Here is a 144,179-nt window from a genome sequence, read left to right as displayed (position 1 = left end):
GAGAGGCCAGAAGATGCAAAGAGTAGCAGAGCAGCAATAAGTTTGAGAGGACAGAGAGGGAACAAGGTAGGAGTCTAGAAAGGGGAGTAATAGAAATGGACAAACTCCTCTGGGCTTCTTCACACCTTTGTCTGGCACCAGGTTCTTGGCTTCCTGAGCCCCTCAGATTTCCTTTCTCTTAAATACACTACATAGAAAGAGAAGAGGACACATGCCCCTTCTATTTACATTACTGATCCACGGCTGTGCTTACTCGGAAAACTCAGCTCCTCTCCTTCTGAAGAAATGCTTTATGGACTGTATTAGCCAGACCTCTTGGTTGTAAGGAGTCCCTGGGTGGTGCAATTGGTTAACCTGCTTTGCTGCTAAACGAAAAGTTGGAGGTTCAAGTCTACCCAGAGGTGCCACGGAAGAAAGGCCTGGTGATTTACATCCAAAAAATCAGCCATTGAAAACCCCGTGAAGCACAGTTCTACTCTGACATACATGGGGTCTCCATGAATCCGAGTCAGCTCCACAGCAGCCGGTTTTCCTGGTTGCAAGGGACAGAAACCCAGTTTGAGCTACCCTAAACTAATACCCGGTCCACACCCTGAGTCTGCCTCTCCTCGCTTGTCAGGCATTTCTTGCAGGCCTGCTGTCTCTGAGTTGCATTCCTGATGGGGCTGCTCCTGGGCTGGGCAACTCTGGGTCCACAATTTGACAGGGACCCTTAGGCTACTGTGACGGGAAGGGTGAGACCAGCTTTTATTTGAATCATATATTTGCCCCTTATCAAGGGGTGTGGGGGCAGGCATGGCAAGGCTGCTGGAGGAGCCATTGGGAGCCCCCATCTGAGTCGGCTGCCTGCTCTATAGACCTCACGTTCACATATAACCAGCACAACAGAGACCACACAGCACATCTTCCAGGTAGACTTGCTGCTCCCCATCAGCCCAGTAGGAGGCAGCATTGCCCCTCCTTGCTGCTCTGTCTCTCTGGGGCCTGTGAATAGGGCCAGAAAAATGATTTTATCTTCACAAAGCTCTATCATGCTTCAAATGTCAAACTGCTCCAAGATTAATATAGATGTTCCTCCTTCTTTCAAGACCTCAAATTTTAAAATAGAATCATAAAATCCTAGCACTAGAAGGTGTCTTTGGATCTTATCACATCTACCCCTCTGAAGAAATAGACTTATAGAGGTGAAATATTGAAATACATATTTTAATATTCAGTAGCAAATTGCTAAGTCATCTGAACAAAAAAAAAACAAAGAGAGATAAATACCTAAATTAGGTATTGGTTATCAATTTCTGAAAGCTGGGACTAAACTTTTAAACAACTTACAAAAAATACTGAAGTAACCTTTAAGAAGAAACACTTGTATCAAATTATTTGGACGAGCACTGTGCTATAGAAATATAATGTGAGCTTCAAACACAAGAAACATAATGTGAGCTACAAACAATAACAACAACAAACACAAGTATAGACGTGATTTTAAAGTGGCTACTGGAAAATTTATAAAAGGTAAAAAGAAACAAATGAAAATAATTTTAATGATCGTTGTTAGGTGCCATCGAGTCAGTTCCAGTTCTTGGAGACCCTATGTAAAACAGAATAAAACATTGCCAGGCCCTGCGCCATCCTCACAATTGTTGCTATGTTTGAGCCCATAGTTGGAGGAACTGTGTCAGTCCATCCCATTGAGGGTCTTCTTTTTCGCTGACCCTCTACCAGAGCATGATGTCTTTCTCCAAGGACCAGTACCTCCTGATAACGTGTCCAAAATTAAGTAAGGCGAAGAAGCCTTGCCATCCTAGCTTTTATAAAGCATTCTGGCTATACTTCTTTCAAGGCAGATTTGTTTGTTCTTCTGGCAGCCCATGGTATAGTCAATATTCTTCACCAACACCATAATTCAAAGGCGTCAATTCTTCTTCCGTCTTCCTTTATCATTGACCAACTCTTGCATGCAAATGAGGCAATTGAAAGTACCATGGCTTCGGTCAGGCACACCTTAGTCCTTAAAATGACATCTTTGCTTTTTAACACTTTAAAGAGGTCTTTTGCAGCAGATTTGGTCCAATGCAATATGTCGTTTGATTTCTTGACTGGTGCTTCCATGAACATTGATTATGGATTCAGATAAAATGAAATCCTTGACAACTTCAATCTTTTCTCCGTTTATCATGATGTTGCTTATTGGTCCAGTTGTGAGGATTTTTGTTTTATGTTGACGTATAATCCATACTAAAGGCTGTAGTCTTTGATATTCATCAGTACGTGCTTCAAGTTCTCTTCATTCTCAGCAATCAATTTTAATAATACTATAATAACATTTAACCCATATAGCAAAAAGAAATTATCTTTTCAATATGTTATCAATATAAAAATCATTTTGTACTTTGGAGGGTTCTAAGTCTTTGAAATCTGCTGTGTATTTTACACTTATAAACTAGTTGCTGTCCAGTCAATTCCAACTCATAGCAATCCCACGTGTGTCAGAGTAGAACTGTGCTCCGCAGGGTTTTCAATGACTGATTTTTCAGACGTACAGTATTTTTATGCAAATAACGCATACATTCTATGTTTATTTATTTGGGTAAAAATATGGTAGATCTGCAGACCACTCTCCAAGGTGCCTCTGAGTGGACTTGAACCTCCAACCTTCCAGTTAGCAATCTAGCCTTAACCATTCGCACCACCCAGGAAGCACAATTCGATTCAGAATACCCACATTTCCAGTGCTCAGGAGCCACGTGCAGCTACTGGCTACCTTATTGCACAGCGTAGAATTGAGCAATGGCTTTATTCAGGACCTTGTAAATTCTTCGGGACCCCCTGCACAGACATCTATGCTCACTCAGAGCTCTCTGAAGAAATGCATTATACAAATAAAATACAACGGGCTGATAAATTTTTATCAAAAGGAGCTTTCCGTTTCAACATAACCTAGTTTTAACGCCACCTCCACTGCTCAGATAAACTCCAGAAGGACACATAATAATTACCTCATTATTAGTCTTAAGCCATGAAGTAAAGTGGAATTGGTCAGGCCAATGCCAGTGGGAGTCTGATGGAAGAAACTGCCCTGCCCTCTCCCTGAGGGACCCTGCACTCTGTGACCCAGGAGGACTTCAGAAGAGATCAGCCAGCTGCTGAGAACAAAGGATTATTTTTCTCTTCAGTTTGAAAAACACTAGAAGCAATTTTCATATACCCACCCTCCTTTTTGCAGAGAATGGTGGAAGAGGCGGGTGGTTATCACAGCGTGTTAACTGAGGACAAAATTGAGCTCATCAAGCAGCTTGCTCTTTCTTTACAACAACAACAGCCAAAAGAGAAAAACAGCTTTCAGGATTTTGAGTCGCTTTTAAGTGCTCATGAAAGAATGCAAGAGAAAAAGCAAACCATCTGCTGTGGAGTTGATTCCAACTCATGGAGACCCCACGTATGTCAGAGTAGAACTCTGCTCCACAGGACTTTCAGTGGCGACCATCTTTCAGAAGTAGCTCACCAGGCCTTTGTTTCGAGGAGCCCCTGGGTAGGCTCAAACCAACAACTTTTTGGTTAGTAGCAGAACGCTTCACCATTAGTGCCACCCAGGGACTCCTTTGGAGCCTTGGTGGCACAGTGGTTAAAACGTTTGGTTGCTAACCAAAAGGTCAGCAGTTCAAATGCACCAGCTGCTCCTTGGAAACCTTATGGGGCAGTTCTACTATGTCCTATAGGGTTGCCAAGAGTTGGAATCGACTCCACGAAAACGGGTTTGGTTTTTTGGGTTGGAATGTCTTTGAAACAATAACAGTTTCAAACTCAACATCAAAGTGGAGGCAAAGTCAAGGCCAGCCTGGGCACCAGCAAGGAGTGAGTAAGGAGTTGTTCTCATCCTTTCCTCCAGGTCCTCCCTAGTAAAGACAGAGGCTCTCACCAGTGTCCGTTTTGAGTAGTGGGTATTTCACACTCTGCTCTCCTCAGTGGCCCTTGAAGTTTATTCTGTAATTGTTGCCCGGCACATAGTTACAGAGCCAAGGTTTGTTCCATGCCCCTAACCTCCCTATCCCAGGGGCTGCTACTTTTCTTACTTTCTTGCAGCCCCACGGGAGTCCCTGGGTAGTGTAAATGGTTAATATGCTCAGCTGCTCACTGAAAGGATGGAGTCTCAAGCCCATCCAGAGGCTCCTCAGAAGAAAGGCCTGGCAATCTACATCTGGAAAATCAGCCATTGAAAACCCTGTGGAGCACAGTCCTACTCTGACACACACTGGGTGGCCGTGGGTTGGAGCTGATTCAACGGCAACTGGTTTCACTGCAGCCCCCCGATATCGGCAGTGGTCTCTGAGGTTGAGGGTTTCTCACTAAACAGTGAGTGGCGCTTCAGGCAGACCTTGAATGGCCTCATCATAACTGCATTGAAGTAAAGTAAGCATCTGCCCTAAAAGGAGGCTATTTTCCCTTGATTTGTGGATTCCCCCTCAATGAAAGAATCCGTGACGAGAATGTTTGTTATTCTGAGCCTCTGAGTCTCTTGCTCTAAAAATCACTATTAACATTCACTGACCATTTACTCTGTTCCCCACCACTCTCTATAATTACTCGTATAACACTTATTACAATATTAATAATTTCAAATTCTGGAATTCCTCCGGCTACCACCACTGACTGCTCTGGCAGGGATCATAACAGAGGGTCCAGGACAGAGGTGGAGAAAAATGTAGAAAAAAATTCTAACTCAAAAAGAAAGACCAGCCTTGCTGGCCTGACAGAGACTGGAGAAACCCTGGGAGTATGGCCCTGGGACACCCTTTCAGCTCAGTAATGAGGTCGCTCCTGAGGTTCGCCCTTCAGCCAAAGCCTGATCAGGCCCATAGAACAAAATAAGACTATAGGGGCGCACCAGCCCTGGGGCAGGGACTGGAAGACAGGAGGGAAGAGGAAAGCTGGTAATAGGGAACCCAGGGCCGAGAAGGGAGAGTGTTGACATGTCACAGGGTTGTTACCCAAAGTCATAGAACAATGTGTGTACTAACTGTTTGATGAGAAACTAGTTTGTCCTGTAAACCTTCACCTAAAGTACAATTAAAAAAAAAAAAAATTCTGGAATTCCCGGAGGGTACAAATGGTTAACACACTCAGTTGCTAATCTAAAGTTTGGAGGTTCAAGTCCACCCAGAGGAGCCTTGGAAGAAAGACCTGGTGATCTACTTCTAAAAACTCAGCCATTGAAAGCCACGTGGAGCACAGTTCTATGCTGACACACACGGGGTTGCCACGAGTCAGAGTCAACTCAACAGCCAGCGGTTTGGTTTTAATTCTAAACTCTAAGTGCTTTACATACATTATCCCATTTAATTTTCCCAACAGCCCTCTGAAACGTGTGCTTTAGTTATTTATCTTCGATTTGCAGAGAAAGCCACCTGAGGCACAGAGACAATAAATGACGTGACAAGGTCACACGGCTGGCAAGTGGTGGAACTAGAATGCCAACCTAGCCCATCTAGCACCAGCTTTTAAATAAGTCAGCTATGCAACCCTGTAAGCATTGTATTGCAGGACCAGGCAGTGTTTTGTTCTGTTGTACATAGAACACAAGGTCACTATGAGTTGGAACAAACTCGACGGCATCTGACAATAACAACAACATTTCTAACTTACACTTGAGGAAACGAAGGTATAGAGGGCTCAAGACACTTGCCTGGGATTAACAGCTAGTCACTGGCAGAGCTGGAATTTGAACCTACGCTATTTGGCTCCAGTGCTTGAGCTGTGACTCAACAGCAATGGATTTGGATTTGGTCTTGGCGATGATTTTCTCTCTGCAAATATTGAATGTTGGCATGGGGAAACTGGGAGTTGAGAGCTGAATCTCATTAATGCCATAACTGGGGTCTACACTTTCCTCGGGGTTGGCTGTTCAACTCCTCCTTGAATTCTGTGAGAAAACCATTGAATCCCCCCTCACCTTGTCATTTGTCATTGTTGTTGGTTAAGAGAGCTTGAATCGGTCTCACAGTACACTTAAGAGTCCCATCTACTCATGAAACCAATGTAACTACCTTTTAAGATATATCATTAATTCTAAAAGATCTTCTCCCCATTTGCCCAATTTAATGAAGGTTTTCTCTATTTAGTTCCTACAGACTATGCACCATGTTCTGAATAGCTCTGTATTGAAATAAATTAACTGATAAGCAGTCAACATTAGCAGGGCAGGGGGCAGAACTCTTCAGTTTGTGTAAAGAGCTTCAAGCAGCAAAAAAAAAAAAAAAACAGCTCTCCATTCATGCATGCATGGGCTAATCCCAGGAAGCCACCATCACACAGCATGAATTAAATCCGCTGAGCAGGGCGTGTCTGGTATGCAAGCAAATTCCTCTCTTTCTTCTATTTTTAATATTGCTGACCCACTCCACAGCCAGTTTCTCTCAACACACAGCATTCAGAATCCAGCTAAATTTTGAAGGTCTATTTTGTCCCATGGTATTATTTTATCTTGCTATCAAGCTAAATCCACCACCTCTCTGTCAGTTTGTCATACAGTGGTGGCTTATGTGTTGCTGTGATGCTGAAGCTGCGCTGCCAGTATTTCCCAATACCAGCAGGGCCATCCATGGTGGGCAGGTTTCAGTGGAGCTTCCAGACTATGACAGACTAGGAAGAAATGCCTGTCAAACTACTTCCAGAAATAAGCCAATGAAATCTATGAATCATCTGGGGTCTTAAAAGCTTGTGAGTAGCCGTCTAAGATACTTCACTGGTCCCACCCCATCTGGAGCAAAGGAGAATGAAGAAAACCAAAGACACAAGGGGAAGATTAGTCCAAAGGACTAATGGACCACAACTACCACAGCCTCCGCCAGACTGAGTCCAGCACAACTACATGGTGCCTGGCTACCGCCACTGACTGCTCTGATAGGGATCACAGTAGAGGGTCCCAGACAGCTGGAGAAAAATGTAGAGCAAAATTCTAACTCACAAAAAAAGACCAGACTTACTGGTTTGACAGAGACTGGAGAGACCTGGGAGTATGGCCCCTGGACACCCTTTTAACTCAGTACAGAAGCCACTCCTGAGGTTCACACTTCAGCCAAAGATTAGATAGGCCCATACAACAAAAGAAGACTAAATGGGCACACCAGCTCAGAAGCAGGGATGAGAAGGCAGGAGAGGACAGGAAAGCTAGTAACGGGGAACCCAAGTCAAGAGGGGGAGAACGTTGACATGTTGTGGGATTGGCAGCCAATGTCACAAAACGTGTATTACTTGTTTAATGAGAAACTAATATATTCTGTAAACCTTCAACTAAAGTACAATAAAAAAAGAAAAAAATTAAGAAATAAAAGAAAACCCTATGGAGCATAACAGAATTTTGTCTGATACAGTGCTGGAAGATGAGCCCCCTAGGTCGGAAAGCACTCAAAATACACAGTAGACACAAGCGTACCAAAGATCGTGAAGAAGGTGAAGGACTGGGTAGCATTTTGTTCTGTTGTACGTGGGGTCCCCAGGAGTTGGAGCCAATGCAACAGCAACTAACAAGGACAAATAACATCAATCTAAATATAAGGCGCTGTACACATGACAGGCACTGAAACATGTGGGAAGTGACTTAAAATGTAAGGTGTAAAGACAGGGGAAATCAGTACCTCTTAATTTCTTTAAATAAGGTGGCCTCTGAAATAACCATTGGGCTTAATACAACAGACTACTTGCAGAATTGTTCAGATGACTCAGCCTCGATTCCTGTCCATCCACTTCATGTCCTGGACCTAATTTTCTATCTGCATTTGGGTGTATATCACTCCTACAAGAACCAGCTAATACAGAAATTCCCCAGGTGGAGCAGTGGTTAAAACCTCAGCTGCTAGCCTAAAGGCGAGCAGAGCGAATCTACCAGCCACTCCTTGGAAACGCTATGGGGCAGTTCTACTCTGCCCTATAGGATCTTTATGAGTCAGAATTAACTCAATGGTAATGGGTTTGATTTTTTGGCATCCCCAGTTTGGGATGTCAGTGTTTTCATTTGTGGCCTGTTGGCAAAACATTGTAAGATGAAAAGTAGGATGTAAGCAGAATTCTTAGAATCTAGAAGGCATATTGCATTGGGCAAATCTGCTGCAAAAGACCCCTTTAGAGTATTAAAAAAACAAAGACGTCACTTTGAGGACTAAGGTGCATCTGCCCCAAGCCATGGTATTTTCAGTAGCCTCATACGCGTGTGAAAGCTGGACAATGAATAAGGAAAACCAAAGAAGATTTGATGCCTTTGAACTAGGTGTTGGCGAAGGATATTAAATATATCATGGACTGCCAGAAGAAGGAGCAAAACTGTCTTGAAAGAAGTACAGCCAGAATGCTCCTCAGAACCGAGGGCGGCAAGAATTTGTCTCACGTACTTTGGATATGTTATCAGGAGGGACCAATCCCTGGAGAGGACATCATGCTTGGTAAAGTAGAGGGTTAGAGAAAAAGAGGAAGACCCTCCGTGAGATGGACTGACACAGTAGCTGCAGTGATGAACTCAAGTGTAACAATTGTAACGATGGCACAGGACCAGGTAGTGTTTTACTCTGTTATACTATGAGTTGGAACCGACTTGACGGCACCTAACAACAACAGTAGTTGTAACAATGTGAGGTGAATGGGTCATCAGGAATCAAAAGGTGACTATTTTTCAGGGTTAGTCTATTCTTCAGTTTCTTCAAAGGATTTATACTGCCCTCTGAGATGATCTTGTCCATTAGTTTATTTACTCTTATCTCCTCCTACTGGAATGCATGCTCCATGAGTGCGGAAACTTTATCCATCTTGTTCACTACTCTATCTCCAGTATGTAAAATAGTTTTTGAAACAGGATAGATACTCAATATGTATTTGTTGCATAAATGCATAAACAAATGAAAAGGCTGAAGATGACTTTTGGCTTTATACCTTTCCCAGTGCTTAGGCGTCACCCATTTTGAGAACCCTTCTGGAAATTACCTTAAAATGCTTTTTCCATACAAACAAGGGGATCATTGAGAGAGGAGCTGCCACCGCAGGTCCAGCTGAAAATTTTCTCTTAAATTGTAAAGTTACAACCCATTGTCAGTGGAGTTTGACTTCAGGTGTCTCCAATACTCTTTAGGCTTTCACTAACACTCTGCTCAAAGTTCTCTGCCCACCACACAGAACCACACTCACATTTTCAGGTTTTTGTTGTGCCAGCATTCCTTTTCCTGGTATCAATTACCTGGATTGATACTAATTATTGATTACTAAGTAAAATATTACTTCAAAGTAGTGGCTTAGTACAATACGTATTTATTATTGCATAGTTTCTGAGTCAGGAATTTGGGAGCAGTATACATGAATGCTCCAGATTGGAGTCTTTTGTGAGGTTGTGGTCAAGATATCTGTTTAGGGGTGCAGTCACGTGAAGACTTGACTGGGCCTGGAAGAATCACTTACAAAATGGCACACACATGTGGCTGCCAAGTTGGTGCTGGCTATTGGCAGGAGCCCTCCGTTCCTCACCACTTGGATCAATCCATGGGGCTGCTAAGGACAAGAGAGGTGGCTTCTCCCACAGCAAGCAATCCAAGAAAGCAAGATGGAAGCTGTAATATGTTTTATGACCTAGGCTTGTACGTCACATTCTATCATTTCTGCAATGCCCTCTTGGTTACCCAGTTCAGCCTGAGTCATTAGAAGGGAATTACATAAGAGCTGGGTAGCAGGAGTCAAGGAGCTTCCAAACATATTTTTCAAATAAATAAACGAATTATTTAGTCAACTCCAAGTTCTCTAAACTCGAACCATTTGGATCTAGTGTCTAGCATGAGAGCTTAGTTTTCTGGCAACACAAAACTTTTTATTGGTTTTAGTGTTTTCACTCTGTAGGGCCTTGGACAAATGATCTACTTTCACTGTGCTTCAAGTCTTAAAGTGGGAGTCATATAATCACCATGAAATTAAATAATTTTAGAGCCATGGAGAATGTTCTTTATTAAAACTGTCCCAGAGGAAAAGCCACAGGCAAAATTGTGAAGTTAGGAAAACTAATCTTTTCTAACCCATTTCTATAAACCTCCACCATCCCCACCCTCACCACCTTTGCTGCCTCAGACATGAAATATTCAGTTCACTAGACAGACACATATTTGCAGGATTCATTTTTACATCCCTTGAGAAAGTAGCAGTTGGTGAGAACCATTTTGGATAGATGCATTTTTTTTTTTTTTTGGCTTTGAAACCCATCATTAAATCTTCTGTTGAACACCTGAAGGAAATGTTGGATTAAAATTCGGAGTTAGGTGTTAGAAAATCCTTAACAGAGGAACCATTGACTGTGGAGAGATATTCATGTATCTAGATCAGACTGAGAAGTCCCTGGGTGGTGAAAATTGTTAACACAAAGGTTAGAGGTTGGAGTTCACCCAGACACACCTCAGAAGAAATCCCTCTCAATCTACTTCTGAAAAACCAGCCATCGAAAACTCTATGGAGCACAGTCCTACCCTGACACACACAGGATCACTATGAGTCAGAAGCGACTCAACAGCAGCTGGCTAACTGGTAGACCTGACTGAGGGTCAACGGATTCTCACCTCCCATCTCAAGCTCTTACACACTAATGAATGGAAGGATAAGCAAAATTTACTTGTTTGTTCATTTAACAAATATTTTTTGAGCACCACCTTTGTGCCAGGCATGGTTCTAGGTGCTAACCTTCTCACTTCAAGCCTTTGCCCAAATATCCTCTTTTCAGTGAGGCCTAGTGGCTGCCATATTTAAAATTACAACCTATCCCAGCCTTCCCTCTCCCTTAACCTACTCTGTTTTCTTATTTCATAACACGTATTACCTATTCATATACTATCATTTACTTTTTTATTGCCTTTTATTTGTTGTCTTTCTCCCCTTACTCCACTCCAGGCCAGAATGTCAGCTCCGCAATGCCAGGGATCTGAACCTGTTTTACTCACTGATGGATGCCAAGAACAGTGCCTGGCTCACACTAGTTAGTGACTAGTTGGTGAATGAATTCAATTAATGCTGGGGATACAAGGGTGAATAAAACAAGCAAAATTAGCTGTCTTCTAATGTCCACCAACAGATGAATGGATAAACAAAATGTGGTACGTACCTACAATGGAATATTACTCAGCCATAAAGAGAAATGAAGTCCTGATTCATGCTACAACGTGGATGAACCTTGAAGACATCATGCTGAGCAAAATAAGTCAGTCACAAAAAGACAAATACTGTATGATTTCACTTATATGAAATAAACAAATATATAGAAACCAAAAATTAGTGGTTACCAGGGGTGGAAGGGGAGGAAAGGGGGCATTGAGTTTATGTTAAAAGTGCTGGGATAATTTGGAAAAGGATAACAAGAATGGTTTCACAACTTAAAGAATGTAATCAGTATCACCGAATTATACACGTAGAAATTGTTGAATTGGTGTGTGTTTTGTTGTGTGTATTTTCACCACAATAAAAAATTTTTTTTTAATTCTCTGTCTTCTGCAAGCCCGCTTTCTTCCCTCTCTCTCTCTTTCTCTCTCTCTTTTTCCATTCATGCATACAGATGGGTTAAATCCAGGTACGATGCTATCACACTGTCCTTTTGGGCCCCTGGTGGCGCAGTGGTCAAGAGCTCAGGCTGCTAACCAAAAGGTCAGCAGTTCGAATCCACCAGCTACTCCTTGGAAACCCTATGGGGCAGTTCTACTCTGTCCTATAACGTCACTATGAGTCAGAATCAACTCAATGGTTTTGGTTTTTTTTTTTTTTGGCCTTCCAGTCATCACCCTGGTGGCGTAGTGGTTAAGTGCTATGGCTGCTAACCAAAGGGTCGGCAGTTCGAATCCGCCAGGTGCTCCATTCCCCACACAATCTGCAACTTCTATCTTCTAGAGCACCCTAAGCACTTTGCTGCAAAACCTAGATGCCCGGGTCACCCCAGATTCCTATTTCACGCTTGTTTTTATGAAGACAAAGTTTGCTCTTCAAATGTAAATTCTCCCCGCGCCAGCCATGCAGCCCAAACTGTCAGCACTGCGGTACCTCCAGCCTTAGGGAAGAAAACCAACTTGTTTTACTTTCAAGTTAGTCAAAACAGGGTCACAAAGCTACTCACTTTGTGATCTCATAAAGTTAAGATCCCCCTATTTCCAAACTAATACGGCACTGGGCTGGGATTTCCAAGCTAAGAAAAAGACAAAGCGTCTTACTCTCCACAGGCCACATTAAAAGCGAGGGCATTCTGCTGACAGTTTAATAAAAACCAGGACGTGCCAAACAGAAGGCACGCAGAGAACCATAACTGGATTTAAACAAGGGGGCTCGAGAGGGCAGATGAAAAGTTCTTAATGAGCACAACCAACAACAAGAATGTTTAAAAGGGGGTTTAATTAAAGTGCGTGAAAGTGGTAAATGGCTTAAAAACATCCACGAGCTTTCGGCACAGATAATTACACTGGTGGATGTGACAAGGATTAGACGTAAGGAAGTATTTTTCTGGGTGGTGAACAAAAAGCATTGTAAGCCAAGACCAACTGGGCAAAAGACCAGAAAACTGAAGAACAGAGGTGTGTAGAGGGGGAAAGTTGCTGAAACCAGCAATGAAGAGCTGTTTCAGGAAGTTAAAGGAGTGTTTGGTGGGAAAGCAGAAGAAGAGAAGGACACAAAAGAAACCTTAGTGGCTTTGTTTCTTTCCCGGAAAAAGAAAGGCCGGTAGTATTTGGTCCTGCAAAGCAGGGATAGAGTTGCCAGCCTTGATCCTCTAGACTGTTCTGTCCAATAAGGTAGGCACTAGCTATATGTGCTACTTAAAATTAAAACGATAATAAATAAAATTCAAAATGCAGCTCCTCAGGCACCCTAGCTGCATTTCAAGTGCTCAGTAGCCACATGGGACACAGTGGATAGCACAGATATAGAACATTCCATATAGGGCAACCCTACTGTAGAGCTTGACAAGTGGAAAAGCAAATACAGATCGGCATCTGTACCAGCTTCACCTGTTAGGCTCTTATTCTCTTCTCCCCCTAAAGAGGCAGACTGAGAATTTTAGAGTTGGTAAGGGCCTTGGCAACCAAAGTCAAAATTCTCAATGCTCCTGGTCTTTTTGTTGTTGTTTCTTTGTTTTTACAAATGAAAACCAGAGAGGTAGTTTAAGCCATATATTGAACATATATTTATAAAGATGCCAGAGACACTGAGGTGAATAAAACACAGTCCCAAACTTTCAGGTGCTCACATTTTACAAAGAGGGATATGAAAGGTGATAAATATTATAATAAAGGGTGCATAAGACACTGTAACAGGTTGGATTTTCAAAAAATGGCTACAGCAATATTTTCAGTTCCACATGTTATTCTAGAACCTTCTGCTACCCATCAAGGCGGGGGGCCTATTTCCCTTCCCCTCGAACCTGGGTGGGTTCATGAATGCTCTGATAAATACAATATGGCAGAAGTGATGCTACATGACTTCCAAGGCTAGGTCATATGAAGGATTTAGCTTCCACTTGGCTCTCTCACTTCCTCTGCCTTTGGAACCCTGCACCTTGGAGCCCTGAGCCAGCTTGTAAAAAGTCTAACTGCTCTGAAGTCACAATGCTTGAGAGACCATGTGAGAAAAAACAAAGATACATAGAGAGATACCCAAGGACCCCAAGCTATCCCAGCCCCCAGTGGTTGATCTTTTCCAGCATCAGCCACCAGCTAAATGATTGAACCTGCCATTAGATGATCCCAGCCCAGGCTTTGAGTCTTCCAGATGAGGCCCTGGACATTGCGAAGCAGAGATAAGCTGTCCTTGCTATACCATGTTGGAATTTCAGACCCACGGAATACAGAAACAAAATAAATAGCGGTTTTCACTACTAAATTTTGAGGTAGATTGTTCTACAGCCACAGTAGTTGTAACAGTCACTCTAGAAGCATTAAGGGGAAGCTCTTCATTCTACTTGTTGTTGTTGTTAGTTGCCATCAAGTCGGTTCCCACTCATAGCTACCCCATGTACAAAAGAACAAAACACTGCCTAGTCCTGCACAATCCTCACAATCATTGTTGTGCTTGAGCCCATTGTTGCAGCCACTGTGTCAGTCCATCTCATTGAGTTTTCCTCTTTTTCACTGACCCTCCACTTTACCAAACACGATGTCCTTCTCCAGGGACTAATCCCTCCTGATAACATCTCTAAAGTATGTGAGACATAGCCTTACCATCCCTGGTCCTAAGGAACATTCTGGTTGTACTTCTTCCAAGACAGATTTGTTTATTCTTTTGGCAGTCCAGTGGTATATCCAGTATTCTTCACCAACACCACAATTCAAAGGCATCAATTCTTCTTCATTATAATACTTTGCTTTGTCTTCTTGAGCCACCTTTTGAAATCTCTGTTTAGCTCTTTTACTTCATCATTTCTTCTTTTTGCTTTAGCTACTCAACGTTCAAGAGCAAGTTTCTGAGTCTCTTCTGACATACATTTTGGTCTTTTCTTTCTTTCCTGTCTTTTTAATGACCTCTTGCTTTCTTCATCTGTAATGTCCTTAATGTCATTTCACAACTTGTCTGGTCTTCAATCATTAGTGTTCAACGCGTCAAATCTGTTCTTAAGATGGTCTCTAAGTTCAGGTGGGATATACTGAAAGTAGTACTTTGGCTCTCCTGGACTTGTTCTAATTTTCTTCAGTTTCACCTTGAACTTGCATGTGAGTAATTGATGGTCTGTTATGCAGTCGGACCCTGGCCTTGTTCTAACTAATGATATTGAGATTTTCCTTCGTCTCTTCCCACAAATGTAGTTGATTTGATTCCTGTGTATTCCATCTGGCGAGGTCCATGTGTACACTCGCCATTTATGTTGGTGAAAAAAGGTATTTGCAATGAAGAAGTTGTTGGTCTTGCAAAATTCTGTCATTTGATCTCCAGCATTGTTTCTATCACCAAGGCCATATTTTCCAACTACCATTCCTTCTTCTTTGTTTCCAACTTTCACATTCCAATCACCAGTAATTTTCAGTGCATCCTGATTGCATGTTCAGTCAATTTCAGACTGCAGAACCTGATAAAAATCTTCAATTTCTTCATCTTTGGCCTTAGTGGTTGGTGTGTAAATTTGAGTAATAGTTGTATTAACTGGTCTTCCTTGTAAGCATACGGATATTATTCTATCACTGACAGCATTATACTTAAGGATAGATCTTGAAATGTTCTGTTTGGTAATGAATGTGCAATGCCATTTCTCTTCAAGTTGTCCTTCCCAGCATAATAGACCGTATGATTATCCAGTTCAAAATGGCCAGTAGTGGTCCATTTCAGCTCACTAATGCCTAGGACATGGATCTTTATTTGTTCCATTTCATTTTTGAAGATTTCCAATTTTCCTAGATTCATACATCTTACATTCCATGTTCTTTTTATTAATGGATGTTTGCAGTTGTTTCTTCTCATTTTGAGCTGTGCCACATCAGCAAATGAAGGTACCAAAATCTTGATTCCATCTACATCATTAAGATCGGCTCTACTTTGAGGAGGCAGCTCTTCTCCAGGTGTCTTTTGACTGCCTTCCAATCTGAGGGGCTCATCTTCCGGCATTAAATCACACAATGTTCCACTGCTATTCATAAGGTTTTCACTGGCTAATTCTTTTCAGAAGTAGACTGCTGGGTCCTTCTTCATATTCTTCTTAGTCTGGAAGTTCAGCTGAAACCTGTCCGCCATGGGTGACCCTGCTGATATTTGAATACTGGTGGCATAGCTTCCAGCATCACAGCAACATACAAGCCCCTGCAGTAAGACAAACTGACAGGAGCGTGGAAGGAGGGCAAATACCCGTTGCCCCCATAAGTCAGACTTCCATAACCCAGGGAGTTACTGTACTGACCCTTCCTCTTTGTTTCCAAGTTTCACATTCCAATGACCAGTAATTATCAGTGCAACTTGATTACATGTTTGATCAATTTCAGACTGCAGAAATTGGTAAAGATCTTCCATTTTTTAATCTTTGACTTTAGTGCTTGGCACATAAATTTGAATAATAGTGGTATTAACTGGTCTTCCTTGTATTCAAATGGATATTATCCTATCACTGACAGCATTGCAATTAAGGATAGATTTTGAAATATTCTTTTTGATAGTGAATGCAACGCTGCTCCTCTTTAATTTTTCCTTCCCAACATAGTAGACCATATGATTATCTGATTCAAAATGGCCAATACCACTCCATTTCAGCTCACTAATGCCAATTATATCAATCTTCAAGTGTTCCATTTCAGTTTTGACAACTTCCAATTTTCCTAGATTCATACTTCCTACATTCCATGTTCCGATTAATAATGGGTGTTTGCAGCTGTTCCTTCTCATTTTGATTCATGCCACATCAGCAAATGAAGGTCCAAAATCTCTATGCCACCATCTGTCTGTCAGTTTTTCATATTGTGGTAGCTTATGTGTTTCTGTTATGCTGGAAGCTACACCACTAGTATTTCAAATACTAGTAGGGCCACCCATGGTATTTGCTAAGGCCACCCTAGTATTTGCTAAGACAGATTAGCAAGAAGGACTGGCGATCTACTTCTGAAAACTTGGAAAGCCTTATGAATAGCAACAGAACATCGTTTGATATAGTGCAGGAAGATAAGCCCCTCAGGTTGGAAGGCACTCAAAAGATGACTGAGGATGATCTGCTTCCTCACTATGCTTACCAAAATAAACCGACTTCACTGCTGTTGAGTCGATTCTGACTCAGTGACTCTATAGGACAGAGTAGAACTGCTGCATAGGGTTTCCAAGGCTGTAAATCTTTACAGAAGTAGACGGCCACATCTTTCTGCTGCTGTTGGTTCAAACTACCAACATTTCAGTTAGCAGCCAAGCACTTTAACCACTGCACCATGAAGGCGCCTCACTTAGGGAAGTCAAATAGGACTTACAAGAGATGCTGGTATTTGAGCTAAATCCTGAAGGATGATGCCTAGGAGTTCACTGAAGAGGCACTCTTCCAGACAGAGGATAACCAGTTGCCATCAAGTTGACTCCAACTCATAGAGACCCTATGTGTGTCAGAGTAGAACTGTGCTCTGTAGGATTCTCGATGGCTGATTTTTCAGAACTGGATTACCAAGCCTTTCTTCCAATGTGTCTCCGGTTGACTCAAACCTCTAATCTTTCGGTTAGAACATTAACTGTTTGCAATACCCAGGGACTACAGGCAGAGGACAGAATGCAAACTGCAGAGTCAGAGAGCAGCACCGCATGTGGAAACTGTTAGTAGCCAGGTATGGCTGGAGTGTAGGTGGGTGTTGTGTAGGTAGAAGTTTCATCCATTCAGTCTTTTATTCATTCATTAAATAAGTACATATGAGCCCCATTGTGTCAGGTACCCAGCTATGTACCAGTTAATATCGCTTTTCACTGCAAATCACCCCCCCCCCCAAAAAAAAGCAGCTTAACTACTAAGGACATATTACTTACTTAATGAGAAAATCAGAGCTGGACAGTTCCAGAAAAATGGCTTGTTGTCTCAAACCAGTCTCTTGCCATCCTTCTACTTCACCAGCCTCAGAATGTTGGCTTTTCATATTGATACCTCACAGTCAGAAGTTCACTGTAACAGCTCCAGGCATCACGTCTTCTCATACCACATCCAAAGACAAGGGGCAAAAGGGTGCCAGAAGTTTGTTGTTGTGCACTTCTGTCCTTTTATCAGAGAGGAAAGTATTTTTTAGAGGTCCCCACCATGCAACTTCCCCTTACATCTAATTGGCCAGGAGTGAGTCACATGGACATCCTAGCTAGGCAGAAGGAACACAGTGGGGGCTCTGGGAAAGTGAGTTTCTGGCCTTTCCAGCTTCTATTGTGGGAGACAGGCAAGAGAAGGCGGAATTGGGAAAAGTTTTGAGAAGACAGCCAGAAGTGCCTGCCACAGCTGTAGTGGGACTCAGCAAAGCAGCTGAGACATAATCCTGCTTTCAGGATGCTCAACGAGGTTATGCAATGCAGAGCCACGGAAAGCCATGGGAAGATTGCAGGCAGCACACAAGTTTGTTCAGTAGCATGGTGGGAAGCAAAGGAGAGAGAAAGACGGGAAAGGAAAGTGATAGCCGTTCCCACACCGTGCCTTCACAGCTTTTCAACGCCCCCCTCAAAAAAAAAAACATTTTTTTATACTCATGTACACACTCTGTCTCAAACACACTCACACACTCAAACTTTCATACATACTCACACACATATACTCTCCCTCAAACACATTCATACACTCACACACATTCACACATTGTCTTAAACACACTCACACACTCACTCAAACTCACATACATTCATGCACTCACACACTCACACATTCACACACACTCACACACTCTCAAACATACACACATATACCTCGCCCTCACCTATTTATGATTTAATTCAATAAGAACAATAGCACATGTTAGAAAACTCTGGTATGTTATAAGAGATGGATTAGACAGGACCAAGTCAGAGTCAGGAAGATTAGATTTTTCCAAAAACCCACCCTAGTTTCAAAAAAGAAAATTGAAAGCTAAGTTTGAAAAGCCTACTTCATTATTATATGGTCTATAGAAACATAAAAATTACCTTCCTAAGAATTCCTTTAAATTTAAGCTTTTTATTTAATGAGCGAAATGGAGTTAAGACAGGAAGGTATAAGTAAACTTTCTGAGATTCGAAGAACTTTCCAGGACATTAAAAAAGGAACACAGAAACACTATAACACAAAGAAGAGTTAGTGCACCAGAGAGAACCCCCCTCCCAACAAACAGTACTTCTTTCCTCAACATAGCTGGGGAAATGTGACTATTTATCACTGAGCTGTCAAACCACTTTTTCTCTTCTCCAGTGTGGTCCTGGGCTTGATAGATAGTGTTCAAACAAGGAACAGCTCTGAAACATTCTAAAATAATAATTAAGCAGCCTACACAATTACGCCACCTGTAAAGGTCTCTAAGCATTTTTCTGTGGATAAGAAATATACATGATTACCCAAAGGCTTCTGAGTGTTCACATACAAAAGGCATATTGAGACTGTGATTACCCTGGAAGGATAGAGTAAGCATAAAAGAAAATTGGATTATTCAACTAGGAGAAGTTATCTTTTTGTGGAAAAATTAATCTAGCTACTAGGTCTTGTTTTTTCTCCAAAAAAGCATTCAACCAGGAGATTTGAAGAATCCACAGAGATGAAGAAGGAAAATATGTAAATGCTATGTGTATGGGTTCCAAAATCAGATATTTCTGAGAGAGGGCCTTTTTGATTCAAAGATACCAAACGTTGTAACGTGAAGCCAGAAAAAGATTATTGTGGACATTGCAGTCCTTTAGCCTAGACCTCGGGTTTCTCAGAACAGGGAGGTCTGACTATTGTCTCTAAGTTTGTGCATGTCTGATGCCTGGAGGGTTGTATTCATTTGATGTATTCTAAGCATGAGGGCTTTCTTTTTACTTTCTGTTGGTAATTGCATGCCTGCCATTATCAGATGGGCAGAAAACAACCCCAGTGTACTTGATTTGTTTCCTTCTTGATCTCTCCTCATTACTTCATCATTATTATCATCAGTAATGGCTAACTTGATTATTTACTCTGTGCCCCGCACTAGGCTAAAATGTTTTCATTGATTATATCGTTTATTCTTCATTACAACATTGTGAGTTAGTTATTTTTTTATCTCCATATTTTTTGTTTAAAAACTGTTATTTGGGATGGTTAAATAACTTACCCAAAATTATACAGTTGCAAATGGTAGACTGAAACTTGAAGCCAGGTCTGATAGACTCCCAAGCTCTTAACCACCATGACTCTCACCATGCTGAAGAGTTGACCTGTGTTGTCTTCTCATCCAGAATGGCCTCCCCGTCTGGGCATACCCAGATTGTCCTCATCCTTTGACATTTAAATCCTCCTTTCTCCCTGAAGTCTTTGCTAATAGAGGATACTTTAACCTCTCTCTTCTCTGAATTCCTTGTAGCACTTTTCATCTAAGCCTCTCAGCTTAGCACTTGGCCTAAGTGCCTTTGATGTACACACTGAGGTCCTACTCCCAAATGGTGCTCAATAAAGTCAACATTTTGTTGGTTGCTGGATTGATGGATTGTTGTGTCCATAATAGTCAAGGCTGATTACTCTCTATTGTTTGATTCCTACAGTGACCCAGTCTATTGAGCATTATTAGATTCTTAATAAAAGTAGAACAAAGGTAGAGTAGTCACTATCAACCCTAAAATGTTCATTCAGTGCTACTGGAACACTGCAGAGAGATGCAAGTCAGCCCTGGGCATCTGACACAGCCCACCTCCTGTTACCCATGCCTCTCCCAGCCAATGGTTTAGGGACCAAGAGGGAAGGTTTGTGGGAGTAGGTGGGATTGTCAGTTAAGCAGTAGAGTAACTAGGTGGCAGAGGAGTGCGAAAGGGCAGGGTTGAGGCACTTTCTAACCTTCTGTGAATTTCTATTTCCAATTGCATTATAGCTACTAGGATACATGATTGGACTAACCACAATTTTTAAAAGATGCCTAATAAACAAGATCTTGATTATCTCATGCTCTGGGTAAAAAGTGATGTGTAGATTTTTTTTTTCTTGTATTGTTTGGTATATTTGTGTGGACGATTAGAGTTAGAAAAATCTTCTGGCACTCCCCGTTCCCCCTGCCAAAGCCTTGGCCTGCCTATATTCTTGTTGTCCTTTGAATCTCGGTTTAGAAGTAACCACCTCTGAGAAGTCTCCCATAACCCCCTCCAGCACATTAATTCTACTGCCACATCTCATACTGTATATAACTGCCTGGATATCTGTCTGTTCCCTTGAGGGCAGAATCTATAACTTAATCATTATTAAATGCCTTGAGTCCAGCAGAATGCCAGGCACTAGTTAGATAATTGTTGAGTGAATGAAACTAGTCCAACCCTTTATAATGCCTGAATATCTTTTGTATCATCTTTGCTTTACCTGGTGGGTACAAAGCACTCACCACTCACACAAGACAGACTTCTCCACTTTTGCTGTTAGCTGCCATTGAGTCAGCCCCTGATTCATGGAGACCCATGCACAGTGGAACCAAATGCTGCCTGATCCTGCATCATCCTTTTGATTGGTTGCAGATTGGACCATTGTGATCATGGGGTTTTCCTTGGCTGACTTTTGGAATTAGATTGCCAAGCCTTTCTTCCTAGTCTGTCTTAGTCTGGAAGCTCCACCAAAATTTGTTTGGCATCATAGCAACACACAAGCCTCCACTAACAGGTAGGGGTGGCTGTGCTTGATGTGCATCAGGCAGGAATCGAATCCATGTCTCCCATATGGAAGGCAAGAATTCTACCACTGAACCACCATTGCCCCCTTTTTTCCAGTTTTAGAGGGTTCTAATATCAATATTGATATTTTTTAAATATCAGAAAAATAATTCTTCCTTAAATTGGGCTCGTATCTGTCTTCTTGAAATTTCACCCATTGGTCCTACTTCTGCCATCATGAACTACACAAAATAAGCCCAATCCCTATTTCATCAATTATACCTTGAGTGTTTGGAGTCACATCTGTCCTTCCCGGGCTGGGCAAATTATCTTCTCTTTAGTCTTTTTTTTTTTTTTTTAGTCTTTAGACCAAACATCTGGATACTTATCAACACATATGAAATATATTTTGCCACAGTGAAGACTGTTTATAGGAAATCAAATAGATTTCAGACCCAAAAGAAGTAAGACAGTTCTTAAGGCCAAGAACTGCTTGTTATTTCTCTTCATATCCACTGTCTGGCACTCAATAGATATTCAAATTAAACTACTTTGTCTCTTCTTTTATTTTATAAACGGGAAAAGATGAGGATGGCTCCATAAAGTCTCCCCTAACACTGCCCTTCTTCAATCCCAGCACCAGCTCCGTGGGAAAGAAATCATCACTCTTTCAAATGCTTTCACAGCACTTTGTACAGCCTATTTAAAAATACCGATCACAGTGTATTTTAATGAACTTTTTTTTTATGTGTTTATTACCCCACTAGACAGTGAACCCCTCAGGAGGGCAGGCCCTTATTTGTTATTGTGTCACCAACACCTGAAAATGAACTTTTTAAAATTTTAAAAAGCAAAGGTATCACTTTGATGACTAAGATGCACCTGACCCAAGCCATGATCTTTTCAATCACCTGATATGCACGCAAAAGCTGGACAATGAAAAAGAAAGACAGGAGAAGAATTGATGCATTTGAATTGTGGTGTTAACAAAGAATATTGAATGTATGGTAGGCTTCCTGAAGAGCAAACATATCAGTCTTAGAAGAAATACAACCAGAATGTTCCTTAGAAGCTAAGATGGAAAGACGTCAGCCAGCTTACTTTGAACACGTCATCAGAAAAGACCAAATACTAGAAAAAGACATCATGGTTGGTAAAATAGAGGGCCAGCAAAATTGAGGGAAACCCTCAATGAGATGGATTGACACAGTAGCCACAATGGGCTCCAACGTATCAAAGATCATGAAGATGACGAAAGACCAGACAACATTTCATTCTGCTAATAATAAGGTTGCCATGAGAAGGAATTGACTCGACAGCACTTAGCAACAACAATCACCAACACCTAGCCCAATGCCTGTCACATAATAGATATGCAACGTATGTGGTAAGTGTAAAGGGATATCTAAACTAAAAATATCTTACTTGTACACGTGATTCCCTAACCTGTCCATTTGTAATAAAAGGATAAAGTTCTGCTTTGATGAGCCATTTGGGCATGAAAAGATAACTTTACACATAATGTACTGCTCAAATATTTTTGAGACATCAAAAGGGAGTCTTTCCAGTCTTTCAGAAGAAAAGGTATTTGCTTTATGTATATGCAGTTAATCTGTAGAGCACAGTGTGCCCAGAGTTGTGCTTAATTGCAGGACTGACTGCTTCAATGGAGGCACCCTGAAGTTCCAAAGCATGATGCCTGGAGAGTGCAAATAGCTCTTGTTCCTTCACGGCAATCTCTTTGGAGAAACAGACATCTGAGCCAATGGTCCTCCCATGGTGTGAAAGCTTTAGAAGTCAATCCTTACAATGAATTTTTTTTTTAATTAATCTCCATCGTCACTTTAATCTTCTTTAGGGATCTAATGGATTGGTGAGTTAGAAGTCAAAAAGCCATGACAGAATTTACCCGAGAGGTATCTTCATCAGCTGTTATGAAAATGGAAATGTGTACACTAAGAAATGGTAGTGACAGACACACCAGGGCAACTTCAGTTCAAATAGAAACAGAGATTACTGAAATTTTGTGAAGTTGCCTCCAAGGACAGACACTGAATCTACAGAAGTAGAATCCAGACAAACAAAGACTCCATGGCAACCATTACTGGGGACAAGGGTCACTATGAGTCTGAATCAACTCTATGGCAATGGGTTTGGTTTTTTTAATTAAAGGAGAAGACTGCTGGGAGCAATTGATTGACTTTTATCTTGTGGACAGTGCAAAACATATAACTGCCCTGTTTCCCTTTTGGAGTTCGCTGCTGAAAGAGTGACCTAAATTTGTGGCCCATCCTTAGGAAGGCTAAGTCTACATTTTGTGCACAGCCTCTTTGCTAACACCAGTTTATGTCTCATATTTCTAAAGTCCTCATAAATTAGTTTGGGAACAGAGGAAGGAAAAATAGAAGTCCTGTTAGTATGCACAGGGCTTTTTGACTGGTGGGCTTCTCTGGTGGTCAATCGGAGTAGTATCACTGATTCTTTGCGTGATCAAGCTTTGCTGCTGTTGGTTGCTGTTAAGCTGGCTCCCACTCACGGCGACCTATGTATACCAGAATAAAACGTTGCCTGGTCCTGTGCTAGCTTCACGGTCATTGGTGCCTTTGCGTCCATTGTTGCGGCTACTGTGTCAGTCCATCTCATTGAGGGTTTCCTTCTTTTTCACTGGCCCTCTACTTTACCAAACATGATGTCCTCCTCTAGCAATTGGTCTCCCTGAATAACATGTCCAAAATAAGTAAGCCAAAGTCCCACCATCCTTGCTTCTAAGGAGCATTCTCGCTGCACGTGTTTCTTCTAAGATTGATTTGCTTGCTCTTCTGGCAGTCCACGGTATACTCAACAGACTTCGCCAGCAACACAATTTGAATGCATCGATTCTTCTTCTGTCTTCTTTTTGAATTGTCTAGCTTCCGATTGCATATGAAGCAATTAAAAAGTCAATGGCTTGGGTCAGGCTCATTTTAGTTACCAAGGCTACCCTGCTGGTATTTGAAATACTATTTGGCATAGCTTCTCACATCAGAGCAACATACAGGCCGCCACAGTAATACAAAGTGACAGACAGGTGGTGGATGATTGGGCTAGATACCACTAACTCTTTTCTCTTGGGCTGATCAGTTTTGCCCGAGAGGAATCCTCTCAGGCTAGAGAAGACTATAAAACTTCTTTCCCTTTCTGCAGGTTTTCAGCACCCAGTAGGGGGAAAGGGAGCTAGGAAAGAGAATATTCACTATTCAGTTGCTTTTAGTTGTCCATCGGGGGACTGAGGTAAGTATGTGTTTCAACCCGCCACGATGAACTGCAAGTCCTCCCAGTCGTGTCAGGGTGACGTGGGCGCTATAAGTGATTGCAGGAGCAGCAATGTCAAGTGACCATATGGCCTGGAGAACACTCAACTGAACTTTATTAGTAACAAAGCTGTGACTTTTCAGTTTAGGTAAACTGTTCTTTGGATTAATTAATATAAATTTATTGTGGTAAAATATGTATCACAAAAAAATTGCTGCTTTAACCATTTTTAAGCACACAGTTCAGTAACGTTAATTACATTCACCATGTTGTGCCACCATCACCGCTATCCATTTCCAAAAGTTTTTCATCCCCCCAAACAGCAAAAACTCCCCCTGCCCCTCCTCCCCACAGGTCCGGTGACCTGTAATGTGCGTGGGCCTCTATGCATTTGGCTATTCTAGACATTTCATATTTCTAGAGATCATACAATTTGTCCTTTTGCATCTGACCTATTTCACTTAGCATAATGTTTTCAAGGTTAATCCACGGAACATGTATCAAAACTTCATTTCTCTTTACGGCTGAATAATATTCCATTGTATGTATAACTGCATTTTGTTTACCCATTCCTCTGATGATGGACGCTTGGGTTGGTTCTGCCTTTTGACTATCGTAAATAATGCTTCTATGAACACTGGTGTACAGATATCTGTTAGAGTCCCTTGCTTTCAATTCTTTTAGGTATATACCTAAGAGTGGGACTGCTGGGTCATAAGGTAATTCTGTTCAGCTTTTTAAGGAACTGCCAAACTGTTCTCACAGCAGCTAAACCATTTTCCATTCCCACCAGCAATTCACGAGGGCTCCAATTTCTTTATAATACTCAGCAACACTTGTTATTTTTCATTTTTTCTGATAATAGCCATCCTCGTGGGTTTGAAGTGGTATCCCATTGTGGTTTTGATTTACATTTCCCTGATGACTAGTGGAGCCCTGGTGGTGCAGTTGTTAAGCACTCCATTGCTAACCGAAAGTTCATTGGTTTGAACCCACCAGCCTCTCCATGGGAGAAAGATGTGGCAGCCTGCTTCTGTAAAGATTAAAAAAAAAAAAATTTTTTTTTTTTTTTTTTAAAGATTACAGCCTTGGAAATCCTATATGGCAGTTCTACTCTGTCCTTAGGGTTGCTATGAGTAGAAATCAGCTCGATGGCAACAGGTTTGGTTTTTGATGACTACTGACTTTGGGCATTTTTTATGTGCTTATTGGCCATTTGTATATTTTCTTTGAAAAAATTTCTATTTAAGTCCTTTGCCCATTTTTTATTTGGATTGTTTGTTTTTTTGTTCTTTGAACTATTTTAACCTAGCAGTTTCCTAGGGGGCTTAAAGAATCCATCACTGAGCGTTCCAGGAAAGAGCTGTGCCCTGTGTCTGTCATCTAGGCTCTAGGGCACGTCCAGTCACTGAGGACCTCACAGTCTTTAGAACCACTGTTGAATGAGGTATGGGTACACACCAGGACAAATCTACTTCCTCAACAGGGCTGTTCGAGATTAGATTACAGGCTAGGGTACTGTAAGTGGATGCCAAGTCTCCTTCTCTGTGTTTATCATTTCTCGAGAGTCCTCACAGTGTCCTCAGGTAGGGACAGGCCTCCAAGTGACCCTCAAAACCGAAAAACCAAACCTGTTTCAGTTGAGTCAATTCCAATTATAGCAACTCTATAGGACAGAGTAGAACTGCCCCATAGGGTTTCTAAGGAATGTCTGGTGGATTTGAACTGCTGACCTTTTGGTTAGCAGCCATAGCTCTAAACCACTACCCTACCAGGTTTTCCATAAGTAACCACGGAGCAGATTCAAACCCAGGAAGGTTTGGGAGGCTGGAAGAGTTTGGAAGGCTGCTTATTTTGTGCTAGGCACTTCTACTTGCCAAGAATGCAACAGAGAAGAAAATAGGAAAAGTCCCACCCTAGTGGAGTTTACATCCTAATGGGAATGGAATGAAGCATAGATTAAACATTAAAGGCAGCAAGACCAATTTTCAGAAAAACCTTCCTACTCATTCTAACTTGGTAAGAAATGGAAACACAAGTGATGCATTTTGGCTTCTCATTCTTAGGAAACACAAGATCTTTATAAACGCAAAAGGAGTGAATGCACTGATCACACAGGAGCAGAATGGCAAGCTGGAGTCAGCAACCTTCCCCGACCACCCAGTGAGGTCTGTACTAGATGTCCCTGCCACATTAGTTGAGGAGCTGATGATAGAACATACCAATTTTTAAATGTCTGCATTTTCTCTGTTGAACGTAGAAACACATGTAGAGTGCTGAGCACAGCGTTTATGAGATAAATGCAATATAGCTGCTAAAATTAATAGCCCAATTTTATACCTTTATTGTTCAAGGCTGAGAGTTTACCCATCCATTAGCAGAAACACACCTCTTAACTGAAACTTTGTTCCCTGAGGCACCTGGATTTACAGTATAGGTAAAATTTCTCATGTAACTCTGAAGAAAATCATTGAGGAAATTGAGGTCTTCTCTTAATATTTAGAGGATTAAAGACTTCTTTTATTATCTTAACGTGGAGCGAAGAGTTAGGCAGGGTAGCGGACACTTGTCTCTTTGAGGTCACCCAGCATTCGTTCATGCTCCTTCCAATTAACAGCCCCCAATTCTCTTTTGACAATTCTAGTGGTACAGTGGTTAAGTGCTATGACTGCTAACCAAAGGGCAGCAGTTTGAATCTACCAGGTGCTCCTTGGAAACTCTATGGGGCAGCTCTACTCTGTTCTATAGGGTTGCTATGAATCAGAATCAACTTGATGACAATGGGTTTGGTTTCGGTTTTGGAATTTTCTTTTGGGAATTCACCTCTCACTAAGATGCCCACCACTCCTCACCCCCCATCCCAACCCACAAAGCACAAAGAATGAACATGTGACCTCAGCCAATCAGCTCACTCACACTCCCCAGCCACAGTGATTAGACCCAAGTATGAACACGTGTTCTGATCAGAGTTGATGAAATACAATGAGATTCTTTGTGGAAATGCTAGGATAGAAGAAGTTGCTCTTTCCTAATAAGCTTGAACCTGAGACCCTGGAAGATCTGGGACTGTAGCCATCTTTAAACCAGGTGGGAAATGGAACCAGAGCTAAAATTAAAGGAATGGAGTTGAAAGAGAGAAAGAAAGGAAAGACAGAAGATTAGAAAAGGGAAGAGGAAAGAAAAATTGGATCCTGGTGACATTATATAAGACCAGGATCAAAGCATACTTGAAGCGTTGTAGGGGAAAAAACATCTCCAAGTTTAGTAAAGCAAAAAGACAGTTTTATTTGGCCTATATTCAAAACGACAAAAGTTAAGAAGTGGACAAAGCATGTTGCCAGAGCTATGTCTGCCTGAGTCCAAGGAAATATTATAGAATAAGCAAGAACGGGAAAACGGACAAGCATGCTGCCACAGCCATGTCTGCCCAAGTCCAAGGAAAGTTACAGAGTCATCAGTATACATTAACATTACAAATGGGCAAAACCATTGAAAGCTTCACCTCTTCACAGACTGGCTAGAAAATGTGATCCTACATTTTGGATAGTCTTTTTTAACAATCATTGGTACAGGTTTCAGTAATGACAGTCAGGAGGGTCTTCATTGGTCCAACAAATTTCTGTTCAGTAAATGTTAATAGAAAAAGATAAGAGTGGAAAGTCTTTTGTGTTCTGGCTTATGTGAAAGTTTCCTAAAAGATATTTTCTAAGATTATTCTATCTATTGTCTTTATACCTCAGGGCCCAGTTGATGTGTCCTTGCGAGCTCTTGTGCGTCCAGCTCCAGCTGGGTCACATTCTGTATGCTCAAGGACAGGCAATAATGACCTAATGTTATTTCCTAAAACAGAAGCTAGAGACAGAGTCCTAAATTTTTCAATTATGTGAATTAATAATCTCCCATTTTTACCGAAGGCAGTTTGCATTACATTTACTGTCACTTGCAAAGGAAGAAGCCCAGTTGATAGCTAATGTGGCTATCAACACTGAGTGGTAAAGGACACCACTGATACAACCTGAAGGAAAACAGGCCAGGATCAGCAGATTTGATAGAAGATATAAGCAAGCAACAGATCTTCTGGGTCTTCCCCCAGGAGCTATGACTGCAGAGAATTTGGGAAAGGATGCCACCGTTCATGTCAGGTAATATTGTGCCTATAACCCGTAACGAAACCCATTGCCGCCAAGTCGATTCTGACTAATAGCAACCCTATATGACAGTAGAACTGCCCCATATGGTTTCCAAGGAGCACCTGGTGGATTCAAACTGCCAACCTTTTGGTTAGCAGCTGTAGCTCTTAACCAGTATGCCACCAGGGTTTCCACTGTGCCTATATGTTCATAGATTTGGGGAGGACATATGATTTGATTGATTGCAATTAAGAGAATAACAAGCTACCCAGTAGGACAGGTTTCCTAGATCTCTCAGATTCCAGAAAGAAATGTGATTTTCATAGGATTCTAACATACAGATTCATGGAAAAAATGCTGAGTCCAGGGAAAGGGACTCACTTCCTGCATTCTAATCCCAGAAACTCTTTTTAAAACAAAGTACAAAATAAACTACCCCGTGGTGCAGATATTCAGGGGATTCCAGACATAATGGAGCTATTTAAATTTCACGCAATTATTACAAACACCTGGTTTTTTAGAGACTGCTGGTCCAGTGAGTAAGAGCTTGGCTGCTAACCAAAAGGTCAGCAGTTCGAATTCACCAGCTGCTCCTTGGAAGCCCTATGGGGCAGTTTTACTCTGCATTGCCAAGAGAGTAATCCTCCTTCATATGAAAGTTTAACTTAAACCATGCTCCTGCCCCAGGAGAAAACCTCCATCCTAATTAGATGATCACACTTTGTGTTTTTTACATAGAGCTCAAGCTTCTATAAGTTTTTTCAAGGGTTCTCCATGGGAAAATGAGATTTGGGGATAGGATTAATACCAGAGCATGTACCCCAAAGTTTCAAAGAATTATCATTATTCTTAAAATCATATTTTTCATTTTCTTAGAAAATGAAGCTGAAGGGACAAAAAAATATTTGTTGGCTTGTTTCCAATGTAAAACAATATGGGTAAATGTGATGGGAAAATTTAGAAATGAATAATGGTAATGGTTGAACAACATGATAAACATAATGTTATGGCTTGAATTGTGTTCCCCCAAAAATATGGGTTTTAAATTCTAACCTCTACGCCTGTGGTTATAATCTCGTCTGAGAATGGATTGCCCTTGTTATGTGAATGAGAAAGGATTAGTGTAGGATGTGTCTTGAGCCAATCTCTTTGGAGATATAAAAGAGATTAAACAAGCGATCGAGAGACGCAGAGATGGGGGAAGACAGACGCCAAACCACATGAAGAAGCAGAAGCTCAGAAGAGACAAGGACCTTCCTCCAGAGCCGACAGAGAGAGAGAAAGCCTTCCCCTAGACCCGGCACTCTGAATTTGGACTTCTAGCCTCTTAAAGTGTGAAAAAATAAATTTCTGTTTGGTTAAGACACCTGACCCAAGCCATGGTATTTTCAGCTGCCTCATATGCATGCAAAAACTGGACAATGAATAAGGAGGACCAAAGAAAAATTGATGCCTTTAAATTATGATGTTGGCGAAGAATATTGACTATACCACGGACTGCTAGAAAATGAACAAATCTGTCTTGGAGTGAGTACAGTCAGAATGCTCCTTATAAGCAAGGATGGCAAGACTTTGTCCCACATATTTTGGACATATTATCAGGAGGGACCAGACCCTGGAGAAGGACATCATGCTTGGTAAAGTATAGGATCAGTGAAAAAGAGGAAGAACTTCAATGAGATGAACTCACACAGTGGCTGCAACAATGGGATCAAGCATAACAATGATTGTGAGAATGGTAAAGGATTGGGCAGTGTTTCATTCTGTGATACATAGGGTCACTGTGAGTCAGAACCGACTCAACACCACCTAACAACAGCAACAAACAACAACCTTCTTATACATGTTAGTACATGTGACTGCACATAATAATAATAATAAAGTTGGCATCACATCAATTCTGACTCATGGAAACCCCATGTGCCTCAGACTACAACTGTGCTCCATAGGATTTTCAATGGCTGTAATCTTACATAAATAGATTGCTAGGTCTTTCTTCCACAGTGCTACTAGGTAGATTCGAACTTCCAACCTTTTAGTTAGTTAGTAGCCAAGCATAAACAGTTTGTGCCCCCCAGGGACCTTTGCACATAATAAGCACTCCATAAATATTTGCTATCATCATCCTTGACATCAGTGTTGCTAAATAAACTTAAAAACTCAGATAGGTTCCATAATTTGGGAATTACATGGCTAATAACTGACAGAGCCCCCAGGCTTCTGTCATTTTGTCATTCTGTGGGATCTTGCATGTTGCTGTGATGCTGGAAGCTATGCCACTGGTATCCAAATACCAGCAGGGTCACCCATGTTGGACAGATTTCAGCTGAGCTTCCAGACTAAGACAGACTAAGAAGAAGGACCTGGCAGTCTACTTCTGAAAAAAATTAACCAGTGAAAACTTATGAATAGTGGCAGAATGTTGTCTGACATAGTGCCAGAAGATGAACCCCTCAGGTTGGAAGGCACTCAAAATAAAACTGGGGAAGAGCTGCCTCCTACAAGTAGATTTGACCTTAATGATGTGGATAGAGTCAAGCTTTTAAGACCTTCATTTGCTAATATGGCACGATTCAAAATGAGAAGAGACAACTGCAAGCATCCACTAATAATAAGAATGTGAAATGTACAAATTATGAATCTAGAGAAATTGGAAATCTTCAAAAATGAAATGGAGTGTGTAAACATCAATATCCAGGCATTAGTGAGCCAAAATAGACTGGCATTTCCCATTTTGAATAGGACAGTTATACAGCCTACTATGCCGGGAATGACAACTTGAAGAGGAATGGGGTTGCATTCATCATCAAAAAGAGTGTTTCAAGATCTATCCTGAAGTACAACACTGTCAGTGATAGGATAATATCCGTACGCCCACAAGGAAGACTAGTTCATATGACTATTATTCAAATAACCACTAAGGCCAAAGATGAAGAAATTGAAGATTCTTACCAACTTCTGCAGTATGAAATTGATCAAACATGCAATTGTGCTGCATTAATAATTATGGCTATTGGAATGTGAAAGTTGGAAACAAAGAATAAGGATCAGTTGTTGCAAAATATGGCCTTGGTGATAGAAATGATGCCGGAGATTGAATGATAGAATTTTGCAAGACTGACAACTTCTTCATTGCAAGTACATTTTTTCAACAACATAAATGGCAACTGTACACATGGAACTCACCAGATAGAATACACAGGAATCAAGTAGACTACATCTGTGGGAAGATATGATGGAAAAGCTCAATATCATCAGTCAGAATAAGTCCAGGGGCTGACTGTGGAAAAGACCATCAACTGCTCATATACAAGTTGAAGTTGAGGGAAGTTGGAACAAGTTCCTGAGAACCAAAGTACGACCTTGAGTATATTCCACCTGAATTTAGAGACCATCTCAAAAATAGATTTGATGCCTTAAACACTAATGATGAAGACCAGGTGAGTTGTGGAATGACATCAAAGACATCATACATGAAGAAAACAAGAGGTCATTAAAAAGACAGGAAAGAAAGAAAAGACCAAAATGGACGTCAGAAGAGACTTGGAAACTTGCTCTTAAACACAGAGTAGCTAAAGTGAAAGGAAGAAATGATGAAGTCAAAGAACTGAACAGAAGATTTCAAAGGGCAGCTCGAGATCACAAAGTAAAGTATTATAATGAAATGTGCAAAGACCTGGAGATAGAAAACCAAAAGGGAAGAACACGCTCGGCATTTCTCAAGCTAAAAGAACTGAAGAAAAAATTCAAGTCTTGAGTAGCAATATTGAAGAATTCTGTGGGGAAAGTACTAAACAATGCAGGAAGCATCAGAAGACGATGGAAGCAATACAGAGTCACTGTACCAGAAAGAACTGGTTGACATTGAACCATTTCAAGACGTATCATACCATCAAGAGCTGATGGTACTGAAGGAAGAGGTCCAAGCTGCGCTGAAGGCATTGGTGAAAAGGCTCCAGAAATTGACAGAATATCAATTGAGAGGTTTCAACAAATGGATGCAGTGCTGGAGGTGCTCACTCATCTGTGCCAAGAAATTTGGAAGACAGCTGCCTGGCCAATGACTGGAAGATATCCATATTTGTACCCATTCCAAAGAAAGGTGGCTCAACAGAATGTGGAAATTATCGAACAATATCATTAACATCACGCACAAGTAAAATTTTGCTGAAGGTCATTCAAAGGCGATTGTAGCAGTACATCAACAGGGACTGTCAGAAATTCAAGCCTGATTCAGAAGAGGGTGCAGAGCAAGGGATATCATTGCTGATGTCAGATGGACCCTGGCTAAAAGCAAAGAATACCAGAAAGATGTTTACCTGTGTTTTATTGACAATGCAAAGGCATTTGACTGTCATTCGACTGTTATCCAAACTGTGGATAACATTGCAAAGAATGGGAACGCCAGAACACTTAATTGTGCTCATAAGGAACCTGTACTTAGACCAAGAGGCAGTCGTTCGAACAGAACAAGTCAATACTGTGTGGATTAAAATCAGGAAAGGTATGTATCAGGGTTGTACCCTTTCACCATACTTACTCAATCTCTATGCTGAGCAAACAATCCAAGAAGCTGGACTATGAAGAATAATGGGGCATCAGGATTGGAGGAAGACTCATTAAGAACCTGTGTTATGCAGATGACACAACCTTGTTTGCTGAAACTGGAGAGGACTTGAAGCACTTGCTGATGAAGATCAAAGACCACAGCCTTCAGTATGGATTATACCTCAACATAAAGAAAACAAAAATCCTCACAACTGGCCCAGTAAGCCACATCATGATAAACGGGGAAAAGATTGAGGTTGTCAAGAATTTCATTTTACTTGGATCCACAAGCAATGCCCATGGAAGCAGCAGTCAAGAAATCAAATGATGCACTGCCTTGGGCAAATCTGCTGCAAAAGACTTCTTTAAAGTGTTAAAAAGAAAAGATGTCACTTTGAAGACTAAGGTGGGCCTGACCCAAGCCACGGTGTTTTCAACCACTTCATGTGTGTGTGAAAGCTGGACAATGAATAAGATCGAAGAAGAATTGACGCCTTTGAATTATGATGTTGGTGAAGATTACTGTATATTCCATGGACTGCCAAAAGAGCAGGTCTGTCTTGGAAGAAGTATAGCCAGAATGTGCATTAGAGGTGAAGACGGCAAGACTTCATCTCACATACTTTGGACATGTTATCATGTGGGATCAGTCCCTTGAGAAGGACATCATGGTTGGTGGAGGGGAGGGTCAACAAAAGAGAGGATGACCCTAGACAAGATGGATTGGCACAGTGGTTATAACAATGGGCTCAAGCATAACAACAATCATGAGGATCGCACAGGACCAGGCAGTGTTCCGTTCTGTTGTACGTAGGGTCGCTGTGAGTCAGGAGCTGACTCGACAGCACCTAACAACAATGACAAGAAAGATTAGTTTGTGTTCAACATAGTTTAATTATTTGGATTCTTTCAAAGCATGGACATCAGTGTTAGATACAGCAGTTAACCAGAATTTGCCTTTTTCCCAACTATGTTTAGTTTAAGATAAATCAAAGTGTGCATGTGTTTATACTGGCAGAAGCAGAATGTCAAGATCTACCACAATTTCTGATTTAAAAAAAAATTTTTTTTTTCTCCAAAATGTCCTATAGGGCTGCAACCACCTGTATTAGAAAATACATTTGCAGGAAACAGACTTTCAGAGGTGAATGTGTAGATTCTAAGGATGTGCATAGGAAGACATCAGTTTCCTCTTTGTTGCCAAACATTAATTACTACAGACTTTTTTCTTCCCGAAATGCCCTAGAGAAAGAAGGCCTGGGGTTTTCAGAAGTCACATTTGCAGTTGATGTATAAACAGAGGAAACAAAGGATCTGTTCCATTGTTCATGGCCTAGGAAATATATACAAATTCTTTCAAGCTAGGATTAATTGTTTAGTTTAAAGGCTGCTAATTTATGGGCAAAGAGTTAGAAAATAGCCAGAGATTAAGGAACTGCTTAAGTTCTCTTTCCAAGTCCTACCATTCAACTTTCAGGTTTCTATATTTGATCTCAAGAACAGCAGAATAAGAATAAATTTTGTGGAGTAGGGTCTGACTAGGACATTTGAAAATAGTATAGCCCTGCCTCCAGAAGTAATTGAAAAGAAAAGCAATATTAAAACTACAAATCACAAAACTAATGTATACTAAAATTTTAAAAGCTGCTTTTGACTCTTCCCCGCCCCTTGTGTGTGGGCTGGACTTGCTTCGGAAGAATAGAGTGTGGAATGGGAAAAACATGAAGGCTGGCAGACAATACCTTGACCAGTGATCAAGGTTAACATCACGAGTGATAAGTCATAACTGAAATCATGCAATGACAAGGGCACCTCACTTCTGTGTTATTCTTTCTAAAAATTCATAACCCCAGAATAATCATGAGAAAAGCATTAGACAAACCTACACAGAAAGACAGTCTACAAAACACCTGATCAATACTCAAAGCTGTCAAGGTCATGAAAAACACAGACTGAAAAACTGTCACATCATCGATAAGACTAAGAAGACATGACAACTAAATATGGTATTCTGAATGGGATCTTGGAACAGAAAAAGAACGGGAATAGAAAAACTGGTAAAATCTGAATAAAGTCTGCAGTTTAGTTAATAAGAATATACTAATGTTGGTTTCTTGATTTTGGCAAACATACTAAGGTAATATAAAATATTAACACTGGGGGAAACTGGGTGAGGAGTACACAAGGACTCTATTGTCTTTACAAGTTTTCTGTAAATCTAAACAATTATAAAATTTAAAGTTTGTTTTTTTTTTAATCTGCCATTTAGATATTCTGATTGCCAATATCTAGAAAATACTGAATCTCCACTTGTGGGAAGGACTGTACTTCAGTGTCCCAGGTAGTGGTTTATGACTTATTCTGCCTTCAGCATTGAACTGAAGGAATAATGCAAAGAAAACAAAATATATGCAGCTTTGTTGTTGTTGTTGTTGTTCTTGGTGATAGGTGCCCCTGAGTCTATTTCGACTCATAGCAACCCTTTCTGGCAGAGTATGGGATCAGATTGCCAAGTCTTTCTCCTATGGAGCTGCTGGGTAGGTCTGAACCACCAATCTTTCGGTTAGCATAACCGTTGTGACACTAGGGCTTCTATGTATCCTTCAAACTGTTGCTGTTGAGTTGATTCCGACTCACAGTGACTCTATAGGACAGAGTAGAACTGCCCCATAGGGTTTCCAAGGAGCGCCTGGTGGATTTGAACTGCTGACCAAAGAAGATGTGTATATAGAAAGATGGAAAAATATTAAAATCAGTGAATCTAGATGAAGGTTATACAGGTGTTTATTATTCTATTCTTGCAACTTCTCCATAGGTTTATGATTTTTCAAAATAAAAAGATAAAAGAAACCCCTCAGTCTGCTGTGCCATGAATAGATTGAAGGAAGAGAGAAAGTTGGTCCAGGCAAGAAAGGTGTTTGGACTGGGGGGTGATGGCAATGAACATGAAGAGATACCAGTACAGTTGAGATATGTCCTAGAGGTGAAGAAATGGGCATGAGAAATGAGAGAGAAAAGGTGTTTTATTTATACTTGTCATTGTGACAAATCTACATGTCAGTTTCTTTCTGATTGGTCTATTAACATATTATCTTTCAACATATTACAATAATCACTAAAATCACCATAAGCATGAATGTAATATGCATTATCATTAATGTAATTATTGTTGAAGGAGTCCTAGCGGTGCAGTGGTTAAGTGCTCCACTGTTAGCCGAAAGGCTAATGGTCCGAACCCACCAGCTGCTCCGCGGGAGGAAGCTGCAGCAGTCTATGTAGGTAAAGATTACAGCCTTGGAAACCCTATGGGGCATTTCTACTCTGTCCTGTAGGGTTGCTATGAGTCAGAATTGACTCAACAGCAATGGGTTAATTATTGTTGTTATTGTTAGTTGCTGGCTCCAAATCATGGTGACCTTATGTATACCAGAAATAAATGTTGCCTGGTCTATGATCATTGGTGCGTTTGAGCCCATTGTTGAGGCTATTGTGTCAATTCATCTCATTGAGGGTTTTCTTCATTTTCACTGACTCTCTACCAAATATGATTATTACAAACTACACACTAATCATTTGCTTTCATTGAAATAGATGAACTGCAACTACAACAGGAGTCTATGATTCAGTAGACCTGGGGTGAGATCCCAGAAACTCTGTTGCTGTTTAAAATTTCTCGGTGGCTCTGATGCACAGTTGGGTTTGAGAACCACTGCTCTAAATATAGTCTGGGTTTGGACTCTAGTCTCTGACTCTTGTTACATTCTGCCTCCTTCAGTGCTTCAGAGCAAACTGACCCTCAGACTACATCAGTTTTATTAATCACTGAGGCAGGATTGTCTGAGAGACAAACAAGATCATTCAAGAGGCCCTACAGCCAAATGAGGTGTGACGTTACCCCTTTCATTTTGAGGGCTTCCTCTGAAATAGTAACTTCTTAAGTTCTCTTTCCTAGTCCTATCATTCAACTTCCAGATTTCTGTATTTGATCTAAAGTACAACAGAATAAGAATCAATTTTGTGGCGTTTACAATTTTTATTATGTGACTTTAGCACCAATTAGAAAACAACCCCAAGTCAAGGCGAAATATTTTAGCAAGAAGACAAGTTTGACAATTCGGTCAGTTAGAAATTCTAGACACCGTTGGAAGGGTAACAATGGAAGACGCATGTTATCAACTTTGAAGCCTCTCTAGGCTCTAGGGTACTTGAGATGAAAGAATTCCAAACACCACATGAGGACACACATCAGGGCCATTACTGCCTCTTCCAGCAATCCTTAAATTTATCTCAAATTATTGCCCTTAGATTATGGTTCTGGTGTCTGGGTATATAAAACAAATTTTTTAGAGAAACTAAAAGATCTCTTTTGGCATCCATATAAACAAGTAGTTCTGCATTCAGTCTTAGCTCTTGGTCCACAAGATTTAATGAGTCTCTCTAATTTCGTTAAGTACTTTCCCTGGACCAATTCAGCGTTGAAATAGATACAGCTAATCCATCTGATTCTACTAACATAATTTATTTCTGTCCCATAGGAGAAATTTTTAAGTTTAAACATGCTTTTTTCACGAAGATATATGTGCAAGGATAGCTACTGAGAAGATGTCACTAAAGCAAAGCTGTTACTTTGAGGCCTAAGGTATATCTGGCCCTAGCCATAGTATTTTTAATAGCCTTCAATGCCTGCAAAAGCTGAACAATGAATAAAGAAGACTGAAGAAGAACTGATGTCTTTGAATTAAGGTGTTGATGAAGAATACTGAATATACCATGAACTGCCAGAAGAACGAACAAATATGTCCTGGAAGAAGTACAGTCAGAATGCTCCATAGAAGCAAGGATGTTGAGACTTTGTCCCATGTATTTTGGACATGTTATCAGGAGGGATCAGTCCCTGGAAAAGGGCATCATGCTTGGTAAAGCACAGGGTCAGTGAAAAAGAGGAAAACCCTCAATGAGATGGACTGACACAGTGGCTGCAGCATGGGTTCAAGCATAACAACAATTGTGAGGATGGCACAGGACCTAGAAGTGTTTCATCTTGTTGTACATAGGGTTAGAATCGACTCGACAGAACCTAATAACAACAGTTACAGAAAGGTTGCTTGTAATAGCAAAATATAAATAACTTTAAATTATGGCACATCCATACTGTAGAGTTATATGCAGTGAATTAAAAAAAATATTAAGTAGCTCTGGTATAGGAAGATCTTCTAGACTATTTAGTTTTTTTTTTTTTTTAAAGCAAGTTGCAGAATAACCTTTAATACCATTTATGTTTAAAAAAATAAAAACTAAGCGTAACATATATATGTAAGTATTTATACGTGCATTAATTACATAAAAAGGTCTGGAAGGGCTTTCTACAAACTTCCATTACTCTTTGGGAGAGAAAATGGAATTGGGACAGGGTAAAGGGAAACTTTCAGTTTTTACTCTATCTTGGTATTTTTGGTGAATTTTTTTACTATAATCATAATTTGTGTAACACTTCTATAATTTTCAAAAACTGTATGTAAAGTCAAATGTACAAAAAATTAATGACAAAATAAGGTTGTGAACAGTCTTCTTTTTTATTATCTTTTGAAAATTGTGGAAAATAAGCATTAATCACTTTTGTTTAAAAAAATAAAACCAAAAACCCGTTGCCATCGAGTGGATTCCAACTCACAGCGACTCTATAAAACAGAGTAGAACTGTCCCTTAAGGCTTCTGAGGAGTGGCTGGTGGATTGGAACTGCCGACATCTTGGTTAGCAGCCAAGCTCTTAACTACAAAAGAGAAGGATAAACATGTTGTTTGGCTGGAACTAGGGACACCCAGGATGTTTCAGAATAAAACAACCCAGTAGGAGATCCAGAAATGGCTCAGGAAAGAGGTTGCCAAACTGCTACAGATTTGGACCAGTTGGTATTGGGGGCAATCTTCAATGGGTGGACAGGACACGAGAAGGCCACCTTCCCTGTGGGCCCCACTGGCTGTCCCTTAAGGAGAAGTTGTAGGATCTGCAAGTCTGGGTCTCTGACAACATAGGCTGCTTCTCTCTTCATCCCATGGTGTGAGGCGAGGAAGCCCCTCTCTATTTTGGGAAGTGCAGAAACAGCACTTGTGGAGAAAACACTGACTTAATTAGACATCAGCAGCATGATCAGCTTCCAGGGGCAAAACTTCTTTCAAAGCTAGATATAAAAAAAGTTTGCCCAAGTGCAAGGATGATGACTTGATGGTGTCAGCTCCTTCTGTACTCTCTTCCCCTCGCTGGCCAAAATAGCATCCATCTATGCCCAAGACTCCCATCTGCAGACTTTTTGCCCTAAAGGAAAAGAATGCTCAATAGCGAGCTTTAAAAGTGGGCCACAGCAGAAGCAGTGGATGATTTGGTATCCTTCAGAGAGGAATTTATACCTCTAAAGAATAAAAGAATTAAGTTTAATGGTGTTCACACAGTCTCATTTTTTTACATAACCCAGGCAAACTGATTCATTCCTATTTTAAACATGTCCTTAAGTGATGACTTGACCGGGACTGCTGTGTTCTGCTAGCCCGCCATCTTTTTTTCCCCAGGTTGCCTTTGAGTTGATTCTGACACATGGCAGCAACCCCATGTGTTAGAGTAGAGCAGCTACATAGAGCTTTCAAGGCTGTGGCCTTTTCAGAAGCAGATCACCAGGCCTTTCTTCTGAGGTGCCTCTAAGTGGATTCAAACAGGCAACCTTTTGGTTAGTAGTTTAGCACTTAACCATTTGCACCACCCAGGGACCCCAGTCCAGTTGTAACAACAAATAAGTAATAACTAATACTTTCTGGACACTTGCTATATGCCAGACATTGCTATAGGCTCTACAGATTTTATCTCATTTAATTCTCACAACAACACTAAGATGTTGGTGCTATTATTGTCCCCATTTTACAGATGAGAAAGCTGAGTTTGACCAAGGTGACACTGCTGGTAAGTGGCAGAGCCTGTACTAAAATCTATGTTGATTTGATTTGAAAGCCTGTCCTCTTAACTACTATGCTATTTGGGGTGAAAGCTGTTCTTGCAGATGAACAAAAACTTGGTTCTACCCCACGTTCAACACTTGCACCTAGAATTTGCACCAGATAGCCTCAGTGGTCACCAGAACAAAGGACTCTTAGTAAGCTCCTAAAGCCAGCCTCAGTTTTCTCATCTAGAAATGGGGATTATTACTGATCAAATTGTGTCCCCCCAAAATATGTGTTGAATTCCTGACCCTTGTACCTGTGGCCGTAACCTTTTTTTGGAAATAAGGTTTTCTTAGTTACGTTAATTAGATCATACCCATGTAGGGTGGGTTCTAAATCTAATCACTTCTGAGTTATCAAAAGAGCAGGTTAGGTGCAGAGATACACACAGAGGAACACAGGTGCCATATGAGGATCATCTACAAGCCAAGGAACGCCGTGAGCTATTGACAAGGAAGGAATCGACAATGCCAAGACCCTGGTTGGGATTTGTAGCCTCCAGAACTGCGAGCAAATAAATTTCTGTGGCATTTATGTTATTTTAGCACTAGCACTAGGTAACTAAGATAGGAATGAAAACAATAAAACAAACAGGTTGTGAGAATCCAATGAGGTAACATGTAAAGTGCATAGCTTTGTATGTGATGTGATACACATTAATTGCTCAATAAATGTGTGGTAAAAAATAATACTCAAAAGCATACAAATAAATACATCAGCAGGATTAGTTTATCAGTATAGCCAGCAAACACCTAGCAGTGTCCAAGTCACAGGGGACTGAAGGAGGAAGTCTTGATGGAAGCTAAACTGGAAGAATCCCGATCACAACCTGTTGGGAGCTCAGTGTATGTGTGGAGGGGCTGGGGGAAATACGTACAAATAAAAGCCCTTTTAGTACCACGGGCTCCTAAAGGGAAAGAGATGCCGAAAACTGAATTCAGCTCAGAACTGAGGAAGCCATCAGAATGAAGGCCACCTATTTGCCAGTTTTGCTTGGTACTGGCTCTGATCCCACCCTTTTTATGCCAATGGAGGGAACGGAGATTAAGGAAGAGGGGGTGGGAAGGCAGCGTTCTTTACCTGCTTCTCAATCCTCCCACCAACAGAACCATCTTGGAGAAATGCAGTTAAAATGAGCTCAGCGCCCTTTAAAGGAGAAAAATAAGCCACAAAAGGGCAGCATAAAAGGCTGAAAGATGTTCAGGTAAGCAAATAAAAATGATCTCAACTTTTTAACACCAGATTAGTAGTTTCCAAACTGTGTTCCAGGGAACTCCGCTTCAGGGGTTCTCCAAAAGTTTTCATTAAAATTTCACACTTAGGAGGTGGGGCCAAGATGGCTAACTAGTCAGAAGCTTCCGCTGAACCCTCTTGTAACAAAGACTTGAAAAAAACAAGTGAATCGATTACATATATGACAATCTACGAACCTTGAACATCAAACACAGAACTAAGGAATCGACCTGAGTGACAGATGATCAAGAGATGGTCCAGAAGCAGCGATGGGTTGCCAAACCCGTGCAGTGCCTTGGCACTGATTCCTTGGTGCCATTCCTTAGCATGAATGCGGCAGGGTTGTTGGTAGTTTCCTAAGAAATGGCAGATTCAGCAAAAGGAGGCAAGCAAAGTGGTGCACCCCTGACCCTGTGGTGTGTCTACAGTGAGGCTGCTCATGGCATTTAGGAAGCGGCTGCTTCAGTGAAAAAAGGCAAACGAAGTGCCAGCACCCCGACCCCTTTGTGTAACAGCCATGGGTCTGGCTGTGGGGATTAGGACAAAGCTGCTTTGGCTAAAGAAGGCAAGCATTGGACGCAGCCCTAACACCCTGGGGCAATCTTGGCCGGAATCCAGCCAGTGCACACAGGCTACACAAGCCTCTGGAGTCTGAGCTAAAACAGCACTCTCGACACAAGATAAGTGACTTTGCCCAATTTACAGTGTGGATCTAATGGCTCCTTCTTCTGAAAGTACTGTCTCCTATCTATCTGATTGCCACCCCCTCTACACCAGCCAGCTTCATTAGCAGTTGAATTCCCTGGGCCAGAGATAGAATGTGCCATGCCTTCTCTGACCCATTCTCCTGGCGTAGGAGAAGGAGCAAATTTACAAATGGGGGAAAATACTTTCCCGACTCCTCTAAACTGGAAGCTTAGAGCAGAAGGGGCTCCAGTCCAGGCATAAGCAATCAACAGACTTTGGCTTTCACCCCTACACGGAACCAGGTGGCTATTAAAATGCAAGGGCAAATCTGTTGGAGGTCTGACTGTAATTGTTTCAGGTGTGCGGTGGAGCAGCAGGTTTTGGAGGTCCGATACTGCTCTACCTATTAAACAGAGCCCTTACCTACCCATGGCAGAGACCTGAGGGCTGAGGCTCCAACCAGGCCACCTAGCCACCTGCAAAAGGGGTTTGAGGATAGTGGTGCCTACCTGTCATTACAGATATAAGCATTGCATGCCTAAGGTACAGCTGCAGAGCCCACCCACCAGAGCACTATAGAGAACAGAGATGCGCCTTCCTTACTTACACTTGGGGGAAGGCTGTCAACACCCTGCCCTACTCAGAGTGTGACCCCCTGCCACTACCAGAAACCAGTGCATACAACCATCACCACTACCCCTCTAGGGTAGTAGGTGAGAGCCTCCACCACACATTAGGTGACCAACTATCAGGACACCTGAGCTGAATCTATACAAGAATAGTGAATGGACTCATAGGCTCATATACCTGGTAACAGCTCTAACCAACTGGTAACAAGACATTAGTGCTTCAAGTCTCCAATAATCAAGTTAGCACACTCTAGTAGCCTATTTGGGTATGTTGAAACAAAACAAAGCAAGAAGCTAGGACACAGTGAGCAAACATAAAATAAATTATTACAATAACTTATAGATGGCTGGGAGACAGCAGTCGATATCAAATCACATAAAGAAGCAGACATGATTGCTTCAACAAACTGCCAAAATAGAGAATTAAGGACTCTCCTGAATAAAGATGTATTCCTGGGATGGCCAGATGCAGAATACAAAAGATTAATATACAGAACGCTTCAAGTCATTGGGAATGAGATCAGGCAAAATACAGAAAAAGCCAAGGAATGCACATACAAAGCAGTTGAAGAGATTAAAAAGATTATTCAAGAACATAATGGAAAAATTAATAAGCTGCAAGAATCCATGGAAAGACAGCATTCAGAAATTCAGAAGATTAAAAATAAGATTACAGAATTAGACAACTCAGTAGGAAGTCACAGCAGCAGAATTGAGGAAATGGAAAGCAGAACTGGGGAGATTGAGGATTAAGCACTTGGCACCAATGTATTTGAAGAAAAATCAGATAAAAGAATTAAAAAAAAAAAAAAAAGAAGAAACCCTAAGAATCACATGAGACTCTATCAAGAAGAATAACTTGCAAGTGATTGTAATACCAGAACAGGGAAGGATAACAGAAAATCCAGAGAGAATTGTTGAAGATTTGTTGGCAGAAAACTTCCCAGACATCCTGAAAGGTGAAAGGATATCTATCCAAGATACTCATCAAACCCCATACAAGGTAGATTCCAAAAGAAAGTCACCAAGACATATTATCATCAAACTTGCCAAAACCAAAGATAAAGAGAAAATTTTAAGAGCAGCCAGGGATAAGCGAAAAATCACCTACAATGGAGAATCAATAAGAATAAGTTCGGACTACTCAGCAGAAACCACGCAAGCAAGAAGGCAATGGGATGACATATATCGAGCGTTTAAGGAGAAAAATTGCCAGCCAAGAATCATATATCCAGGAAAGCTTTCTCTCAAATATGAAGGTGAAATAAAGTCATTTACAGATAAACACAAACTTAGGGAATTTGCAAAAACCAAACCAAAACTACAAGAAATACTAAAGTGAATTCTCTGGTTAGAAAATCAATATCAGATATCAACACAACACGAGGACACAGAACAGAGCATCCAGATATCAATTCAGATACAAAAATCACAAAAATAAAATAAGATTAAAAAAAACCTCAAAACAAGGAATCAGTGTTATCATTATGTAAAAGATGACAATACGCAATAAAGAGGGATTAAATAAAGTAGGCATAGATCTTCCATATGCAGAGGAAATCAAGGCAATATAGGGAGATATAAGTTAGGTTTATACTTTAAAAATAGGGGTAAATATTAAGGTAACCACAAAGAAGACTAACAATCCCACACTTCAAAATAAAAACCAAGATAAACATACTCAGTGAAAACAAAGTCAGCTACAATGAAAAAGAGGAACACACAATTTACAAAGAAAAAATTCTCAGCACAAAAAAGTAAATGGAAAAATGAAACTGTCAACAACACAAAAAAAGGAATCAAAATGACAACACTAAACTAATACCTATCTATAATCACACTGAATGTAAATAGATTAAATGAACCAATAAAGAGACAGAGCGCTTTAGAATGGATTAAAAAAACATGATCCAACTACATGCTACCTACAAGAGACACACCTTAGACTTAGAGACACAAACAAACTAAAACCCCCCCCCCAAAAAAAAGGATGGGGGAAAAAATGTATCAAGCAAAAAACAATCAAAACAGAGCAGGAGTGGCAATATTAATTTCTGACAAAATAGACTAAGATTAAATCCACCACAAAGGACAAGGAAGGATACTATGTAATGATTAAAGGGACAATTTACTGGGAGGATATAACCATATTAAATATTGGTGCACCCAATAACAGGGCTGTAAGATATATAAAACAAACTCTAACAGCATTGAAAAGTGAGATAGAAAGCTCCACAATTATAGTAGGAGACTTCAACACACCAATTTCAGTAAAGGACAAGACATCCAGTGAGAGGCTCAGTAAAGACAAGGAAGATCTAAATGCCACAATCAACCAACTTGACCTCATAGACATATACAGAACACTCCACCCTACAGCTGCAAAGTATACTTTCTTTTCTAGTGCACATGGAACATTCTCTAGAATAGATCACATATTAGGTCATAAAGCAAGCCTTTGCAGAATCCAAAACACTGAAATATTACAAAGCATCTTCTCTGACCGTAAGGCCGTAAAAGTGGAAATCAAGAACAGAAAAAGCAGGGAAAAGAAATCAAACACTTGGAAACTGAACAATACCCTGCTCAAAAAAGACTGGGTTATAGAAGACATTAAGGATGGAATAAAGAAATTCATAGAATCCAATGAGAATGAAAACACTTCCTATCAGAACCTTTGAGACACAGTGAAAGCAATGCTCAGAGGTCAATTTCTGTCAATAAATGCATACACACAAAAAGAAGAAAGGGCAAAAATCAAAGAACTATCCCTACAACTTGAACAGATAGAAAGAAAGCAAAAAAAAAAAAGAAACCCTTAGGCACCAGAAAAAAAGCAAATAATAAAAACTAATGCAGAATTAAATGAATTAGAGAACAGGAAAAGAATTGAAAGAGTTAACAAGACCAAAAGCTGGTTCTTTGAAAAAATTAACAAAATTGATAAATCATTGGCCAGACTAACAAAAGAAAAACAGGAGAGGAAGCAAATAACCTGAACGGGAAATGAGATGTGCAATATCACAACAGGCCTAACTGAAATTAAAAGAATCATATCGGATTACTATGAAAAATTGTACTCCAACAAATTTGAAAACCTAGAAAAAATGGGTGAATTCCTAGGAACACATTACCTACCTAAACTAACACAAAGAGAAGTAGAACAACTAAATAGACCCATAACAAAAGAAGAGATTGAAAAGATAATCAAAAAACTCCCCACCAAAAAAAAACCCTGGCCCTGATAGTGTCACCGCAGAGTTCTAACAAACTTTCAGAGAAAAGTTAACACCACTACTACTACAGGTATTTCAGAGTATAGAAAATGATGGAATACTCCCAAACTCATTCTATGAAGCCAGCATATTCCTGATACCAAAACCAGGTAAAGACACCACAAAAAGAGAAAATAATAGACCTATATCCCTTATGAACTTAGATGCAAAAATCCTCAAAAAAATTCCAGCCAGTAAAATTTAACAACATATCAAAAAAATAATTCAACATGACCAAGTGGGCTTCATACCAGGTATGCAGGGATGGTTCAACATTAGAAAAACAATTAATGTAATCTATCATATAAATAAAACAAAAGACAAGAACCACATGATTTTATCAACTGATGCAGAAAAGGCATTTGACAAAGTTCAACACCCATTCATGATAAAAACTTTCAGCAAAATAGGAATAGAAGTAAAATTCCTCAACATAATAAAGTGCACTTATACAAAGCCAACAGCCAACATCATCTTAAATGGAGAGATTCTGAAAGCATTCTCCTTGAGAAAGGAAACCAGACAAGGATGCCCTTTATCACCACTCTTTATTCAATGTTGTGCTGGAGGTCCTAGCCAGAGCAATTAGGCTAGATAAAGAAATAAAGAGCATCTAGATTGGTAAGAAAGAAGTAAAAGCATCTCTATTTGCAGATAACATGATCTTATACACAGAAAACTCTAAAGAATCCTCAGGGAAGCTACTGAAATTAATAGAAGAGTTCAGCAGAGTTTCAGGATACAAGATAAACACACAAAAATCAGTTGGATTCCTCTACACTACCAAAAAGAACATCGAAGAGGAAATCACCAAATCAATACCATTTACAGTAGCCCCCAAGAAGATAAAATACTAAGGAATAAATCTTACCAGAGATGTAAAAGACTTATACAAAGAAAAGTACAAAACATTTCTGCAAGAAACCAAAAGAGACTTACATAAGTGGAAAAACATACCTTACTCATGGATAGGAAGACTTAACATTGTAAAAATGTCTATTCTACCAAAAGCAATCCATAGATACAATGCAATTCTGATCCAAATGCCAATAACATTTTTTAATGAGTTGGAGAAATGAATCACCAACTTCATATGGAAGGAAAAGAGGCCCCAGATAAGTAAAGCATTACTGAAAAAGAAGAACAAAGTGGGAGGCCTTACTCTATCTGATTTTAGAACCTGTTATACTGCCACAGTAGTCAAAACAGCCTGGTACTGGTACAACAACAGATACGTAGACCAGTGGAACAGAATTGAGAATCCAGACATAGCTCCATCCACATATGAGCAGCTGATATTTGACAAAGGCTTCAAAACAGTTAAATGGGGAAAAGACAGTCTTTTTAACAAATGGTGCTGGCATAACTGGATAAAAAAAACTGGATATCCATCTGCAAAAAAATGAAATAAGACCCATACCACACACCATGCACAAAAACTAACTCAAAATGGATCAAAGATCTAAATATAAAAGCTAAAACAATAAAGATGATAGAAGAAAAAATAAGGACAACGCTAGGAGCCCCAATACATGGCATAAACAGTACACAAAACATTACAAAAAATGCAGAAGAAAAACCAGATAACTGGGAGCTCCTAAAAATCAAACACCTATATTCATCCAAAGACTTCACCAAAAGTGCAAAAAGACTGCCTACAGACTGGGAAAAAGTTTTTAGCTATGATATTTCCAATCAGCATCTGATCTCTAAAATCTACATGATACTGCAAAAACTCAACTGCAAAAAGACAAATAACCCAATTAAAAAATGGGCAAAGAATATGGACAGGCACTTCACTAAAGAAGACATTCAGGCTGCTAACAAACACAGGAAATACTCAGGATCACTAGCCATTAGCAAAATGCAAACCGAAACTACAATGAGATCCCATCTCACTCCAACAAGGCTGGCATTAATCCAAAAAACACAAAATAATAAAGTTTGGAGATATTGTGGAGAGACTGGAACACTTATACACTGCTGGTGGGAATGTCAAATGGTACAACCACTTTGGAAATCGATTTGTCACTTCCTTAAAAAACTAGAAATAAAACTACCATAGGATCCAGCAATCCCACTCCTTGGAATATATCCTAGAGAAATAAGAGCCTTTACAAAAGCAGATATATACACACCCATGTTCATTGCAGCACTATTTACAATAGCAAAAAGATGGAAGCAACCAAGGTGCCCATCAATGGATGAATGGATAAATAAATTATGGTATATTCACACAATGGAATACTATGCATCGATAAAGAACAATGATGAATCCAAGAAACATTTCATAACATGGAGAAATCTGGAAGACATTACGCTGAGTGAAATTAGTCAGTTGCAAAAGGACAAATATTGTATAAGACCACTATTACAAGAACTGGAGAAATACTTTAAACAGAGAAGAAAATATACTTTGATGGTTATGAGGGGGGTAGGGAGGGAGGGCAGGAAAGGGGTTTTCACTAATTAGATAGTCGATAAGTTTTATTTTAGGTGAAGAGAAAGACAACGCACAATGCAGCAGAGGTCAACACAACTGGACTAAACCAAAAGCAAAGAAGTTTCCTGAATAAACTGAACAGTTCAAAGGCCAGCAAAGCAGGGGCGGGGGTTTGGGGACCATGGCTTCAGGGAACATCTAAGTCAATGGGCATAATAAAATCTATTAAGAAAACATTCTGTATCCCACTTTGGAGAGTGGCTTCTGGGGTCTTAAATGCTAGCAGCCCTCTAAGACGCATCAATTGGTCTCAACCCACCTGGAGCAAGGAAGAATGAAGAACACCAAAGACACAAGGTAACTACGAGCCTAAGAGACAGAAGGGACCACATAAACCAGAGACTACATTAGCTTGAGACCAGAAGAACTAGATGGTGCCCGGCCACAACCGATGACTGCCCTGACAGGGAACACAACAGAGAAACCCTGAGGGAGCAGGAGAGCAGTGGGATGCAGACCCCAAATTCTCATAAAAAGACCAGACTTAATGGTCAGACTGGGACTAGAAGGACCCTGGAAGTCATGGTCCCCAGACCACCTGTTAGCCCAAGACAGGAACCATTGCAGGGGCCAACTCTTCAAACAGGGAATGGACTGGAATATGGGATTGTAAATGACACTGGCGAAGAACGGGCTTCTTGGATCAAGTAGACACATGAGACGGTGTTGTGATCTCCTGTCTGGACGGGAGATGAGAGGGCAGAGGGGGCCAGGAGCTGCCCGAATGGACATGAGGAGAGAGAGTGGAGGGAAGAAGTGTGCTACCTCATTACGGTGAGAGCAATTAGGAGTGTATAGCAAGGTGTGTATAAATTTTTGTATGAGAGACTGGCTTGATTCGTAAACTTTCACTTAAAGCACAATAAAAATTAATTAAAAAAAATTCAGATTTAAAATATAAATCTTGGTTTAACAATCAAAAAGTATAGTCAAGTGTATTATAAATCAAATTTTAACTCACTGGGGATCCCAAGTAAGGTAATTTGGAAGGTAAGCTTATTTTTATGAAGACCTCAAAATTCAAATTTCTCTCACTATTTCTGCTTTATTGAAAAGAATCCTGGATTTCAAATAAGCTCAAAAAATAAAAACATGGGGGACTATGGTCTCGGGGAACACCTAGCTCAGTTGGCATAACATAGTTTATAAAGAAAAGGTTCTACATTCTACTTTGGTGAGTAGTGTCTGGTCTTAAAAGCTTGTGAATGGCCATCTAAGATACTCCACTGGTCTCACACACCCCCTCCCAGGAGCAAAGGAGAATGAAGAAAACCAAAGACACAAGGCAAAGATTAGTCCAAAGGACTAATGGAACACAACTACCACAGCCTCCACCAGGCTGAGTCCAACACAACTTGATGGTACCTGGCTTCCAGCACTGACGGGACTGCTCTGACAGGGATCTACATAGAGGGTCCCAGACAGAGCTAGAGAAAAATGGAGAACAAATTCTAACTCACAAAAAAGGACCACATTTACTAACCTGACAGAGACTGAAGAAACCCCAAGATTATGGCCCCTGGACACTATTTTACCTCAGTAAAATATATATATACTCTTCCATCTAGCTCAACTGGCATAACATACTTTATAAAAAATACATTCTGGATTCTACTTTGGTGAGTAGTGTCTGTGGTCTTAAAAGCCTGTGAGCAGTCATCTAAGATATTCCATTGGTCTAACCCCTTTGGGAGCAAGGGAAAATGATGAAAACTAAAAACACACGGGAAAGATTAGTCCAAAGGACTAATGGACCACAACTACCACAGCCTCCACCAGACTGAGTCCAGTACACCTAGATGGTGCCCAGCTACCCCCACTGACTGCTTTAACAGGGATCACGATAGAGGGTGCCAGACAGAGCTGGAGAAAAATTATAGAACAAAATTCTAACTCACAAAAAAAGACCAGACTTACTGTCCTAACAGAGACTGGAAAAACCCTGAGAGTACGGCCCCTGGATACCCTTTTTAGCTCAGAAATGAAGTTACTTCTGAGGTCCACCTTTCATCCAAAGATTAGACAGGCCTATAAAACAAATAAGACTAAAGGGGCACACCAGCCCAGGGGCAAGGATTAGAAGGTAGGAGGGGACAGGAAAGCTGGTAATAGGAAACCAAAGGTTGAGAAGGGAGAGTGTTGACATGTCATGGGTTTGTTAACCAGTGTCACAAAACAATATATGTGCTAACTGTTTAATGAGAAGCTAGTTTGTTCTGTAAACCTTCATCTAAAGTACAATCTCCTCCAGCCCCTCCTACCTTGCTCTTGGTAACATCGACTGGGAAACCAATGCAAGCAAGTCTTGGCAAGATTTCAGTGTTTCCATTTTCTTATCTCCATTTAGTATGGACTATTTTCCAGGTAAGGTCCCTAAGTGGGGCAAATGGTTTGCATGCAACTGCTAACCTAAAGGTTGGTAGTTCAAGCCCAACCACTGGTGCCATGGAAGAAAGGCCTGGATCTGCTTCCATAAAGATCACAGCCAAGAAAATCCTATGGAACTCAGTTCTACTCTGTAACATATGGGATCACCATGACTTGTAATTGACTCAATGGCAATGGGTTTGGGAGTTTTTTTGGTTATTATCCAGGCATGTCTGTGCGGTGCAAACAATTCGTGCTCAACTACTAACCTAAAGGTTGGCAATTCAAACCCACCCAGCAGCACCACGGAAGAAAGAGCTACTGATCTGCTTCTGTAAAGATTACCAAGAAAACCCTGTGGAGCAGTTCTACTCTCTAACACATAGGGTGGCCATGAGTTGGAATAAACTCCACAGCAATAGGTATCATATTATCCAGGTGCTCCCTTTTGGCCTTGGAGTACTTTTGTTAAATCTATTGATCCGTAGCATCTACTAGTGATATGCCATGAAAGAAAACACCAATAGAAAAGGGTCAAGACAAATAGAAACATTAAGCCTGGCCTTGTTCTCTTTGAGAGATATAGAGTTCATGTGACCAAAGGCTGAACAAGTTGCGGGAGGACATCATACATGAAAAAATCAAAAGGTCATTAAAAAGAGAGAAAAGAAAAGAAAAAAAAAAAGACCAAAATGGATGTTCGGAAAGACTGAAACTTGCTCTTGAATGCAGAGTTACTAAATTGAGTGGAAGAAATGATGAAGTAAAATAGCTGAACAGAAGGTTTCAAAGGGCAGCTCAAGATGACAAAGTATTAGAATGAAATGTGCAAAGACCTGGAGTTAGAAAACCAAAAGGGAAGAACATGCTCAGCATTTCTCAAGCTGAAAGAACAGAAGAAAAAATTCAAGCCTTGAGTTGCAATATTGATGGAGTCTGTGGAAGCATTCACTTGTCTATGGCAAGAAATTTGGAAGACAGCTACCTGGCTAACCACCTGGAAAAGATTCATATTTATGCCTATTCCCAAGAAAGGTGAGCCAACCGAATGCAGAAATTATCAAACAATATCATTAATATTACACTCAACCAAATTTTGCTGAAGATCATTCAAAAGTGGCTGCAGCAGTATAGCAACAGGAAACTTCCAGAAATTCTGGCCGGATTCAGAAGAGGATGTGCAACCAGGGATATCACAGCTGATGTCAGATAGATCCTGGCTGAAAGAAGAGAACACCAGAAGGAGGTTTACCTGTGTTTTATTGACTATGCTAAGGCATGTGACTGTGTGGATCATAACAAATAATGGATAACATTTCGGAGAATGGGGATTCCAGAACACTTGATCGTGCTCATGAGGAACCTTTACATAGATCAAGAGGCAGTTGTTTGGACAGAACAAGGGGATACTACGTGGCTTAAAGTCAAGACAGGTGTGCGTCAAGGTTGTATCATTTCACCATACCTATTCAATCTGTATGCTGAGCAAATAACTCAAAAAGCTGGACTGTATGAAGAAGAACAAGGCATCAGGATTGGAGGAAGACTCATTAAGAACCTGCGTTATGCAGATGACACAACCTTGCTTGCTGAAAGTGAAGAGGACTTGAAGCACTTACTGATGAAGATCAAAGACCACAGCCTTCAGTATGGATTACACCTCAACATAAAGAAAACAAAATTCCTCACAAGTGGTCCAATAAGCAACTTCATGATATATGGAGAAAGGATTGAAGTTGTCAAGGATTTCATTTTACTTGGATCCACAATCAACAGCCATGGAAGCAGCAGTCAAGAAATCAAAAGACATATTGCATTGGTCAAATCTACTGTGAAAGATCTCTTTAAAGTGTTGAAGAGCAAAGATGTCACCCTGAAGACTAAGGTGTGCCTGACCCAAGCCATGGTTTTATCAATTGCATCATAAGCATGCGAAAGCTGGACAATGAATAAGGAAGACCGAAGAAGAGTTGACACCTTTGAACTGTGGTGTTGGAGAAGAATATTGAATATACCACAGGCTGCCAAAAGAACAAACAAATCTGTCTTGGAAGAACTACAACCAGAATGCTCCTTAGAAGCAAGGATGACAAGACCAAGTCTTACACACTTTCAACATGTTGTCAGGAGGGATCAGTCCCTGGAGAAGGACATCATGCTTGGTAAAGTACAGGGTCAGTGAAAAAGAGGAAGACCCTCAATGAGGTGGATTGACCCAGTGGCTGCAACAATAAGCTCAAGCATAACGATGATTTTGAGCATGGCACAGGACCAGGCAGTCTTTTGTTCTATAGTACATAGGGTCAGTATGAGTCAGAATTGACTTGATGGCACCTAACAATGACAATATGGGCAACATATTGACTGATGCAGGAAGCATCAAAAGAAGATGGAAGGAATACACGGAGTTACTGTACCAGAAAGAATTGGTTGATGTTCAACCATTTCAGGAAGTAGCATATGATCAAAAACCAATAGTATTTAAAGAAGTCCAAGAGACACTGAAGGCACTGGCAAAATACAAGGCTTCAAGAATTGTTGGAATATCGATTGAGATACTTCAACAAACAGATGCAACGTTGGAAGTGCTCACTCATCTATGCCAAGAAATTTGGAAGACAGCAAACTGATTCGAAAAGATCCATATTTGTGCCCATTCCAAAAAAAGGTGATGCAACAAAATGGAGAAATTATTGAAAAATGTCATTAATATACAAGTAGAATTAAGCTAAAGATAATTCAAAAATTGTTGCAGCAGTACATCAACAGGGAACTGCCAGAAATTCAAGCCTGAAACAGAAAGGATGTGGAACAAGGGATATTATCACTGCCCATGTCAGATGGATCTTGGCTGAAAGCAGAGAATACAAAAAAGTGTTTACCTGTGTTTTGTTGACTATGCAAAGGCATTTGACTGTGTGGATCATAACAAATGATGGATTAACATTGCGGAGAATGGATATGCCAGAATATTTCATTGTGCTCATGGGGAACCTGTCCAAAGACCAAGAAGAAGTTGTTCAAATAGAAAAATGGGATGGATACTGTGTGGTTTAAAATCAGGAACAGTGTGCATCAGGGTTGTATCCTTTCACCATACTTATCCAATCTGTATGCAGAGCAAATAGTCCAAAAAGCTACTAGATGAAGAAGAACACAGCATTAGGACTGGAGGAAGACTCATTAACAACCTGTGTTATGCAGATGACACAACCTTGCTGCTGAAAGCAAACAGGACTTGAAGCACTTAGTGATGATCAAAGACTATAGCCTTCAGTATGGATTAAGCCTCAACATGAAGAAAATGAAAATCCTCACAACTGGACTAGTAAGCAACATCATGATAAACAGAGAAAATATTGAAATGGTCAAGGATTTCATTTTATTTGGATCCACAATCAACACCCATGGAAGCAACAGTCAAGAAATCAAAAGATGTATTGCATTGTGCAAATCTACTCCAAAAGGCCTCTTCAATGTTAAAAAGCAAAGATGTCACTTTGAGGACTAAGGCATGCCTGACCAAAGCCATGATATTTTCAATCACCTCATATGCATGCAAAAGTTGGACAATGAATAAGGAAGATCAAACAAGAATTGATGCCTTTGAATTGTGGTGTTGGTGAAGAATATTGAATATACCATGGACTGCCAGAAGAATGAACAAACCTGTCTTGGCAGAACTGCAACCTGAGTGTTCCCTAGAAGTGAGGATGGCAAGACTCCATCTCACGTACTTTGGACATGTTATCAGGAAGGATTAGTCCCTGGAGAAGGATATCATGCTTGGTAAAGTGGAGGGTCAGAAAAAAAGAAGAAGACCCTCAGTGAAATGGATTGACAGTGGCTGCAACAACGGGCTCAAACATAGCAAAAATCCTGAGGATGGTGCAGGGTTGGGCAGTGTTTTGTTCCGTTGTAGATGTGGTTGCTATGAGTTGGAATCGATTGGAGGGCACCTGTCTCAGTCACCTAGTGCTACTAAAACAGAAATACCACAAGTGGATTGCTTTAACAAAGAGAGGTTTATTCTCTCACAGTCTAGTAGGCTAGAAGTCTGAATTCAGGGCACCGGCTCCAGGGGAAGGCTTTTTCTCTGTAGGCTCTGGAGGAAGGTCCTTATCAGCCTTCCCTTGGTCTGGGAGCATCTCAGAGCCAGAACCTCAGGCCCAAAGTAAACACTCTGCTCCCAGCACTGCTTTCTTGGTGGTATGAGGTCCCCATCTCTCTACTTGCTTCCCTTACCTTTTATCTCTTGTAAGATAAAAGGTGGTGTAGGTCATACCCCAGGAAAACTCTCTACATTGGATCAGGGATGTGACCTGAGCAAGGGCGTTACATCCAACCCTAATCCTCTTTAACATAAAATTACACTCACAAAATGGAGGACAACCACACAATACTAGGATCATGGCCTAACCAAGTTGACACATATTTTGGGGGGATACAATTCAATCCATGACAGCACCCAACAACAAAAGGATAGACAGACAGGTAAAAATGTAGAAGGCGAATGAGACCGCTGTGAACTGAGCCTTCCTGTAAAGGTTTTTCCTCGGGCAAATATATATGTAAGTCCATATTTGATAATCTATGTTAGTTAAAAGTACTAATGCTTTCATTATAAGTTTCCAAATAAATGTGTCACCCCTCCAACACTGCAGCATCAGTTTTATTATATTTCATATTTAGCCATTATACAAGTTAAGCTCATTTCAACAACAGTAAAATCTCCATATGGCAAAAGTGTTTCCGCCTTTATGTTGATGGCTATATTATTTTATGGAGAAGAAATTGAAGTTGTCAATGATTTCATTCTACTCGGAACAACAACCAACATTCATGGAAGCAGCAGGCAAGAAATCAAATAATGTATTGCACTTGACAGAGCTGCTGCAAAAAGACCTGTTTAAAGTTTAAAAAGCAAAGATGTCACTTTGGTGGAAATCCTGGTGGCATAGTGGTTAAGAACTATGGCTGCTAACCAAAAGGTCAGCAGTTTAAATCCACCAGGTGCTCCTTGGAAACCCTATGGGGCAGTTCTACTCTGTCCTACAGGGTTGTTATGAGTTGGAATCTACTGGACAGCAATGGGTTTGGGTTTGGGTTTTGGTCACTTTGATGACTAAGCTGTGTCTAGCCCAAGGCACACTCTTCAATAGTCCCATCTGTATGTGAAAGTTGGATAATGAAAAAGGAAGACAGACAAATTGGTGAGTTTGAACTCTGGTGTTGGCGAAGAATGTTGAATATACCATGGACTGCCAAAAGAACAAATAAATGTCTTCGAAGAAATACAACCAGAACTTCCTTGGAAGCAAGGATGGGGACACTTCAACAGCTTGCTTCGGACATTTCATCAGGAAAAACCAATCCCTAGAAAAGGACATCATGTTTGGTAGCAGGTCAGTCAAAACAAGGGAAACCCTCAATGAGATGGGTTGACACAGTAGCCTCACCAATGGACTCAAACATATCAATGATCATGAAGATGGTGCAGGACTGGGCAATGTTTTGCTCTGTTATGCATAAGGTCACCATGAATTGGAGCTGTCTCCACAAACAACAACATATTGTTTCAAGTTCAAGGAATGACAAAATAGATGGGTAATCCTTTAGAGCTGTTTGTCAATTTGAACTGTTAACACCTCATGTATTTTGTATTTAGAGATCTTGAATAGTTCGGAGTTTGTTAATATGGTAACTTTCCAACACTATGTGAAAATTCTATCAGTCTGAAACAAGATTGGCCATAGTCAACAACTTGAAATTGGGTGGCTGCTTTCATGGAGGTTCAGTATTCTATTCTACTTTTGTACATGTTTAAATTTTCCTATAAGGAAAAGGTTTAAAAAATAAAATATATCTGCCTTCCTTGAAATCTATTTTAGAATCAAATCCATTAGTCAGCTTAATCTAACTCTCGCTATGACAGAAGTCGCTCACCAACCAGACATGCCTAAGTATCACTAATGTCTCCCTGTTCCCTTCCACTCTGCTTTGCGATTGTTTCTTTCTTGAATATTCTTCTCACATTTCCATCATTTGCTCATTCCAAATGGCACTACAGACTTTCTGTCCAATACTTCACTCCCCATACATCTGAATTGAGAAGAGAAAAATACTGAGCATAATGCAATTTTAAGTTCATTATATATTCGATAGTTCAGACTCATGCTTGCAAATAAATTCCTCTAGCAAAGTTATGTAGGACTGTTCCGAAAATGAAAAGTAGTTTTCCAAAAATTCTAAAACAGCAAATGAGCGCCTCCAACATATCGCTTTTCAGGAGATCTTAGTCTTTGTCTATAAAACTTAATAGCTCTGCAAAGAATTTAAGCCAAAACTTGAATAGCAAAAACAACACAGTTGGGTAAGGCTGTAGGATTAAAACTATGTTTTGTCACCTTAGCTGGCTTGCTGTTGGGTGATCTGTACCTCCCAAAGTAAGTGGCTCTGAGATCTTTGGTTACGCTTTACATCAATTACTTCCAAAGATGTTATTCCCCGCCAACTTTTTTTTTCCCTTTCTTTCCTCCCTGCTTTGTAACATTAACAAGCTGAACAGAATAGGAATCGACTGTCCTCTACTCTCTTAGGTTTCTCCTCTCTAGCCCCTGCCCAATAGCATGCATTTGGTTTCACCCAACAGCCTCTTCCAGGCTGGAAGCTTCAGGGGTGGAGGGGACCTGTCTTCATGGAGCTCACTGTCCTCTCCTTTGACCCTGGTGATTCTTTGTTCCACGTGGTGCCCCATCTTGCAGAAAGGTGAGGGCCTGTTTGACTTAAGCCTTGGTTTGTACTTAAGATAACTGGTGCCATTTTTGGTTGTGGAACAAAAACTCATGGACAAATCCCGCGTATCAGCAAGACACACACAGCCAGCCTTGTGATCTCAAAGTCCTGGGACGTTTTGAGCAAATACAGGGCATTTTTAGGCCATGACCACTAGAGGGCACCAATATAGCACTTGTGTCCTCAATCACCTCTACAGCCATTTGCCTTCCCCAGCTTTCACTACCCCATCCCTAACCCCAGCCCCAACACTATGATTCTAGAAAGCTCTTGGGAATACACAGCAATGTTCAGACAGAACTGGGACCTTCCCTATTGGAGCAAATTGAAATTTCTGAAATACCCTCTGTATCTCCCATACTCTGAGCTCAGGCCCCATCTCATATAGTTTCAGACCCTGCCTCAAAGAGGGGTTCCAACCTCAGTAAACTCAGGGGCTCTAGATCCAGACACACTTGAGCCTGAGAGATTCTAGAGGGAGGCGTGGAGGTACTAGGAATCCATGAACAGTGAACGAGAGTCTAGGCTGGCATGCCCATAATCACCACATTATACGCCTCCATGTTGCCCAAGAGTTTCTATACACTACAACCCTGTTCTCTAAAATTGTTTTTGCAGATTAGGAAAAACCAAGGTCCAAGTTCAGTCTCCCTTCACATCCACGCCACCCTCTCCCCACCACCCCCTTGGGTAGGAGTTGCTATCAATTCCAGATCAAGACACTTAACTAGACCACTTCACTCTGTGTGCATCACTTTTTATCCCCTTCCACCCATGAGAGTAGAGGGGTAGGTAGACCCTGGGAAGAGGCTTATCTCACAAGCAAGCCCACTCTTTTGTCAGTGCCCTCCACCCAAAGACCAAAGGCCACCAAGCACACAACTGTATTGAACAAAGTTAATATTTAATGTTAAATCATGGGAAACCATGGGACATCCCAGTCAGAGGGTATTAGGACTTATTGTAGGATTTGGACTTTGGTTAGGAGATTTGGGGGATGGTTCAAGGAAGCAAGAGATCACTCTGGAATGGATGTCATCAGGAAGTGTGGATTACTCTTTGATCGGGTGTCTTAACACATCTCATGTAGAAGAAGGGCAGACTAGCATGAGGGTAAAGCTGTAATTGGTAAAGCAGCAGCAGTCACTTGGATTAGGGAGGAGAGGGGGATGTTTGGTTCTGGTGGTTTGCACAGTGACCTTGTTTTTGTCTGTGCTTAGATAAAATTACGGTCATATTTCTTTCTCATTTTATCACCATCACAGCGTGACCTTGTCTGATGTTGGTGTTCTATGAGATTGTTTACGTCCAACAGGAGAACACCGCGGCCTAGGTGTGCATGACTGACTCCTAACAGCATCAAAAGCCTAGCTCTCTCAGAGTACCTTCTGCCTGTCAAATCAAAAACCAGTGGCCACTGATTCCAGCTCATGGCAACCCTGTGTGTGTCACAGGATTGTACTCCATAGGATTTTCAATGGCTGCTTTTTTCGGAAGTAGATTCCCAGGCTTTTCCTCTACGGGTGAACTTTGAGCTTTCGGTGAGCAACTGAACACGTTAACCATTTGTACCACCCAGGGACTCCTCCTGGCTGTCAGGGGCTGCTTTTCTCTTTCTCACCTCTCTTCAGTCTTGTCTTTCATGCCTGGGGAACGTCGTGAGAATTACGTAAAATGTAAACAGTATAGGAAAGTGTCTGGAACTTCTTAAGTACTTCAGTAACTTCAGGTATGACATGCTTTCCATTGCTTTAACAATTGTGTTTACATCTCCCTTGAGGACGTGTATGTAGAGAAGTATCCCTTGACCAAACATCACTCAATAGCAGTCTAATCTGACTTGAGCCAAAAACCTCTAACGACCAACCAAGAAGCAATGGTCAGGGCCTGAACTCTGATCTTCCGTCTCCACATCCTTTGCCCTTACCACATGCCATGATGGTGGCACCAACTGGTGACGCACCCACACTAGAACCTGTATTCCATGTGAACTTGTGATTCCAAGTCCAGAGCGTTTTCACAGTACTCGAGTCTAAAATTCTTACAGCAGATGTCAAGACCAGGGCAACAACAGAAAGGGCATGCAATCTGTAGGTCACATATCTGCTAAGGGCATTTGTGGAGTTCCCTGGGACCCTCACCTAAACCTGCAAGGCAAATGCCCAGACCAGGACAGGTGTTGCAGTGAGGCCCAAGACAGAAACTAAGCAGTAACGTCAGGAGGGTCTTGTTTGTCTCCTTTGACTGCCCTGAGGCTCACTGAGCCCTGAGGGTAGGTTCTGCACAAACCTTCATTCACACAGACCCCTCAGGCCATGTATCAGTTTAAAAGTCAAGCTCAATCCAGGAAGGGGTTTCCTTTCTTTTCTACAGCCTTCACCCCCACTTCTGCTGAAGCCTCTAAAGTCTAGGTAGACACACACAACATACCTAGACTAACAATTTATACTTTTTTTTTTTTATTTCGTTCCCTGGGCTTTCGTGTAGCAGAAATGGAGGGAAAAAAATGCAGAAGCAGTTTCTTTTAAAAGTATAAAGAGTTTTCAAATGATTTATGCTACATAGGGAAATACAGTCTCTTCTTTACACAGATTTCATAATACACTAAAAATATATATATTTTTCTAATCCCTTTAGATTGAAAAAAAATGGCAATTCTCAGCCTGGAGACAGCTCTAAAGTGAAGAGACGCAGCTTGCTGCCGAAGGTATGAGGGCTCATTCTGAAATTTTTTTGGTTTATTTTCAGTTGTCTCAGCACAGAATGTTCTTTCAGGCAAGGTCAGTTGAGAGAGTCTGAAATACAGTACAGTTGAGTTAGATCACAGGAGGAGGAGTTGGTTAAATACATAGAAATGGTGTCTTTAACTACCAAATTATTTTGCTTCCAACCAAGTCAGGTCTAAATCCAGTATTCCTTCCAAGCCCTCTACAATGAGGAAGTGAGACAAAGCAGGATTTCAACCTGCAGCACAACCTTTCAACCTCCTCATCCTTCCCATGAGGAGCTTCTGGGCAGGTCCATGCTGCCTTAGGTGTGACCTGTATCTCCACTCTTGGGAGGGGAAAAAGTGAAAGACACATACCTGTAATTTACAACTTGAACATGATGACCCCAAGGTAAATAATACTTTATTATGAATAAACACATGGGAAATTAACACAATTAGAAATTCTTTTTATAAAATCTTTAATGTCATTTCTGACTCTGATGTCTCATAACCAAAACAAAGTTATTTTTCATTTGTTCATAAGCTCCTCATGTGCTTCAGGCCAAAGTACTATTAAAACATAAGGGAATCTAAAAAAAGGAAATCAACACAGTCTGATAAACCCATAAAATCACTAGTGACACAGCCTTAAAATTCTCACACCTTTATTTTGGATAAACTTTGGACAGTCTATTATTATGTAATCAGATTGTTTAGAAATGACAGATATTTAAATCATAAAATCTGTTAGGCTTCCAATGTTTTCACTCCTTTAATGTAAGAATTAAGCAGCAAAACACTCAGGTTCACTGCCATGATGTGACTGACTTACACGTTGCTTTAGAAATTTCGTCGCCACTGTTGTTATAGTGTGCCATCAGGTCGATGCCAATTCATAGCAACCCTATTAGAGCTGAACTGCTCCACAGGGTTTCCTTCTACTCTGCCCCATAGGGTTGCCCTATAAGCAAGTCAGAATTGACTTGCCGGCAATGGGTTTGATTTTTGTTTTTTTTTCAATAGGATTTTCAAGGCTGTAATCTTTACTGGAGCAGACTGCCAGGTCTTTTCTCCCATACAGTGGCTTGGGAGTTCAAACCACCGACCTTTCCGTTAGCAGTCAAACACTTAACCACTGCACCACCAGGGCTTCAGGCATCAGTCACCTCTAAGTCAGTAACTAAGACAACACCAAAAGCAGGCAGGGAGGAAAATAGCACTCCAAGGAAAAAGGGAACTGGCCTGCTTTATTTAACAGTACTGTCTGCATTGTGAGATCCAGGATACCAAACTGCATAGAATTATGACGTACTAATTATTTCCACAATTTAAATTTCTTTTCCACACAGACTTTTCCTCTGAGGCAAGCCAACTAGAAGATGGAGACTAACTAGCTCACCTTTTTATGACTCAACTCCTATCACAAAGCCTATTCGTAAATAGTTGTTTGGTTAAAAATCTCTCCACCTGGGGCATCTCTAGGAAAAGTCTAAGTGGTTTGTCTTTTAGTATTACAATGAAAATCTTCCCGGGGCAGGGAGGTGGGGGGATTGAACAAATGTTTTTATCTCCGTGTGAATATAAGGCAAACGCTTCAAAGGTTTCATTCCCAGATACACCTATTTTGCCAACGAAGTGAGGGAGAGGAATTTGGGAAATGAGGAATACGTCTCATTCCCCAGAATTGGTGTCACGTTGGTAACAGGCCTATCCTATAAGCCCCACTCGGAAGATGGAGAGAACGAAGCTTAGAAAAGTAAAAAACATCCCGATGTTTTACCTTCCTACAGCCTTCATGGCAGATGGAGGTGACTTTCCCAACAGGCCTCTGTTCCAGTTCAGTCAGGTTCAATTTAATTCCCCCATGAAGACAAAACAGGAACCAAGAGGCTCACCACTTGGGACACATTCCTCTGCTCTCAATCTGTGAGGTTTTAAACTGAATCTGGGCAATTGAATTCATATAACAATCTCCTGTCCACACACTCACCCCTTAAAGTGAAGGGGGTGGGGCAGCAGGGGCAGGTCTGTTAGCAAACCCACTGCAGTCAATTCCAACTCATAGCGACCCTATAGGACAGAGTAGAATGCCCCATAGAGTTTCCAAGGATCACCTGATAGATTCTAACAGCTGACCTTTTGGTTAGCAGCCGTCGCTCTTAACCACTATGCCACCCACCAGGGAGCCATCTTTATAATAGATAGCCTTCCTGTCCAGGAACATATTCTAACACAGGCCTGATTCTCACCCCACCTGGGCACTGACCCACATCTGCCCCCCTGTGGCAGGCCCAAGTAGTGAGTGGTGTGGACCCAGCGGGGGATTTTTGAAACTGGACGTTTCATTCCCCATCTCAGAAATAGGCCCAGACGCAGGAGGCTCATAGTCTGCACACAGGCGTCAAGACCACACTCCTACTCCTTGCTAGAATCCAGATGCTAATCAAAATCATAGAGATGGAAGCTACTTCCTTATCTTGAGATTGGATCTAAAGGAGACTTTATACGCAAAGCCCCAGCCAAGCAATTCATTTTGATGCCGAATTACCAACCAGTTGCCATTGGGTAGATTTTGACTCATGGTGACCCTATGTGTGTTACAGTAGAACCGCACTCCATAGCGTTTTCAGTGGCTGATTTTTCAGAAGTAGATTGCCAGGCCTTTCTTCTGAGGTGCCTCTGGGTAGACTCCAAACTCCAACATTCAGGTTAGCAGCCAAGCACATTAACCTTTTGCACTCTCAGGCACTCCCATGTATTAATGTAATACTCTGAGGTATTTACCTATTCCTAAATTCTTTTTTTTCAGCAATATTCTCTATTTTTTATTCTCAATTTGCTCTTTCCCACATACTGACTTCTAGATTAATTCTGATCTTGTTCACTAAAAAAAACAGTGAGTTATCTCTAGAACATTGATTGACTTCATCAACCTTCACAGTAGCAGTCTTTATATCTTACAATGACCAGTATGTTCTTTGCCTTTCCACTGAATGATTACCTGAACATGGAATTGCCTAACTTGGACTTTATAAAAATCATTTTAAGTCCATGTGTGTAACATTACCCAGATATAATTCTCTAGGAAGAGAATTTCCTAATTTTATTTATTTTTTTGCAAACAATTTTAGAGGCAGGGTGTTAAACTGATTGAAATTTCACAAGATTGACATTATTGCTTAAAGTGCTTGAATTGGTTACACGGAGAAAAAGGTACAGATTAAATTAAAAGTATAAACTTTTTTAAGCAACAAAATCAAATGAATTGCCATACAAATACAGTACTATTTTGGTTACACAGAAATGGAAGCCAGAAATAAATTAATGTAATACTAGAAAAAAGAAAATTAATTAGGCATAAAAAGAGGAAATAATTTTCCCTGACCCATGCCACTTACATGAGTTAACCACAATAGTGCTGAAAAATGCCTTGACCATATAATAGCAAACGGGCAAAACATTTAATGCACAATATTTTAATACACGTGAACATACCAAGTTGATCAAAAATGCAATGTTTAAAGATACAGTCCATCTGTAATAAAACTGCACTCCAATATCTAAAATATGCCCTAAGCTCCAGTTAGAACATAGTTCACTGTTAGGCATGCCCATGAAATTAAGGGTATCCATAAAAATAAATGCATAGGGATCACTTCCATCATTTTTTCCGTTTCATTTTAAATCCAAAATATCCCAGGCCATAAAACCAAATACGACTGACCTCCTGTTCAAACCATCATCCTGCTTGCTTCTTGGCTCTCTTCAAACCCGTCCACTTCACATTACCTCGTAATGGAAAAAGTATTAACGCGGCAGGACTGGATGTCAGCCTTTTACCAAAATTTATTTTTAAACAAATGACTTTTTAGCATACTGTACCATAACCTAGATGCCCAAACCAGTAAGTAACCAATAAACCAAATATGTCTTCTCGGTTTTTTTAATGTGAAACCCTGTAACTTATTTTAAAACACCTAGCAGTTTAAAAAAAAAAAAAAAAAACAGCAGGCCTGCTCACTCCTGCCAGAAAATGGTACACAAAAACCCTGGCCCTCTGAGTGAATCCTGCTGAGCCTTTGTGCTATTGCTGACCTCAGAACGGTCTCCTGTATCCCACAGCATCCTCTGCTTTACACTACAAATTAAGGGATTAAAAATTTTAAAAACTGTTTATTTTTACATAAAGTGAAATGACTGGCGGGAAAAATGTAGCTGCCTAGTGTTTGTTTCATTTATTAAAGAGTAAGAGGAAAGATATTACTAGATAGCTTTAAAGTTAAATAGAAAAAAAAAAAAAAACTAATGGAGTGTTGGTAGATAAGTGCATTTTGATCTTTCTCCCATCTTTTTTTCCTGCATCATGCAACCATTTTAATTCTTTACGATTATCTTCCATACGTACCGCTTTTACTCCAAAAATCTATCCATGAACACTGAATTGTAATGACCCTTTCTAGTAAAAGAAATTACCCCAGTCATTATACCTCCAAAAAAAAAAAAAAAGAAATGTACTGAACATATGACTTGCATTTAAATATTACTTCTATAGGCTTTCAGTTGAAAATTTTTTCCTAATAAATTAGCTCCAAGAGTTATTTCAAAGGTTTTCTAATGGTTTTTCTTAGGAATCAGTTCCAAATATATTAATAAGAGATCAACCATTATATATATTTTTGTAACTTTATAACCTGAAGTCAAATGCATGGGTTGTATATAGTCCAAAGATTTCCCTCTATCAATCACCTTCAATTGGAAAGTGTCTCTCCTTAAAAAAACAAAATAAAGACTCACCTCCCAACCCATGTAAGTGATTACCACAGCATATGTTTAGTGGAGGAAATTAAAAAAAGACAAAATATTTATCAATGTGAATTTGCCTCTAAGCAAGGCAAGGTATATTTCTGTCACTTGTATAAACCATAAAGATCACCCTGTTTTTGTCTTCTCCACTGAAAAGTAAAACATTTCACCTCAAGCATGAACAAATGAAGTGTTGGCATGCTTACTTAAATTCTGAGCAATTAACAGTTCAAGATTATTTCAAAGATAAGAAATCCAGTTTTCATCGAGATAAAGTGCTATCCTCTTAACTGTTGCAAAATGACTGCCAACATTGTTCAATTTCAGTTCACATTATAGCAAAAGTTTGCATGTTTGTTCACCGATTTATTAAGTAACAAAATAATACGTTCACAGTATACCATAGTGTATGGAAGATAAGTGACTTCCCAAAGAGAAGCCAAGATCTACAACTCATAGTATTTGTAGGAAGCCAAAAACCAGCTCGACGGCCAAACGTCAAATCAACCCTTTTAATAAAAGGTACTAATACTCAAATGCTCTAATAAATACAGATATAACAAAAATGAAAATAAGAAAAAAGGGCTACAGTGAGATGAGGTTCTTCCAAAAAAACTCCGTCTTGTCATGCATTCTAGGAGACTGAGCCAAAGAAACAGCCACCATTCTGTCCATCCCTCCACCTGCCCACAGACACTTCCTTTGAGCCCCCTTCATACCCAGCTACTTCCAGTACTCCCTACAGGGAGATCCCGCATTAGCCCTGGGACTTGCCAGTGCCTCAGTGAACAGACGGAAAATGTGAAAGCCTTAACAGCTGTGCAGTGCAGTGCCTTCACTGTTCCTGATGCAAGAATGATGCTGGTACTGACCAGCTATGGAGAGCTGTGCCGGATGCAGCCAACGTGGCGCCTCAGCCCTACAACCACAGACTTGTGTAGAGTGTCAGCAGGACTGGAAAGATACCTTGGAAAGCTTAGCAGTGTTGGATAAAGGATAAATACTACTCACAGGACCTTACAGAAGAAAAGGGTTTTTTTTTTTTTTTAAAGATGTCACTAAAAACAAACATCATAGAGTTCTTTTCCTGAAATTTCATTTTGGTAGAAAGATTAAGAAAAGTAACTTTTCACTGTCCACAAAAGCATTCTCCTCTTGGCTTTGCCTGCCCTGAGCTCCATGCCTTCTTAGCCCCTGGGATTCTAATGGTGCAGCCGCTACCACCATGAACAGCCTTTCTTCACCCCATTCTCCTCGTGTAGGATGATTTTAGTCTTAAGGTTACTCACTCTTAGACATTTTCCCTTGCGTCAAAAGCTACAGCTGCAACCCTAAAAGGTGAACGTCTACCCAATTCTTCTGTCCTTCTGTCAGAAGAGAGGCAAGAGAAGCTAAAAACGGGTAGCGATGCTTCCAGGGATGAGTAAAAAGGAATGTATTGTAAGGAGACCCTGGAAGATATTTATGAAGTTTAGCAAAGACCCCAAGTAGACTGTAGACATTCATAAGAAATACCATTCTAATTCAACCCGACATGGTGAGTGGCATAGTGCACACCCAGTCCTTCAGTTAGCAACTGTTATTCATATAAATCTTACTACAATCTGATTGCCATTAACTCTACATCAGACTAAAATAAAACCAAGAGTAGTGCTGCATGTAAAAAAGGGGAAGGTAGGGGAAGAGTCTAACACAGCCAGACCATTGAGACTCCCAGTGATGCCATTGGTGGGCCTCCAGAGAATAAGAAAAGTCTGCAGGGAAACCAGGGAATAGTGCTTTGAACATTCTCCCCACTTGAATGAGTTCCACGGTTCTTTATTCTCTTGACTGATAGAATAAAATATATCCAGATTCTGAATTTTTTGATATATCTGATGTCAGGCCATAGAATTCTTCAATCGCTTGAGCATCTATTTTCTGCAACGAAAGAGAAATCAGTACAACTGTTTGACATGCTTACTGGGAGAAGACAAGAAAAACTAACGAAATACACAGCAAAATCTAAGAAACACTACTTGTTACAGTATCACACTTAGGAACTCTCCATAGTAAATGGATAATTCGGTAGACTTGACAGCTACCCTAGCAGGCTAAAATGGATCACGTCTTTGAGTGTGAAATTCCCCCCCAGCTAGCATTCCTTTACAGCAAAATCAATATATGGAGTCCTTCTGTGTAATATGAGGATCTCCATGTTCAACAGACCAGGAAAAAAATTTTGAACAGTAATCGATACAAGAAAAATCTAGTATAATTAAAGATTTTAATAGAACTCTGAAGTCTCTTATTTGGTCTGTACCAGAGAGGGCTTTGGATGTTGTATGAAACAGGACCTACAAATTAATATAACTCTTGGTGGCATAGAGATCCCATATCTATGGCTGATCAGGTAACTTAACAAGAACACAGTATTAATGAGTCCACGTGATGCTAATCCCCTTTCCCATGAAAAAGGGAGAATGTAGTTTTGATAGAAAAGTAAGTTTTCCAGTTAGATTATCAGAAAACAGGCCTATGTTAGAAAATGTCCACACATGCCCTAAAATACCATGTATGCCCTATCCTCATTGGAGAACAATGGGCATACCAACCTCTACGATGTCATCATCAAACAAAAGCCAGAAGCCATGACTTTTCACAATAGTAATATAATGCCCACGATTGGGACCACTGGAAAAGAACAAAAGAAAGGTGCCAAGTTAACATTTAGCTCTTTATAACATTTCATTCTTTACAACAGAGTTTTATAGAACGCGATTTCACTTCTTATTAAGTAGTGAGTCACTAGAATTGCTAGGTGGGAGAAAGAATTTGCAATAACTAATTTCTCTGTCCACACTCATTTGGCCACAAATTATGAAGGAGCTCCATTTGCCAGTACCATGCTAGGCAAAGACATAGGAAACACCTGCCTTCTAAGGACCCCAATCCAGTGGAGAAAACAGACATTCAAATTCAATAAATATTAACAAATAATTACTATCCTCCTGTCATGGATTGAACTGTAGCCCCCAAAAATATCTGTCAACTTGGCTAGGTCATGATTCCCTTGTATGATTGTCTACCATTTTATCATCTGATGTGATTTCCCTATATGTTGTAAATCCCATCACTATGATGTAATAAGATAGATTAGCGGCAGTTATACTGATGAGGTCTATAAGATTAGATAGTGTCTTCCGCCAATCTCTTTTCAGATATAAAAGAGAGAAGTGAGCAGAGAGACGTGGGGACCTTATACCACCAAAAAAGCAGTGCCCGGAGCAAAGTGTGTCATTTGGACCTGAGGTTCCTGAGCTGAGACGCTCCCAGGCCAAGGAAAGACTGATGACAAGGGCCTTCTACCAGGGCAGACAGAGAGAGAAATCTGTCCTCTGGAGCTGGTGCCCTGAATTTGGACTTCTACCCTAATGGACTGTGAGAAAATAAACTTCTCTTTGTTAGAGCCACCCACTTGTGGTATTTCTGTTATAGCAGAACTAGATGACTACGACATCTACGTGCCAGGCTTTATTCTGACTGTTGGAGGGGAAAAAAACAGTGAACAAAGTTCCCACTTTCTTAGAGCCTGGGGCGGGGGGTGGACAATAAACAACTTAAACATATAAACACATGTCTAGTGGTGATAAGTTCCACAAAGAAGAATAAAGCAGGATACGGGATATTGAGGGACAGGAAGGAGGTAGGGCCATACTACGTGATATAAAGTGGTAAGAGAAGGCCTCTCTGATGTCATGGGATTTGAGCAGAGGAAATTTCTTTGAAGGAAAGTGGGGGGAAAGGGAGCAAGCCATGTGACTATGCAATGGAAGTCTCTGGAATAATGAATAGCAAGTGCAAAGGCCTGGGGCAGGGAGCTTAGTGTGTTCATGGAACAGCAAGGAGGCCAGAGTGGCTGGTGCAGAGTGAGGGGGAAGACAGAGGGAGGGGGTCAGAGAGGAGGTAAGGGGGAGATCACACCAGGCATCATGGTTAAGGTTTTGAATCTTGCTGTGAGTGAGCCAGGAAAGACACTGATGAACTCTGAAGAGCGACGTGATCTAAATTTTAGAAAGATGTTAGCAAGCCACAATGCATGATAACAGATGATAAAAGGTATACACTACGCAATATAGAAAAAAAGTAGAAAGAACACTGGGCTTTTTGTTTTACATAGTTATATACAGAGCCCTGGTGGTGCAGCAGTTAAGAGACTGGCTGCTAATTAAAAGGTCGGCAGTTCAAATCCACCAGCTGCTCCTTGGAAGCTCTATAGGGCAGTTCTACTCTGTCCTATAGGGTCTCTACGAGTCAGAATTGACTCAATGGCAAGGAGTTGGATTACGTAGTTATAAGGGCGCAATGGTGGTCCAAAGGTAAAACTCTCTCCTTCTGTGAGGGAGACCCAGGTTCAATTCCCAGCCAACGTACCTCGTGTGCAGCCACCACCTATCAGTAGAGGCTTGCGTGTTGCTATGATGCTGAACAGGTTTCAGCAGACTTCCAGACTAAAACTAGGAAGAAAGGCCTAGCAATCTACTTCCAAAAACTCAGTCAGTGAAAACCCTCTGAGGGTCACAATGGCCCAATTCCATTCTACATGGGGTTGCCATGAGTCGGGGGGGGGGGGGGCAACTGGACAGCCACTAACAATCACAACGACATATAGTTACATTAGATTTATAAATCAAGAGTTTTGGGTTTTTTTTTTTTTTTTTTAAGCACCATTACATTTGAAAAGCTAAGCTTCCCCTTAGTTTGCTTTCTTCAAATGATCTGTCTGATCCTTCCTGCCTTTCTCTAACCTCACTGCAGTTACTCTCTCCCTTTCCTGCTATGCTCCAGCCTACCAGTCTGCACTGTGCCTTCTCAAGCTTCACGCCCTGCAAGTCCTGGGCCCCCGCACTGGCTGCTCACTCTGCCTAAAACAATCTGCCCCAACCTTTGAGTTCTTAGCCCATTTCATCCTTTAGGCCTCAGCTCAAACGTCATCTCCCAGGTAAATCTTCCTTGACCATCTTCCCGGGAAAAGCGTCTCCTACTACTGCTCTCTCTCATCACTAGGTATTCCTCATACCACCATTCAGAATCACAATTTACCTTCGAGTGGTTCGGCTTTGGTGATGGCTGTTAATTATCTACCTTCCCCACTTCAGGAGGGCAGGGTCCCTATGTATCTTGTTACCACTGTATCTTCAGAGCCTGGCACAGAACCCAGGAACACGGGTTTGAAAAACACTAGCTGCAGAAATCAGTGCTGGGCCCGCGCACCCTCCGTAAGAGTGGGCCAGAGGTCCTGGCATGGACGGAGGATAGGCTCAGTCCCCTAACCTCAGTACATCACATACCCACAGCTGGAAGCCAACTGATCCCCAGGCAAATGCCAGTCCTGGTCCCCTGTATGAAAACAATCCTATCTCTAGTGGGAAGGAATGTAAAGAATCCTAGTTCGGTAGCATGCGTGACTCGGCACCAGTTCACCACTGCTGCCTGGTTGCTCTGGCCTCAGGCCGCCATCATAGAACTGACTATTCCAGAACCTCATTGGCCCCCCAGTTCCTCTAAATGTGTCTCTGGCTCCCCTCACCAGTCCTCCTAGGGATTAGAGTTCTGCCCCCAAGGCTCTCAGGCACCCACAGAGATCCATACTGAAAAATGGATGTCCTGGGCATCTGAGTACTTGCCCCCTCACCAAACCTCCATGGTCTATCTACACCACCAGAACCACCCATCTGCCCGCCATGGACTAGGCTCTGCCTGCCCCAAGACTTCCTCCCAGCCCCTGATGTGGGGTTCCGCCCAGTGTTCATTTTCACAGCTAGCTTCCAGACCGCCAGGCCACTGCGTTCTTCGAAAGAATGAATGTTAGAACTATCCTTCAGAGGAAACAAAGCTGGTTTATGACTGGCCAATAAATACAACTCTTCGAGAATGTGAGAAAATACCCAGTGACTTAAATTTAATAGGCATGAGGAAAAACAGGGTGCTTCAGATGTGAAGTTATGGCTTCTGATGCCATCCACACAACAACAGAGTAAAAAATAAATCAATCCCTTCTTCTGCATGGAACCATGCATCCTCAGGGAGGCTGTTCCGAGGCCACCTCTCAGTAAGGGCACATTCACCACAATCCAGGCAGATGGCAAGGAAAAGACACTTTCTCTATCACATTCCCCAACCTAAAATGGAGGAGGGCAAAAGGGAATGCTGTGTCCATCCCTGGCAGGGAACGTAACCCCATCCCAACTGAGCAAAGGATAACAAACAGGTGAATGCTCAACATGTATCTCCATGTTCACACCAAATTACAGAATAAGCAGCATTTGCTCAAAGGACTTTCAGCAAAACACTTTGCTTCTCCTTATCTAGGGACCCTCTCTCTTTTATTCTCTGTTCTCTGATTATGTACTTACCATAGAATATTAGAAAAAGACTGAAAAATGTACAAAGAATAAATTTTTGATCATTCAAAATGCCACAAAATCCTTAATATGATCTATTCTTTCTCATCTTTATTCATACATTTTAAAGTACATTTGAGATGATACTATAATCTGGCTTTTTAAAAATTAAAATCATAGTATATGCATTTATTTCTCCATGTTATTTCAAACTCTTATCAGCATCATTTCTATCCCTTGGATGGTTATTAAATTATTTCCCTTATAATAGAACACTTAGATTATTATGCTAGTTGTTTTGTTTTACTTTGTTTTATTTTATGTGTGTATGCAGGCATTTTGTATTTATTTTGAGATTATAAATAAACAGAAGCTTGGAAAAGAATCTCCATAATATTATTACTGTGTCTCACAGCCAACTAAGAGTGCTTGTTAATTGCCACTGAGCTGATTATGACTCACGATGACCCTGTGCATGCAGAATAGAGCTCCTCCGTAGGGTTTTCAAGCCTGTGATCTTTTGAAAGCAGATTGCCTAGGGCCTGTCTTCCAAGGTACCCCTGGATTAGTCTGAACCACCAACCTTTCAGCTAGTAGCCCAGCTAGTAGTTGAGTGCTTAACTGTCTGTACCACCCAGGGACTCCAGTAAGAGTGCAGCTGGGTCTATTTTGGCAACAGAACAACTTTTAGAATGATAATGAGCATGCAGTATACAACCCTGACTCCCACCTGCCTTTACCTGCCACAGTGAACCACAACAGCAACCAGGTCATACATGCGGTCCAGGTTCACTGCATCACTGGAGGTGTTGAAGAGCCGGAGCTCCAGAGGGAAGACCACGCGGTAAGACAGCTTGGTGTACCTGTGGAGCTGCTCCATGTACTTGAACCGCTTTAGGTGCAGGGCCAGAATCATGGGAAGCTTTTTCACTCTCATCCTAGGAAAGATGAAACAGAACATCAGTTGTTCCTAAAACCTGTTGCAGGGATGGAATACACCATCACCTGCACAAATGGAGAACAGACTTCAAATCAGCACATAACCAAACAATTCACATAAAATACAAGTATGCTCACTTATCTACCTATACTCCTGGCTAACTGGAGCCACATTCTTGGCTAAACTCACATTCTTGGCTAAGTGGAGCGCAGCCATTGAGAGCGAGAGACAGAGAGAAGCACAACTATGTGACTGTTTGATCAAAGGAGACTGTCCAAAATTTGTGCACCAGTAACAGTATGATGTGAAATTGCTGTCACTCTCCTCTGCCTCCCAGAGAGAAACATTTGGATAATCTACCCAGTAATAATGGTGAGGAGAGCTGACAGCTATTGGGAAAAGCAGTTGGGAAGACAGAGGGATGCAGACTGGACTCAGAGGTGCTGAGGACCAGCAGGAGAAATCTTCAGAAATCACACATTTCTGGTCACCAGGAAAACCAAACACATTAGGCTCACTCTCACTCCTTACTCGTGTGACCCTGGGACAAGTGCCTTCCCTTCTCTGGCTCTCAGTTTCTTCATTTATAAAATGCAGACATTGGCTTGGGGCTACATTTCCCAAACTGGGCTTGTCAGAACACTGGAGACAGTACCAGATGTGGGGCACTGTGGCCAGTTGAGCTCGGACAATGCTACCTTCTATTTTGAAGACCCCCAGTGAGCATACTATGAGCATACTGAAGGTTTTGAGAAACTGTTTTGTTTGATGTAACATTTCTCAAACTTATATAAGCACAGAAAGCTTTTTTCCCTCTAGACGATTATTAATATACCCTACGGTAAAAAGTCACACAGATACAGTTTACATGGATAATGCTTTGCCAGAATAAAGGATCTTCCAGTTAGTTACCTTCCAGATCCACCATCCTATGAACTGACTCAATTGGTATAAATACCATTCAGCTTGTCTACATTTTCAATGCAAATTATTTGAAAAGAACAAGTTTCAAGAGGATATTTTTTCTTATATGAATAATTTATTTGTTGTTGCTGAAAATATACACAGCAAAAATACATCAATTCAACAATTTCTACAGGTACAATTCAGTGACACTGATTACATTCAAGTTGTACAACCATTCTCACCCACCTTTTCCAAAGTGTCCCTCCCCCTATTAATATAAACTCACTGCCCCCTAAGCTTCCTACCTAAACTTTCAAGTTGCTATTGTCAATTAGACTCTACATAGTTAGTTCTTAAAAGAGCACAATGTTCAAGACAGACATTTTTTACTAATTAAGCTAAACTATGCTTGGTTTTAAGAACACTTCAGGGGCTATTTTTGGTTTAGAGATTATCTCAGTGCAATAGTTTCAGGGGTTCATCCAGCCTCATTCCTCCAGAAAGCCTGGATTCCATGAGAATTTGAAATTCTGTTCCATGTTTTTCCCCCTTTTGATTAGGATTTCAAGAAAATATTAAGAAATGTATTACTGTAAAGCCCTGGTTCATAAAAATAAGCAAAATAAAAGTATCAGTAGAAAGACAAGAAAAATGGGGAAGCTCATGTTTTACAGAACACCTGTCATTTTAACATATTAAGCCTCCAGGGCTGAGCAGAAAACACCTTAATGCCACATCATAAGACCTGGGACTGGCCTTAGGCAGACTTAGATTATAAGGATGGGGAACAGAAATGAGCTTCCTGCCCACTACCTCCTCCTCTGCCTACCACAATGGCTAACGTTCTCTAAGTTTTGATGCAGCAAAGAAAGCTGTGCACCTCCGGGGGAAGAGGGCTGAGAGGCTGGGCAGAGAAATGACTTCAACCTCAAGTCTCTAGACTCCTGCGGGCTTTGGAAGGCAGTAATGAGCATCTGTGACTTACTGTGAATATTCCAGAACCACTGGCAAGGGTAAATTTCACTCATAGGAGGGCTTCAGGGGCTAATTAAAATGTCAAGTTTCTTGGCTTCTGGGGACAGATAACGCGGAGTCACTGGTTATCTCATACTGTCCAGGAGCTGTAGTTGGCTGGTGCTGGTAAAACGATGCGGAACCTTGGGTCCTGTATCAATCCAGAATGCCATGTTCTCACCTATCTATGTAAATGATGTGTCACTGATTTCTTCATGACTCCCTATGAAGTGATTAATTTTTTAACCTCTTCTGTATCTAAACGAGAAGCCTCAGTGTTGTAGGAAATACTGGCAATGATAACACTGGTTGCCTAGTATGTGTCATGTACTATGCTAAGTATTTTATAGAATTTATCTTTAATCCCAAGAGGATAGAGATGATGCTTGATCACCACCTGTTTACCTAGCACGACATCTGGCACACAGCAAGACTCCATAAATATTTGTTGAACGAACAAATGAACGAACGAACAATCACACAAATAGACAACTCTCCAAAGTAGATATTCCTCTCCCACTCTTATAGGTGAGGAGGGTAAGTGACTTCTCCAAAGGTATGTAGCTCTGAGTCCACGGAGCTGAGATTCAAAACCAGAATTCTGGGCTCCACAATCTGGTCCCTTTTCACCACATAACGTCATCCCAAGCTAAATCCTTTACCCACCTTTTCTGGGCCTCTTGTTTGCTGCAGCATGTTTCACAATAGTATTTCTGTTCACTACACAGTGTTTCTGTGTTGCTGAAGTCTCTGCAGAGAAAAATATTTTCACATTTTTTAAAAGTCCAAAATGTACTTGGTATACCCCATTTTACAGCCTTCAAGTTGACAAGGAGTTGCTGCGTGGTGCAAACAGTTAAGTGTGCAGCTACTAACCAAAAGGTTGGTGGTTTGAATCTGCCCAGAGGCACCTCAGAAGAAAGACCTGGTGATCTGTTTCCAAAAGGTCACAGTCACTGAAAGCCCTGTGGAGTACCCACTCTGACACACACGCGGTTGCCAGGAGTTCGAATCAACTCAGTAGTAACTGGCATTAGCTACGGGTAACGTTTAAGTGAATGTGGGAAAGAAGTACTCAGAAAAGATCTTTCTTAAGACTAGGTGTTATTATGCCATTAGACCATGCCTACTAGATTAGGTTAAAATTTCACCCTGAGTGAGTTTTAAGCACAGCTGTCATGGACTGAATTATGTCCCCCAAAATATGTTGTATTAACTTGGTTAAGCCAGGATTCCCAATATTCTGTGTTTTCCTCCATTATGTGATTATAATTTTATGTTAAGAGAATTAGGGTAGGATTGTAACACTGCCCTTACTAAGGTCACCTCCCTGATCCAATGGAAAAGGAGTTTCCCTGGGGTGTGGCCTGCAAGCAGAGAGTTGGGGACCTCAAACTACCAAGAAAGAAGCACCAGGAGCAGAGCGTGTCCTTTAGACCTGGGGTTCCTGCACAGAGAAGCTCCTACTCCAAGGGAAAATTGATGAGAAAGACCTTCATCCAGAGCCAACAGAGAGAGAGCCTTCCCCTGGAGCTGACTCCCTAAATTTGGACTTCCAGCCTACTAAACTGTGAGAAAATAAATTTCTCTTTGTTAAAGCCACCCACTTGTGTTAATTCTGTTATAGCAAAACTAGATGACCAAGACAACAGCTTTATATAACGGGACATAGACAGATAAAAACTAAGGTTTCTAACTGACTGTCAGAAAAATTCAGGGCTTAACAGTGTTTACCTTTCAATTTAAAATGAAAAATTTTAATAGAAAAATACAGTAGAAGTCCACAGTAACACTAAGTCAGCTCCAAAATGGTCAACCACATAAAATGCAAAGTGACATTACTGTGAAGTTAATGAAAAAAATATATTTCAAAGGTGGTTCACATTTTTGAAGAGCACAAAACATACTGAAACCTAAGCCATACACAGCTGACCTGAGGCTGAACTAAGAAAGTCCCAGAGTATCAGCTGATGACCGCCTCCTGCCGACCCTGCTCCCAAAGGGAAGAACCTTAGCCTGCCTCCTTTTGAGAGCAAATGCCATTATGTTTGTTACATCTGCATTCACTTTCTCAGCAGGTTTTCCTGTACTACTTATCGTTTTCATTTTTTAAATGTCATGCATTTTCATTCTTTTCCGGTCATGGAGATTCTACTTAACATTCCTGTGGTACTGCTTCAAAGCCGCAAAGAACGTCCAGAATGTAATAACACCCTGGAGTCTGGAAAAAGTCTGTGACATTTCTTATCCATAAGTGCCCTAGCACCAGAATGATCAGATTTTATTAAATTGGAAATGTTATTTAAATGGTGTTAATGTCTTAACCAGCTAAATAGAGCACATCAAAAGAAAACACAGATTGTTCATTCATTGAATCCGCAAACATTTACTGACACTACTCTGGTCTAGGTCCCGGGATTGCTCAGTCTAACAGAGACACTTGCCAATGAACCATTTACAACAGGAAGTATCCAGAGCAGCTTAAACATAAATCACTTCACATGATTCCCGTATGAAACCCTCCAGCAGTTCCTTACTGTGTTTAGGAATAAAATCCTGGAGGAAGAAAATTATAACTCCTTGCTGTGGGTCATCAGAACCCTGCCTACTCACCTCTTACCCCTCCTACCTCCTGCACTCTGCTCCAGCCACACCTCCTGTCCCTCCAGAGTGTCAAACACCTCTCTGCCTCAGGCATTTTCAGGTGCTGTTCGTTTTCCACACTGACAGCTCCACTGACAAATGCTTCCATGGCTGGCTCCCCTCTTGCTCAAATCAGACCAAATGTCACCTTGTCAGAGAGGACTTCCCTTGCCCCTCCATCCAAAGCCATCTCACCATCCTATCCGAAGCCCCTATCATGTGGGTGTTTTATTTCCTTCCAAGCACAATGTATCCCTACCTGAAACCATCCTCCTTCCCATTTGACTACTTGCCTCTCCTCTATGTGGCAGGGGCCCCATCTGTCTAGCTCACTGCTGTATCTCCCCAGCACCAAAGACAGGTCTGACATAAAACCAAAACTCACTGCCATCCAGTCGATTGCAATTCATAGCGATCCTACAGGACAAAGTAGAACTGCCCCATGGGGTCTCCACGCCAATCTTTACAGAAGCAGGCTGCCACATCTTTCTCCCATAGAGCAGGCTAGTAGATTTGAACCAATGACCTTTCAATTAGCAGATGTGCACTTAACCACCACGCCACAAGGGCTCTTTCGGGCCTGACTTAGGGGTGGCTCAATAGTATTCGTTAGTTGAATGAAGGAAAAAACAAAGACAGAAGCATGTATAAGTCCAGAGGGAGCATGGAGGAACAAGGAATGAAATTGAACAGGGATAAAACAAAACAAAAAAACAAACCCAGTGCCGTCGAGTCAATTTCGACTCATAGCGACCCTATAGGACAGAGTAGAACTGCCCCGTACAGTTTCCAAGGAGCGCCTGGCAGATCTGAACTGCCAACCCTTTGGTTAGCAGCTATAGCACTTAACCACTTTGCCACCAGGGTTTCCTGAACAGGGGTAATTCAGGACATTTCATCCAGCTCAAGAATCAGAATTAACCAAGGAAAGCACAGCAGTGAAGTTTAAGGAATTAAACACTTTCTACCCACTCATTTCTCAAAAAAGCTTTCTTTGAAGTATTTGTAGATCTAAATAGGTGGAAATACAGCAGAAGTTAGTCCCCAACTTAAAGACCCAATTTACAAATAACCACCATCCTGCCCAGCCTCAGCTAGCTGGAAGCTTGTTTCCATGATAGACAGGACAATACTTTTAAGGCATCTGCAGCTTGAGAACTGGAAAAGGAGGATAAGTTAGGAAAGAGGCTTTCAACTCCAGCAGTAAACTCTGAGGCAGAGAAGGTCTGGCTAAAGGGTACCTCCTCCCTATAGACCTATACAAAACCAACCCAAAACAGTTCCTGTCAAGTCGATTCCAGCTCACGGTGACCCCACGGGTGTCAGTATAGAACATAGGGTTTTCAATGCTGATTTTTCTGAAGTAGATCGCCAAGCCTTTCTTCTAAGGTGCCTCTGGGTGAACTTGAACCTCCAAACTTTTGGTTAGCAGTTGATTGTGTTAACTGTACCACCCAAGAACTTCTTATAGTCCTATAAAACCTGTTACCTGTTGCTGTCGAGTCGATTCTGACTTACAGCGACCCTATAGGACAGAGTAGAGCTGCCCCATAGAGTTTACAAGGAGCGCCTGACCAATTTCAACTGCCGACCTCTTGGTTAGCAGCCATAGCACTTAACCACTACGCTACCAGGACACTCTAAGACAGAGTAAAACTGCCCCATAGAGTTTCCAAGGAGCACCTGGTGGATTTGAACTGCCAACCTCTTGGTTAGCAGCTGTAGCTCTCAAACACTACACCACCAGGGTTTCCTATAGTCCTATAAAAAAAAAAAAACCTCCCCAAATTTCTACCTCAAGAGTGCCTACCTTAAATTTCACTTGCTATATTGCCTAAAATTCTACCAATTGTAGATTCATTTAGGTTGATACACGTCCTTTATTTATTTATTTATTTTCAGTAAAAGATGGGGGAAAAAAAAAGAGAAGACACCAGAGTCAAACGGTAGCCCCTGGGGTCTCCCCTCCTATATCCGAATACCCTTAAAACTGTGCAAGGAGGAAAAACTCTTACCTTATTCCCCCAAGAAGGCACAAATCGAGAACATCTTAAGTTGCTAATGCTGACAGGTCTAAGAAATACGTACAGTTGTTGAAACAAAATAGGCAACACAAGCCAAGGAAACTTTTCAATGAGGGAGTCAAAAGTGGGGGGAGAGGCCTCTGTGATGCTTGGGATAAATTTCCAGAGCACAGAAAAGAGGTTAAAGGTGCAAAGTGCAACACTCTATGCACTTCTCTAAGAAGAGTCACAGTAGAAACAAAACATCATTTAAAGTACACTTTGGGAACAAATCTAAGAAACATATGGCTCTATAAAGGAAACTATAAATTTTACAGAAATGCATGCAACAAAACTTAAAGAAAATGGAGAAAGAATATGCTCCTGGACAGGAAAGCTACTTATTATAAAGATGGCTCCCTGGTGGTACAGTGGTTAAGAGCTATGGCTGCTAACCAAAAGGCTGGCAGTTCGAATCTACCAGGCACTCCTTGGAAACCCTATGAGGCAGTTCTACTCTGTCCTACATGGTAGCTATGAGTCGACAGCAATGGGTTGTTTGGGTTGTATCATACCCTAGCTGGTTTCTATATTTAATATATTTTCAATTAAACATCTTCATTGTTTCATTCAACACAATAATTCAAAAACTTGGGGGGAAAAAAAATGGTCCCCAGGAGTTTTCAAGCCATGACCCATATAGAAAATGATACTAGTTAGAGCAGCACGCTGAGGTAAACCAGTGCAGCTGCTTCTGCGGCTGGCCTTGGGACTCTGGGCACCCCCAGGCCTGCCCAGCCTCCAGGAGCTGAAAGGATCAATATACACCCACACTCCATTTTCCCTGGCATGCCAGTTTGGAAGCTTTGTTCTAGAATCTAGAGCAGTGGGTCACCTGGCTGCTCATTAGAATCACCTGGAGGGCTTTAACAAAAAATCCTGAGACCCAAGTGCGTGGCCCTAGCTAGCAATTACATGAGCATCTCTCCAGGTGAGACCCAGGCACCTGTTAGTGTTTGTAAAGCTTCCCAGGTAGTTCCAGAACATCCCTGTGCATCTCAATCACCTGGGAACCTTGTCAGAATGCAGATGCTAATTCAGTCTTGGGTGGGGCCTGGGCTTCTGCATTTCGAATCAGATCCCAGGTGGGGTCAATGACACTGGCCCACAGACACTGTTTGCGTAGTAAAGACCGAGACCAGTGGTTCTCAGGCTTTGGTGGGATCCGAATCATCTGGGAAACGAATAAAAAATACAGGGAGCCGTGCTCACTGAAGCTGAATAGGACCCGAGCCTCTTTTTTTCCTTTTTTAACCAACTTCCCCAGGTGATTCTGATAAACAACAAAGTTTGAGAACCAGTGACTAGAGCATTAAAGAAGATTTTAAAAAACAAATCCATGAGAAAGGCTTCTATGTCAGGTATTAGAAAACAGCGTGTATCAATAACAACAAAAACAGAAACACAGGTCAGGAAAAGAGAACAGAGAAACCAGCCTGCCTGTGCATGACAAACAGCATGAGGGTGAGTGCTGGGATGTATATGAACCTAGAACATAAGTTTCTAAAGTAAGTAGGAAAAGAATTGAAGAAGATTAATTTTTAAAATAGAAAGAGCTTTGGGAGAATTAAAAGGCTGCCTTCCTCCTAAAACCTAGCTGAAGGCCGCTGCACTGGGAGAGCGAGAATTTTAAATGAGAAGAGGGCTAGGGGAAGGGGAAGGTGGTTTTAGAACACAGCGCACTTTGAGGAGAAAAGGAAGTTTCTGTGAGAAAGCCACAGGCAGGGACTAAAGCACCTCAGTGGAAAAGATACCAAGAAAAAAAAAGGAAAGATAATTACAATAAACCTCAGGTATTTTAAGTTTTTGCGTGAGGCCATCCCCGAACTTTTCAACAGGAAAACGAAACCCTTCTTTCTCAGTATCTTCCTATGACACAGATGGCTCACTTTGCTGAATTAGAATTATAGCTCAACTACAGTGTGGATTTAGCAACTTCTGTAGACCTGCATCTTGAATTTAACCACTATTTATATCATCATTTCTCTGAAAAAAGGTTCAGTGAAAATATACTGTAATCTATCACCTAAAGTCCTTCTAGAAGGTAACCAAAACTTGCCAAACCCACTGCTGTCGAGTCAATTTTGACTCATGGCCACCCCACGGACAGAGTAGAACTACCCGACAGGGTTTCTGAAGCTGTAATCTTTACAGAAGCAAAATGCCACATCTTTCTCCTGCAAAGCGGCTGGTGGGTTCTGGGTTCAAACCGCCGACCTTTCTGTTAGCAGCCGAGCACTTAACCACTATGCCACTGGGGCTCCTTGGAAGGTAACAGGGATAAAGGAGATGATGCATAAAGAAAAATGCATAATTCTAATTTTCAAAGTAAACCCTCAAGAATGCAAACCTAATTAAACTGTGAAAGCTGCCAGGAGAGATCAAGTCATTATTCCTTCTTTTCTCTCTTAGAGATGTTATAGTGTAAAAACATCACAAAGTTTAGTAAAGCAAAAAGAAAGTTTTATTTGGCATATATCCAAAAAGGCAAAAGGGGGAAGCATACAAGCATGTCGTTAGAGCCATGTCTGCCCAAGTCCAAGGAAATATTACAGAATAAGCCAGAATGGGAAAACGGACAAGCATGCTGCCACAGCCATGTCTGCCCAAGCCCAAGCAACATTACACAGTCATCAGTACACACTGGCATTACAAAATGGGCAAAACCACTGAAAGTTCACCTTTTCACAGACTGGTTAGAAGCTGTGACCCTACATTTTGAATTGTCCCTCTCAACAATCACCAGTACAGGAGGGTCCTCATTGGTCCAACAAATTTTTTATTCACTGAATGCTAACAGAAAAAGATTTTGTGTTCTGGCTTATGTGAAAGATTCCCTAAAAGATACTCTTAACTACTGTCTTTATACCTCAGGGCCCAGTTGATATGTCCTTGGATGTCCTTGCGAGAGCTTTTGAGCCCAACTCCAGCTGGGTCACATTCTCTACGCTCAAGAACAGGGGATAACGGCTCCAATATTATTTCCTAAACCAGAGATAGCAAAAGCTAATGGAGCCACTGACATTATTTATTCCCTGGCCCTTCTGCTGTCCTTCCTTCCTTTGGGGCAGGTTGGAAAGCTGCCACCCCATCACAGAACTCTCAGCAGTGAATAGTAACACCTGGCAGGCTTCTCATTTATGTGAGGACTTAGGTACAGGTAGGTTACTCAAGGTCTAGTTTAGGGACAAAGGGCAGGCATGTCAGGATTATCAGACTGGAGGGTCCAATCAGATGATAACCTAATGTAGTTTAAAAGGCATTCAGAGGTGATTTCATACTCCTTGTTACAGAGTACCTATCAGCTGGAATCTACTTGATGGCAATGGGTTTGGTTTTTTGTTGTTGTTGTTAAGGATTAAATTGTGTCTCCCAAAAATGTGTTGGACTGCTAACCCCACACCTGTGCATGTGATTCCATTTGGAAACAAGGTTTCCTTTGTTGTGCTAATGAGGCCATGCTGGTGTAGGGTGTGTCAGGCCTAATTATTTTTGAGATATAAAAAGAGCAGATTAGACAGAGACAAGCAAGGACAAATCAGTGGGAAGACAGATGTCACATGAAAGTTACCAAAGAACAGAAGCTGAGAGAGACAAAGACCCTTCCCCAGAGCCAACAGAGAGAGACGTCCCCACAGCTGTTGCCCTCAATCTGGACTTCTAGCCTCCTAAATTGTGAGAGAATAAATTTCTGTTCATTAAAGCCACCCACCTGTGGTATATCTGTTACAGCTGAATCGACTCGACGGCAGTGGGTTGGGTGTGGTATTTCTGTTACAGCAGCACTAGCTGACTAGACACTCACTCGTTCCAGCCTTAACATTTCCAAATGCTTCTAGCCTGCCTTAATCAGGTATGCACGGCCAATATATATGTTTCTCCAGAAAAAAATGCATGCATGTGAAAGCTGGACAATGAATAAAATAAACCAAAGAAGAGCAGACACCTCTCAATTATGGTGTTGGCGAAGAATATTGAAAACACCATAGACTGCCAAAAGAACGAACAAATCTGTCTTGGAACACGTACAACCAGAATGCTCCTTAGGAGCAAGGATGGCGAGACTGCATCTTAAATACTTTGGCCATGCTGTCAAGAAGGATCAGTCCCTGGACAAGGACATCACGCTCGGTAAAATACAGGGTCAGTAGAAAATAGAGCCTCAATGAGATGGACTGACACAGTGGCTGAAACAATGAGCTCAACCAAAACAACAATCGTAAGGATGGCGCAGGACCAGGCAGTGTTTTGCTCTGTTATGCACAGGGTTGCTGTGAGTCAGAACTGACTCGACGGCACCTAACAACAACAACAACCAGAAAAAAAAAATATGGAAACATAAGTCTGGGACTACACTTCTTTATAATAAAGTTCCCAAAGGTTGAAATTATAACTAACCACTTAACCCTTTACCGGGATGATCTCAGAGCTATGGCCACTGCCACTGCCCCTTTTGAACAGCCTGGGAATTTTATAGAACTAAGGAGAAGCAGGAGCCCTGGTGGCACAGTGGTTAAGAGCTCGGCTGCTAATAACCAAAAGGTGAGCAGTTTGAATCCACCAGCTGCTCTTTGGAAACCCTCTGAGGCAGTTCTACTCTGTTGGAGAGGGTAATTACGAGTCGACTCGACAGCAGGTATGTTTTGTTGGTTTCAAGGGGAAGCAATCAACCTCTTTAACTTCAAATTCTCAGCAAGAAAGGGAGTGGTCACGTAATACATTCCCCCCATTCTCTCATCTGTGACTAAGGCTGCTGCAACCTTGCTTTTCTAATCCCTGTGATCACAAAACTCAGTGGAAATATAAAAAATGGCTTCTTTTAAGAGGAATGTTAAGAACCCACACCATAAAAAGAACCATCCTGAAGAAAAAAGACTGCCATCCTAGCCTACAAAACTCTTTTCAAACAAAGAGATAACAAACTTGTCCCAGAGACCTGGACCTGATTTAGGAAATAATATTGGAATCATTATTTCCTGTCCTTGAACATAGAGAATGTGACCCAGCTGGAGCTGGGTCCACGAGGACTCACAAGGACACATCAACTGGGCCCTGACATAAAGACAATAGACAGAACAATCTTGGAAATTATCTTTTAGGGAAGAGCACTATCTTTTAGGGAACTTTTCACTTAAAGCCAATCAAACACAAAAGACTTTCCACTCTTATCTTTTTCTATTAGCATTTAGTGAATAGAAAATTTGTTGGACCAATAAAGACCCTCCTGTACCAATGATTGTTAAGAAAGACAATTCAAAATATAGGGCCACAGATTCTAGCCAATCTATGAAAAGGTGAAACTTCCAATGGTTTTACCTATTTTGTAATGTTCACGTATACTGATGATTCTGTAATACTCTTTGGACTTGGGCAGACATGGCTCTAGCAGCGTGCTTGTCCGTTTTCCCATTCTTGTCTATTCTGTAATATTCCTTGGACTCGGGCAGACATGGCTGTGGCAGATTGCTTGTCCACTTCCCACTTTTGCCTTTTTGAATATACTTTTTGCTTTACTAAACTTTGTGATTTTTTTTTACCCTGAAACAACCTAAGGCATTTGGAGACAAGGGCAGAAATGCCAGATCCAACAGGAAGCACTGAGGTAAATGTCAGGGCATGGGGCGGTTGAATCCCTCTGACCCCGGGGAAAAGCAATCAGCCCCCAGCTCCACACAACACATTATACCCAGATGAACCTAGAAGCTCTTGCAAGCTGAAATTGGTGCCTTTGCCTAGAAAGGTGACTTTCTAACAGTAAGCTACTACAGGAAAAAAAACAAACCATCCAATTCATAGCGACCCTATAGGACAGAGTAGGATGGCCCCCATGGTGTTTCCAAGGAGCAGCTGATGGTTGTGAACCAACAACTCTTTGGTTAGTAGTTGAGCTCTAAACCACCATGCCACCAGTGCTTCAAGCTACCACAGAAAGCCCCTTTAATCTATTCTTCTAAAAGTTTCCAAGTAACTTGAACTCCTGAATGAATAGCTCTGTCACCTGATTAAGGACAGAAACCAACAGTGCCTTGTTTTGGCATTACAAAACATCTCTGAGCAGTGATACCAGCTCCCTGACCACTGTCTATACCGGCATCCCTACTATCAGGCACTCTCTAAACCAAAAGCCAGACCCATTGCCACGGAGCTGATTCTGACTCATGGCAACCCCATGTGTTACAGAGTAAAACTGCTCCATAGGACTTTCTCCTGCAGCACCACCTGGTGGGTTCAAACCACCAACATTTACATTACTGGTAGAGCATAAATTGTTTTGCACCACCCAGGGACCTAGCTACTCTCTAGACCTGTCTTACTTCCTTCAAGGCACTGATCACTGTCTGTATATCCCCACAAGAATGTAAGTGCCCCAGATCAACAACCTTGACTGATGTCACTTCACTATCCCCAGTGTCTAGAACAAATTATAAGCACTCATGACCTCTTGTTGAAAGGAAGAGAGGGAACAAAAGAGTAAGGTGCTGAAAAGGGGACTGTGTCTTTATATCAATTTTGAACACACTTCCAAGTACACAAGTCAATACACAATTTATATAGTGATGCTAGGCAAGGGTCGTGACCCTCGGGGCTCCTACCTTCTCTCAATGATAATGGAAGAATTTCTTTCCATGAATGATCTACACAGAATGCTGAAAGATGGAGGGAAAGGCAATTCCCTGATTGGTTCTCAACTCAAAGCACTAATTTTTCAAATAACAGGACAGACTAGTTTAGAGTAATGGTAGGCATCTGTAGCGCTGAATAACTTAATTGTGTCACCGTGTTTGATGAAAGTCAAAAGTACAAGATTAAAAACTTATTGTAAAATTAATAACTAATGAGCTTCCACTTGGTCCTCTCTCCCCTAGCAGAACTCTTCTGTAGACCACGTTAACTTATTTTAATCTTTATTGGGAAACAGGAAACAGAAAATAATAGGATTATATTGGTTTAGGCAAAAAGGAGATTCTCTCCTAAAGATATTCAAGATTTCTTCCCCATGTATTTGCCAAACTGATGAGAAGCTAGAGCCCTGCTCAGAGTTCATGAGGTTACCTTAGACAGTGGGTAATAGACGTATTCTGCTCCACATCAACGGAGAGGTCAAGAAAATCTTCATCTTTGCTACTAACCTGAAGCGGAAAAAAAGAATGAAAAAGTATTAGGCAGAAAATACATGGTACGTAACACTACGAACAAAGATATTTACAGGTCATCAAAAACTACAGCACGAAAATCACATATGGCTACTTATACCCACTGGCAACCAGAGTTACCTCAAAAACAAAATCTACAGAAAATCCCAAGTTCTCAATTTAAACCTCACCCTCCTGTCCCAGTTTCAATGCGAAACTTTTAATAATTAAAACTTAACCAGATTTCTTTCCTCTCCATTCACATTCCCTCATTGTTTCAAAATAGGAGGTATGAGATGAGTATAGATATAGTCCAGACCAGAATATGATGAACACGGAAATGAAACGAGGACAAGAGGCTTACAAACCCACTTCCAGATGATCACTTTCTCCAGTCCCTTGAGGTGGCTCCCTTCCTCTCATGTCATTCACATCGTGTGGGTGGGGCCAGGAGCCTAAGGTGGGGTGGGGTGGAGGGTCTCACTAACCACACGCAGGGCTATCCTGTCCCTGAAGGGTCACCATTTGCAGGACCCTGTGCCACTCGCCTGGGGCCTTGGCTCGCACAGGTCCCCCACACTGTCTCCTGCCTTCAGCTGAGCCAGTTCACTGGTCCCAGCTGTTTCTCAGCACTCCACAGTTCACACCACACCGATTCTGGGTGTCAGACATATGGAAGCTCACCAAGTGAGTGCTCGCGTTCCACCAGTTCACTGACAAGCCTGGTGCTTTACTGTCTTGCTCCTAGAGTGGGAGGGACAAACTGGCCTAGCACCAACTTTCAAATGCTCAGCCAGCACTTTAAAAGTTTGGCAGCTACCCTTTGACCCAATATATTCCACTGCTACAAATTATCTAGGTCCCTGGGTGGTGCAAATGCTTTGCACTAGGCTACCAAACGGAAGGTTGGCAGTTCGAACCTACCCAACACCACCACGGAATAACAGCCTGGAGGTCTGCTTCCATAAAGATTACAGCCAAGAAAATCCTATGGAGCAGCTCTACTATGTAACACATAGGGTCACCATGAGTTAGAACTGGCTCAATGCCAACTTTTTTTTTTTAAGCAAATTATCTAAAGAAATATACAGAGATGTGGACATTAGAATGTATAATGAGACGTACTGTCTAAGTCCACATCTCTATCACTTATAAGGTGGGTGATTTTGGGTCAGTTGCTTAGCTTCTCTGTGCCTCAGTTTCCTCATCTGTAAAGCAGGAACGATAAGAGTGTCTATCTCATAAGATGGTTGTGAAAATGAAGTAAGATAATACATGTAAAATGGTTTTAAAAGTGTCTAGTAAAAAAAAAAAGTGTATAGTAAGCATTCAATAACTCAGGGAGGGGTAGAAAAGTAAAAATGGCCTAACATTCAAAAAGCTAGGAATAGTTTATCGCATTAAATGAAAAAGCAGGCTACAGGACTACATATAGGTTGATTCCAGTTCATGTTAAAAAAGGCACGTACATATTTGTGCAAACACACACATGCCCTTATCACTATCATCATGCTTATTTTTTTATGGCACTTATTCCTGCTGTGTAGAATGCATTAACGGTCCCAGATCTTCACCATTCCTTATACTGACTTCTTTGCCATATGACTTTACAGATCCTCTCATCAGTGGTAAGTATGTTTTCCCACCCTTGCTTCTGAGTTCATCCACGTGACTTGCATTGACCAGGGGAATGCTAGAAGACGTGCCATAAACAGAGGCTTGAAAAAGCACCTGTGCATTTGCTCTCTGGCACTTATCTCATCACCATGAGGAGCACAAGTCCAGGCCAGCCAGATGAGAGACACATGGAGAAGAGCTATCCTAACTAAGGTGCTCCAGCCAAGCCCAGTCCAGAGCAAAATGTCCAGCAACCTGCAGACACATGAGTGAACCAGCTAAAATACAAACACATAAGTTCAGCCAAGTCCCGTGAGTTCAGCATAGATCAGTTCAACTCTGAGCCAACTGAGAGTTGCATGAGTTATCATAATAAAGGATAGTTGATTTAAACCACAGAGGTTTTTTACATCTTCTTTGTGGGGTGGGGTAGGTGAAAGTTTACAGAGCAAAGTAGTTTCTCATTAAACAATTAATACACATATTGCTTTGTGACATTGGTTGCCAATCCTGTGATGTATCAACACTCTCCCCTTCTGGAGCTTAGGTTCCCCATTTCCATTTGTTCAGTTTTCCTTTCCCCTCCTGCGTTCTCATCCTTGCCCCTGGGCCGATGTGCCCATTTAGTATACGTGGTTGAACGTGTGTTACCGTTGGTTTTACAGGCCTGTCTAACCCTTGACTGAAAGGTGAACCTCAGGAGTGACTTCAGTACTGAGTTAAAAGGGTGTCCAGGAGTAAACCACGAGTTTTGAGGTGGTTTGTTACAAAGCAATAGATAACTGATAAGATATTAAAAAAAAAAAAAAAGATATACATAATGTTAAATAGCTGTATTTTTATTTGTATATTGTCCGTCTCCTCTCTACTAAAATAAAAGTTCTAAAAGACTGGTTTTGGTAATGGCTAAGATCCTGCCACACCAACACACCTCCAAAAAACTATAAACTCCTCCAGGTAACTATATACTAAAAGCAGCTACCTTAAGACACCTGGAGACTGAACACTGGCAGGCAAGTGGGGAGACTGCACTTGGAGGGGGGGATTATATGGAATGAGTTCATGGTTCCACAGCTTTTAGCTGGTTTCAGTGGGTAAAAAATGCAGTCAATCTGGTATGGGGATCCAGAATGCTGAACCTGGGAAAGCATGTAACTAGAAAGAAGGGAAAGAGTCTGAGAAGATATTCCCAAACTGTCTGCACACATCTCTGACTGGGCCATGAACCACTACAGAGCAACTCGGCTAGAGACAAAAGTCCTGACCCAAGAATCAAGCAGATGCCCAAGAAGAGTTTGTAGTTTGAGTCCAACCAAGATAATTGCCTGCTATAACTAAACAAACTATACTCACTGAAGAAAAATAACAGAATCCACAGTCTCTGTAACTTGACCTTCGTAACGTCCAGGATAATATCCAAACTTACAATATGTGAAGAACCAGGAAAATGGACAACATTCTTAAAAGAAAAGAAGACCAATCCTGAGATGGCCCTGATGTTGGGGGAATTCGCAGACAAGGATTTTAAAGCAGCTTTTATAACCACCTTCAGTAAAGTAAAATATGCTTGACATGAATCACGAAATATGAAATCCCAGCAGAGGAACAGAAAAAAGAACAAAATGGAAATTCTAGAACTTAAAAATACAATACACTAAATGGACTTAACAGCACAGTCAGATCCAGGACAGAGGAAAAAAGAGCAAAAGAACTTGAAAACAGATCAATAAAAGTTATCCAATGACAAGGATAAAGAAAAAAAATTGAAGTAAAAGTGAAAAGTTAGTTGGGAACTTGCTTGGATAATATCACGCATGTAATTAGAGTCTTAAAAGGGGAGAAGAGAAAGGATAGGGTAGAAAAACTATTTGAAAAAATAATGGGTGAAAATTTTCCAAGTTTGGAGGAAGACCCTCAATGAGATGGACTGACACAGTGGCTGCAACAATGGACTCAAACATAGCACTACGATTGTGAGGATGGTGCAGCACTGGGCAGTGTTTGGTTCTGTTGTACGTGGGGTTGCTATGAGTCAGAACTCAACAGCACCTAACAACAATAACAACACATAATCTATATATTCAAGATACTCAACAAACAACAAGCAGGAGAATACAAAAGGCAGCCAAGCACATCACAGTCAAACCTGAAAGACAAAGACAAAAAGCAAATCTTAAAAACATCAAGAGAAAAATGATACATCACATACAAAAGAATGATTCGGTTAACAGCTGACCCTGCCCCCAAACAGAAACTATAGAGTCAGAAGACAGTGGAACAACATCTTTAACGAGCTGAAAGGAAAAAACAAAACTATCAACCCAGATTTCTTACATCCCATAAAAAACATCCTTCAAGAATGAAGATAAAAGAATTCATTAACAGACCTGAGTACAAGAAAGGCTGAAAACAGTTCTTCAGGCCAAAGGGAAATTATACCAGCAGAAAACCACTCTTTCCTCAGGAAAGAATGAATGGCATCAAGAATGGTACTTGTCTGTGTAAATACAAAAGACTATTTTCTTTGCCTTTTTCTCTTATTTCTTTATAGTACATTTGCTTATTTAAGGGGAAAATCATGACATTGTCCAATGGGGTTTGGGGCACATGTAGATGTAATACACACAACAACTATAACATAAGGCAAGGTGGGGGGAGAAGGCAATATGTGCCTAAACTATTTATAACTTTGTAAATTTTATGTGAAATAGTGCATTATTAATTGCATGTAGAGTGTAAAAAGTAAAGAATGTATATTGTAAACTCTAGAGCAACCACTTAAAAAAAAAACACATACTAAGAAAAACCAAAACCAAACTCACAACCGCTGAGTCAATTCTTGACTGAAGAAAAAAAGCCAAATGAAAAACTGAATTCTAAAAGAAAATATATTCAAAGAATTCAAACCCATAGCAGAAAAGGAGGAACAGAGGTGGAATAAAGAGAGAAAAAATAAAAAGCAAAGAATAAAACGGTAGTCCCAAACCCAACTGTATCAATAGAGCTGACCCTCAGTATCCATGCTATCCTGGTACAGGGGCGGGGGGGGGGGGGGGGCGGCCTGAGTTGGTTCCAGAACCTGAGAATACCAAAATCTGCAGATACTCAAGTCCATTATATAAAATATATAAAATGGCATAGTATTTACATGTAACTTACAAACACCGTCCCATATACTTTAAATCATCTCTAGATTACTTACAATGCTTCCATCCATCAGCCAACCCCACCCCACCCCCCATCCCCTGCACTTCAGCCCCCAGAACCGGGCCCCACCCTGTACCCAAATGGGGTCAATGCCCTGCCTGTGGCAGCCTATTAAAAAAAAAAAAAAAAAAAAAACCCCACTGCCATCGAGTTGATTCCAACTCACAGTGACCCTACAGGACAGAGCAGAACTGCCACATATAAAGTTTCCAAAGAGCACCTGGTAGATTCGAACTGCTGAACTTTTGATTAGCAGCTGTAGCTCTTAACCACTATGCACCAGGGTTTCCACAGCAGCCTATGCTACCCAAAAAGAGAAGACTAACTGTGGGGAGCCAGATCCAGCAGCCCACCGCCGGAATAGCCCGAGCTGAATCAGCCACAGTTGGTTTTCAATCCACAGTTGGTTGAATCCACAGATGGGATATGGAGGGCAGACTGTAATTACATTAAACATTAATGGACTAAGTATTCCAAACAGAAGGCAGAACTTGCAGAATGGATTTAAAAAAAAACAAAGGCAAGATCAGCTATATGCTGTCCACAAGAGCTACAAATTAAATATAAAGACACAGATAGCTTCAAAGTAAATGGGTGACTTAGAAGATAAAGTACTTAGGAATAAGTCTAACCAGAAACATAAAAGGCTTATACAAAGAAAATTACAAACCACTACCTCAAGAAACCAAGAGAGACTTACGTAAGTGGAAAAACATACCATGCTCACGGTTAGGAGGATTCAACATTATAAAAATGTCAATTCTATCCAAAGTCATCTACAGATATAATCCAATCCCAATCCAAATTCCAATGGCATTTTTTAACAAGATGGGAAACAAATCATCAATTTTATATGGAAAGGGAAGAGGCCCTGGATAAGTAAAGCATTACTGAAGAAGAACAAAGTGGGAGGCCTCGCACTACCTGATTTTAGATAGGGTCAGTATAAGTCGGAATCGACTCGACAGTGATGGGTTTGGTTTTGGTTATATCGCCACAGTAGTCAGAATAGCATGGTACTGGTACAAAAACAGATACATACACCAATGGAACAGAATTGAGAACCCAGATGTAAGTCCATCCATCTATGAGCAGCTGATATTTGACAAAGGCCCAAAGTCCATTAAATGCAGAAAAGACAGGCTCTTTAACAAATGGTGCTGGCATAACTAGATATCCACCTGTAAAAAAAGGAAACAGGACCCATACCTCACACCATACACAAAATCTAATTCAAAATAGATCAAAGGCCTAAATATAAAATCTAAAATGATAAAGACTATGGGAAAAAAAATAGGGACAATTCTAGGGGACCTAAAAACCTATTGCTGTCGAGTCAATTCTGACTCATATCAACCCTATAGGACAGAGTACAACTGCCCTATAGAGTTTCCAAGGAGCACCTGGTGGATTCCAACTGCCAACCTTTTGGTTAGCAGCCCTAGCTCTTAACCACTATGCCACCACAGTTTCCAGGGGCCCTAATACATGGCATAAATAGTATACAAACCATAACTAAGAACGCACAAATACCAGAAGAGAAACTAGACAACTGGGAGTGCCTAAAAATCAAATACTTAGAAGCTCATCAAAAGACTTCACCAAAAGAGTAAAAAGAGAACTTACAGACTGGGAAAAACATTTTGGCTACCACATATCCGATGAGGGTCTAATCTCTAATATCTACAAGATACTGCAACACGACAACAACAAAAAGACAAAAAATCCAGTTAAAAAATGGGCAAAGGATATGAACAGACTTTTCACCAAAGAATACATTCAGGCGGCTAACAGACACATGAGGAAATGCACACAATCATTAGCCATTAGAGAAATGCAAATTGAAACTACAATGAGATACCACCTCACCCCAACAAGGCTGGCAATAATCCAAAAAACTCAAAATAACAGATGTTAGAGAGGCTGTGGAGAGACTGGAACTCTTATGCACTGCTGGTGGGATATAAAATGGTACAACCACTTTGGAAAACAATACGGCACTTCCTTAAAAAGCAAGAAATAGAATTACCACATGATCCAGCAATCCTACTCCTAGGAATACACCTGAGAGAAATAAGAGCCGTCCCATGTGCACACCCACGTTCACTGCAGCACTATTCACGATGCCAAAAAGATGGAAACCACTAAATGCTCATCAACAGATGAGTGGATAAACAAATTGTGGTACACACAAACAATGAAATACTATGCAACAATAATGAACAATGATGAATCTGCGAAACATCTCACAACATAGTTAAATATGGACGGCATTATGCTGAGTGAAATGGGTCAGTTACAAAAGGACAATATTGTATGAGACCACTCTTATAAGAACTCAAGAAATGGTTTAAACATAGAAAAAAGCATTCTTTGATAGTTATGAGGGAGGAGAGGGAAGGGGAGAGAAAATCACTAACCAGACAGTAGACAAGAATCAACTTCAGTAAAAGACAACACACAATACAGGAGAAGTCAGCACAACTGGACCAAAGTAAAAGCAAAGAAGTTTCCTGGACACATCCAAACACTTTGAGGGACAGAGCAGCTGGGACTGGGGCCTGAGGACCGGAGTTTCGGGAGACATCTAGGTCAATTGGTGTAACACAGTTTATAAACAAAACGTTCTACATCTCACTTTGGTGAGTGATATCTTGTGCCTTAAAAGCTTTTGAGCAGCCATATAAGACACATCAATTGGTCCCATCCCACTTGGAGCAAAGGAGAATGAAGAAAATCACAGACACAAGGAATATGCTAGCCCAAAGGCCTAAAGGACCAAATGAACCAGAGACTCCACCAGTCTGAGACCAGAAGAACTAGATGGTGCCCAGCTACCACCAATGACTGCCCTGACAGGGAACATGACAGAGAGTCCCGGACAGAGCAGGAGAAAAATGTAGAACAGAACTCAAATTCATGTAAAAGGACGAGACTTAATGGTCTGACAGGGACTGGAGGAACCTCCAAAACTATGAATAAAACAAAAAACAATTATACATGAGGAATGCACTTCTTAGTTCAATCAGATATACAAAACCAAATGGGCAGCTCCTATCCAAAAGCAGGATGAGAGGGCAGGAAGGGACAAGAACTGGTGATATGGATGCAATATATGCATAAATTCTTTAATGGGAAATTAACTTGAGCTATAAACTTTTACCTGAAGCACATAAAAAAAAGTACATACCTTAATTTAAAAAATACCTTATTGTTAAAAGATGAAAGTAAGTAAATGGGTGGAAAAAGATAACACTATGCAAATGAGCTAAATAAGTACGTAGAGAGCTATAGTAATATTAGATACAATAGATTTTAAGACAAAACCATGTTATGAGAAATAAGAGGGCATTTCCTAATGATAAAATGGTCAACTTATCAGGGGAAATATAACAACCATAAATATGGAGGCTCCTTATAACAAAGAGCCTCAAAAATAAGGAGTCCTTCAGTGGCACAAATGGTCATGTGCTCAACTTCTAGCTAAAGGTTGACAGGTTGAACTCACCCAGAGACACCTTGGAAGATAGGACTGGCAACCTGCTTCCAAAAGGTTACAGCCTTGAAACCTCTACCCTGCACACACAGGGTTGCCATGAGTTGGAATCAACTCAATGACAACTTACAACAACAAAAAAACTCAGAGCATTGTGAAATGAGAACAAATGACAGAAAATGAAAAATACATGGCACTGTTTGCCAACAAAAAAGGAGTGAACTGACACATGCTACACCATGAACGAACCTCAAAAAAACATAAATCAGACACAAAAGACCACATACAAGGCATATGATTCCATTTACACAAATGTCCAGAAAATGCAAATCTATAAAGACAGAAAGTAGATTAGTGTTTGTCGAGGGCTGGGAACAGGGATTAACTAAATGCTAGACACGAGCAGGGATCTTATTGGTGTGATGGAAATGTTCTAAAACTGGATTATGACGACAACTGTGCAACTCAGTAAATTACTAAAAATTCACCAAATGGGTGAATGGTATGGTATATAAATTATACCACAACAAAGTTGTTTTTAAAAAGATAATAAATTCATGAAACCAAAGCTAACAGAATTAGAGAGAGAAGTAAGACAATTCCACAACAATAACTGAGATTTTAACGTCCCTCTCTAAAAAACCCAAACCAAACCCACTGCTGTCGAGTTGATTCTGACTCATACCGACCCTACAGGACAGAGTAGAACTGCCCCCACTGGTTTCTAAGACTATAAATCCTTATGGAAGTAGACTGCCACATCTTTCTCCTTTGGAGCAGCTGGTAGATTCAAACCACCGACCTTCTGGTTAGCAGCCCAGCACTTCAACCACTGTGCCACCAGGGCTCCTTCACTAGAAAAACTAGGCACCAAAAAATAAATAAACCAAAAAAAACCACCGTAGGAGATTTGAACAGCACTATCAACCACCGTGACTTAACTGACAGAGGATATGATACCCATCAACCACAAAATAAACATTGTTTTCAAGCCAGCAGTTCTCAGCAAGGGGACCTTTTACCTTCCAGAGGACATGTGGCAACACTTGCAGACATTTTTAGTTGTTACAACAGTGGGGATGCTACCGGCATCTAGTGCGTCGAAGCCAGGGATGCAACTAAACACCGTACAAGACACAGGACAGCCCCCACAACGAAGAATTATCTGATCCAAAATGACAGTAATTCCAAGGTTTTCAAGTATGTTTACCAGCATAAATCATGAAATATATCTCAGTAAATTTTAAAAGACTGAAATCATATAGAGTATATCCCCGAAGTACAAAGGAATGAGAAATCAGTAACTTTAAGACATCTAGGGAAAAAAAATATTTGGAAATTAAACAGCACGTTTCTAAGTAATACAAGGTCAAAGAAGAGATTACAAAAGAAATTTAAAAATAATGAGAATGATCACACATTGTGAACAATCTAACTAATATCACAGAACAATTTGTGTAGAAATTACTGAATGGGAACCTAATCTGCTGTGTAAACTTTCACTGAAAAGAAAATATTTAAAAAATAAAGCAGCATACAATGTTTTGTGTAGAATTAGTTGGGAACATAAGAACATGCGTTCATGTTATGCTGTCATTTTCAAAAAGAAACAATGTAAGAATAAAAAATTAATAAAAAAATTACCAGGGAAGAGAAAATAATATATAAAAATGAAAAAAAAATCAGAAATTATTTTGAACTAAGGACAAACACAAAAATCTGTGGGATGCAGTAAAAACAGTGTTTAGAGGGAAATGTATAGCATTAAATGTGTATATATTAATGAACAAAAGAGCAGGGACTGTCTTTTTGTTTTAACTGCTATAACTGTAGTATCAAAAATAATTCCTTTGGTCTCAACCCACCTGGAACAAGGAAGAATGAAGAACACCAAAGAGACAAAATAATCATGAGCGTATGAGACAAAAAAGATCACATAAACCAAAGACTACATCAGCCTGAGGCCAGACAAGCTAGACGGTACCCGGCCACAGCCAATGACTGCCCTGACAGGGAACTCAACAGAGAAACCCTGAGGGAGCAGAAAAGCAGTGGGATGCAGACCCCAAATTCTTGTAAAAATACCAGTCTTAATAGTCAGACTGGGACTGGAGGGACCCCAGAGGCCACGGACCCCAGACCTTCTGTTACCCCACGGCAGGAACCATTCCCAAAGCCAACTCTTCAGACAGGGATTGGATTGGAGTAGGGGATGGAAAATGATACTGGTAAAGAACAAGCCTCTTGAATCAAGTGGTCACATGAGACTAAGTTGGCATCTCCTGTCTGGAGGGGAGATGAGAGGGCAGAGGGGGCCAGAAGCTATCCGAATGGCATGAGGAGAGAGAGTGGAGGGAAGTACTATGCTATCTCATCAGAGGGAGATTAATTAGGAGTGTATTTTTATAGCAAGGTGTATGTAAATTTTTATATGAGAGACTGACCTGATTTGTAAACTTTCACTTACAGCACAACAAAAATTAATTTGAAAAATAATTCCTGGCACTTAGTAGGGACCAAATAAATACTTACTAAATGAATAAAGAGTTGAACAAAAGACAGAACAAATGGAAAGGCATTTAACTGCCAATAGTGGCATCTGAGTGGTAGAATTATGGAATTATTTTCTTTTTGTATACATTCCTGCTTGATTTTTTTTTTTAACAACCCACAAGTACATTTTTTAATTAGCAGAACTTGTTTGTTTTACCTAAATGATCCTTATCTGCGAGAAAATAAAAGGATTAAAGCCAACTGAAATCACGTATAATTTAGATAATTAGTTCTTAAGCTCTTCTACTTGGAGAAGAAAAAGAAAACATTTTCTCCTGTTGCATACGAGTCTCTTCATGGTTTCAGGGAGGGGGCAAAAGGTACAAATCTAATTAACTGAAAAAAGTCACTGTAACTTTCTCAATTCCAAATGCAAACTACGTCCAGAAATGAAAGCAGGGCTCAGGGAAATCAACCCTGCAGGACTAAGTCTTTCCCTTTGGGTTTTTCTCTCCTCTTTCCCCAGACTGACAGAGTCAAAAGCAATGACAGATCAAGCAATTTTTTTTTTTTTTTTTGCCTCTCCCTTCTAAGGAAGCTGCCAGAAAATGAAACCATTTTCTTCCCACACAGGAGGATGTCACTCTGGTCTAACTGAAAACACAGCTTGTCTCCAAGGAAACATATATCAGTAAGAGATGGCAATATTCTCAGCAACTATAGGCTACATCTTATTCTCCTTTCTTTTCCTCCACATTCTGGGCATGGAATTCCCCCTCTAGCTTAAAAAGGACAGAAGAAACCTTACTTGCTCTTCTTTTTCAAGTAGTTAATTAATTACAAATCAATTAATAGAGCAAATTAATATATAAGACATATATATAAATCATAAAGCTTTGCTAAATTCTTGAATAATTATTTAAAGGCATCTTCAAATGGGCTTCTAAATTCCCAGATTCCTTTCAGAGGCTTAACAGCAAACGTGACTAGGCATTAGACACACGTTTCTCAGTCATGAGCTGACAATGTACCAGCTTAATATGGCACCAAAATGGTGGGTTTAGGAAAAAGGCAAGGTCAGCCAATCTGAAGCCCTGGAACTCAGCATCTCCAAAAGGACTGAGGAGGAAATGACCTCCCCACACTACCCATTACCACCCCTCTTTCTGTGAAGGCCTCAAAAGCTTTATTGGATAAGTTTTAACCTCTGCAAAAAGGGCAAAAAGGAGCTGTAAAATCGGTACTGTTAAAAATAATCAAAACAAAGAAATGGAAATATAAGGTTCACACTGAGCTCGCTCTCTCAAACTGTAATTGCCGCGGAGTCGATTCTGACTCCTAGTGACGCTACAGGACAGAGCAGAACTGCCCCCATAGAATTTCCAAGGAGTGCCTGGTGGATTAGAACTACTGACCGTTTGGTTAGCAGAGGTAGCTCTTAACCACTACACCACACCACCAGGGTTTCCTTACTCTGAGCAGTTATTCTACATGTATATAGGGGGACCACTCTGATTCAAAAAAAAAAAAAAAAGTGGCTCAAAGTAAGCTAGTTACAACGAGGTTTATAAAGAGAAGAGAAGGGAGAAGAATAGACAACCAACCATTGGCTAATCTCAACATAACTGATTGAATCCTGCCCTCCCCCTTTTATTGAGATCATCTGATAATCGGGTCAAAAGGTAGTCTCCGCCCTCACCCACCTGCAGCCATGATAGCTTTTGAAAGTTAAATTAAGTAAGCCTGGCTTCAAATGGGAGAGAAAAGATTAGCAACTCTGGGTGAAAAAAAAACCATTGGCAGGATCAATTCTGGGGTCAGGGTTTGTTTGTTTGTTTTACAGTTAATAGTTGGTTTCGTGGGTAAGAAAACCCTGAAAATCAAAGTTAAGATTAATTTTTCTCTTTGGCAGTACTTGATAAAGCAATTCTTTAAACAACCTTTTGACTCCAGCAGCAGATATAAATGTGTCTTGAAGCCGCAGAACAAAAATGCAACTGAATTATAAGAGGGGAAATTAAAACAACAAAGTTAAGCTCCATCTGTCCTAGCAAACCTTATGAACCAAGCAAGGGCAAGGGAGAGCTCAGGGTAGCATGGAAAAGCCCCAGTTTCCAAGTGCCTTTGTCAAGGTTATCTGGAAAAGTCAGCACTGAATTATCCCCTTAAACCAGTCTCTGCAAATCTACTGCAGAATGAAATGGTTTGTCTCCATAAATCCCCCAGTTGGCATTTGCAAAGGCAATCACAAGCAACATTTACAAAGGGTAATACCCGGGGAGCGCGGTGGGGGGGAATCTTTTTTTTCTGAAAGCACGAGGCTGGCACAAAGGATTTTCTACAATTGGAGGAACTCCGGATTGAGGTAGCTGCAAGGGCAAGACCTCCCCAGGGGCTAATTTGTTGCTTAGGATCCACTTCAATTTAATCCCACTGTGAGGTTTCACAAACTGGGACTTGCCAATTCTTACCGAAGCACTGCCTGAGGGAGGCCTGCCCTGAACAGAGGGCGTTCCTCAAAGGGGTTCCCTGCTTCTCATCCAGAGACTGAAAACCTTGTAACCCTAGGGCTTCTTTCACACTGAACTGTCAACATTTTACAATAACAAAAAAAGCCTGCAGGCTAGGTACTTTCTTAGAAAGTGGAGGGCTTTCTAATAACCAGAGCTTTCTAAAAATGGAATGTATTGCCTTGGGAGATTGAATTCCCTGTCTCTGGACAGATTCCAGCAGATGCTGGTGACCAACTGGCCAGGACGTCACATGAGGGACTTGGGCACTGGTAGAGAAAGGATTAGATTACTCCTAGGATCCTGTCCAGTCTAAAGATCTAATAAAATGGAGGTGATTATCCAACTAACTCCAGAGAAAAAATATTCTTGACTCAGATCATCTAATCATTTCAGGGGCAGAAAAAAAGTAGGTTTTTCAAACTACACCATTTTCCAGAAAGACACATCCACACACTCATTCACTTCCATATATGAAGTGTAAATGACTGGAATCCTGTTATATCAAACTTCACAGTATCATCCAGAATTTTTTGGAGGAATCTTTGGGCGCAGGCTTCTCATCCATGGTAACCCTCCAGGAAATAACAGGCTAGGTAACAGCTTTTGGAATATAAATTTGAGGATGCAATCTTTGGATAGGTGTCGATCAGCTGACCTATTCATAGAGAATAATGAAACTACAAATGTGACTGAGCCTACCTTCTGAGCCTTCCAGAAAATCCACAAAACAGATTGAGTAAGAGTGTTAATTTCAGGGACAACCAAAAGGATTAGACCAGCTATATAATCTGGTGCAGGTTTCCAGGCAACGAATACAGAAATATGATGTCCTATTGTTGTGGTTCCTATACCAAAAGCTCACAGAGCAGTGTGTATTTCTCCTTCACAACATTCACTGCGATTTTAATTACATAGCTAAGTATTCACTTTGTTGTTAATGTCTGCCTTCCATGCTAGAAATTCAAAAAAGGCAAGGCCCTCCCTGCATCTTCAGTGCCTCATGCCTTTACATAGCAGATAATGCATAAAAGCATTACTTGTTGAATAAAAGAATCCTTGTCCATACAGCCACCAGATTAGCAAAAGTGAAGACATCTAAGAGTTGTTGGTATAAACAAGGATGTAGAGCAACAAGAATGCTCATATATACGCTGGGTGTGTAAACTGGTACAACCACTCTGGAAATCCGACACTATCTAATGAGGTCAATGATAAACACACATATACAAACTGACAAACGTACTTTCTTTCCCTCTGTAGCTCTCTCCCTACACACACACACACACACACACACACACACACACACACGTACACACATACATATGCACATATACACACACATACATGTCCATCCTGGGTTTACGTGCACCAGAGTCTATGTATTAGAATGTTCACTGCAGCATTATTCGTAATCGTTCAAAATTGGAAACAAGCTGGCAGTCTAAATAAACGTGAAGAAACTACTGTACTCTCAGCAGGGGAGTAACATGGAGGAGAAAAAGCAGAGAACCAGTAGGAAGTTACCACAGTAGTTTAGCTGAGACTGATGGGTGGCCCGAGCTAGGGCTGGAACAGTGAGGACCAAGAGAAGTAGGTACAACAGATAGGACTTGGTGACAGAAGAGATACGGGAGGTAAGACAAGGATGGTGCCAAGAAGCACTCTCCTTATCAAACAAGGAGAAAAAAAAAGATTGCAAATCTGCAAATTTTAGTATTTACAGTAGAACCCTAATTTTTATTTTTAAAGTCATGGGATTATTCTGAAAATAAAATCAGTATCAAAAAGAATTTAAGAACTCCAATGGATTAACACACATGAAAAGCTAAAATTTATGAGTTCATTACAAACAAAACAATGTGACAATAATAACAAAAAGATGGGAAAAGATAAAAGGAATGAAGTATTCTAAACGTTCTAGCATTGTTGGGAAAGTAGTAACAAATGAAATAAATCAAGGATGTATGCTCTAACCTCTAGAGTAACCTATAGAAGAATTTGTATCTAACAATATAACGCAAAGTTTTTTTGATTGATTCAAAAAAGGCGAGAGAGAAAAAAGAACATAAAATAGGCAGGTAAATAAAAACAAAGAGTAGGTGGTAGAAACACACTACCCTTTTACTATACATGTTAAACAACGCCAGGAAGATGTTTTCAGAATGTGGGAAAATCTACAGGACAAACAACTCATTTCTTCAACAAATAAATTGCAAGAAAAAAAAAGAGAGTAAAGTGGCCTACAGATTAAGACACATACTGACCAAAGGCAATGTGTGGGCCATGTCTGGGTCCTGATTTGAATCAATCAACTGTTTAAAAAAAAAACTGTGTGTGTGGTGGGGAGGGGGGAGGGAGAGACGAGGTGCGGGGGAAGAGAACAGAGCAGCCCTGGTGGCACAACGGTTAAGAGATGGGCTACTAACCAAAAGGTCAGCAGTTTGAATCTACCATCTGCTCCCTGGGAGCCCTACGGGGCAGTTCTACTCTGTCCTATAGGGTCGCTATGCGTTGGAAGCAACTTGAAGGCATATAACAACAACAACAACATATATACATAACCAAAAAACCCACTGCTGTCGAGCGGATTCCACCTCATGGTGACTGTCCTATAGTTTCCAAGGAGTGGCTGGTGGATTCTAACTGCTGACCTTTTGGTTAGGAGCCCAACTCTTCACCATTGTGCCACCAGGGCACCGTGTATGTACGTATACATATATACATATATATCTATGACATGATAAAGAAGCTTAACAGTATACTAATCATGATTTAAAGGAATTATTTTTAGGTGTGATAACAGTACTTGTACTTATGTTTTTAAAAAGAAGTCTCCTAACCACTTACAGATGTACAACAAAGTAATGAAAAAATTATAAATTTTTATAAATGATAGGTTATCTGAGAAATGTTTAAAAATAAACCAGTTCAGTGAAGGGGGGAGGGAAGGACAGATAATCAAGATGGCCAGTGTGTTAACAATGTGTTATTAACAATGGTCCACACAGAGTAACAGACACATGCGCTTCATACTACTATTCTACTTTTTCTGTTTGAATTTTAGTGGCATATTTTTTTTTATAAAATATAAAGGGAAGAAGAGAGGGAGGAAGTGAGAGAGGGGGTGGAGGCTGGGAGGACCACTAGACAAATAAGCATGTACAGAAAATGTTTTGGCAAGACATATTTCAAATGTTCAAGTGGTTATCTCTAGGCTAATGTGGTCACAATTTTTTTTAATGTAACGAATTTACCAACTCTGTGTAGGGAGATTACCGGTAATTTTTAGTGTCTTTTTGCTTAGCTGTGTTTTCCAACTGCTTCTACAATGAACAAATCAGAATGTTGATTCGAAAATTCTTTAAAAGGGAAGGACTGCCAAAAACAAAAGCCTGCTATCAACACATAGCTGTTGACGTGTAAATTCACATTTCTTAACCATTTCTAGGTCACAGACCCATCGTAGATTATGATGAAAGTTACTTCTTCCATCGGAAAAATTCACAATCCTACAGAGTTTTGTGTACAATGCCAAGAAACTCTGAGAACCCACATATTTCTGCATTGTTATTAAATAATAATAATAGATGACATTTATAGCATACTTACTACATGCCAAGCATGATTCTAAGTGTTTTACAAGCGCTCAGTCATTTACTCCTCTTTGCAACCTTCTTCATCATCCCCATTTTACAGACGAAGGGAGTGAGGACAGAGAGGCTGAGTAACTTGCCCAGTGTCCCACGGCAATTGAGGGGCAGAGCCAGGGTACAAACTAGAGCAACCTGGCTCCAGAGCTGGACTCCTAACCACTCCATCATACGGCCACTTGTTGAGTTTAAACTAAATATACCAAATAAATGTGACATCCTAAATCATGCTCTGGAGAATATGTCTCCAAATTCAACTAACATTAAGTGCCTACCATGTGCCAGATTCATCCCAACACACAAGCTATCCAACCCTGACAGCAGCACTGTGACTCTGCCCAAGGCGCCCAGCAAACTGCTATAAAACAGGATTCAAGCCTGTGTCTTCTGACTTCAAGCCCACCATACCACACTGATGCCCTTTAAGTTGGGGTGATGTTCTGTGCTGAATTACACACGGCCTGCTGGTTACCAAAATCTTCTCAACATAGCTGGCTAAGGTTCAAATCAATAGTTTAATTTGTGGATCCCAAAACTGCCCAAGCACCCCTGGGTAGCACAAGCATTCTTCGGTTATCTGCTAACCCTAAAGGTCAGCATTTCAAACTCACCCAGTGGCTCCATGGAAAAGGCCTGGCGATCTGCTTCTATAAAGATAACAGTCAAGAAAAACCCTACGGAGCATTTCTACTCTGTAAGACACACATGGGGTCATTACGAGTCGAAATTTGACTTGAAGACAACGGGTAATGCGTAAAATTGCCCATGGTTTAAAGCAAGCAAGCCTTTGAGGAGATCCACTCTCCTCAGTACTCTGCTTTAGCCAGCTGACACATCTTGGATGGACATCAGCTTCCAAAAGATTGCATCTGAGTTTCATATAACAGAATGGAATTGTCCAACATATTGAATGAAGGCAACTGCTAAGCGCTACAATACCACACCACACTCACACCACAGAGCCTGCATAAACGCAGATAAGCAATTTAAGTGAAAGCCCTCTGAATGCTTACGGTTTCACAGTTCAAGCATCTAGTTTCATTGGTGAGCGTTCCCTGAAAAATCTCATGGACCCAGGTGAGCTCTGGTTTATTGTTCTCCGCAGGTTCGTTCATGTTGCCATTTTTTAATTTCCCATTTTGCTTTTCTTGTTTCTTCTCTTCCTGCAGGATGTCCGCAATAGTGTTTAGCAAATAATTTAAAAACTCGTGAGCATCCTGCTGCATGTAGTTATCAAAGAGATCTGGAAAGGAGAAGGTCATTATTTCAATCTCTGCTTCTCAAACAGCAAAGGACCTGCTTATTTTATATTTGTATGCAAAGGGCGGACAGGTACGGAATATAAATGCATTCACTTCTATTATGCAGCTTCAATGGGTAAGTTTTAAAAGAACTTTTCTTCACTTCCATTTTCTGCCACCCGCCAAGAACTAAATTTCCCAAATCTCCATAAGTCATCAAATATATAAAAAGCAACTAAAATTTTTATTTGTTCTACAAAAAAAGAACAGAAAACTACTTGATAAAGTATCAATTTTTAATATGTCAACAACCAATGCTCAATTATTCATCTTGTAATTTATCCAGAGCAACTGGGGTCTCTTCCCAAAGATCATATCAAACCCTAGACCAGCCTGGAAGCGGCCAACACAGGGAGATGAGGGAGATATGCGGGAAGATGGGTCTATCTGATAGCGCTCTGAAACTAAATACAAGTGATTCCAGAAGCCTACTGCTGCTCCCTGCGGAAAGGACAGTCAAGAGTTGAGTGCAGCTGTGAAACGGCACCATTAATCATGCTTACAACCAGATTGGGAGTGCTGTGCCTCCTTCCCTACTCCAATTATTTTTATCCTCGTATGTATAAACCATAACAACTTCGAAAGGCAGCAATCAAATTAAACGAGATTTTATAAAACAAACATCTGATTAACTGTGCGAGTCTGTTGGAGTAAGCATGAATCCAGCACAAACACAAGTTGCCATATCAAATATTATTTCTGTAGTCATAAAAATTACCAAGGCAAAATTTCTGGAACACACACCTCATTTCTACCACCACTGCCATGCTACCCCCCAAAATTCAAGTCACAGCAGGGCATTTTTATCACATATAGACATCAGTTTGGTATCTTTTAATTGCCTTAGGCAAATTAAAATCAGAGGGATTATTTTTAAATCAGCAGAGGCTCTCATTAGATAATATGCATTTGTTTTCATCACTCATGACAAGTTTATAAGATAGTACTATTGTATTCAATTACTGCATCAGCCTATTTACTCCAATCAGTGTCCCACTGAAAGTCTGCCTGGGTAATTCTTCCCCTGACAATGATCTTGCCCAGAAGAAGACTCTTCCCAACGTGAAGGAAAACAGAAGATCCTCCCAAAATAAGCTGCTAAAGCTGAATTTTTAAACACAGTTCTACTCTACTTTTGTTTTACGTATACTGGTTGGGAAAGAGAAATTTTTTTTCTTTAATATTTAAGTAGGTGATCACATTTATTTTTCCTTTAAAAAATTAAGTGGATTAAGGAGCATCTTGAGGGCAGTGAAACTCCTCTGCATGATACTATAATGATGAACACTTGACATTATATGCTTGTCAAATACAACACAAGTAGTGAACCCTAATGGAAACAATGGACTTTGGTTAATAACGTTTCAGTATTGGGTCATCGATGTAACAAATATACCACAGGCATGCAAGCCGTTAGTAGTAGAAGAATCAGCATGGGCGGGGGGGATGGTATGAGAGAACTCTACCATCTCATAATTTTTCTTTAACGGCTCTAAAAAATAAAGCCCCCCCCCCCCCAAAAAAAAAGCAAACAACAAAATAAAACCCCTTCTCACTTTGTGGCTACACAGAACTGTCACCACTCACCGTTCTCTTTTCTCAGCCTGGAAATGAACTTCTTTGGTGGGATCACACCAACCTTCTTCTTCTGCGTGGCAATGCTGTGGAAAAGGTCTGCCAGGCACGTCAACAAGTTTTCCTTCTTTTTTTGCTGGGCCTTGTATGCCAGCACATTCTCACGGAACGGCCGGCAGAAGTACAATGCCTGAAGCACGGAGTTACAGTAGCACGTGTTCCCAAACTGCCAAAGGACAACAGGGATGGCTCAAGGCATAGTCTAGGGATATGCTGCCCTCTGGAATCCATGGGAAGAGGGAGAAGGCCACCCTCAACAAACCATTTCAGATCTCCCTTAATCTGCGTTCAGCTCCCCATATCAGAAAACTAGCAAAGCACTCTATACGTTATTGGCTGTCTGATCTACATCAACAGGGAAAGAATAAAAGCTCACATGAACCTTGAGACCCTGTCTCTTTGAAACAAAGCAACTCTGGTGCCTCTCTAGCACATAAAAGTGTCTAAAATGATAATAAGTACTCTGCCTTGATAAAGAGTCTAATGAGACCTTCTCATGCTTAAAAAAGAAGAGGAAGGAAGAAATATCTATATAACATGGAGACCCAGAAAGGCAGCTGGCTAAATAAAAGATGTTACGTTGCAAAACACACCAAAACGCTCATGACAGTGAAAATACAAATCCAAATCAAAAAGAAATCCAAGAAGTAGGAACTACTGGCTCAGCTGAAACAGCCTCAATTGAATGAGAACTCGTTTTAGCATTCCAGGGCCCCTGCCCACCAGCTTCAGACCACATTTCCCCACTTACCGCAGTGCAGTAGAGGCAGAAAGATGCCTCCTTAAGTAACCCCACCAGCTCCTCACCATCTTAACTTCTAAATTACCCTTCATCTTGTTGCCACCAAGATGACAACTCTATACCAGTACAATACCACCCCAGTCCCGTTCCCTTACAGTCAGATTAGGGCCCATACGATAATATTTAATATTTCTGCAAAATCATGGATACACAGGTGATGACTGTAGAGGGGAAAATATCACCACCTCATTCGTTTTCAACTGACTAGAAGACCAACTCTGAGGAGGACACAGCTGAGGCTGACTATCACTTTAGAATTTTCCATGCTCAGTAAAAGGAAAAAGAAATAACAAGATTAATAACACAAATCACAAAGTGCTGCACGTAGGATTAAAATAGAACACAAACCCCTTCTGAAACAGTTGTAGGCTTGTGTGTCATTTACCCAAGAGGGAGACAGATGCTCTGCCATACTTAACATGACATTTCTACATATGCTAAAATAGAAAATTACCTATTTTTACATACTTTTAATCCACTTCAACACAATTATGTAACAGACAAGCCTCTTCTTACAGAGAAGCTGGAGCTTTCATAAATTACCACTGGAAGGGAGCATAAATGGGGCAGTTAATAAACCTAGATCTCACAATTCCTCTACAAACTAAGAAATGGCCTAATTCATTTTCCTTCAAGAGCTAAGCAGAGGTCTGTGCAGAACGGCTAAGTGAATCTGTGTTAAGAGACTGAAGTCAGTATTTTGCCAACATAATTCCCTCTATTCCAGTACTTTAGCCTTCCTCCTTCCATCCTTTGTCTTTCTCAGTGTCTCTCCTTTACCACACCCCCTTCAATAACACTTGGTGCTGATCCAATGACAATTCCTGGGGAAGGAAAGGAACTAACGTTTACTGAGTGTCCACAATATGCCTCTCGGCCTCATGTAAGGATCTTAAACAGGAGCTCTCAATTATGCTTTACCATAACCCCAAGAGATAGGAGACATTTTGATTCCCATTTTACAGATGGGGAAACAGAGGCTTAGAGGGGTCAGGTAACTTGCCAAAATCACACAGCTAATGAGCAGCACAGGCAGAGTTCAAACTACTTAAGTCAGTGTTACAGTACTTCAAGGCCATGTTCTTTTCATTATACCACAGGATGGCATTCACTTGCAGATATTATTTCCAGCTTCCCCAACAGAAATTTCTACCTATCACACCTGGGCACTAACAAAATGTGCTCAAAGCAGTTGTTCCAGAAAACCAGGTCTTTGTGAGTGAACACTTGATGTCACTTAAAACTTCCACATGGAGAGAAAGGATCAGGTGAGAAGAAAACTCAGAAGGGTGGTAGGTAATACTGCCTTACTACACGGTTATAATCAACTTGGCAAGGAAGCTGAGCCTGGCCATATATAAGGGGGCATTGCTGAGCATGGGGGGTGCAAACTGTTAATGAACTCTGCTGCTAATGGAAAGGCTGGTGGTTCAAGTCTACCCAGAAGTACCCTGAAAATTAGCCAAGAAATCAGCCATCGGAAACCCTACGGAGCACAGTTCTACTCTGACACACATGGGGTCACCATGAGTCAGAACCAACTCAAGAGCAAATAGTTTTATTACTCAGCACAGGTAAAATGTAATTTTGAGATAAATGTGTCCCAGTTTTTGCCCACACATGGTGCCCCTGCTTCAGGCACCACCACCAAATTATAGTTAGTTACTGGTGATGAGCTGGTAGCACTTTTAAAACTCTGGCTGTACAGATACATATTGAAACAAACACCACCTAAAAATCATCCAGATTGATAAAGGGAAACCATATAAAAGTAGATTTGGCTACAAAGGCTAATAAAATAGCTGTGAAAGTTGCGTGTGCAAAGGAAATCTCTTAAAGCACAGATTAAAAAAAATGACAACGTGATGCAATAATTAAACCCATTTTTTCTGGGACAGCTCAAGACTTTCAAAAATGGATTAAATTTTTCCCTTCTAAAACATTTGCCATTTCTAGTTACTAAAGAGCAAGAACAACAATTACTTAAAAATTGGTAATGGTGAAAATGCCACTGAAGTTGCTTAAGCACTTTAAATCATTTGATTAAAATAACACATTTTTAAATACTTACATTGACCAATCCAAAGTAGTGTTCATTGATTGGAAACTGCTCTGGACCAATGTCTTTTTCCAGAGCAGAGGCATTGGTGCCCTACGAAAGAAAAATAACAAAAGTTGTGTTCCACGTAAAAGAGACAAGGAAGTAAAACAATACTTAAAAGAGTCAACTATTGAGACAAGCATATCCCCTGCTCCCAGTGCTCATGCTGAAAGAAAAGGTGTCAGAAGTAAACAGGTAAGTTAGTTAATCATGTCATCCTATGCTTCTCCTCATCCAACTTACTCATCCCTTCAAACATACTTTACTTGGCCTCCATTATCTTCAATTAGGAGAGGAGTTTTTAGATAGGCAAATAAGTGAACTCTCAGTGAACTTCCAAATAAAAGATTTTAAGCTCAGATGGCAGCATCAGCTTTTATAATATTTGATGGTGTACAGAATCATATTACCACTTTCAAAGTCAACATCTTCTTTCTAATAAAGAGTTATTGTGAATCCACTGTGTGCCAGGCACTATTCTAGGCACTGACAACAGAACAGTGAGCAAAACAGATACACAGAGTTTGCATTCTAGTGAATAAAGGCAGCCTGGAACAAAAAATAAGTCTACTAGACAGTACATGTTGTTGTTAGGTACCGTGGAGTCGGTTCCGACTCATAGAGATCCTATGTACAACAGAACAAAACACTGCATGGTCCTGTGCCGACCTCACAATTGTTATGCTTGAGTCCACTGTTGCAGCCACTGTGTCAATCCAGCCCCCTTGAAGGTCTTCCTCTTTTTTGTTAACCCTCTACCAAGCATGATGTCCTTCTCCAGGAACTGGATGCTTCCTGATAACGTGTCCAAAGTACGTGAGACAAAGTCTCGCCACCCTTGCTTCCAAGGAGCATTCTGGCTGTGCTTCTTCAAAGACAGATTTGTTCACTCTTCTGCAGTCCATAGTATATTCAATATCTTCACCAACACCATAATTTAAAGGCATCAATTCTTCTTCAGTCTTCCTTATTCATTGTCCAGCTTTCACATGCATATGAGCCGAACGAAAATATCATGGCTTGGGTTGGGCATACCTTAGTCCTCAAAGTGACATCTTTGCTTTTTAACACTTTAAAGAAAACTTTTGCAGTTTTGCCCAATGGAAAGTATATTAGGATATGATAAGTACCAATCAAAAAAAAAAAAAAAAGCTGTTGCCATTGAGTTGATTCCAACCCATAGCAGTCCGACAGGACAGAGTAGAACTACGCTATACGGTTCCCAAGGAGCAGCTGGTGGATTCAAACTGCCGGCCTTTTGGTGAGCAGCCGAGCTCTTAACCGCTGCGCCACCTGGGCGCCACGATAAGCACAGTGGAGAAAATAAAGTAGGAAATAGGGAACATAGGGAGTGGGGGGTGGAAGATAGGCATGGCAAGGGGGAGGAGTGGACAGTCGCAGCTTTAAGTATGGTGGTCAGAAAAGGTCTTACTGGGAAGGGGAAATGTCCAAGGAATATTGTGAATAATGGAGAAACACAATTTAATACTTAACAATTTCCAAACACATCAAACTGATAAGTCACCTGAACCCAAGTTTTATACTCCAACATGAGAATAATAACAGCTACAGAATACTTCATTATGTGCCAGGGACTCTGCTAAACCAAAAACCAAGCCAAACCCATTGCCATCAGTCGATTCCGACTCATAGGGGCTATGTTTAAAAAAAAAAAAAAAAACATTTCTGTCGAGTTGATTCCAACTCAAAGTGACCCTATGGGCAGAGTAGGACGCCCCATAGGATTTCCAAGGAGCGGATGCTGGATTCAAACTGCTGACCCTTTAGTTAGCAGCCATAGCTCGCCGCAGCTCCAAACCACTGTGCCACCAGGAATCCAGGGACTATGTTAAGCACTATTAATTCTCACACAACAATCCTGTGAGGTAAGTACTACTACTATTCCCACTCAACAAACAAGAAACTCAAGGCTGAGAAGGGCTAAAAAATCTGCCCAAGGTTCACAGTCAGTAAGCGGTAGAGCAAGGCCAGTGGGGTTCAGTGGTAGAATTCTGGTCTTTCATACAGAAGACCTGGATTCATCTCTCAGCCAATGAACCTCGTGGGCAGCCACCACTCTGTCAGTGGACACTTGCATGCTGCTATGATGCTGAACAAGTTTCAACAGAGCTTCCATACTAAGATGGACTAGTAAGAAAGACTTAGCAATCATCTTCCAGAAATCAGCCAATGAAAACCTATAGATCATAAGAGTCCAACTGTTAACTAACTGAACATAGGAATGGTTCAGGACCAGGCAGCACTTTGTTTCATCGTATGTGGGGTCACCGTGAGTTGGAGGCCTACTCAATGGCCACTAGCAACAAGTGGTAAAGCTAGGATTTGAATCCACAGAGTCATACTTGGGAGTCAATACTCTTAACCAAATGCTGTACATACAAGAGCAATTACATTGGTCAAAACCATTTATTTAGCCCCGCTAAGGGCCAGACACTGGCAATATCAAACCGATTATCATTCCTCCCCAATACTTGGAAAACTCTACTGGGATTAGGAAAAGTGCCTAAAATTCAGTCCAACAAAATCAGTAGTGTGGGGGTTGAGTGGGATAAGGTTCCATTTGCACTAGTGGTTCTATCGTTAACATTCTCACATTCTGTTTATCACAGAAGGTTCACAGGTCACAGAAGCACAAAGATTTGGGACAGAGGTATTCTCAAAAAGGAAAAAGACAATTAAGTTTTGTTAAAAAAAATAAATAAATCTGCTGCTGCTATAAGCTCTTGACTCACATAAACTAGTATCTATCTCCCCTGGAGGGAAAAAAATAGCCCAAAATAGGGTAAGAACTGACCAACCTGGCTACTGGTTATTTTTCGTGTGCGTGCGTGCGCGTGTGTGTGTGTGTGGTTTTTGCTGCTTTCACAAAAATGCAACTCCATATAAAAGGCTGAATTTTTTTTTTTTTAAGTAACACTCATCAAATTATGGTGGAATTTTATGACATAGATAAAAATCACTAAGTTTCCAATAAAGCTACATCTCAACCATAAATCAATGTAAATAATATGTACTAAATACACCCAATAGCCATTTCTGAACCATAATTAGAAATAGATGGCTTAGAGCCCAGGAAGAGTGTGAGATATAAAAAAGCACAGCACAAAGAAACAGATTTCATTAAATTTTTCTTCACGAGGTAGCAATATATTCAAGTTAATCCACAATTTTTGCTATTAGAAAATTCCTGGTTACAGTCTACTTTTTTCTACCGATCTTAACATTTTCCTGTTGGCATGGTGGGGTGGTGGTGATGATTCATACTGAGTACATTGACCTTGGCAGATGGCAGTGTTTATGAGGAATACTCTGAAGGCAAGGGAAAGGGAGAACTCAAGAAGCACAGCAGGAACACTCAAAGCATGGCACTGAGACAGAAGAAAGGTGGCTAATGGTGCCCTCAGTGACACCCTGCTCTTCCCTGAGGTCAATGCTCCCCCGCCATTCTGCAGGTCAAGCTTGTTCCTTCATTTGCACAACACACACACACACACAAACACACACAAGGGGCTGGAAGGGTGCAGAGGTGAAGTCGGGTGTTTAGATTGAATTTGGTCCCCCCAAAATATGAGCTGTAAATACTAATAGGGTTTTCTTTATGTTAATGAGGCCATATCAGTGCAGGGTGGGTTTTACACCAATCACTTTTGAAATATTAAAAGAACAGAGTAGGTGCAGAGAAAGGAGCCCTGGTGACACAAAGCATTAAGCACTGGGCTGCTCATCAAAACGCTGGAGGTTAGAACCCCCACAGCTGCTCCAAAAGAGAAAGACCTAGTAATCTGCTTCCATAAAAATTTTAGCCAAGAAAACCCTATGGGGCAGTTACTCTGTCACATGAGGTCACTATGAGTCAAAATCAACTGGACACCACCTAATAACAATAACAGGCACACAGAAGAAAAGCTCACATCGGAGAAGACAGATGCCACACCATGTGAAGATCACCAAGGAACTGAGGAACAGAAGCTGAAAAGAGACAAGGACCTTCCTCTAAAGCCAACAGGGACTGAATTTGGACTTCTAGCATCCTAAACTGTGCGAAAATAAATTAGTTAAAGCCATCCACTTGCAGTATTTCTGTTATAGCAGCAGTAGGAAACTAACAGGGGACCCTGATCCTCAGTGCTGCTTCTAGACCACTCACTGCACCTCTACTCTCTTGTCAAACCTTCAACGTGGGGGAGGCCCATGCCTCCCAACCTTATACAAACAGCTTCCTCTCTCCTCTTCTTGGCTGAAACCCCATTCATGAAAGACATACCTGTACACCCCATCTCCTGCCATCAGCCTGGGTGATTTCAACACCCATGTGGATGAGCCATCCCCCCACCCTGCTGCTCTCTCAGCTCCTCGATGTCTTTTCCAATTCTCTTTTACTCCACTTCAGCCGACCCACTCCCAAAGACATACTCCGGATCTGGTCACCACCCCGAAAACCTTCATTCCAGTTCCCACTGTTTGCTCACGCCCTCCCTCCATGCTGCCTGGTGGCTTCCTTGAGTACCCCCATCACAGCTACACTTAAACCCACAGGAATTTCTGACTTCTCTATTTTCTTATTCAACTTGGGTTCTATGGGTTTCTGATTTCAATTGCTCTTATAAATATACCTCTTACTCTGTCCTTTGGTCACATCACCTGGCAAAAAACCAACCCAGTATGAACCAAATTACTTACTTTCTCTGAACTCACACCTAAACAGATTTGCAATGTTAGGGGGGGAAATTCACGCTACCAAGCTGACTGGAGTCACTAGAAACTCAAGGGTATCAGTGACCCTCAACACATCCCACATTCAAAAATTTTAACCAGCAGACAGGGTCATTCTCTTCCCACTCCCAATCCTACAAACTACAAACCCATATGCCTCTGTCTCATTAATGATGGGCATGTTTCCCTCTTATGCAAGGCCAAGCTCTCCTCCTCTATTAGATCCTTCCTATCAGAATTTAAAGGAGTCTTGGTGGCACATTAGTTAAGCACTCAGCTGTTAACCAAAAGGTCAATGGTTCGAACCCACCAGCTGCTCCATGGGAGAAAGATGTGGCAGTATGCTTCTGTAAAGATTATAGCCTTGGCTTTGTAAGCGGAAATGTAGAACAAAATTCTAACTCACAAAAAAAGACCAGACTTACTGGTCTGACAGAGAACTGGAGAAATCCCAAGAGTATGGCCCCCGAACAGCCTTTTAACTCAGTACTGAAGTCCTCCTGAGGTTCACCTTTCAGCCAAAGATTAGATAGGCCCATAAAACAAAATGAGACTAAATAGGCACACCAGCCCAGGGGCAAGGATGAGAAGACAGGAACAGCAGGAAAGCTGGTAATGGGAAACCTAAGGTCAAGAAGGGGAGGGAGGCTGCTGACATGTCGTGGGGTTGACAACCAATGTCACAAAACAATATGTGTATTGTTTAATGAGAAACTAATTGCTCTGTAAATCTTCATCTAAAGTACAATAAAAAAAAAAAAAAAAGTAAAAGCCCTCAATGTTAAAGAAAAAAAGATTACAGTCTTGGAAACCCTATGGGGCAGTTAGTTCTACTCTGTTCTATAGGGCCTGACTATGAGTTGGAATCGACTTGACCGCAATAAGCTTTTTTTTTTTTAACCAGATTTTAAACATCCAATTATTATTTATGTAATAATAAACATCTCTCCTATCCCCTAAACTATATACCTCATGGGATCAAAGAATGTGCCTCATCTGCTCAATGCTGTATTCTCTGTGGCCCACAATACCTACTGATGGGTGGATGGACAGACAGACAGGGATGGTTATGGTTATCTGAATAGCTTCCTTGTACACGACAATTTGGACTCAGATGTGTGTGCTCTCCCTAGCTACTGCACACCAAGGCATAAGTAGTACCCTCTGCCATTTCCACAATCCTCCTTCCCTTCTGTAAGACACACACTCTAGGGATTGTTCCCCATGGTGTTATGGACTGAACTGTGTCCCCCAATAGTATCTGTTGTAAAATTCTAACTTCTGTGCTGTGGTTATAATTCCATTTGGGAATGGGCTGTTTTTGTTCTGTTAATAAGACAGAATTAGTGTAGGGTGTATCTTGAGTCAATCTCTTGAGATATACATCAAAGAGATTAAAAGCAAACTAGCAAGCAGAATGGAAAAAGAGAGATGCCAACCCACATGAAGACTGCCCAGGAGCAGAAGTTCAAAGGGACAAGGACTTTCTTCCACAGCCAACAGAGAAAGCAAGTACCCTAGAGCAAACACCCTGAATTCAGACTTCTAGCCTCCTAAACTGTGAGAAAATAAATTTGTTTGTTAAGGCCACCCACTTGTGATATTTCTGTTACAGCAGCACTAGATAACGAAGACACATGGATACAGAAAGTGGAAGTTTTGCCACAATAATGACATTTGGGACTAAATTCTTGCTTCACACGCTAGCATTTTCCACTGGTAACATGAATTTGTGTGCATCTTTAACAGATTCTGGAATTAAACACGTTAAAAGTAAATCTCTCCAGGATAAAAGAACACAGATGGGTGGGGACTGTTTCCTGAGATGACAGCGATGATGAATGCTTCCTATACACAGGCGCTGCTTTAACCGAAGATCAATTACACAGGGTCGATCAAAATTTTAAATGACCACGTCTTTCAACCCTCCAGTTCTACTTTAAGCAATTTACTCTACACAGGTGCAAAAAGATACGGAGGCTATAACAAAGATCCCGATAATATAAAACAAAAAACCAAGCCTGTTGCCATCAAGTCAGTTCCAGTGCAGTACCTATTTGGAACCTCCAAATAATCTGTAAGTGTGGCTTAAACAAGATGGAAGCTTTTTCCCTCTTTCATGTGAATGTTCAAAAAGAACCAGTGCAGAATTGATATGGCTGCTCCATACCAATCATATCAAGTACAGGGGATTCAGGCTTCTTTTGTCTTGTTGCTCTGCCATCCTCGAGTCGGCTTTTATCATTGGAACCGAGGTAGCTGCTCCAGCTCATGCCATCAAATAACCTCAGCCGGTAAGAAGCAGAAAAGAAGGGCAGAGGCTGCTCCTTCCTTCCCTTGGAAGGGTGCTCCAAGAAGCTGCACACATCACTTCTGCTCACAATGCTGCTGGCCAGTATCTAGAAACATGGCCATCCTAGCTAAACCAAAAAAACCCACTGCCATCGAGTCGATTCCAACTCATAGAGGCCCTATAGGACAGAGTAGATCTGCCCCATAGAGTTTCCAAGGAGCACCTGGCAGATTTGAACTGCCAACCTTTTGGTTAGCACTCATAGCACTTAACCACTACGCCACCAGGTTTTCCCCATCCTAGCTACAAGGGAGCAATTTGCTAGCTGCAAATGTGGTGCCCACCTGAGCAGCCATGCCCAGCTAAGCCTTCTCTTGCTATAGAAATGGGAAACGGATATTGAAGGGACAATTGGCAGTCAGTGTCTCAGACAGTCCTCACAACAAGGTTTGTAACAGAAAAAAATTGGATGTAACCTGAACTGGTTACATAATGGTGATAAGCTATATAATGGAAATCATGTAGTTATTTAAAAAATAAAACTACCCTATGGATGAATCAGTGGCTGTCCAGTCGATTCTGTCTCATGGCGACCCCGTGTGTGTCAGAGTAAAACTGCTCTATGGGTTTTCAATGGCTTTCTTCCAAGGACCCTCTGAGTGGACTTGAACCTCCAAACTTTAGGTTAGCAATTAAGCACATTAACCATCTGCACCAGCAAGGGACTTCTATTCATGGAAATGTGTCCAAGGTAGAGTGATAAGTAAAAACATGTGATAGATGAACAATGTGTGCAGTACAATACTTGTAAGGCCGTTCATTCCATCAACAGATACTAAGCCCCAGCTTTGTACAAAGGAAACAAAGGAGACCAGGCCACTGCATTCAAGCACCTACGTTTTAAACAGAAATTCCTCAAAGACTACTTGAGAAATTATTAACAGTAGTTTACCAGTGTCTGAGAGTGGGGCTGGGAGATGAGGAGTCAAGAAAGGGGCTTTTCATTTTATCTTCTCAACTGCTTGAATTGTTTACAATGAGTGTGTCTTATTTTTGTAATAAAAAGTTAGTAAATGAATAACCTGCAGACCAGTTACCTAAGACCCTCAACACACACCTCAGAGTTGCATTTGGCCATTCTTTTTTCTCCCCAACACGAGCCTGGCTTTTAGTCGCTTCACCTCTCTTGGCTTTGGTTTTCTGGCAGAGAGGTCGGGCTGCTGATACCCAGCCTGCCTGTTCCTCAGGGAAGCAGAGAGAATCTAGCACAACTGAGAATGTTATCAGCACTATGCAAATCGTAAAGCATATTACGAACCCCAGAGACTACAATTCTATTGCTAGCACCCAGCACAATGGCACAAAAGGCAAATGGGAGGAACTGAAAAATAATTGTTATATGACCAGCTGCAGAACAAAGAACATGTCCACAGGGGGAAATCACAGGTTGTGCAGCTGTAAGAAACAGCAAGTTCTTATTCCCATCAGTAAAAAATATGGGAACCTTTAAGAAACAATGCACCCACCTCCACAAAAATAGACTTTGGGCCGGGACAAGTTCCAACAAGAAGACTGTAATGCTAGTTCTTCGACGTACCTCTGAAAGCAATTCTGTGACTGCAGAGAGGTGGCACAGAAACACAAAACAAACAACAACAACAACAAAAACCCAGGAAGGAAGAATCATAAATGTATGAGACGGGTATAGAAAGTAATTTCTTTTTAAAGCAATTTATAAAAAAAACAAATTAGAAGTTCTTCCTTGAGGAGGTGAAAAAATAAAAAAAGACAGAGGGAGGGAGAGACAGAGCTTTGCCAAGAGGAAAGAAGCCTTTCAAGGTCTGTAAAACCAATGAGAACATTGTCAGAGCATGGGGCGAGGGGAAGTAAAACAACACAGAGATCAGGAAGAGTCCTGGAGATCAGCTAGGCCATTTCGTTTCACAGACGAAGAAACCAAGGCCCAGAGCAGTAAAGTTACTTGCCCAAAAGCACCCCAAGGCAGCCCATTTATCTTCATTCTAGGATATGCTGCCTTTCAAGTTTGTACAAGGTAGAGAAGGGACATAAGAAAGGCCAAAAATAACACGTAAGACTTTCTAAGTACCCAGAGAACATGGATATATGACCACTAAAAATAAAATAGTTGCCCTTACGTTGATCCCAACTCTTGGTGACCCCATATGTGTCAGCAGCACTGTGCTCCAGAGAGTTTCAATGCCTGTGATCTTTTGAAAGTAGATCGCCAGGCCTTTCTTCCAAGACACTTCTGGGTGGATTCAGTTAACAGTCAAGGACATTAACCATTTGTCCCACTCAGGGACTCTAAAATATATGACATGGAAGGTGAATGCTCTTGTTAAATCCCATTTTTAGGTCTATGTTCAAAATGCTATTTTCCTTATCAAATATGTTTCCTGAGTGCACGAAGTACATAAAGAACTAGTATGCCGAGACCTCCCATGATGCAGGTGATCCCTGTAACCTTACGGAGAGAGTGAGGCGTAAATGAAGTGATGTAGCCCAAAATCCAAGAATGAGTCAGGAACAACCTGCCAGAATCCAAGGATGGCTTGGGAAGAATTATGGCCCCTGGTTCCTCAGGCATGATTAATAATAATTATAGATAACACATAAGTACCATTTACTATGTCCAGTCATTGTTCACTTTTCATGTTGATCCTTACAATAACCCTTCCAGGTAGATAACATTATTAACACCATTTCAAGGATTAGAAAACTGAGGCACAGACGGGCTAAGTAACTTCACCCAAGTTCACACAGCTAGTAATCGGTGAAATTAGGTTTGAACTCATACAATCTGACTCCAAAGTCTGTGCCCCTAACCACTACACAATATCGATTGTGGTGGGCAGAATAGTGGCCTCCTAGAGACGTCTATGGAGCCCTGGCCATGCAGTGGTTAAAAGCTACAGCTTCTAACCAAAAGGTTGGCAGTTCAAATCCACCAGCCACTCCTTGGAAGCCCTAAGGGGCAGTTCTACTGCCCTACAGAGTCGCTATGAGTTGGAATAGACTCAAAGGCAACACTAATGGGTTAAAGATGCCCGAGTCCTAATTCCTGAAACCTGTGAATCTGTGAGGCTGCAGGGCAAAAAGAATTAAGGTTACAGATGAAATTAATTTCATGACCAGCTAGACATACATGGCCCACTTACATCTTTGGCCTCTGGGGTTTATTGGGACACTCAAATCCCACCCAGAGCACTTTCTGGCATCGGGGTGGGGCCTTGCATAGCAGTGCAAACCAGAAGTTCGTTGGCACCATGGCACTGTGCTGAGAGGTCAGTGTACAAGGGGCTGCATCCCAGAGTAGCGCTTGTGTGAAGGTTTTGTCTTTTACCTTCTTCACAGCAAGATAAGGCTTGTAAATATATTTACTGTTTCATGAGTGTTACTGGGATGGTGCTGTTCGTGATTCGGAAATATTCAATGGAATGACTTATTTTCAGGGGCCATGGAGTGTAATCACACTTTTTAGCACGGAAAGACCACTGGGACATATAAGTTCCAGCTAGATTTTTCATTTCTCGGGCTTATGTGCAGGGAGATGAGCCCTGTAAGTTCATTTACTGTTCCCTGAGTGTTATTGGGAAGGTGCTTTATTGTCAGAACAAGCCAGGAGTCAGCAGCGTGCCAAATGAAGTCTGGCTCCGACAGGTTGGAAAGTATTTACCTGTTAAGCGAACCAGAAGGCAATGTAGAAAATGCAGCACTAAGAAGGAAACTACAACAGCAATCGTGTGCAGCCATTGCAGGGTGCCCTTATGTGTTATCTCATGTTTTGAAAAGGCTCACCAAATAAAATAAAATTGCTAAGATAACATGTTTTCTTGCCTCAGCCCACCAATCCTACCCCCCAGAGTCCAGTGATACATGTGTCCCACATAGTATTTCCCAATTCATATTACCTATCTAAAATTCAAGCACACTCAATGATAAAGCATGCATTCCATTAATGAAAAAACATCACCAATGAAAAAAACTTTTTTTAAATTGGGTCATGTAAGGGTTAAGGTTGCTAATCAGCTGGTCTTAGATTATCCTGGATCATCCAGGTGGGCCCAAGGTGATCACAAGGTAAATGAAAGTGGAAGACTGAAACAGAAAATTCAGTAACTTCAAAGCAATATGAGATGGACTGAACTCACCTTTGCTGCCTTCGAAAATGGAAGCAAGAGGCCATGAACCAAGGAATGAGAGGGGCCTCCAGAAAGTGGAAAGGTAAGGAAATGGATTCTGCTCTAGAACCCCAGGAGGGACACAGCCCTGCCAACACCTTAATTTTAGCCCAATGAAGCCCACTTTGGACTTCTGACCTCCAGAATACTGTAATAAATTTGTATTGTTTAAGTCACTAAGTTATGACCATTTGTTACAGCAGCAAGAGGAAACTAATACACTGACTCTCAAGAAGGCAATCTACTCCAAACCACAGGACTGTGGAAACTGAATGGGTCACAAAGCTGTAGAGGTAGCCTCCTACTTCTGAGTAGATGTAGTCAAGAAGACAAGACTTTTCAAAATGGCTTCGGGACTGTAAATCTTCATCTAGCTTTAAAGGAAAAGGAAATACTAACTTTTAAAAAGAAAAAAGAGAAAACAGCACCAGAAGGTAGAAACAAGTTGTAAGGAGTGAACCACTTTACACCCAACATTGGAATGATGTGCAATGTTATTCTCTATTCCCTAATAACAATGGTACAAAAAGAGACCTACCAGAAATATATAGGCCAAGATGTTAACATAGTGCATCTCTTGGCATTAGGATTGTTAGAGAGGCCAGGGGAGGAGGGGACCGTCAGCTTTATATAATTTTGTATTTCACGGAATTGGCATAAATTATATATCAGAAAAAAATTATAATTTTCTTTACCCAAAGGGAAGTAGCAGAATATGTGTTGGGTCTTTAAGAGACAGAAATGCAGAGTTCTTGATGATAACACTGCAGATTGTTATTACTTAAGAGGCTCAGGACCAGTTCAGCCATTTCCCAGTCCCCTCAGCTGTCCCTTCTGCCTGGAACATTCTCCCCCCTCCCTCTCCTCTGGTCACCTCCTACTTACCATTTAGCTTAAATATCACATCTACAGAAAGGTCTTCTCTGGTTCTCCTCTCCTTCACAGAATCTGTTTCCTTCTCATTTATCTCAATTAGTAATAACTTATTTATTTGTGATTACTTAACATCTGTCTTCCCAATAGACCACAAGGCAGCAAATTACAACCCATGGGCCAAATCCAGCCTCCTGCCAACAGTTTTTGAAAATAAAGTTCTATTGGAATACAGCCATGTTCATTGTTTATGCGTTGTAGTCACTTTCACGCTTCAACAGCAGAGATCAGTAGTTGTGACAGAGACCTTATGGCCTCTAAGGCCTAAAATATTTTCTATCTGGCCCTTTACAGAAAAGCTTTCCAACTCCTACACTAGACCATAAGCTCCATGTGGACAAGGATTATGTCTGAATGGTCTGCCAGCACCTAGCAGCGTGTCTTTAGTGGCAAAATTCTCACCTTCCATGAAGGAGACCCTGGCTCGATTCCTGGCCAATGCACCTCACGTACAGCCACCACCCGTCTGTCAGTGGGGGCTTCCATGTTGCTATAATGCTGAACAGGTTTCAGTGAAGCTTTTAGACTAGGCAGCCTAGGAAGGAAGGCCTGGTGATCCACTTCTGAAAACCAGTCAATGAAAACCCTATGGATCACAACGGCCCAACCCTCAACTGTTATGAACTGAATTGCGTCCCCCAAACACACGTGTTATAAATCCTAACCTCTATACTCGTGGCTATAATCCAGTCTGGGGATGGGTTTTCCTCATTATGTTAATGAGGCAGTATTAGCCCAGAGTGTGTCATGAGTCTATCTCTTTTGAGATAGAAAAAGAACAAATTAAGCAAGCTGAGTTAGGGGAAGATAGGTATCATGCCACATGAAAATCAACACAATCGCCAAGGAATAGAAGTTGAAAAGAGATTAAAAAAAAACTTTCCCCCAGAGCCAACAGAGAAAGCCTTTCCTTAGAGCTAGGTGCCCTGAGTTTAGACTTCTAGCCTCCTGAACTGTGAGAAAACAAATTTCTGTTTGTTAAAGCCCCCCACTTGTGGTATCTCTGTTATAACAGCACTAGATAACTAAGACAGCAGCCCATCATGGGGTTGGCGCAGGACCAAGTAGCATTTCATTCCATTGTGCGTGGGGTCACCGTGAGTCAGGGCCAACTAGATGGCAGCTAACAACAACACAACAACAGGAGAGTGTCTGGTACACAGAAGGAACTCGATAAATCTGTCAACTGAAAAAACTTAGGCAACAAGGGAAGGATACGTACCACTCATTCTTTAGAGAACATCTATATGTTTATTAATCTTACCTACAAACCTGAGGCAGATCAGGTACTCTTGTTATCCCCATTCTTCACATGAAGAAACTGAGGGGACCTGCCCAAGCTCACTCAGGCAATAAAGACAGAGCCAGGATTCAAACCTACACCATTCAATTCCAGAGCCTGAGCCCTTGGCCGCATGTCATGGGAGACGATCACCTCATTCACATTTTACCCGCAGATATAAGACAGCCAGGACTGTCTCCCAACCTGTCTGCTTTGGCTGCTGGCTCTCACACATCATCCAACCACCAGGCACACAACCTCCAAAGTAGCTACTGATGGATGCCCATCCTTCCAAGTCAACAGACGGGTCATCGGAGCTGCCGTCCCACTGAGCAACACTGAACATAACTCTCCCTCCCAGATGAATCACAAACAGAGAAGACTATCCCCATTTTATAAGTGAGGAAAATCAGGTTGATGGAAGAAACTCATCCAGGTCAAGGCAGAGGTCAGTTTTGAACTCACGGCTTTAGTACTATTATACCACAACCTCAACTTCTGGTCCAACAGTGCTCATCCAGCCTCCCTTCCTCTCCAGAATTTGGTGAGGAGCCAGTCATCAAAAAGCATGTGAAGGGCATTCTCAAATGTATAAAGACGAAGGTTTATTAGTGGTTAGCAGGAGCAGGAGGGAAGGTAAGAAGAATAGTCACTGCTTAGGGGACACTGACTTTCTTTTAAGGGAGATGGAAAAATTTGGAAATGGATAGTGGTAATGGATGTACATGTTACTAAACTGTACACATAAAAAAAAAGGTTGAAACGGCAAACCTTTTGTTATATATTTTTGGCCACAAAAAAAGAAGGGGCATTTTCATTCTGTACTGTAATAGCTTGTCATTTCCATGTCTTACGTGATACAGGATACAGGGAGGAATAACTCCGAAAAAAATCTCAACATGATTTCTTTTCATGATCTCTAGTTTATGACAAACAAGCAAAAATGTCTCCTACTGAAGAAAGATGACCCAGGGATACGTGACTTCATAATGATTCCAAGTCACTGTAAGAAGGAACACTGAAGAACAGTTAAGAGTCTTTGGCTTGTATCACAACTTGAAACAAATTTAGAGATAGTAAAATGAATTCCTCGCAGGGAAAGGAAAAACTCCAACTCAAAGGCAGAACAAAGAATACCAGACCTGTGTTTTCTGGCAGAAGGTGGAGAAAGATGAAATGTTCGCCCAGTCACTGAACGCAACCAAAAAAAAAAAAAACCCAGCTGCTGTCTAGTCAATCCTGACTCACGCTGACCCTATGTGTAACAGCAGGACTGTGTTCCATAGGGTTTTCAACGACTGATTTTTGGAAAGTAGGTCACCAGGCCTTTCTTCCGAGGTGCCACTGGGTGGGTTCAAACCATCGACCTCTCAGTTAGCAGCCTCGATTTCTCAGTTAGTAGCCAAGCACTTAACTGCACCACCCTGAATTCAGCCAGCTAACAGCAAAAAACTCATTCTCAATCTGACCTTCTACAAAGACATTAAGATTCCTTTCCAACTGTCTCCCAAGCAACTGCTTTCTCCAGAGGCACATTTCCTATCCCTTCCTACAAAAGGCAACATGGATGGCGTGGGATCCTGGCAAACCCTTGGATGTTGGGCCCTGCTCTGCCATTATTACTAATAGGATGACCTGGTACATCCCTCTCTCTCTCTCATCGTCCCGTGTCACTCCCTCCCTCAAGGTCTTCATCAGTGAAAACTCTGGCAGCAGTATCCCTACCTCACAGCGTGGGAAGGACCGAAGGAGTTAATGTTCCTGGCATCCCTGCCCTTGGGAACCAAGCCCTTCTGGATCGGTACTGCGCCGTCAGAGATATTTTAATCTAATATGAAAACAACAGAGGTTCTTGGGTGAGACAAACGGTTTGCACTCAGCTACTAACCTAAAGGTTGGCAGTTCAAACTTACCCAGCAGCTCTGTGGGAGAAAGACCTGGCAATCGGCTCCCTTAAAGATTACAGCCTAGAAAACGCTATGGGGCAGTTCTACTCTACAAGACACACGTGAGGTCACTATGAGTCAGAATTGACTCGATGTGGCAATGGGTTTGGGCTTTTTTAAAAAATAATGAAAATATCCTGAAATGTACTGACCATGAAATACAAAATTCTGTGCTCTCTCACCCTCAAATGGGGTAAAGGGAGAAGAGATGAGCAAGGAGTCCTTCATAGCAATATTACTCCAAGTGCTATGGTCTGCTATAGTTACGTGCAGAAACTGAAACGTGTATAACAAATGGATAGAGTAATTTTCTATCTGTCAAGTTCAGTAATAAAAATTTGGGGTTGTGTTTTATATATCTTTGGGGTTTTTTATTTCATTTTGCTAGTAATTCTTTTTATTGTATTTTACAGAAATACCGGTCCGTGACAGGTTGAAAATAGAAATGAAATGGATTCTTCCCGGCAGACTTAAAATAATTGCCAATAGTCAAACATTTAAGTGGAATTGAGCTTGTTTTCTTAAACATGAAGGAGCCCTGGTAGTGCAGTGGCTGAAGCACTCAGCTGCTAACAGAAAGCCCGGCAGTTCGAACCCACCAGGCGCTGCTCGGGAGAAAGATATGGCAGAATGCTTCTGTAAAGATTATACCCGCCTTGGAAACCCTATGGGGCAGTTCTACTCCATCCTATAGGGTCGCTATGAGTCAGAATCGACTCAAGAGCAGTGTGTTTGCTTTTTGGGGTCTTCCCAAGCTCACTCCTATTAAGAGAAATGCAAGCTAAAAATACAGCAAGACACCATTTTTCCCCTGACTGGCCAAGATAGAAAGGTGTTTGGATAGCACATCGCTTTGGCAAGAGTTTGGGGAATCAGAATTACATACATTGCTGGTGGGGGCAATTTGGCAAAACCCAGCAAAGCTACAAATGCAATTCCATTTTTAGGAAGCCTGCAAGAGACAGATATACTCCCACAAATGCAAAATGATATAGGGACAAAGTTGCTTACTGCAGCCTTGTTTGTAAAAACCAAGGACTGGAAAAATCCCTAGATGTCCCATCATTGGAGGCCTGGATAAGTGAACTCAATACATTCAAGCAATGAATACTCTGCACCCATAAAAAAAGAATGAGGGTGCCCTTTAAACACTAACCCAGACCCACCTCCAAGATAAAAAAAATTCGAGGGGGCAGATCAGGAGAGATTTGTGCATACTGTGTGAAGTATTTGTGTTTCAAAAAACTAAGGGAAAAGTATACACAAATTTGCTTGTACATGTATAAGACATCTCTGATGGAAGCATAAAAAACTACCAAGTATTGGTAGACCAATTGGTAGACAAGAATTAGATGGAGAGTGTATTTTCAAACACATTCTTTTTACATTTTGAATCTTCTACCATGTGAAATCATATTACCTATTCAAACACATTATTTATAAATCAAAAAAGAAAGAAACTGAGCTAAGCTGCTCCATGTATTTCTGAGTTAGGAACATTGAACAGTCTACACCAAATAACACGAAACAGTATATTTATAAGCTTATTGTTGTTGCTATTGTTTTTGTTGTTAGTTAGCTGCCGATGAGTCAGCTTTAACGGACAGCGACCTTATGTGTAAGAGAACGAAACACTGCCCTATCCGGTGTCATCCTCACAATTGTTGGTATGTTTGAGCCTACTGTTGTAGCCACTGTGTCAACCCATCTCATTGAGAGTCTCCTCTTTTTTCACTGGCCCTCTGCTTTACCAAGCATGAGGTCCTTCTCCAGCAATTGGTCCCTCCTGACGACCCATCCAAAGTTAAGCAAAATGAAACCTTGCCATCTTCGCTTCCAAGGAGCATTCTGGCTATACTTCCTCCAAGAATTATATAAGCTTATTAGATGACCAGATATCTTTTACTACATGATGATGGAGTCCCTAGGTGGATGGTTAAGCACTCAACTACTAGCCAAAAGACTGGTGGTTCAAACCCATTCAGAGACGCCTCAAAATACAGGCATGGCGATCTGCTTCCAAAAGGTCACAGCCTCGAAAACCCTATGGAGCAGTTCCACTCTGCACACTTGGGGTTGCTATGAGTCAGAATCAACTCAACAACTCAACTAACAACAACAACACTACATGATATGTCCTCATTATCAGGAAAGGGAAAAACATTAGATCTTGACTGATGATTACAAAAGCTTTGCCACATGCCATCCACACTGTGCCTTCCAACGACATTTCTGACCAAAGTCCCAGCTTCTTCCTCTTTTGGTATCTCTCGGTTTCTCTTTCCTGGTCTTCCCTTTGACTGGAAACCGTAGCTACTTTAAAAACCACTCGCACTGACAGCGCCTCATCTGCTTTCCACCACTGCTCATCAGCAGAAGTGGTTCTTGCCATTTCATAGACCCAGAGAGGCAGAAGTGAGCTGCCCAAAGTCACCAAAGCTAAAAAGTAGCAGGGTCAGGATTAGAGCCTGAGACTTCAGATTCCTAGCTGTCATGAATTGAACTGTGTCCCCAAAAAATATGTGTCAACTTGGTTAGGCCACAATTCCCAGTATTGCGTGGTTGTCCTCCATCTTGTGATTTTCCTATGTGTTATAAATCATAATCTCTGCCTGTGGTTAAAGACGATTAGGGTGGGATGTAACACCCTTGGCTCAGATCACGTCCCTGATCCAGTGTAAAGGGAGTTTCCCCGAGGTGTGGCCTGCACTACCTTTTCCTTACAAGAGATAAAAGGAAAGGTAAGTAAGCAGAGAGTTGGGGACCTTATACCACCAAGAAAGCAATGCGGGGAGCAGAGCATATCCTTTGGACCTGGGATTCCTGTGCAAAAAAGCTCTTAGTCCAGGGGAAAACAAAGGAGAAGGACCTTCCTCCAGACCTGACGGAGAGAGCCTTCCCCTGGAGCTGATCCCCTGAATTTGGACCTCTAGCCTACGAGATCGTGAGAGAATAAATTCCTCTTTGTTAAAGCCATCCACTTGTGGTATCTCTGTTATAGAAGCACTAGATAACTAAAACACTAGCTCACAGCTCTTCCTGCTACAACATTTATGCTCTTTTGTTAATGAAAAACAGTAAGGCACTGGAAGAAAACAGTAATAAAAATGACCAAGCAGTGGCCTAAGCATTAGTCATAAATGATTCCACTTGGGCCTCACAACAACCCGGAGAGGTAAGTTCGTTCTTCATCTGCATGTTCTGGACAAGACATGGAGTCTTTGAGAAAGTAGATAACATCAAACTCTCATACCCCATGATGGTGTGGAAACTCCACCCAAGTCTCATCCACAATGCTAACCTGCCACCCAAGGCTCTAGAAACCAGTTAAACAATGGTGCTCCTCTAGTAGCCAGTTTTTTGAACCACCATAAAGAACCTCTTACCTGGGCCAATGTCGCCCAAACTTTGGGCCATGAACCCTGGAAGGATATGAGATCACCTTACATAGCACAAGTAAAAACATTTCTGACTTCAACAATTATGTACTTGATATGTGTTAGAAAAGCATATAACTAGCTCACCAAACCTATTATTTCACAGATGTCTTGTCATAGAATGAGCCCAAATTAAAACAAGGTGAGCATATTTGAAGAAAACTATTAAGTAAATGGAGCCCTGGTGGGCAGTGGTTAAGAGCTCAGCTGCTAGCAAAAGTTCTATAGTTCAAATCCACCACCACTCCTCGGAAACCCTATGGGGCAGTTCTACTCTGTCCTATAGGGTCGTTACGAGTTGAAATCAACTCAACGGCAATGGGTTTATTAAGTATATAAATGCTGAAGGTACACAGAATAATGAGAATAATAAAGGACAAAAAGCTGACATTTGAGAATCACGGATCTAAGGAATTGGATCCGTTCCATGGTTTTCTCTATGGGAAGAGAAGCTTGGGGATAACATATACCCCAGAACACAATCCAAGCTATTTTTGAATTTCACTTTATTAGGGGTCCCTGGGTGACACAATCAGTTAAGTGCTCAACTACTAGCTGAAAGGCTGGCACTTTGAACCCACCCAGAGACATCTCAGAAGACAGGCCTGGTGATTTACTTCCAAAAGGTATCGGCCTTCAAAATGCTGTGAAGCAGTTCTACTCTGCACACATGGGGTCACCATGAGTCAATATCGACTCAATGGCAACAAAAGCAAAACCAAACTAATTGGGGACCCTGGAGGTGCAAACTGTTAATACCACTTGACTGCTAACCAAAAGGTTAGAGGTTCAAGCCCACCCAGAAGCATCTTGGAAAAAAGGTCTGGTGATCTACTCCTGAAAAATCAGCCACTGAAAACCCTATGGAGCTTCCACTCCTGGGCATATACCCAAAAACTTGAAAGCAGGGACTCAGACAGATACTTGTACACCAACGTTCACTGCAGCACTATTCACAATAGCCAAAAGGTGGAAACAACCTAAATGCCCATCAATGGATGAATGGATAAACAAAATGTGGTACATACATACAATGGAATACTACTCAGCCAGAAAGAGAGATGAAGTCTTGATACATGCTACAATATGGATGGAGCTTGAAGACATTATGCTGAGTAAAATAAGTCAATCACAAAAGGACAAATATTGTATGACCTCACTTATATAAAAAGATAAGAACAGGCAAATGTACAGAGATTAAAGTTTATTAATGGTCACCAGGGGTGGGATGGAGAGGGAAAAAGGGGGGATTACTACTAATGCAATACTGGGTTTCGGTTTATGGTGATGGAAAAACTACATTAAGGGTTGGGTTGCAGAGCCAGTTAACATAACTGCTGTCAATAAGTTGTATACTTGTAAAAAGTAGACTTGGCAAAAGTTGTATGACAGATATATTTACAACAAAGACAAAAAAAAAAAAAAGGAGTAACTACTGAAGCTACTTATGCACAATCGTGGATTTGGTTCCTTGCTTTGGAGGTTTAGGGTCATGGTTTCATGGGACATCCCAGTTAAATGGCCTAATAACATGTTCAGTGCTTCTGTTCCACATTCTAGTTTGTTGTGTAGTGCCTGGGGTCTTAAAAGCTTGTAAGCAGCCATTCAAGGTACAATAAATGGTCTCTACTCACTGGAGCAAGAGAGGAAGAAGGAGAGTGAGGAAGAAGGAGAGTCAGGAAGAAGGAGAGTCAGGAAGGAGGAGGAGGATGTGGAATATGTGGCTAATTTTGCCTCCACGAACAACTGCCTCTTTTGCCATGAGACCAGAAGAACTGGATGGTGCCTAGCTATTATTACTGAACATTTTGATCAAAGATTCTATAAAAGAATCCCGATCAAGAGGTGGAAAATGCAGAACAGAATCTCAAATTCTCATGGAATCTAGAATTTCTGGAGCCATGGAGGCCAGATAAAACCCTGAAACTACTGCCCTGAAATAATCTCTAAACCTCATACCTTAAGTCTTCTTAAAACTAAACAATAGTTTAGCTTAACTAGTCAAGGATGTCTGCCTTAAGCGTTGTGCTCTTTTAAGATCTATCTATATGGAATCAAACTGATAATAGCAACTCAAAAGATTAGATAGGAAAGTTAGGGGACAGCTGAGTTTATGTTAACCGAGGATGAACAACTCAGAAAAGGAGGGTGAGAATGGCTGCACAACTTGAAGAATGTAATCGGTGTCACTGAATTGCACAGATGGAAATTGTTGAATCGGTGTATATTCTGCTGTGCATATTCTCAACAACAAAAATAAAACAAATTACAAAGAAAACCACGGGGTCGCTGTGAGTCGGAGTCAATTCCAAGACAACTGGAAAGTAATTGCTTTCATTTATTGAATACTTCCAAAGTACAAGGCATTGCTCCAAGTGCTTGACATATACGATTTCAATTAATCCTCACAACAACTCTATGAGACAGGTGCTATTTATCCTTCTCTTCAAGTGAGGAAACCAAGACACAGAGTTTAATTGCCAAATGCAGACAATTTACCCTCAGAGCCTGCACTCTTCTCTTCACCCCATACTGCCTCCCCCCAATTGACAAGGCAGAATCCCCAGTACCACAGCACCCTGAAAACTTGCATTCAAATGGCAGTGTCCTATGGTACCTTAATCTTAGGGTCCAGTTTGCCTTGAACAGTTCAGATGACACCTCTAGTAGATGAATTAATACCTATTAGTTTTAGCACCCTTTTCACTTTCAGAAGTGTCTGATTTGGAGAATAAATTAGAGGGTGTCACCACCATCCTGTTGGCTGCCCCACTGCAGAACTGAGTTAGGAGAGAGCAGAGACAGGGACAGCAACTATCTCCCCTCCACAGCCCCCACGGCCACAACCAAACCAAGCAGTGAATTCTACCTCTGTGTCCACCCAACTTCCAACCCCAATCTCACGCCTCCCAAAACGCCCCTCTAAACGTAGGTGGCCAGTCAAAAGTAAGTAGGTTTTCCGGCTACATTGATACCTACAGAGCCAACAGCTTTGCAGGAACATGGCTATGTTGCCTGAAGGAAAATGTTAATTTACTACAAGGGTGAGAATAATTATGAAAAGTTACATGCATGAGGGCACCATCACAGCTTACAAACTGCTACCAGGGCAGGACCACCTTTGATTCTCCCAAAAAAAGCTGTGACATGTATTTCATTATCTGCCTGTTTGTTGTAAAGGGATGAAGAAACAGGCTCTAAGACTTACCAAACCAGATGCCAAATCCCACACTCCTCCACTCTACCACTACATGGAAGATGGAAATTGTGTGTTCTGCTTTTCTTTTTTCCCTAGGCCCTTGTTGCTTCAAGTGTGTGCCCCAAGCCAGCAGCATCTACATCACTGGAGAGGTTACAAACGAAGTCTCGAGCCCCATCACAGAGCTACTGAATCAAAATCTGTATTGTAACAAGATCTGCAGGTAATTCCTATGCACATTAAAATTGGAGGAGCATGCCATTACTACACGTCAAGGTATTTCTTGCATTTACCAAGCAACATCTCTTCAGTCATCCAATAACTATTTATTGAACACCTACCACATTATGTACTGAGAACTGTACTGAAAGCTGGGATACAAACAGTGAATAAGATAAATATAAGTCCTGTCCTCATGGAGTTTCCAGTCTAATATAGGGTTTTTTTTCAACCTGGAATGCTCATCAGAATCAGCTGTAACACTTTATTTTTGGGGGGAAAAAAAAATAATAATAAACCTGCAGATGTCTGAAACCTACCCAGACCTTCTGTAACGGTTAAAACTGTATATCAACTTGGCTGGCCATGATTCTCAGTGTTTATATGTGATCACTCCCATGACAGGATCTGCTGTGAGTAACCTATCAGTTGAAAGGGAGTTTCCTCGGGCAAGTGGCCTGCATCTGAATATAAGTGGACATTCTGGCTTTTGCCCTCTCTGGATCCTGCAGCTGCCTCCTGTTCATCTGACCTCCGATTCTAGGGACCTGAGCTAGCAGCTTATCAGCCGATCTTGGGATGTGTGGATCTTCACAGCCTGTGAGCAAGAGCCCTGCTCTCCAACCTGCTGATCTTGGGTTCACCAGCCCCTGCAGCTACGTGAATCAGGAGACACCTATATCCTGTTCACGGACTTGGGACATTCCAGCCACTACAATCGTGTGAGCCATTTCCTTGATACACACCTATATATACGTTTATATGCTTTATATATATTTATACACTTTACCGATTTTGCTTCTCTAGAGAACCCAGCCTAAGACACCTAACTACTTATAGTTGGAAACCCTGGGGCTGTGCCCTAGAAGCTGCATCTCAGAAAAACTCCAATTGGTGCAAGGACTTCAGACAGCATTTTAAAAAACACCTGGTAAAGCTGAAGGCGGCCACATGAGCAGCACACTTCTCCTTCCAGGACTACATCCTGGAGAAGTGAAGGCACGTGTGAAAAGTAGACCAGAACAAGAACATTCACTGCAGCACTGTTTCCAGGGAGAATATTTTGGACACTGACTAATTGCACCTAAATAAGAGAATGGATAAATCGAGTTAAGTCAAGGAATACTGTTATAGCACAGTTAGAATGAATAAACTGGAAACCCTGATAGTATAGTGGTTAAGAGCTATGGTTGCTAACCAAAAGGTCAGCAGGTCAAATCCACCAGGAGCTCCTTGGAAACCATATGGGGCAGTTCTACTCTGCCCTATAGGGGTCGCTATGAGTCAGAATCACCTCAAAGGCAACAGGTTTGGTTTTTTTTTTTTGTTTTATATATGTCAGCCCGGGGACAGTTTTACTCTGTCCTATAGGGTTGCTGTGAGTCAGAATCGAAGAGATGAGGGTGGTCAGCTGTATCTTTAAAGTATTATAACTAAAAAAAAAAAAAAGGCTAAATTTTAATGTCTGTTCAATCTGTGGAGTGGATATTTGGGTGTATGTTGTATTTTGTTTTGCATACTTTTTCCCATACTTTTCCAGGTGTTAATGTTTCATAATTAATTTTTTTTTAAAGCTTCAGCGGTGACATGAAATACACACCATGTTGTAGAAGCATACAGTAATAAAACTCTGCTTATTTATTCAATGTTCAGAAACACAACGACAGTATGGCAACAATCTGAAGCTTCGGGACTTGCAGAATTTTAGAAGCCTCTACATACCAGGTGATTTCCACCTATGTGCAATTTTTTTAAGTAGGCCAAGATTACCCAAGAATAGCAATATCTCTCAAAGTGTGGTCCTCAGCTCACCAACAACAGAATGGGATGAGGGAAGAGACACTTATTTAAATGCAGATTCCAGGGCTCTACCTTAAACCTGTTGCTGTGGAGTCGATTTCCAACTGGGTGGACTGGGAGCTCCCCTATAAGACAGAACAGAATAGGGTTTCCAAGGAACAGCTGATGGATTCGAACTGCTGACCTTTTAGTTAGCAGCCGTAGTTGGCAGATCTTATCCACTGTGCCACCAGGGCTCCAGGCTCCACCTTGGACCTACTTAATAAAAATCTCAAGAGGTAGAACCCCAGAGTTTGAATTTTTTATTAAGACTATGCACACGTGGGCATGAGTATTTGGTAAAAAGAGGAGCCAGTAAAGTATAACATATTTTTATAGTTGACATTTCTGTGTTCATGCTCTGAAAATTAAAATAAAGTGAAGGGAATGTTTTCTAAATGTTTGAGATGGTAATTCCACAAGTACATTCAAGCAGATCCTGATAAAACTAGTTTCCTACACAGGGTTCTAACCTGATGGACCCCCCAAAAAAACAGTATTTTAGGGGAAGACCATAATTTCATGGTGCCTTACTAAAAGAACTTCAAAAAGCAACTGGGTAAACAGAAAAACTGCTCAAGTCCAGCCAAGCTGTTGTTCTCATGGGGAAGAGGCCCCAGACGCTTTCACCAAAGCCAGATTTCCAGGTGTGCCTTGAGCATTGCACTCTTTTAAAGAACAGTCTACACAGGGACAAACTGATAACAGCAGCTTGAAAGGTTAGACAGGACACTTAGTGGGCACTGAGTTTATATAAATGGCGAAGGAACAACTCAGGAAAGGAAGGTGAAATGGATGCACAACCTTAAGAATGTAATCAATGTCACCAAACTGTACATATACAGAAACTGTTAAATTGGTGTATGTTCTGCTGTGTATATTTTCAACAACAACAAAAATAAAATAAATAAGCCCAGTCCAATTAAACAAAGCTACTCTCCAACATGAAGCCCTAGTGGCACAGTGGTCAAAGCAATACACTGCTAACCGAAAGGCAGGGGGTTTGAAACCACCAGTAGCTCTGCAGGTGAAATGTGGCAGTCTGCTTCTGTAGAGATTTACAGCCTTGGAAATCCTATGGGGTTGTTATGAGTCGGAATCAACTCGACGGCAGTAGGTGGGTGCTTTTCAAAATACACAACTCTTGTAGCACAATGGTTAAGTGCTCGGCTGCTAACAAAAAGGTTGGTGGTTCAAACCAACCCAGTGGCTCTGTGGCAGGAAGACCTGACAAACTGTTCCCACAAAGACTGTTTTGCTGTTGTGTGCCATCAAGTCGATCACCACTCACAGCAACCCTAAAGGGTAGACTAGAACTTCCCTGCAGGGTTTCCTAGGCTATATTCTTTATAGGAACACATCACCAGGACTTTTTTCCCATGGAGCCACTGGTGGATTCAAACCGCTGACCTTTCAGTTACCAGCCGAGCATTTAACCATTGACACTTCTATTATATCACATGGGGTTGCTGAGTCAGAAGCAACTGGACAGACCTAACAACAACTCTCTAGCATCAATAACGTGACCTGAACTCAGACCTGCCTAACACAATAACATTTCCCAAATTTCCTCTCGACACTCAAGATATCTTGTCAATTCTAGTCTACAATCCTTTTGTGACAAGTTTTCACCCCTTTCACAATGACCACAGGAGTCTCTCAGTGGTGCAGTTAACACGTCAGCTGCTAACCGAAAGGTTGGAGGTTTGAGTCCATCCAGAGGCACCTCAGAAGAAAGGCCTGGCAATCTACTTCCCAAAAAATCAGCCATTGAAAAACCCTGTGGAGCGCAGTCCTACTCTGACACACAAGGGGTCGCCATAAGTCGGAATCAACTCAACAGCAACTGGTTTGATTTTGGTACAGGGCCACTTGGTCATCATTCTCTCAATACATATCCTTTGTGCCATCCTACCTTTCTTCAATTTTTCTCTGGTCTCCCTGATTTTCCCCTTTATCATTCCTTTCCTGGTTTTCAGACAAAACCAACACTGCAACCTTGAATTTCCAATTCCAGAAAACTGCTCCTGAGCCCCTGGGTTAAAAAAAATCCAGCACAATAAACACATGAAAAGATGTCCAACCTCACTAGTAAACAGGAAAACGCACATTTTAATCCACAAAGATACCATTTCACACCCAAAAGATTGACAAAATGTCAAGTCTAAAAACATCAAGTGCCTATAAGCATGTGCAGCAAGTGGGACTCCCATACGCTGCTGGTTTGAATGCAAATTGGTAGAACCACTTTGGAGTGCAATCCAATAATACATAAAATTTGAAGACACCCATTTCCTTTGATCCTCCTGTTTCCCTTCCAGGTATATACCAGAGAGACTTTCAAACATCCTATACACACAGGAATGTGACTTAAGACAGTTTTTATAGCACTAAAATAACACACACAAAGAAGTGTAAACCTGAACGTTTATCAACAATAAAATGAATGAATACAATGTAGCACACTCATTTGATGGAATAGCATACAGCAATCAAAATAAACTAGAATTACAGTCGTCTACAGTATCTAATTTCATAATTTAAGCAAAAATAAACAGAAGGATTTGTTTGGTATTACAGAGCATTTCTACAAACATGAGGGAACAATACTATATTTAGCTTAACAATACTAAGGTAAGAATGTACACATATATAGTAAATGTATAAAAACATACTATAAACACTAAATTCAGAACAGTGGTCACTCTGTGTAGGGGGAGGGGTAATGAAACGGGGACGAATACAACTGTATTTGTAATCATTTTTATTTCTTCACTGGGTGGTGGGTACATGGGTGTTCATTCTATTATTTTCTACACTTGTCCACAGGCCTGAAATGTACCACCACCCAGAAAAGAGCCCCAAGTCTGAGCAGTGGTGAGTTCTGAAAGTGGAACTTGGGTGATTTCCAGCCACAACTGGGCAGGAGGAAGGCTGGGCCTACAAATGAAAAGGGAAGCCCTGGGAACCAATGGGGTTTCCCCCCATACTCTTAAAACTACCCCGTGCAAATAATCATGATCAAAATTGTGGAAAAACTCCGCACAGAGGATGTTTGACATCTCCAAAATTTTAAGCCATAATCCCAGCAGAGACATATTCCAAAAAGCCTTTAGTGCCAAGAATTGGTTGCTGACACAGAATTTACTTATGGCAAGAAGTTTCTGCTCGTTCATTCTTGGGTGGCCTTCTCTCTTACAGGAGTCCGTGGGTGGTGCAAATGGTTGATGCACTTGGCTGCTAACTGGAAGGTTAGAGGTTTGAGTCCAACCAGGAGAAAGGGCCTGACATCTACTTCCAAAAACTCAACCTCTGAACACCCTATAGAACACAGTTCTACTCTGACATACATGGGATCGCCATGAGTTAGAAATGATTGACAGGGACCGGTTTACCTGGTCTTGCTCTTAAAATACCAGCAAAGCCTTTCGATTCCTTAGACTAACATTACGTTTTACCACAATTAAACGTTCACCATAAAAAAGTTGCGTTAAAATATTTAGACCAAAGATGTTAAATAGACTAAAAGACACCATCTTTTACAACTCTTCCAGTCAGTTTGCTTTGGGCTGGCTGCGCTGATAGGCTGGAGATAAAACCAAAAGAAATCATTCTGACCATACCACAGAATTCAATGCCATCATAAAACCTCAACTCATTCAGAACAACTGGGAAAGAAACAGCTGGGGGCGGGGGGCGGTAATGCACGAGGGAAGAGGTCTACGAATTAGAAAAATTTCCCGGAATTGCTAAAGGAATCAGAATTGAAAATTACTTTCAATTACAATTTTTTTTTTTAGTGAAATCCAAATAAATAAGGTTTTATCGTACAGGTGAACTGGAACACATAAACTTGATACCCAGAGAAATGGTATTTAATTCTAATTAAAAACTGGCATTCAATTTTGTTTACCCTTAGGAATCCCTAGGAATCCAAGAAAAACAGAAAAATCTGCAGGTCAAACTGTCAGTTCCTGACCTAACACAAATTCCTACATATTAGATCTCAGGGGCCAGAAAAACAGAATTTTTCTTTAAACATTAACCCACCCCACCTCAGGCTGCAATTTCTAAAATTGGACAACTATCAGAGTACATCCTCATATATGACTTGAACCACTATAAGCTGGTACATTAAGCTAAACTTATAATCTCCAATTATCTTTGACTTAGCAACGATTCCAACTCATAGTGACCCTACGGAACCCAGGGGAACTGCCTATGGGGTTTCCAAGGAGCAGCTGGTAGACTCAAGCTTTTGGTTAGCAGCTGTAGCTCGCCATAGCTTTTAACCACTGCACCACTGGGCTTCTAAAGCAACAGCAGAGTAGGTGGAAAACTATCACTTCCCCCAGATTATAAGGTTTACACACGTTACTCAATGACTTATTTTTCCAACTATTCTCAAATATTTGCCTCTGGTTAGTAGTTGGCTTCCCAAGATGAAACTACCATTATAAAAACTCATTTTGTTCCAAAATTTTTACTAATTTTACTTTCACAACAAGGTGACTGCATTTATTTAAAATAATTCATATCTGGTACTTGACTGCTGTCAAATAATTTCCTAGGGCTGTTCAATGCATGCTAAAATGTTAATATCTGGGAAGTATGACACAGTTTTAAAGCAGGTAGTTCAGAATGCAAGTAATTGTTAACCAATAAGAAAAGCAGAATTTTGTCAGCCTTTTGTCTATGTCTAAGAGTAAGAACGCTCACTCTGTTAAAGTAAAAGCAAAGAGATTTATTGAGGGTAACGTAATTCACGAATTGGGGAAACACGGCAGAGAGGAACTGACCAAGTGCTCCCACCTTGTGAAGGAGAGGTGAGCCTTTTATATGGTAAGATAACCCACTGCCGTGAAGTCGATTCCACCTCACAGCGTTCCTGTAGGACAGACTAGAACTTCCCCATAGGGCTTCTGGGGCTGTATAATCTTTACCAGAAGCAGACTGCCACATCTTTCTCCCGAGGAGCAGCTGGTGGGTTCAAACTACCAACTTTTCAGACAGTAGCCAACCACTTTTAACCAATGCACCACCCACCAGGGCTCCTTATATGGTAAGATGGAGAGGGTAAACACATGACAGGGCATGAAAAATGGGGAGCAGTAGGGAGAGACCACCAACATCATAATCAACAAAACCGTCCCAGAACAGCTACGTTCTCATGCCCACCCTTATTTGCTCATGAGAAGTTAGGTTAAAGTTTAGGGAAGTCGCCGTTTTCATTCTCAGGAATGCAGAGGCTTTGGACAAGCTAAAGTCTGATTCAAAATGCAGTCTACTTAACAATATGGAGTTTGATTCAAGCCAGGGCTAGCTATCCTGTTCCAACCAGGCACCTCAATTTGGAGTATTCTACATCTAAGAAACACTTCTTACTTAAAAGCTTTTAATGATCAAAAAAAAAAAAATTAGCAGTTTTACAACCGGAGGGAAAAAAAAAGAAAAACAAAACCCAGCTGTTGTGGGGTCAATTCCTACTTACATAACCTCATGTGTGTCAGAACAGAACTGTGCTCCACAGGATATTTAACAGCTGGTTTTCCTGAAGCAGACCACCAGGCCTTTCTTCAGAGGTACATCTGGGTGGACTCGAACCACTAGCCTTTTGGTTAGCAGTATTAACTGTATGCACCACCCAGGGTCCTTGAGAAAAACTAAGGTCCCAAGAAATACAACATTTGCAAAGCGAGGGCACCATAATAGTCATGCTCAACTGAAGAGACACCCAATGCTACAGATTCCAATTCTAAATTACATTTCCTATGATCCTGACCTCGCATAAAATAAAAGCCACAAGCAGAAGGAACACAACTTATAATCTATTTGATACACAGCACTTCTCTGAGATACACCTCACAGCCTCATTAACAAATGAAAATCAGATGCTTTAGACCAATTTGCACGGGTCCAAGTCATATTTCTAGAAGGCATATATGCTTTCTCCTAACAAATACTTCCTCTTTTGAAAATTCTTTAAGCTCTTCAAATGGAAAATAAAAAATAAATAAAAAAGGCCTTCCATCTATAGGGTGATAAAAATACGCAGGAAGTTAAATCCATTGGCCTGGACAAAAATCAGGGGATTCTCAAGGAGGGGGGGGGCAGACATTTCCTCATCCTTGGTAGCAGCTACTTCATTTTGAAAATTACGACACACCAACCAAACAAGCTTTACTTATCTCTGAACCAGACGTTGTCGCGAGGCCAAGCAGACATGCCCCAAGCGAGTTCATCAAAAATTACTATGGCAGGAATTGACACAGAAGAAGAAGTAAAACAAATGGGAACTAGCACTAAAATTCCAGTGAACAATAAAACTTCAGTGGTGGGGAGAGGGGGCGAGGGAGAAAGATGTGGATAATTCCCAAGTACCCTATATCTAAACTGGCACCACAGAATGTGGGGGAACGAGAAGGTGTTTATTTCTCAACCTTATAAAAGGATTTGCCAACAATTTTTGTTTCTGCTGTCTGGGTCCTTTCTTGTCTGGTGGTAGGAACAAATCCACTTTTCAGTACTAAGTCCTGGTTTGTTCAAGTGTTACCCACAGGATGGTATCTTTCAACATTATTCCTAGACACACATCAACATGATCAAAATGTGCGCAATGACTTGCTTAAAACAAAAAAACCAAAAAAGCAATCCTTACTTGTTCTTACTACAACTCAAACCAGCTGGGACTAAATGGAGTCAGGAGGGATGATCAGTAAGAGCCTCAGGGAAGAGTTAAACTGGGAGGACCCCATAAAAGACCTACCTGGAAACAATTCATCAAGTGAAAATTTTAAAGAGGAGTCCAATGAATATTTCCATCTGATCAGGTAGAAAGACAACAGTCTTTCCTTCTGATCAGGTAGAAAGACAGCAGTCTCCTCATCACCAAGCCTTCTTCTCTGGGAAGTGAGACTGAGAGGGGCAGGGGTGGCCTGAGCAGCCTCATAAGGAGCAGGGTTAGGGCTTCCCACCCCAGCCCTTTGTTTACACTGCCACTCAGCTTGGTTTGCATAAATGAAAACATGGGTTGTTTATACTAGTAGCTCCACTCTCCCTTAGAAAATTGGAAGGTGAGACAACAATGAGGAAGATGACATTGACAATAACAGCAAACTGCAGAAATGAGTTGCTGAGGTACAGGGCCTAGTACACTGCAAGTCTTTGCTGTTACTGTCAATTTTATACTCACATATAAAACAGTAACCATGATCAACCCCATTTTATAGATAAGGAAACTAAGAATAACCTGTTCAAGGACACAAAGCTGGCATAAGTAGAACCAGAGCATGAACCAAGGAAAGCTGACTCCAGGGCCCAAACTCTTCGTCACGTGCTCAAAACAGTGGCTAAATTAGAACGTAAAAACTCCCTTCTTATGAATTACTGGTTCCACACTTTACCTGGGTGATGATGCTAACTTTGGCACCTTTTGAGGTCTCCACGTTACGCGGCAACTCTCCAGCGGACAAATGTTGGGCCTATGGTAGTACTGGCCTACTCCTCTTGTGTCCTCCCTGGCTGAGGCTTTGAGCCTCGAGTTTTATTGGAAACGGGTTGTGACATTCTGCCCAGATGTGCCAAGAAGACCCAGCTGCACTGAGGACAAAAAAAAAACAAAACTGGAGGGTGGCTTCCTCTCGGGGCATGCTAGCTTTCAAGTTTCCATCCTGCTTCAGGGCAGAGAAGAGTCACCACACCACTGCGCTGGGACGGTGCCTGACTACCCTGTAGGCCTGAGGCCACCCCAACAGTCGCATGAGAGCATGTACAAGCCGCTCTGGTTTCACAGTTCCCTTCAGGATCGTAGCAGAGAAAAATCCCTAAGAAAGACATCACCTTTTCACTATACCAAGCAACATTAATGCTGCTCAACAGGAAGGACCAGGACCCGTCTCCGCATGGAGAAGGAAGGGAGAGAAATCGAAAAGACTCTGAAAGCCACCCACCACATCTACTCTCCCTGTGCCAGCACCTTGGCAGCTATCACTTGGATAAGACTCAGTATTTGCTCTGCTGGCCACAATAGTGGCCACGACCAACAAGGCTGAAAATTGAAGCCAGCATCAGTGGGTCTCAATTCCATCCCTGAGCTAACACATGCTTCTCTAAGGCTCCCATGCCATGTGTTGATCTTGCAACAGAATGTGAAACAGAAGACTTAAAAGCTGTGTGATGGGGGAAGGGCAGCCAGATCACCTTACCCCCAAGGCTCCTCAGGCAAGCTCCTCCGATTCTCTTTAGGGGCCTGTACTACTAGCTTCAAGGGAGTTTCTCCCAAAAGTGGAGTTAAAACAGCACGTGTCTTAGGGGACACTGAGCTTCTGTTAAGGATGATGGAAAATTTGGGGAACGGTTAATGCTGATGGTTGGCCTACATGAATGTATTTCATGCCACTGAACTGGACACATGAAGACTGTTGAAATGGAAAATGTTGTCTATATATTTACCACAATTAGAAAAAAAAAAAAAGCACATGTCCCAGGTGGGGGAGGAGGGGGGCCGACGTCAGGGTTAGGGGAGAGCCTTGAGGGTGAAGGCAAAGCACACACCCCGCACCCTGCACAGGAGGGCAATGCCTTACTCCAAGGGTCAAGCAGCACTCCCAAAGGCTCTGACAAGTGGTGCCAGCAAAATGCACCCTTGGGACCCAAAGGCGGGATGATGTTCTTGCAGAAACTGAAAGGAAGGGAAACCGATGGGAGAAACACAAAGCGACCACTTCGTTATGGACCTGAACCCATCAGAGCCCCAAGTGATGTCCCTTTGCTTTGCTGAGTCCACGCCCACCAGGCACCACTGGGTCTACACTGGAGCAGGCAGGAGGACCCTGCAGACCTCCTTCTCCACACCCACAGCCACCCCCACCCTGAGGGCGTCCAACTTTCTTTCACTCATGGAGAAACTGAGGCAGCCAGAACAAATCACCAAGCTTTCCCAAATCAGGTTGAAGTTCACTTCCCTAACCACAATTTTGCACTTTTTTACAGCTTTATTACACTGCAAATTTCTCCGGATAAACTGATTGCCGCTGCAAAGCGAATTTTAAATACAGTCTAACGCCGGACCTCAAAATGAGAGGAGGGCGGCCAGGAAGCCCAGCAGGAATTTAATGCAAAGACAGGATGGGTGCCCTCCACCCCAACCCCTGCTTATCCCCCAACCCTCTCCCGCGGGACGTCCGGGTTCCTCCTCCCCACCCCGCCAACCCGTTTCCACCGCAACCCGAGGGCTGGGGCCCGGCAGCGCCGGCTGGCTCCGGGGTCCCAGGTCTGAGAATGGGGCAGGGGGCTCCGGCCGCTCCTGGGGCCGCTCCTGGGGCTGCGGCCGACCCGCCCAGCCCCGGGGCCGGGAACTTCTCTCCGAAGCTCAACAGACCGGACCCACCGCCCTCGCCCCCCACTCCACCGCCCCCCGCCGCCGGACGCGTGTGCAGCTCGGGTTTCCCTTTCTTCGCCTCCCCCGCGCCTCGGGCGCGACCCCCGAGGCTGTGGCCACTCACCATATTACAGATGGAGGCGATGTTTCGGACAGTCATTAGTCTAAAGGTTGCAGCGATCCCGCACCGCCATCTTTATAAGGTGAAAACAGGACTGTCCATGGTGGAGCGCTCGCAGGAGGGCGACGAGGCGGCGGCAGAAGGCGGCCTGGGGTCTGGCTCTCAGTTTGGCTGGGAGAGGGAGGCCGGGAGGGGGAGGAGGCGGCGGGAGGCGGCGGGAGGCGGCGGGGGCGGGGAGGAGAGCGCAGGGGGAAGGCGGGGAGTGGCGGAGCGAGGGAGCCTGGGCCGTGGCCGGCGGCGCCGAGAGGAGGGGCGGCCCGAGCGTGCCCGCCGCGTGGAGTCTGCTGGCCGCTCCGAGCGCCCCGGCCGCGCGCCCGGCCCGGCGTCTCCCGCCTCTGCCCGCGCGCCCGGCCGCCGAGGTTCGGTGTCTTCCTTTTTATTTCCTGCTTCGCTATTTGGGCTGTAATGCGGGCCCGGGCCCTGGCTCGCGCGGCTGCAGGAGCTGCGCCTCGGGTCCCCCGGGCCCACCCCGACGCAGCAGCGCTTCCTCGGTCCTCTGGGTCGTGGCGGAGGCGGCGGACCATCAGCTGGGACCTGCGCCGCTGCTGGGAGAGAAGGGGCAGCGCCAGGCGTTGGGCGCAGGAGGGAGAGGCGGGCGCCCTGAGCCCAGGCACGGACGCCGCGGACAGGGCTGGCAGGCTAGGGGGCCGTTTTCCGTCGTCACTTTTCCTTGCCTTTCCTCCCGACCCCCAACAGCCCCGCATTTTTATTTTTGACGAGTGGAGAAGGCGAGGGGTAGGGGTGCTACGTCCAACTTCCCGTTCTTCTCCCGCGTTCTAGCCGAATGGCACCGGCGGGTGCCCAAGAAGTAAAATGGGGTCAGGACATGGGAGTGGTCAGAAAGCCTTGGCCAGCCACGGGCCGGCTGCCTGGGAAAGGGCGCCGAAAAGGGAGAGGAATCTGGGGCTGGGCGGAGGCCAGAAACGGCGCGGCTCAGGCAATTTGTGACATTAGCAGGTACAAAGGAGAAGTCCCAGTTCTGATCATGGGCTGGGAACTGTCAAAACAGCTACTTGAGTCCGGAAAGAATAAGAACAAGATTTTTCCGTATCTTCAAGGAAAACATACCCCCCCTCAGGTGCACCCAACTTCTCTGGATTTTTAGAAAGGAGCCATATGGACTTTTACACGTTTCCTGCCATAAAAGGTCATGGTTTCCAGCTCAAAGCGCCAATCTGTACATCACTTAGCAAATATAGTCATAAGAATTGGAGAAGCACATTTCCAAATGTGTGAAACAATTCTACATACAAGGTTGCAATTCAGTGCCTTCAAAAGGGAAGTTGTAGAAGTGAAATGGGTGATAAATTCTTAAACCCATATACTTAATGACAAATCGAATTAGAAGAGAAATTAATATAATTGAAAATAACCTTTACCTAACCAAGGATAACATACTGAGAAAATATCACCCTATCCTATGTTAGCCATTTAGCATTATCC

At 41.5% G+C, this 144,179-nt stretch overlaps 1 protein-coding gene across 1 annotated transcript; it reads right to left on the bottom strand.

The window, feature by feature from the left end:
• Positions 1-66,216: 66,216 nt before the first annotated feature.
• USP46 (ubiquitin specific peptidase 46) lies at positions 66,217-142,849 on the bottom strand. Its single transcript, XM_010595672.3, has 9 exons — positions 142,680-142,849; positions 109,063-109,143; positions 106,142-106,355; positions 104,267-104,496; positions 86,198-86,274; positions 75,105-75,188; positions 72,319-72,516; positions 67,790-67,868; positions 66,217-67,115 (listed from the first exon to the last, which is right to left on the bottom strand). The coding sequence occupies exons 1-9, from the start codon at positions 142,713-142,715 to the stop codon at positions 67,014-67,016; spliced, it is 1,101 nt and encodes a 366-aa protein (XP_010593974.1). The 5' UTR covers positions 142,716-142,849; the 3' UTR covers positions 66,217-67,013.
• Positions 142,850-144,179: the final 1,330 nt, after the last annotated feature.

Source organism: Loxodonta africana, chromosome 5, assembly GCF_030014295.1.
Source record: "Loxodonta africana isolate mLoxAfr1 chromosome 5, mLoxAfr1.hap2, whole genome shotgun sequence".
Classification (NCBI taxonomy): domain Eukaryota; kingdom Metazoa; phylum Chordata; class Mammalia; order Proboscidea; family Elephantidae; genus Loxodonta; species Loxodonta africana.
Note: the sequence above shows the minus strand (reverse complement) of the source record. Positions and strands in the feature narration are given on the sequence as shown.

Bases quoted from the DNA above. Each gene is read 5' to 3' on its own strand.
- USP46 (XM_010595672.3), bottom strand. From the start codon at position 142,715: ATGACTGTCCGAAACATCGCCTCCATCTGTAATATG. The intron at 86,275-104,266 runs GTAAGCATTCAG...TTTCCGCTTCAG, and splicing joins GATGCTTGAACTGTGAAACC to GTTAGTAGCAAAGATGAAGA. The intron at 67,116-67,789 runs GTTGGTATGCCC...CTTTCGTTGCAG, and splicing joins TTGATGATGACATCGTAGAG to AAAATAGATGCTCAAGCGAT.